The sequence below is a fragment of the Haliotis rubra genome, unplaced genomic scaffold (assembly GCF_003918875.1).
Source record: "Haliotis rubra isolate DU_JTF1 unplaced genomic scaffold, ASM391887v1 Scf300, whole genome shotgun sequence".
Taxonomy (NCBI): domain Eukaryota; kingdom Metazoa; phylum Mollusca; class Gastropoda; order Lepetellida; family Haliotidae; genus Haliotis; species Haliotis rubra.
In genome coordinates this window covers 265,372-387,267 of record NW_025766970.1, presented here as the reverse complement: position 1 = coordinate 387,267, position 121,896 = coordinate 265,372, and the positions used below count along the sequence as shown (strand labels likewise).

The 121,896-nt window shown below is 38.1% G+C and overlaps 2 protein-coding genes and 1 long non-coding RNA gene across 3 annotated transcripts in view; 2 read left to right on the top strand and 1 right to left on the bottom strand.

Moving 5' to 3' along the window:
• Nucleotides 1-7,599: 7,599 nt before the first annotated feature.
• On the bottom strand, nt 7,600-65,486 carry LOC124282666 (single-minded homolog 1-like). Its single transcript, XM_046718691.1, is given in 13 exon segments — nt 7,600-10,082; nt 11,212-11,416; nt 11,615-12,781; nt 13,506-13,638; nt 13,640-13,648; nt 15,096-15,202; nt 25,881-26,068; nt 27,299-27,372; nt 27,853-27,988; nt 31,496-31,585; nt 33,894-33,991; nt 46,198-46,385; nt 65,147-65,486. Coding segments are annotated over 13 exon segments (2,553 nt in total). The 5' UTR covers nt 65,212-65,486; the 3' UTR covers nt 7,600-9,989.
• A 52,138-nt stretch (nt 65,487-117,624) lies between these two features.
• LOC124282660 lies at nt 117,625-119,301 on the top strand. Its single transcript, XR_006900210.1, has 3 exons — nt 117,625-117,700; nt 118,269-118,339; nt 118,880-119,301. It is a non-coding gene; the product is annotated as an uncharacterized LOC124282660 (long non-coding RNA).
• Nucleotides 119,302-119,982: 681 nt separating this feature from the next.
• Nucleotides 119,983-121,896, top strand: part of LOC124282665 (coiled-coil domain-containing protein 83-like) — a 15,096-nt gene continuing 13,182 nt past the window's right edge. Inside the window, exons 1-2 of the mRNA XM_046718690.1 lie at nt 119,983-120,068; nt 121,576-121,732. Coding sequence (XP_046574646.1) covers nt 121,626-121,732 — 107 coding nt within the window. The 5' untranslated portion in view covers nt 119,983-120,068; nt 121,576-121,625. The remainder of the gene's footprint in view (nt 120,069-121,575; nt 121,733-121,896) is intronic.

The following is a 121,896-nucleotide window of genomic DNA, read 5'->3' as shown; positions in this document are numbered from 1 at the left end:
TAGAAGTTTTTCAGCAGTTGTTGAAAAGACAACAACAAATCATATAATTAATGTTATTGTCACAAGATTTTCAGCCACATTTTTGACAAATCCTTTTTGAAATTAAAAATGAAAATCGATAAATATATATCCATATTACACATAACAATAACTCCGCGCCGACTCGGCTAATATGTTCTAGGCATGCAAGCGGCGGTCGAAAACAACACTACAAATGGTTATTTGTATTTATAATGTCGGCTTGCACAAGCCTCCTATGTTACAACCGATTATTTCGGCGTCCATTGCGTGACTTTCATTCCCTCAGAGTAGCATTTACGAGGGAGCCATATTTCATATTTCGACCGTACAGAAACGGTGGAAAACATGTTTGACCCAAATCAGCACGAAAGGACATGGGTGGTTGAAAACGTCAAAACGAGCTTAATTTATGATAATGTGTTTTAAACAACCTTAAAGCTGAATTTGCCATATGGACAATGTAAAACAAAAACAGTTTGACCGTCAATTTTTACAAGCACTTTCACGATTTACGACCGTTACAGTAACAAACGAATGCCTGTTTTGAGGGGTTCGTGGGGTGCACGAAGATATATCGGCGCTTTGTCAATGTTTGGGTTCTCCGTATCAGTTACAGGTTGGTCTGCCGGACCAGGTATAATGACCCTAGGTCCGAGTTTAATTGCCCTGTGTGACCAAGGTGACCAGACGGTCTGATAACGGTTGTTGATGCTTAGTGGTCAGTGCCAGATACGCTGGACAATGGTCGAGTGGGTGGGTACTTAGGAGAAGTGTTTGATGATAAGTCGATAACGGCATGATACCAACCTCTGTCCTTGAAGCCCCGACTACAATAGATAATAACTACCTGATTATGCTAATAAGGTAAAACGGCAGGTTTAGGGTGCGAAAGTTTGCAAGGATTATATGCATTAAAATAGAGTATTACTGGATTTGGAGTAACTACTGCATATTTGGTATGTCAAATCGATTTGGTTGGGGTTTCCGTTACACTACAGGCAACTTACACCAACACTGCACCGACTAACGTTTTACCGGATAAAGGCTAGCAATCATGAGATTAAAATGTGCTTAAACGGTAAATACGTCTAAGAACTTTCAATACATTGGGATTTAAAGGTATAAACATGTCAAGCTTGAATCGCTATTATTTTGCGAGAGTAGAATAACTTGATTGAAGGAATTCAATATTTTGACACGATATCAACGAGGAACATCCAAGCTATAAGAGAGAGTCATACGTTACCTAATCATACCTCTTACTTTCATGAAGAACGCATGTAATACTCAACTTATGTTAGGGATAATTAGGTGTCATTTTATCTAAATATACACTTGGCGTATTGCGAGAATCATTTATGTGTATCATGGAAAAGTAGAAAAAAGCAAACGTTGAGGAGCAAATATTTAGTTTCCAAATGGTTATTTATTTGAAACAAATGCATATGATTTTTGCTTTTGAGAAATTATATTCTAGCTGTATTTAATGTTATTGCAGAGGTGCCATAGTTTTCATGTTTGTCAAAATGTTTAGTCATAAATGTTATAGTTTTAGCTACATTTAGCAACGGAAAGACATCAACCTCTAAGATAAGATATAACTAGAAAATCGGTGTTCCCCTTAAATGTGATTTTGGACAGCTGTTTAGCGACTCCGACATCACGTTTATGGGGATATTATATGTCTACATATTATGAATATACATAATGATTTACGGCTGTGAATTGCTTTAACATTGCTGATACAGCGTAAAGGTTTTACCTGTTCGCTCAACTGTGGACGTTTCAAAACCCAAAATTGTTTAGAAATAACTTGTATTCTTCTGTAATACATTTATTCTCAATCTGTTATATTACATTTATTCTGGTATATTGTTTTTCTCACTTGCGACACTGGCTGTGGTTGCCTCTAACGGCCAGTCGACATCAAGTCGGTGAGCAACGCCAAGTGCAATAAACACCTGATCCTGATATACGTCAAGTCTCTGATGAACGTCATGTTTATGTAAAAATAAATAATTGTCGGAAACATATGTCTGAATGTTGGGAAGACTGGTGATTAAACAGAAATTATGGGATATACCATTCGTTGAATGGAGATACATATTCAGTACTTGAGAAAACGGTACAAACCCTTTTCCATGATCCTATGTAATCTCTATGTAAAAGGAGCCAGTTGTACGATTCCGGCTATTTCGTCAGTGCTTATCAACCGCTGTCAAATAATGACGAGTGAGTGAGTTTGGTTTTACGCCGCTTTTAGCAATATCCCAGCAATATCACGGCGGGGGACACCAAAAACAGGCTTCACACATTATACCCATGTGGGGAATCGAACCCGGGTCTTCGGCGTGACGAGCGGACGCTTTAACCTCTAGACTACCCCACCGCCCCCCAAATAGTGATGGTACGGGTGTTCGCGAAGAAGGTAAAAGTATCCTTTCCCAGTGATGAAATGTTTATCAGAGAAACCATAGGAACATATAAGATAGGGATTCGCACTGGACATATTATACTTTGTGGCACTCAACCTTGAGTGTTTGTAACTCCGATAAAACAACTTCTGAGCAAGCGTCATATGACGTATTTACCAAAGAATCTGTGTAGAAATGAAGACACCAAATGCTTTAGACGCTGGAATATTGGTCGACATTATGGGAAAGTCGCATGTGTAACATCCGTCCAACACTCCATGCAACACTCCAAGTAATACGAAGGACAGAGTCACGTCAGTGTTCTTGTAAGCAGGACACGTCAGTCCAACACTCCATGCAAGCACACGCCAGTCAAACACCAGGACACGTCAGTCAAACACTTCATGTAACAAGTCAGTCAAACACTCCATATACGAAGGACACGTCAGTCAAACAGGACACGTCAGTCAAACACTTCATGTAAGCAGGACACGTCAGTCAAACACTCCATGCAAGCAGACACGCCAGTCAAACACGTCGTGTAAGCAACAAGCAGGACAGGAAACGTCAGTCAAACACTCCATGCAGGAGCAGGACACGACAGTCAACCACTCCATGTAAGCAGGAAACGTCAGTCAACCACTCCATGTAAGCAGGAAACGTCAGTCAACCACTCCATGTAAGCAGGACACGTTAGCGAAACACTTCGTGCAAGCAGAGCAAGCCAAACAATTAAATGTAAGAAGGAAGTTAGGATGCCGGTACAAAATTTCTTGTTTTAGTTCCCGTTAAGCTTCAGGAATATACACAACAATATATTTTCATGAAGGTATGATCAATAATTTGTCGTCGAGATGCGCGATAACAGTAGCATCAACCGTCCATCTAAAGAAGCTATGATCGTGGAAGATAGGTTGTAACATGGGACATGTCAATGGTTTACCCCAATGACTCCGATAGTCAAACCTGATACCTCTCCTACCAGGACATAAAGGCTGACATCTTAATGCCCCCAAAGTACTCACTGTATGCATGTGCAGGTTTTAAAATATGTTTGAAATAAATCAAACCTAAATGAGGGTGTCACGAACTGAAAAACTATCTACTTTATAAAGTAGGGATTTCCAATTTGTGATTAGAACATCCGATAGCAAAGAAAACAATTGTACCTTTAAGGGTGACACTTCCGCGCCGTTTAAACGATATTATGTTATGATTTAATCCAACCTTTATCAACCAGGAGTAAATCAAACCCAAATGGATGCCAAGAAGGAAACACTAGATACTTGCAACAATTATAAGATTTGCTTATTTGGCTTAAAATACATTTGTCACTCAATAATCTAACGGAACAAATTGCTCCACTGTCTTCTGGCAAGATAATCCCCAGATCACATCGCCATGATCGTCGACAATAGCCGGACATTGCCGAGGAACAATAGCCTGTCGGAATATGGGAATATGATCCCAATATTGGGCAGTCTAACAGGCCTGAGCACCGCAAGAGGTAACCTGGACATGACATGGATTAGGGGTGATCAAAACTTCAGATAGATTTACAATCTTTGGAGGTTTTAAGTCTCCACTAATGCTATGAGTCATTTTAACAAGGCAATGATACGATGTGAGTCATTCAGATGTAGATTGTCTTACATCGGCGACGGGTCACTCCGGACAGACATGGTCACTGTTGGACGTCGATGCTCATATTAGCCTTAAGTCTTTGTTCTTACCGAGATTATCAGTTTGGCTACCATCGGCTGGACATTGACATGACCATGCTCGGTATACGACTGTGAGTTATATATATACACATATGTCCTGTATCCCCCCTGAAGATGGATATGACCATAACGGTCATTATTTGGGGGGATGTATTAAGGGTGATGAAGAAGACGTCTTGGCTCAAGTTCCAGTGTCTACCACGTGTAGTTTGTTTGTCTGTTGTTTGAGATCGCACTCAGCAATGTTGCAGCTATATGACGGCTGTCTGTAAAAAGTCTGGACCAGATAACTCAGTGATTGACATCATGAACATTGATCTACTCTAGTGGGACACAAATCATCAATTATCAACCAAGTCAGCGAGCCTGACTATCAGATCCCGTTAGTCGCGGGTCTTTTTGCAAGCATGGATTGCTGAAGACAAATTGATTAGAAGCTGTGAAACCATGCATAAAAGTAGGGCAGTTACAGTAAGCATTAGCTATTAGTTTGGTACGCACGGATTAAAGTAACATTTATGATGTAACATTAGTTGGAAAAACTTATTTAAGTCGCAGTTAGCATGTTGAACGTTAACTAAGGTGATCTCCAGCTGTTAGGGTGACATACATTAAAGTTAACATTTAGCAGTTAGCATGTTGAACGTTAACTAAGGTGATCTCCAGCTGTTAGGGTGACATACAGTTAGCATGTTGATCTCCAGCTGTTAGGGTGACATACATTAAAGTTAACATTTAGCTGTTAGGGTGACATACATTAAAGTTAACATGTTAGTTAACTTGATAAATCTCCAGCTGTTAGGGTGACATACATTAAAGTTAACATTTAGCAGTTATGTTGAACTCCATCTCAAGCCGTTAGGGTGACATACATTATCTCCAGCTGTTAGGGTGATATACATTAAAGTTAACATTTAGCTGTTAGCTTGATAAACAATATTTAAATTTAAAATTTAGCTGTGATGGATTTATATACATTAATTAAAGGATCCTCTAACTGTTAGCTTAATCCACATAATAAGCTGGATGACAAACGAATAATTGGAATCATACAAATCAGACTATCCATTGACCCGACCGTAGTCCCCTTTCTATTCATGCAAAGCCACACTGACGTAGGGGCGGGTTCTAGTGAAACCCACGAGCATCATAGTTCGGGAAATTGTGGGATTAAAACCCACACCCAACGCATCCTGGCAACTAAGGGTCACAGACACTCCAGGGCAGTTCGATAGCCTCAAGCGTTCAAGCATTCGCTCGTCTCGTCTCGTCACGCCGAAGGCCCGGGTTCGATTCCCCACATGGGTTCAATGTGTGAAGCCCATTCTGGTGTCCCCGCCGTGATATTGCCAAAAGAGAGGTAAAACCCAACTCACTCTCTCACTTACTCACAGATAGTCCTTCCGCGTTAAAGGCGAGTTTCTCCCTGGCGATGACCAGGCAAGTGTACTGCTGATCACAGGAATGAGAGAATGGACTTGCAAATCAAAACATTCCTACTAATTATACAATCATGGTTTAAGTGACTGAGTTACAATTTGACTTTTCAAGTCAGCAGTATTTCAACCACATCGTGACTCTGTGTAGTAAATAAAGCTTCCATAAGTGTTTTCCTGCAATATCTTGATAATTTGATATTTTGATTGTGAAAACAAAGGCTATCTATGTCAGTTTGTACATGGGCTGAAACCAAGCATAATGCTGCAGTCTAGTCTATATAAACCTATTCTTGTATATCAGCAGAATGAAAGTAACAGAGTCTGTAACAAGCAAACCAGTGGTTGATAGCATGAACAACTGCACCAGACTACCAGGCCCGACTGTCAGCCTGGTTACATAGTGCAGCCATTTCATTCATCAAGTTAGGCCATCACTCCATACCAAGAACAGTGATGTTTACAAGATAATCAGCTTAATTAATTTGTACTTGACCACTACCCAGTGAGTTGTGTATTCAGTGAAACAGTCCCAGTATATAGTAGGAAACAGTTCGAAACATCTCTCGATTTGCGGAAAAGGACTGAACGTATAATATGGGGTTGATCCCATTAAACACTATTTTCATGATATATAAACACTAAAATATGAAATGATAGGGAAACAATGGGGTCCTTAAAAACCGTAAAATTAGGAAATGTGAAGTGACCCGGGTTCGATTCCTTACATGAGTACAATGTGCCGGTACAATGTGTGAAGCCCATTCTTGTGTCCTCCGCCGTGATATTGTAGGAATATTGCTAAAAGCGGCGTAAACTAAACTCACTCACTCCTTTATACAACCATGGTGAGGGTACTGCTCTGAAAGCCGTGATATTGACAAAAGCAAAAGTTGTCTCAAGTCATGGCGAGTGGACAAATTTCTCATGTTCTGTTTACTGGTTTACCGAAAGAACCAGAAAAAAAATAATATTAGAAACCAGTGAAGCCACCTCGTCTGATTCATATCTAGATATCTGTAGAACTATTCACATTGACAAAGGACGCTCAACAATACTATATGACATAATAGATTACTTAAACCTTCCTTTTATGTCGACCAATATTCCATCAGCTCCAGCTGTTGGTGTTTACCTGATTTGAAGACTTCAAAAAGCGTCATACAACTTTTGCTCAAATGTTGTTTCAAACATTCAAGGACTCAGTATAATTATTAATTCCTTTTTAAGGTAGACATGTTAGAGATATTTCAACATGTAACGCATATATAGGAAATAAAATTTGTGTTTGCAATTGCTATTGTGTACTGTTTCTGGTAGCACGTGTTCCCGTGTTCTTGTCTACTTGCCCTTGTCCGTGTTCTGGGTGCTATTGGTAAGGCAGGATACGCTTCATATTTCTAGAACACATGGTGTCATCACCAGTTGATACAGGATAATGGAGATATATACGTTCTCTGCTGGTCTCTCTCACAGTCCCTCAACCACATTATTTGCATATTTATCCATAAATGACTCCAAGGGTACTGTTTTTATCATGCACTGGATTTATCCTGCCAAAAATCCTGGTAAAGAAAACATTAATAAATAATTTGGATAAAAGCATATAGATTTCCGCTTCACAGAGCTGATTTGTTTATTGACCAAGAACTGATGTGTTTCATCACTGATTAAACATAGAGCACTTCACCCCACAGGAGGGACAACACTTCAGTTCTGACCTCATCTGATATTTCTAAAAATGTCACAAAGTTTAAAAAGATTTATGTTTTAAAAATCATATATACTTTAATGAAATATTATTTTCTAACAATAAACAAGAAAAATGGTCAAATCTATCACCAAATAACAATGGCCCAACATCGTCATTAACCTCTTTTCAGGAATGTTGAATCTTGGCATACCTCCTTGTAAGTCTTCATAGATTGTTTTGGTGCATAACAAATCCATTTCACCTTCTATTTCCTTGTCAGTTATTAAAAACGAACAACAGTGACAAGATGATCCAGTTTCTCAACTTTATTCACAAGATTCATGGAAATGAAGATAAATTATTATGGCAAGTTTGAGACTTTTCTGGGTCGAGGTCACATGTATCCCAAGGTCATACAAGGTCATGGCAAGATGCTCGCCAGGTTGCGTTGTATCATTTCAGTGCAGTCAACACTGATGTTTCCCATCACAAACTAAACACACATTTCGACACTTTAACAAAATAATACATATGTACAACCACTAATTACAACTTTGAGCCTGGGACTTAATAAATACATGATGATGATGAACATGGTGATGATAATGATGATGACGATAATGACCCTGATGATGTTGAACGACAAAGATGATGTGAGAGTTTTAATAACTATTTCAGCACCTATAGGTTGCAATGGATGTTCTTAAACATTCATATATACAGTAACATTTCAGATTTATTATGATAAATATGTCTTAGTCACGTTCCTATATCACTTTAAATCCTTTGCTGTATTTTGTTCTTAATTCTTAGAACCAGAAATGAACAAACATATCAAGAGAAGTCATCAAACATGGCCTATATATTACTTACAATATAGTAACCTACTGTTAACCCGAAGACTGACCTTCATAATAACCAGAATGAGTATAAATGCCAACCCTCAGAATACCCATACGGGAAACTGAAAACCATGAATATGTAAACGAAAACTGAGATCCATGGTATTATCCTTTAGTCATGCTCAGCTAAACATCCTTCATGTTATTTTATTCTTAAGAAACTGACGAACATAAATATCTGGGAATTCGTTTGATGTGCAAAATGGGTTTCCAGGAAAACAAGTTGGTTGATATTATTAAATATAGATTTTTCAGTTCATAAATGAACTCCTATAATAATAAATTTATCTTATGACTGACAAATTATTATAATTAATAACATCATAAAAAGGAAATGAGGATGAAGTAAGATGCTGAACACTCCTTAAATCCTTTTGTATTTAGAAGTTGTGATAATCCTGGCAACACCAAATGAAAATAGGATAACCTTTCAAAATATATTTTGTCAACAAAATATACAAACAAAACATATGGAGCATGCTGAGAAAAGCTGTAAATAAAATCATAGCACTTGTCATTTGGCAAAAGCAATAGAAATTATAGAAGGACACAAGAAGCATTGGCATATGAAAACAACAATACTGAGTGCTTCATTGGATTGTCAAAATAATATACACAACATAAACAGGAGATGCTTGTCATAGACATATCAACATTGCTGAAACTCATGGACAATAAACAAACCAACATGCATCAATGCAGGCTAGAAGCAGAACATAATTGGTGTCACCGCTATTGTTTACCTATTTACAGGAATATTTTCTTTAATTTGAGCAAATATTATCAGATAAATTTTGATACTGTAGTGTGACTTCACTTGTTAATCAGTTGAGAAAACGACAATATAAATAGCTACAGTATTCCAGTCTCTACACTTAATACAACACTGAGTCCTCTTTCATACGTTTAACGACTTGAACACAATATCACAAACATGTATACATCCGCTGAGTTGTCCAAAAATATACTGCAAATATTGAAAAAAAATATGTTGGCTATAGAGAACACTGTCATTTAATTGATTTGGTCATTGACCAAACTGCAAGCCAAATTTCTTGTCAATTCAAAGGAAATATGTTTAGAGGATATTTTTAGGAGCAAGTGCATTCAATGTAACACACCTTAAAGCTGAAATCCATATGACAATATTTGGTGAAAAGCTTTGTAAATAAAATCTTAAAAATGACTCTGTAAATTAGGCTGTATATAAGCAAACCTAAACAAAACATACAACAAAAAATAATATCAGTGACCATATCAATAGCACTAATGAAACTGCATATACTTGTACTTAAAGTATATGAGAATAAAGTGTTTAGCATTATGCCTCCATGCTATAAGGAATGATCCCTCACTAAAGCCATCCTGATGGGACTTATATTATCTATGTGGCTTGAAGTTTAAATAACGAGGTAAAATTGTAATGGATCATAAAGGACGAGAAAAATATTGTGACATAGATTCTCTTTAATGATACATTTTGGTTAACATAAACAGTGTATTTACACTCATACCACAATAAGTTCTTGCAGTGTGGAACCATGCCTCATCTCACATGGCAACCATATCAAACTGACTTAAATAAATAAGGTCAAGGTCATTGTGATTAACAACATATAAACCTTAGAAATTTATTTGCTGACATTTGACAGAAGTCACTGGTGGAAATATCCAGTGAGTTACTGTGCTTTAGTCCAAGGTCAACAAAATAGGTCAAGGTCATAAGCAAACCTTGATTCCTGACACTTAGAATATAAAAAGTGTTCATTTTGACACATGTAGTTTCATGTTGGCCTCTATCAGTGGGTGCTACTTAGTAATGTGTGGGTCATCTCAGAGAAACTAAGTAATGGATTATCTCCCCTGTCTGTGACGCTCTTCAGTGCCAGGTGCTGAAAAAGAAATGGAAAATGGTCAAAAATAGAATGAATGACAGCATTCTATGTTCAGCTAATTGATGAATAGGGAGAGCATAAATTGAACTTGTCTTTGATGACGAAACCAAACCCTACTCCTTGTAAATGTGAAGCAGATTCATTTACATTCAGATAATCCAATTAACATCAGTGATGGAGTATGACATTTACAAATGTGTTATGTTTTATGTTTATACGCCTCAGCATCCTGTAGGCAATCTGTTACTGACAGTCCATGAGCATAGTTAATATAGTAATTTCACTGCTGGGCGAACATTAGGCTACAGGGACATTACGGTCAGTCCATACTTTTGAAGCTTTACAGCATTTCATTTACTTTCAGAAAACAATTACTATTACTATGAATATAATATATTTAAATAAAAAAACTTCATATCAAAGAAAGTGTCCATTCCCACTACCATCTATCTCAGCCCGAACTTCATGCATCTCTCATGACCTCTGTTTTCATTCTCATAATGCTGAACATTTTCAGAATGATATTCCCCATAATCCATTCCCCGTCCTATTCAATCCCATCCCCCTTGTCACTCCTTGCCCTAATACTCCCATTCATTTATTTCAACCCCCACCTCAATATCTGCACCACACCACACCATTGCCTCCATCCCAATCCCTTAATCTCTGCCTCCCCCACCCCACCTTCATTCACAACCTTCACCCCCACCTCAATATCTGGACACCCCCCCATACACCAATGCCTTCATCCCAAATACCTTAAACTCCCCCACTCCACCTTCATTCACAACCACCAACTTTGTAAGCTCCATCCCCACCCCGAACTCCCTGGCCCCAAAAACCCCACCTCCATCCCCCTGTCAATCTCCACCATCCCAACTCTCATCCCAACTCTGAATCCCTGCCCCCCTATCCCCTATTCACAATCTGGTACACCACCTCCATCCCTGTACAACTCCAACCCTGACCCCCATTCACCTCCTCCACCAACCTGTCAATACCCCAGCCACCATCCCTACCCAACACCCATTTGACCACTCATTTCCCCATTCAGGCTCCACTCAATCCCTTCTCACTCCCGACCCTTCCATCCCTGCTAAACGTCGGGCTTCCCCCGAGTGTGTACCTTCTGATGAGCCACACTGTCAGCCAACATAGCTCTCTTGGATGCACATGCATACATGTCAGAGCCAGCGCCCCAGTCCTTGTCTGTGTAGGCATTGTTGTTGTAGTGATGGGTGGTTACCCATGGCGATGCCTTCACAACAGGGACAGGAATGCCCCCCATCACAGACTGCTGTTGATGTTGCTGTTGTTTGTCACAGGATGGACTGAAAGAAAGATGAAACAGTATTAGTAATTTGACATTGATTAATTAATACAATTATATTCAAAATTCAATGTCAGTTAAATACATTATATCTTCAGTCTCAGTATACTGTATTAGTCTCAGTCTGCTCTCAACATAAGCTTACACGATTTACTATACTTGGTACTGTTCAAAGTGGTGTTAAATCCTGACAACTTACTTGGAATGAATGACAGAGGCTGGAACTCCGGTGATCTTGGGACTTGTCCTTGTGTTCATCACAAGATCGTTCTTATTAGGAGTTCCGCTGGACAGTTCTGAAGCACTGAGATCTGACTGAGCAGGACTTGTTCCACGGTCAGACCCTGATCCTAAACTCCCTCGTTGATGGTAAGCAGGGGGACCCTTCCCACAGTGTCCCCAGACACTGCCATTCATATCAGGGGTCTTATTACTGTTGTGTAACACATTGGGAGTCATGTTCCCATCCAAGTTAATGTTGTCCCGAACACCAGGTCCAGCACTCTTTATCACAGAGCTGTCTCTGTGGTTGAGAGAGTGCTGCACGAGATCTTGACCATTGACCACAGCGTCTGGTGATGACCTTGTGTCCATTTTATTGTCTTTAGGATAAACACCCTGATTATGGACAGATCGGAAAAGTGTAGAGGATGGCATACAAGGAGGAGCAACTGCTCCTTCTATTGTGTTCATGAATGAGTTTGCATTGTACACAGATGCTGAACGGAGATCCACTGGCTCCAGAGATCCGTTCAGACGAGATGGAAAGCGTTCATGATGATGGAAATCATATCCATATTTCCTTGAGTCATTTTCATAGAAGGGCAATTCCTCACACACGCCCTTCTTGGCAAGGTCAAAACCGTAGCCATAGTCCAGACCATATTTTGGTGCTGATGTGATGATATCTGCATAACTGTTTGTGGAGTAGGGTAAAGATGGCTGATATTGTCGGGGATCTAAAATGTATCCATTAGAGAGACTATGTTTGTCAGATTCTAGTCTGTATGCATCAGAGCTAGGGTACATCGAACCTGTCAGTGACCCATACACATTGGAGCGATATATATCAGTGTCATATCCAAAATTGTTCGGATACACAATGTCCGACTTGTAGTCTCCGGTGTCATAGTTGAAAGGGGCATAGCCTCCATAGCTGACGTTCAGGGGACAGGGACCTTTCCTTTTCTTGGTGTTCTGGGAATATTCCCGTCCCTGAGCTTTCTTCTTGTTCTTGTTAGGTTTCTTGGACACAAGATCCTCCTCCGGGAATCCAAAGCCTGCACACAGGTCCATGTCCAGCAGTGGGTACGGAAGCTTGAACTCATTTCCTCGCTTGCCAAACAGGTCCTGGCCCTCATCATCACTGATAAGTAACAGAAACATTGGCTCATGTTACAGTTCTTGGACAGGCATTTCAAAGGTGAAAGTACATGGATAATTTATCATGATAAACCACTTTATTGTCTCAGGTTACCTTTAGCTTGGTGATAATGGGGTACCCTAGTGGTTAAATTGTTCACTTGTCCCACCAAAGATACAGGTTTGATTCCCCACATGGGTACAATGTGTAAAGTCTATTTCTGGTGTCTCAAGCCATGATATTGCTGGAATAATCACCTCCTCACTCACTACTTTTAGCTCATTTTATGGTTCACAACTTCCTCAGTGATTGATGCACCATATGTTATCTATAATGTATTCATTTGTTCATATTGTGCAAATAACAATAATTATCATCAGAGAGATTTGATGTCAATATCATCATCATTGATGATGTGAATGATATCATGTTTCTACGTTAATGTTTGTAGTGAATGGCATATGCACAGGAAGGAATTGTAATGATGTAGAGAAGAAGCAATTTTGTTAGTTGATACTGTCTAAATAAAACTGCAAATTAGTGTAATATTGCTAACATGATCTTACATCATGATTCACTAACTGGATTAAACTTCAGTATTTTAAGTATTTTATGTCAACTTAGTCATGCTCATGACATCAAAATGTTGTTTTCTTACTATTTCTCTACATAATAACACCTGCCCACCATACTAAATGACAAGCCAGATGACCAGCTGACCACTTACGTGAGCTGCCTGTGAGTACAAATGATGAAGTCTGGCTTGCTGTTCTTGTAGATGACCTTACAACTGGACTGAAGCCACAGCCATCGGAAAGACTTGGTCAGCCATCGGTAGGCAATCAGGCCAGAACTGCCTGTTTTTTATCACTGAAATAGACACAATAAATATATGTATCCTGGCAATAAACATTACCAGCACAATAAAGCATAGGGTTTACTCGAGGCCCTTTTTTAGCTGATACCTGTCCTGGAAGTGCTCTTTTGCTTTGGGGGAGATATCCTTCATTACTGCGAATAATTGTACATTCATCATTAGGGCTGTGTATTGGCAAATAAATTGTATTGCAATATATTGCGAAACTGGTACCCGTATTCCGATACATATTGCAATATATTGGAAGCTTCAGTATTTGATAGTGATTGACACTGATAGTATATACAAAGCCTATTTTCGAAGTACTAAAGCCCTAAAAATACATGTTGTGGTTTTGATAACAGAAACCTTGAATGTATTTTTCAGGTGCAATATAGGTGACACATTTCTACTCATTTCTCTGATCAAGCGTCTAGGAGTGTTGTAAACTGTTTAAATATACCAACATCAAATCCTCATCAGACTACAGAGACTTAAAAAATGTGCTTTGTTTCCTCAGAAACATTCCAAGAACTTGCTAAGAAATCTAACCTTGAAAAACTGCTTAACTTGTTCAAAACAACATGAAAAGAACATTAAAAGTTTCCAGGAAGATTAAAAAAACTAAACACAGGGAACAAGAAGCTACACAAGAACAAACCGGTAAATTACTTCAAAGCAATCAAGTACATTTTTTATGTGAATTCACATTACCACGATGTCAATTTCAGGGGTGAAATGTACACCCAGTCACATTACATCTCCTATAGTTTACTCTTCTGTAGGAAATTTAATTCTGCATATTGACATTCCTAATCAATTTCTGTCTGACATCTGCCAGTGGTGTAAATTAGTTGAGAATTGAGAAGCGTCCATAACACAGGGTCCCCCACGTTTCTGTCTCGGTTATGGTGTGAAGCATCGAGATGTGGTCGACAAGGGATGGTATTCCACACAAATAAGACAAAAGGATGTTGTTATCAGTAACTAACCTGCCAATCATCCCACTTAATCACTATCATTGCCACCGATCAGTAAATAAGGTACAGTCATTTCCCATGGTCGATTGTATCATCAATAAAGTCAGCTGAACTGTATCACCATCACCATCATCATCATCATCATCATCATCATCATCAAAACTGATGCACAATTATGATTCTCACTCTAATCTTTTATCAATATTGAAATGAATGACTTCTTGCTGATAGAATCTGCATTTCCACCTGATTCATTCCAGTGAAACAAACACCTCAAAATGATTGATTGAAACAGGCATCTGTTAATTTCATTTCCCAGCTTTCCCAAGGTTGCTGCCTGAAGAAACCGTGTTCATTTGGCCTGGTTAGATGATTTCTTCCCACTACATTGATACTATTACAGTCATCTCATTACATAGATTAATCAGCTGGGAGGAGGCTGGACACTGCAACCTATGTTACAGATGTTTCTGATACTTACACTCTTGATGGGCGGCTGCAAAGTAGGAGAGATCATCAGGATGGACAAGGTCATAGCCAGACGTTGATGCCAACTCATGGTCTGCATATCCAAACATCATCTTCCCCCTGAAACAAACAATAACAATCTCAGCATCTCATGGCTTGGTCAAACCATTACAGATGTATCCCTGCAAACACACAGAGGTTACTTCCTGAAGCCTTGTGTACAGGTAGCTCCAAGAAGGGACTAGACAGGGCTATACCCCCATCCTTCCTTTATACAATGACATGTACACTGATTCTTATCTTGTATGTTTATTATCTTATTAGCATCTGTTTTAGGTGGAGGATATTAATGTCTGTGTGGGTGTTTATTGAATATTAAACAATTTCAACTTCAAAATAGAATTATTTTCTTTATTTCTTATAAAATTAATGATTATCAAAGATGCAGACATATTTATGTTGACATTCAATGTTTAAAGGTATGGTATAATATTTTTCAAACAACAGATTTGACAGAACTAGATTGAATTAAGAAACAGATTTTAAGAAGCACATAATTTTTCCTTGAATCATGTATCTTTTTCCTTATGTAGGTCATTGCCTGGTAATTCAGCTTGCTTTTGCAGTCGACTGATTTAATCAGATGAGGGATAATTAATTTACAAGCTAGAAAGTCCTGGGTCTATCTTCAACTGAAATGTCACTTTGAAATGTGCGTCAATTAGCAATGCACATGTTTTTTGATCGTCGATTTCTTTGAACATGATGACAATAACTAACCCTGCTTGTCAGGTTTTCACAAGGACAAAACGTACCTGTCTCAAGAACCAAATTTATAGCACTATGTCATTAACTTGGGGCAGCAAAGATTAATACCGGAACAGAAGATTACATTTCAACGTGAAGGAAATAAAGAATTTGCATTCATATAGCAGCACAAAGAAATTAACACGCAAATAGGTCAATTTGCTGATATGCATCATAGACAAGTGCTGTGATCAATCCTAGATACAGATTTGTGTGACAGGAATTTTGAAATGTACATAAACACACTGGTAGATGTGTCGTTAAGCAAGCTATTCTGACAAAAATTGTTCAGTCACTAGGGGTCATATTACCTGAGCTTTTGTTAAAGTTGAAGCAGGTAGTATGAAAGGGTTGTCAATTTCACAGACATTAGACATAAACGACCGTCAGATTGATTATATACAGCAGTGTCAGAGTACTTGACACCACAAATGACGATGTGACATTACAACATGGGGTAAACCCTATACCTTCAAACACTAGAGACCTTAAACTTTACACTGTAAAGTCATTAGGAAACTCCTAAACAACAACAACACTGTTCTCTGCAGGTGATCAATACACCAACGAGGTTCCACTTAATTGTATACACAAACTGTCAATGTCAATGTGAGAGATTTCACTATTCTTGTAATCATGTTTACTACAAAAAAACAATCAGTGGAAACAAACTGAATTTTCTTCATCTGGGGTAGTTTAGTACATTTTAAGGATTCGCTATGCTGCTGTAAACATCCCAATAATAATTATGTGCCCTATGAGTTAACTATTGCTCTTGACTATATGATCCCTCCTCGCCTCTGGCCATCGGCCATTTAGACAAGAATAGCCCCAGCAGGTAATCCTGGCCAGGTGGAAGCACTTGACCTGAGGTCACAGGTCAGACTGACCATCACAATAGACAGACAATATTCCACAGAGTGTATTGCATATATGCAGGCATCAGCACAGAAAACATCCCAAGAGGGCATCTAAAGAACTTGTCATCCGTACTTTATCAGTTATTAGATATTAGTCTGTGCTGATTACCATTATGAATAGCCTTGTCTGCAAAATAAAATATTACTGGTAAAGACTTATCAACTACCACACTTAGTATTTGTATGGGGTGCTCTTACAAGCAGTATTTGGTAACAGAGTAATTCTATCTTGCAGAATTTCTGCAAAAATATATCTAGAAATATAAGACATCTCGAGAAAAGTAAACATTTCTTATAAACTTTACAAAATCTTCTGAGTATGAAATTATCATCTGAAGTGATGAATAGAAAATAATTATTATGAAAATCTTGGAAAATCTTGACAATTTTATATAAATCAAAAGGCTGGAGAAATCTTGCATAGCTAGTGATAATCTGTCTAGCTCTAAATATTCCCTTAACCCCCTCAATCATAAACCATGTTTACTTGAGTTCACTAGTTAGTAACCAAATCAGTGATGACCACAATTGTAAGTAGTGGTCACCTGTATGCCACCTCTCAGGTGTTGGGAGATGAGACATTTGTAAATAGTGGTCACCTGTATGCCACCTCTCAGGTGTTGGGAGATGAGACATTTGTAAGTTGTGGTCACCTGTATGCCACCTCTCAGGTGTTGGGAGATGAGACATTTGTAAGTTGTGGTCACCTGTATGCCACCTCTCAGGTGTTGGGAGATGAGACATTTGTAAGTAGTGGTCACCTGTATGCCACCTCTCAGGTGTTGGGAGATGAGACACTTGTAAGTAGTGGTCACCTGTATGCCACCTCAGGTGTTGGGAGATGAGACATTTGTAAGTAGTGGTCACCTGTATGCCACCTCTCAGGTGTTGGGAGATGAGACATTTGTAAGTAGTGGTCACCTGTATGCCACCTCTCAGGTGTTGGGAGATGAGACATTTGTAAGTAGTGGTCACCTGTATGCCACCTCTCAGGTGTTGGGAGATGACACAACAATCATATTGAGTACACACGAACAAAACCACTTAAGTTCTTGTCAGTTTCACCTGAGCCTAAATCAAAACAAATGGATTTGTAACATGACACCAGAAATTACCATGTACCTAGAGAAACTGTAAACAGCACTGTTAATTCTCATTCCAGGCTTGCTCTGAATGGGACACTGCCATTACAAACCAACTTTATACACTAAAATAGGGTCACTCACAGATTTCCACTAAATAGTATTAAAAGCCTTTTACAAGTAAATCCTCCAAGCCACCTTCAGGGAGAGTGATTAACCAGTTATTTCTTTACTGGAATATAATGGCTACACAATGAACGGAGATAGTCTGTGTCAGGAAAGCAGGATTTGTGGGCAACTTCGCTATCACTTTTCTTGCTCAGCTGTTGATTTTATCAAAGAACAAGGGGTGGTACACTAGTGACTAAAATGTCCACACATCCTGATGAAAAGGTCATTATAATTGCCAGCATAGCTATAATGTGTGCAGGTCATCATTGGTGATCCTCTAGTTTGACTGCAGTAGTCTGGTGAGGAAAAACATGTAAAACCTTCCCTGCTCAATGATTTATGATAGCATTTAACAATTTTCCTTTGAATTCATAAATTCTTTATATTTTGAAAAATGACACACATTTTTTAATTCTCCAATTACACATGCTTATATTTACAAATACAAAGGTGTTTTTTTAATATTCATAATTTTCGCAATTTCATTCATTGAATTTTTGTCCAATATGGGTATCTCATAGTTCAGTTTGCATTCTCCAAATATTAACAAATAAAGATTTTTTATTTATTGACCTTTGCACCAGAGCTACAGATAAATGTTTGGGTCATTGAGTTATGTACTCGCTTGTGTTCATCTTAATTGGGTATCCTAATTTTCTTTTGGGTAACCAAATAAATTGTACCCACCTCACTCAAACGCATTTGGGTATTTTGGTATTTTATGCATGTAATATCAAATCTATTGAGTATTTACAAATTTGAAGCGTACTTATATGCAATAGACTTAATAGGAATTGAGTTTTCACATAAATATTTGCATAATTCATGCAGATACGCAGCTTGTCTGTATCCTCTGCTTGGAACCATGACAACTTGCCATGAATAACTGCAAGACAGCTGATGTGGCGTTAAGCAATATTATTTAATCACTCACCATGACAAATGGGTCCAAGAAGCCAGGCATCCAACTAAGAACTAACATTGACCGGACAGACTGTTGTGTTCACTGAACTGCATAAGACAGAACTACACCAGCTTCACCAAGAAATATTCCATGTCTCTAAGATATGCTTGTTGGTAGTTAGTTGAGATTTTAACTTTCAAAAATGCTTAGCCAGATGAAGTCAGCTTTTTGTAACTAATCTTCCTTTTTAACTTTTAATTTAGTAGTTTGAAGACAACATTTAATTGGTTCAAGTGCAGAATGTTACCTATATAAGAGAAACAGGTAGATGTTGGTCAAAGGTGTTACAAGTGGGCCCAGGCTATATTACTGAGGAGTGTTTGATCAACTACTATCACAGGTACAGATAAACTGTGTATCTGCATAATATATTTATGTGAAAACCCAATACCTATTAAGTCTACTGCATACAAGTACGCTTGAAGTTTTGTAAATACTCAATACATTTGATCTTACATACATACACACAAAATAGATAAAATAACTGAGGTATATTGACAAGTTCTATTTCAGCACCTGAACTTGGCAACTTGCAGTCTTTCTGATCGTTTCTCATATTACAGATCAAATATGAATAACAAACACATAAACCAACATTTAAACTTTATCATATTTTAACAATAAATGGCAAAATACCCAACTGAGTTTCAGTGAGGTGGGTACAATTTATTTGGTTACTCAAAGGAAAATTAGGATACCCAATTGAGATGAACACAAGTGAGTACATAACTCAATGACCCAAAAAGTTATCTGTAGCTCTGCTACTATTTAAATGTTACACTTATTTTTCGCCAAACATTGATGAATGTTTTTTTCAGTTCCTTATAACTTAACTGGTATTGGGAAGATAGAGACTTGATTTGTTCTACTTTTTCAGTGTGGCTTTTGGCTTCAGTCAGTCAGTTAAAAAATATGGCCTAAGTACACGTAGCTGCACTTGAGTACGAAACACCCACATTCCCAAGACCCACAATTACTACCAGTACTTGATACAGCAGCTCCAAGACTGCACCAAATACCCTACTGTACATGCCACAAGAATTAATCACCAGACAATAACTCCCATATTTACACAAGGACTATAGCCGAGGATCTTCGCAGGGGAGGTAACCCAACCCACCTGTACCCATGTGACTGCCACCTGATCATGTAAATGCTGAAATAAGCGTCGTCTATGTCGTAGCCAGAGTCAAACACTGCCATAGTATACAAGTAGAGCTGATCTTGTCGGCGATGCCGATTTGTATATGGTTGTTGAGGACTGAGTGTGGTCACCTCACCGACCCTGGCTTGTAACAGATCCACACTGAGACAGATGTTGGGTTTTGATTCAAAGATCTGATAACTCTCAGGCAGACACAGGTTACACTTCAATTTTTTTTCAAACAAAATTTGTTGATCTCCGATTAACATGTCGTGGTTTTCTAAGATGAAGATAGTCATCTGGATTATTGTTTTACATGATTTGGCAACAACCCACTGAAATGTTTGAAATTAAAACTAAACAAAGATTTCAATCAAATGCCTCTAGTGATTCTTCTGAAATTGATTAAATTCCTTTAAAAAGTTTGAATATGAGTTTCTATTTTCTTAAGACATGCATACCTCATATAGATAGATCTGTGAGCATAAAGGCAGATGGATACATGCATACCTCATATAGATAGATCTGTGAGCATAAAGGCAGATGGATACATGCATACCTCATATAGATAGATCTGTGAGCATAAAGGCAGATGGATACATGCATACCTCATATAGATAGATCTGTGAGCATAAAGGCAGATGGATACATGCATACCTCATATAGATAGATCTGTGAGCATAAAGGCAGATGGATACATGCATACCTCATATAGATAGATCTGTGAGCATAAAGGCAGATGGATACATGCATACCTCATATAGATAGATCTGTGAGCATAAAGGCAGATGGATACATGCATACCTCATATAGACAGATCTGTGAGCATAAAGGCAGATGGATACATGCATACCTCATATAGACAGATGCATACCTCATATAGATAGATCTGTGAGCATAAAGGCAGATGGATACATGCATACCTCATATAGATAGATCTGTGAGCATAAAGGCAGATGGATACATGCATACCTCATATAGATAGATCTGTGAGCATAAAGGCAGATGGATACATGCATACCTCATATATAGATAGATCTGTGAGCATAAAGGCAGATGGATACATGCATACCTCATATAGATAGATCTGTGAGATAGATCTGTGATAAAGGCAGATGGATACATGCATACCTCATATAGATAGATCTGTGAGCATAAAGGCAGATGGATACATGCATACCTCATATAGATAGATCTGTGAGCATAAAGGCAGATGGATACATGCATACCTCATATAGATAGATCTGTGAGCATAAAGGCAGATGGATACATGCATACCTCATATAGATAGATCTGTGAGCATAAAGGCAGATGGATACATGCATACCTCATATAGATAGATCTGTGAGCATAAAGGCAGATGGATACATGCATACCTCATATAGATAGATCTGTGAGCATAAAGGCAGATGGATACATGCATACCTCATATAGATAGATCTGTGAGCATAAAGGCAGATGGATACATGCATACCTCATATAGATAGATCTGTGAGCATAAAGGCAGATGGATACATGCTTTGTTCATATGGAAAAGAGCTTTTCAGTGGGCAAGATTGGAACTGAAGGTTTTGACAGACAATCACTTTCAGGAATGACTGAAATTATGAACAGCATGAAAACTGACCACTCACACTGTTTACAGCATGTTGATTCCATTGGTTAGAATGAAACAGTATTGCACAAATGTTTGATTGGTGTTTTAGACGATGCTATTTGATGAACATAGAGAATTTTCTGGGTTTCATCTTCTTTTTATAGTATGGTACAACGTTTCAGAGCTTGTTCCGGACCCATCATCAGGTAGTGCCCATCATCAGGTAGAACCCATCATCAGGTAGAACCCATCATCAGGTAGAACCCATCATCGCTGTTCTTTAGTTCTACCTGATTATGGGGCCGAACAAGCCCTGAAACGTTGTACCATATAATAAAAAGAAGATGAAACCCAGAAAATTCTCTATGCACAAATGTTTGTTCAATAATATCTAGATACCTATTATTTCACGTGAACATAAGTTCCTTATGATCAGCCCCGTAACAACAGCTTATGCCATTCTTTGTTCCCTTACGTCTGCCTATTCAGTGGAAACAAGTGCAGCTACTCAGCTGTGAAATTACCCATATATATACTCTTTACATGAGGGGTTACACATTAAACTGACACCATGGGACCAGGAAACCGACGAGGAGAAGTTTGAAATGAATGCCAATAAATCTGTTTCTTGCTTTCTCAGCTGACAGGTTAGCTAATACAATTCCTCAATATTCCATCAATGTGTATGTAATGGAGCGCTCTGCTGTGGAGGGATCAGTGACCCATGGTCAGAGAGTGTGGGAACTGACCACACACAGGGAGGTGGTGACACATTGGAGCAGTCTACATCACTAACAGAACAGTATTACAGTTAGGGTGCACACACCCTTTTTGAAGCAAACTACACATCCAAACTTTCAGAACATATCATCACTGGTATATAAAAAGTATTGATGATGATATATCAAACATGGATGTAAAACAACACACTGATTACAACATTTCTGAAAGTGAATAGCCAAATCACAAGTGCATCCATGTATTTCCAAATACCTGTTTCCATACTTGCAAATGTATGAATTGTTTCATCAGTACTGTAAATGAACTTTAAAGCTAATTCATCCATTAACAGGCATTCCACTGCAACACAATTGAAGACTCAATACTCTAAAGTATTTCAAATACTGCAGTACTGAAACTGTTGAGGTGGTCACCAAACACTGACAGCAGCACTAACTGAGACAAATGTCTTCCACTCCTTCATGACGTTAATGTCCTAGTTGATGAAGAGACATATTATACGCTTATACCTCAGCAGATCTAGCATGTATTGTAAGTGGTGAAGATCAAGTAAGGTTCAAAATGGCTCCCAAAGTACTAATAGTTGTTAAGGAGTCATAATGTCAGAGGTTAAGGGGATCTGCCAGCATCGTGGGTGCTCATCATCACAGATACAGGGAAGAGACACCAAAACAAAGTTTTTTTCTGTTACTCCATAGAGAAAATGTCATGTGACTTTTATGACTAAATTATGCTATCATTGTGTATTTACGGTGGGTGGGGTGGTTATCGGTTTGAGTCATAATCCCAAACTCTCTCCCTTGTATAATTATTGCATCAACTATCAGCTGGGCAATCCAATCATTTACCAAGGTACAATTCAATAGAGGCAGTAACAGGCAACAACTATCAACTGGGCAATCTAATCATTTACCAGGGCATGATTCAATAGAGGTTTTAACAGGGAATAACTATACTATTCCAAAAAAGAAACGCATAACCCAGAAATCTGTTGCAAAAATGCTGTATTTTCAAACATGTATAACTTGTCCACAAATAGACTTTAAGATATGAATTTTTACATCGGTTTAGAAGAAGGTACTGTCTATACAACCAAGTGGATAATTTGAGTTAACGGAGACGTTGAGCGCGATGGTGACCACGTAGCATGGTCCCGACGTCGGGTCACCTGGCTCCCAGTCCAATCTCTCTCAACCTGTTCCGTACAGTTTGACCGGATATCCTCCGAAGTCCAGGCACCCTAGAGCTTTTAATTTTTTTACATTTTTTTATTTTATTTTATTTATTTTTTCACGCAAATGTAGTACCCGGATGTACCGATCTTGGGATGCAGTGGTGACTTGAGGTCTGCCTGTACGGTGACGGTCATTTGTTATACTTGTTTGGTTGTAACGAGCTGCAAGCCGTGATATCGTGCTCAGACTAACATTCAGAGGCCTGGCAACAGAAAATTGGTAATCTCCAGCGTGTATTCTTTCAATGGCGATGTTCCATGTCGCAGCGTGATTTGACCTTGAAACTCCTTCAAAACAAATGCCGATTTCCGAAAGTAATCTGGATTTTTATAGCCAGACAGTGCATGCTCTTCGCTGCACAATTTCAACTGGAAGGTGATTTCTGTTGCATTATGGCGAAGCATTTTTAATTCTTGTAAAAAATCTCATCAAAATCAACATTTGTACGTAAAGTCGACTTTTCACTCGTGCAATTGTGTAAAATCATGTTATCAACACTTTTGTTACATATTTTGACAATTGTTTGAACACAATAGGTAATTAACAGATTTTTATAAATACAAAACACCTATGCGTTTCTTTTTTGGGATAGTATATTAGCTGGGCAATCTATTCATTTACCAGGGTAATATTCAATAGAGGCAGTAACAGGCAACGACTATCAGCTCGGCAATCTAATCATTTACTAAGGTACAATTCAATAGAGGCAGTAAAAGGCAACATCTATTAAGCAGGCAATCCAATCATTTACCAGGGTATGATTCAATAGAGGCAGTAAAAGGCAACAACTATCAGCTGGGCAATCCAATCATTTACTAAGGTACAATTCAATAGAGGCAGTAACAGGCAACGACTATCAGCTGGGCAATCTAATCATTTATTAAGGTACAGTTCAATAGAGGCAGTAAAAGGCAACATCTATTAAGCAGGCAATCCAATCATTTACCAGGGTATGATTCAATAGAGGCAGTAAAAGGCAACAACTATCAGCTGGGCAATCTAATCATTTACCAGGGCATGATTCACTCAGTTAGATGTTATCCAGTTAACATACTTATATTCTATATGTTTTTTAACACAGCAGCTACTGTGTAAGAACTATTTGAGGACTGTAAAATTATGAAAGGGGTCTGTTATATTCTCTCATGTTGATGAATGCACATCATTTGAATTTGAGAAAATGGTCTTTTTCATATAAACATTCTCCTTTTTATATGAAATATGTAAACTCTAATTTGAATTTTATTTTCAGATAATTCATGAGAAATTTCCTTACAGCTTCATATGCACAAACCCAGATATCCAGTTGATATTTTCATCATTTTCCTTATCTAGAGTTGGAAATGAAATATAATCCACTGACTGATGATAAGAAATAAATAGAAAATCATTTCATTTATGATATGGATTCACCAATGTCTTTACAAGGAAACTGGAATGCCAATTTCCATCCAACTGCATGACCCTAGTGGGAACATAATAATCTTCCCCTTTGATATAACAGTAAATCTTTTGTATGTTTGTGACATTCATTCTGTGTACCAAGAATCTGATACAGCAGAATACAATGGATATATGTATACCATCCGGGTTGGAATATTTCCTCAATATCTTATCTCATTTCACTTCAAAGTTTCATATCCTAGACTTGTCCAGTTCTGATAGACAGCTATAATAGTTTCCCTTGGACAAGTATACATATATTGATGAAAGCAAACAAGATGATGTATCTACCATACATGTGTCCCTATCAGTTCTAATGAAACAGGGGCGGTGGGGTAGCTTAGTGATTAAAGTGTTCGCTCCTCACGCCGAAGGCCCGGGTTCAATTCCCCACATGGGTACAATGGCCCCCAGCGTGATATTGCTGAAAACGGCGTAAAACCATACTCAGTCAACTCAGTGAGTCAGTCTAATGAAACATACAGAATAGCATATCAGTATCAACATCTATGAACAGTGATATCTTTTCGGCAGAACAGCACCATTTCTGGATTAATACAAATTAGGAAAAGGAACATCTTCAAACATTTCTTCATGGTGTGCATTTCAGTTAATGTTGATTATTATGGTAGAATTGTCTGTTTTGACATGGTTGTGTCATTGTCAGGGTCCTGTAAGTAAAAGTGTCCCCTACCTGCTGTCCATGGTGATCGGGGAGAAGTCCATCTTGTGCTTGCTCTTGAAGGTCAGTTCCCGAGATGGAATGTCAAACAAGGATAGAGGACCAAATGGACAGCAGGTTGCAAACAAGGCCAGTTGTGGCTCTTCTGCACGGATGTTCTGTCCATGCAAGACTCGTATCCAGCCATTGATCTCTAATGTCTGGAAAATAAATCCATAGCTGTTATGTCATTGCTGAATTGAGTGAAACTGAAACAAAGTGCATAACAGATCAGCAGCAGCATTACAGTAAACCTGATCAATGTGTATATGTACGAGAATACTGTGGAAGGCCAACACACAAGAGTATACCCTCCTTCAAAGGCACTGTTCCCACCCTGGAGAGAAGGTATTTCCTGCTTTAAGATAACAAAAGTGAAGCGATGCTTCAAGGCTGTCAGCACCAAATTTTCAAAATGGTTAACATAAGGATAAGGATATTTTTCACATTGATGCACAATGATTTATAAAATCTTCAATCAGAGATTGTTGTGTGATCAGAACAATGGATTAAGATTTCCTGAATGACAAAATAAATAATTTACTAGTTTCACTAATTGTCTTATTTGTCCATGTCATGTGTTGGCTAGTATTTGCAACACTAAGTGTAAACTAGTTCTCGCATCACTAAGTGTAGACTAGCTCTTGCATCACTAAGTGTAGACTAGTTCTCACAACACTAAGTGTAGACTAGTTCTCACATCACTAAGTGTAGACTAGTTCTCACAACACTAAATGTAGACTAGTTCTCACATCACAAAGTGTAGACTAGTTCTCACAACACTAAGTGTGGACTAGTTCTCGCATCACTAAGTGTGGACTAATTCTTGCATCACAAAGTGTAGACTAGTTCTCACATCACTAAGTGTAGACTAGTTCTCACATCACTAAGTGTGGACTAGTTCTCACATCACAAAGTGTAGACTAGTTCTCACATCACAAAGTGTAGACTAGTTCTCACATCACTAAGTGTAGACTAGTTCTCACATCACTAAGTGTAGACTAGTTCTCACATCACTAAGTGTGGACTACTTCTCACATCACACTAGTTCACATCACTAAGTGTAGACTAGTTCTCACAACACTAAGTGTAGACTAGTTCTCGCATCACTAAGTGTAGACTAGTTCTTGCATCACAAAGTGTAGACTAGTTCTCACAACACTAAGTGTAGACTAGTTCTCACATCACTAAGTGTAGACTAGTTCTCACAACACTAAATGTAGACTAGTTCTCACATCACTAAGTGTAGACTAGTTCTCACAACACTAAGTGTAGACTAGTTCTCACATCACTAAGTGTAGACTAGTTCTTGCATCACAAAGTGTAGACTAGTTCTCACATCACTAAGTGTAGACTAGTTCTCACAATACTAATTGTAGACTAGTACTTACAATGAACCCTGAAGTGTTATCAAGGAGGCAGCGGAATCGTACTGTAAACGACCGATGGAGATAATGATGATTTTCTGGAAACGAAAAGACAAGCATGTAATACATATACAACTTCATGTTATTTTGATAGCTTCCCGTCACTGTATTGTCTAGCCCCAGGTACATAATGTGATCTTTATTATATGTACCAAATCCAATTGATTGGAAAATAAAACTGAACTATTCTTGAATGAAACTGACATTCACGCTGATAAAATTGACATGGAACGGAACTGACACATTTCTGACATTATTATGATGCCACATGAAATTGACATGTCTGAACATGAAACTGACATGTCTGAACATGAAATTGACATGTCTGAACATGAAACTGACATGTCTGAACATGAAATTGAACATGAAATTGACATGTCTGAACATGAAACTGACATGTCTGAACATGAAATTGACATGTCTGAACATGAAATTGACATGACATACACAACATACAGGACGTACAGGACACTGACAAAGTGCCAAGTGTATTATACAGAGTGTGAATCACAGTGTACCTGGCAACATAACTTCATGGAGTGGTATATTGGACTTTTCTTGTGGCAGCCCTGAGGACCAGGACAGCTGGCGTTTGAACTCATCCCGGTCTTCTGAGTGTATCAGCTCCATCACACTCTGGTGTATGATGTCCGACTGGAATGTACACACCAAATATCATCAAATTTGAATCATACATCAGTGACTCCTACCTCTAAAGACCTATTCCCATTTGAAAGACCAAGTTTATTTATAAGTAACACACTGATGATGTATAAATCCATACACCATAACAAAAAAGAAAAATATTGCTCATAATTTTAAAGGAGACTATACCAGAAAAATATTACTAACTATACAACCAGTGTGCGAAATAGCCGGTGGCTAGTAAAAATCAAGTCAGGCCAGTAAATCTCCACAGGCACTGGCCCGACTGGCTAGTGGATTTTCAAGGGGTAGTTTTGTAAATATATCTCACTCTCTGACTTGTTAAGTTATAAGAGATTATGGTCTAATAAAATGTCCATCATATTAGCAGTTTAATGATGACTTATTTGACCATAAACAAAATATTTCAGACGTGTGTTTTCTTATTTGTTTTTGATGGTATTTTTCCTTTTTGCAATATTTTGTTTAGTTTAGCCATTCAAATTTTGGACAAGTGAATTATTTTGTGGGCTAGTAACTTTCAGGCATAGGTAGCTCGACTAGCTAGCAACATTTGGAAACTATTTCACACACTGTATACAACTAAAGCAAGCATGTTTGCTATCTATCAAGGCAACTGAAAACTTCAGTAAAACAATTTCATCCATGCAATCAATCAAAGTGTATTTCACTATAGCCATATTGTGAATTAATTATGAGTTTTCAGGCCAGGTTACCTCACAGCAGACAGTTGATATGCATATTTAATTACAAGAAAAAAAATGGTTAAAAAACCTGCACCTTCCACGTTTGAAAATTGTGTGAAGGACAATGTACTCATATGTGACTTGACACTTGTCTCAGTCTGTATCCACTACGATATGATCATACACACCAAGGCATATGGAAGCCATCTTATACAGAATATACTACAGTAACTAAAATAACTAAAGCCAACTGTAGCTATAGAAGTTGCTGTAGAATTCATTAAGTTCATATTCATTAACCTGTGCTTGTTAAGACTGTTGTGTCATTTCTAACAAAGAAAGATAATGATTGTGGTTTACTATGACCTAATGTCATACAACAGATAAAAACTGACAGAAAAAAACAACTTACAATTTTTTCCCAGTTCAGTTATATAACTGTATGCATGAAGACAGTACACTTGCTGAACCTGAATTAATGCACAACCACGACCACCGCCGACTAAAGAGGATAAACTGCCACAATGCCCAGGTTAACTCCCAGGATTATGTGACAGCTCCCCTGCTTCAGGCACATGGCACCGTATAATCCATACATGCCTTTTGCATTACTACAATAGTGAAGCAGCCATTGCAACATTGTTTCAAGGGGTCTACGAACCTGTTGGTCACCCATCGCTGAACATCTGCTAAATTAATTGCTCCATGACACTTTGGTCAACATTACTAGCTATTGCGGAGCCCTAAGTGTGTATATTTCTTGCAATCAATGCCAAAAGTTGGTAGGTCAGATTAATATTTGGGTAACTGATTCGGTAAGGTCATTCAAGGTATGAGTTTTGATGCAATTTGAATACCTCTGGGGTAAAGTCCTAAAAACTGATCCACCCTTATTTGTTTCCAACATCGGTGGGTATGCTCTTCCACTCATTATCACAGCTGAATTATGGGAGTTTGAAATAGCCGAGTCCGTATGAGTTTCACCAGTCACTTGGTGCACTTCTCATTAGCACAATGTGCCAGAGACGAAACATTAAAATTTAAAGGTCTCTGGAGAATAAAAATTTCATGGTTGGAGAATGACCTCCACTTGTTCACATTATTGTGATTTTAAAAATCAAATTTAATTCCCATTTTTTACCCTCTAGATATGGACATTGCTATCATTAGTTTAAGTGAAGGCAATAAATTTCCAATACAGAATAACCTTGCCAGATTAACATTTCTTTCTGCCATAACATTTTTGCAATAAATTTTAACATTTGTATTGGACACAAAAACATATCACAATTAATGTATTTGATACATACTTTCCTAAGAATTCATATATATTTTGTTGACTGCACAATTAAAGAATTTTAAAGAAAATGTTTTACATTAATTCAAACAAAACTAATGATTCTATAAATACTCAAACTTTGTCACAACTTCTAAAACTATTGAAATTACTACGAAAAAAATATCAACCAACTGTATGCACAACAGATTAGCTTTTATATCACGAAAACACTCATAATTTTCAACTCCATAGTTTCACAGAAATTTCATCCAAGATAGAGAAATAACAAAAACCAAGTCTCTGATGATCTGAGGAGAATCGGCAAAGATGTGGCAACTTCACGCTTCACACCAGAAAGAGGTTTACCATAATCCTGACACTCAGTAGCCAAAAAATGTCAACAATATGTCTAATTAATTGCTGTTTTGGATTGTAAATCGATACACTCAGCTGAAGAAGATAAATCATGTTGTATTGACTGCCATCTTTAAATACCAACTACATGAATCCCTTTCTTCCTCTCAATTGAAGATTCACACTAAGTCGAAAGGCTAATTTAAGGGTTCCTCTCCCTTGGGTAAATCTCTCTCTTCAATGGCCTGACCCGTGGTGGCTGAAGGCCGATGGGGATTTGCCTCCCCTAATTTCAGCCTCACAATGTTTACACAACAATTGATGGGAGTCAAGTACAGCATAGGTGACCCTGCCCTCAAAGACCATCATATGCCTTGCCTATTATTTAGGGACGAGCGCTGAACCTTTGAAAACATCTGCCCTGTGTATAAATCTTGGGCAACCCTTCATGTTTAATGCTATGATGCACATGTATATTAAAAGGCTTCATTGTGGTTACCAGACAGCTATGGTGTATTAGATGGACAAAGAGGCAGGGTATTTCTGACAACCTGCTCCTGGTGGGCTTTGTGTACACAATTTTAAAAGGGTTTTTATTGTTAATACAATCAGGTCACTTAGTGCAAACTAAAATGTCGGCTGTCATTTTGTGTTCAGTGTTTTGTTAGCAAACCAACTGTGAATTAATGATCATTATAAGGTTTATTCAGTCACTTAGGACAAAACTGGTGGTAGATCATGAAATCTAATAGACAAAAGATTAGCCAGCGATGAAATACAGGTATATGCCAAGGCAGTTTAATATTAGAAAGGAGACATTCATTATGCTATTTCTAGAGGTGCCTAACAGACACATGATATCATAAACAATAAACACTTCTGTCCAGACTCACCTGATGAAAGCCAAGGTATTGCTCTACCATCCTAGATGCATAAAACACTTCTCTCAGATGTCCAGACTCACCTGATGAAAGCCAAGGTATTGCTCTACCGTCCTAGATGCATAAAACACTTCTCTCAGATGTCCAGACTCACCTGATGAAAGCCAAGGTATTCTCTACCATCCTAGATGCATAAAACACTTCTCTCAGATGTCCAGACTCACCTGATGAAAGCCAAGGTATTGCTCTACCGTCCTAGATGCATAAAACACTTCTCTCAGATGTCCAGACTCACCTGATGAAAGCCAAGGTATTGCTCTACCGTCCTAGATGCATAAAACACTTCTCCATCGCATGTGACTACAAATAAAAACCCGTACAGTGCCTGAAAAAAAGCAAACATCAAAATTATTTTTTTTCTGACATGTTCTGTCGATGAAATAGCTGCGCAAGAACAAATATCCTATATGTGGAAAGTTATAATCATTTATGATGCAAAATTAATAATATTTTACATTTTAGGATGGAATGCAGATTCCAATCTGAAGAAAAGCCACTGCATTAGATATCAATATTTCATTGCCATGTTTTGCTGAGTCTGCCAAGGAATGAAGCTAAAACACAAACTGTCAGTAATGCCAAAGTTGAACCAGTCCCGGTGTCCTCCACAGACCTAGTACTGCTACTTCCAGTAAAGAATCAGAATAGATCTGCCTTGTTTGTGTAGTACTGAGTGTGTAGCAGCCATACATCAAACATCAACCCTTTCACTCATATATATCATAACACATACTAGGTAATCATGAATTGGATCCAATTATATATTTTCAGATCTCCTCTCTAAGATAAATTAGTTATTTTGACTTTCTCATTGGCTATTTTATTTAGTATAGAAAACTTGTCCCTCATTTCAGACTGATGGTGGAGGTGGGGTAGCCATTGTTAAAGCATTCGCTTGTCACACCAAACACCTGGGTTTCGATTCCCCATGTGGGTACCATGTGTGAAGCCCATTTCTGGTGTCGTTGCCGAAATATTGCTGGAATATTGCTCAAAGCGGTGTGAAACTCACTCACTCAGAATGGTGTGTGTTTTGTCTCGATGAGGACTACTGTGAGTTATGTGCCTGCAACTACTGAAGCTAAGTGCTGACATGACCATTCACGCCTCTGTCTGTATGATCTACTATCATCTCTGTAACTCAGAGTGACAGTTGAGTGACAGGTACACATACATCCAAACATGACATGACAAACACACATATTAGACAATGACATGATATAGACACATATTAAAGACAAATAAAAAAATTCACACCATATTCACAGCAGTGGAAATTGACAACATCGCAACTGACATGCAGTCTTGGAAGTTGGAAATGACAAGTATATCCATTATTTCTTATGTGCAAGGTGCACTGTTGTGTCTGCAGCCCCATAAAGTGACGAGCTAGAGTGCACCCTGTATACCTGCCCGATGCATAATTTACAACAGCACATCAAAGCCAGTCAATGTGTTTTAAAGCCTTGATTAAGTGTTAATTTGGGATTGTAGATCTGCTTTAATCTAATTCTAATTCCCTGCTAATTAAATATTTAGATCATAAGGGTCTGTTTCCTTTGTTGCCACTGATTAAAGATATTCAGGTGTTCAGATTTTCACCTGTGCAATTAGCGACTGTGGGCTGGGGAAGGACAACACAAAGGTAGGGTACAGCTGGACACCAAATGCTCGGAAATTCACAATTTCTGGTTTACAGATTGAAATGTACAGGGAAATATTTCATGATAAATGAAACAGATGCACGTCAATTTCACTAGGGTTTACACTGAACAATTTCATCTGAGGAAATCCACGCACTTCCTCTGCCATAACAAAACTGCCTTGCAATCAGCCTGGTTGTATATATACGAGACATACAACTGCAATACTGAAATAGACTGCACACAATCTCTCAATGTCTGCTTTATCTATTGCCAATATAATTCCCATTAAAGTAATTGTTTAATCCCAGTGAGATTATTCAATCAAGTTAGCACGCTGTCCTTTTCAAAATTTGTAAGACTGGGTTTTTCATCAAAATATTAAAATTACCCAAATTCTTGTAAAAATACTTTTGCAGCAGAAATCCCTTCTAGATGTACTTCCTGGTTGTCAATATCTGCTGTCAATGCACTTGAAACTGACAACCACTGTATACACAATGATCAGGTTATTGAGTGCAACTGACAGGCACTCTGACAGGTACTGCTGTAGGTCAACTTATTTAACTATCTTTTGTTCAAGAATTTTAATGTAATTACTTCATGACACTTGCCAAAAATACAACATAGAAAACCGCTATGATAATGCTGAGTGCAGGATTAAAAACAACAAACCAACAAAATACATTTGTCATTATCTGCATGTGACTTTGAAAAAGCAAGGCCCCCAAGCTCACATCTTATGCGATTTCCACAGTCATAAGTGATCTGAACTAGTGTTGAAATGTAAATGAAAATATCCAAACTGAAAACACTGGTATTGATAGTGCAATGAGTCACATATTACATCCTGCCACAGTTTTGTAGATTTCTTGTATTGATGCCATATATCGCATCTGTTTCCTTGGAAACAAGTGCAGAGATACATCCTGAAATCCGGAGCCACTAATCTACACTGTTCAATATACAAACAACATGCATGAACCGTACCTGCAATATGCTCTCTCCCTCTGAGAATCCTGGCTCTTGGAATAAGTGAGACCTTCCCATCAAATGAGACTCTATGCCATAGCGGTTTGGCAGCACTGCTGTAACACAAAGGTAAAATTGTTTTAAAAAAATATAATAAACATTAAAATAATTAATAAAATATGTTTAGAAAAAAAAGTATATAATATTCTTTCAAAATTGCATATGCATACACCCTATAAACTATAACTCAAAACACCAATTTAATACACAGTAGAAAAAGAAAAATATACAAAATAGATACAGTGGTGTGAGATGGTTTGTACAGATGAAATATGGAAAGGGGCTCCATAATGTTGTGCTGATGTGGATATCTATCATAGTGTACATGTGTGTAGACCTTAAGTAGGCAGTGTTATGGTCACTGTTTTCAGCCTGGTAACAATTTGTTTAACATTTGTAATGTTTTCTCAAATCCCATTTAAAAGAGCATATTTTGTTTCTTTTGATAAGAAACATTATATTTATTTAAAGAGATTCAAACAAACTGTGCCCGAATCATATATGTTGTTACATTGTTATGCTATGAACATCTTATGAAATATGATACTCTATTAGAAAACACTTTGTGTTTGACATACCTGTGTTTGCACCTGAGAATGTTGTTAATAACATATCATGTCAACACAAGATAGCTTTAGTAATTAAAACTTGCAATAACTCTTGTCATTTTCCACTCAATATCTCTGGAGACTTTTTAATTCTGCCCTTAACACTTGTGACAAGGGTTTATATCCCTCAGCAACCAGCCAAACAATCTACTCATCTCGTAAAAATTCCACATTGCATTTTTTAAGGTTTTCAGAAAGTAATAAAATCCGTATATTGTCTCATTACCCAAAAGAATGAATGAAATGTAACACTGCTCTAGATCTGAAATATCCTCCAACTCATGTGTAAACAGATGAGATAACAACAAGGTAATATATATGTGAAATATACGCCACTTTAGAGCTTATGTACATTTCAATACCAGCATGGCTACTCATTATTCTCCAGGTGTAATATGAGTTGTTAGCACATGTCTCGTAATGTACATCCATCACTCAAAGCAAGTCAAGTATTTGACATTATGACAAAACATGCTCTTTAAGCCGCATCGTAGAAAACTGTGTGGAAGTCATGAGTATTGTTTCAGATGTAAAGCCACCGGAACAATCGGTAACTGTAGGAGAGTAACGATAGCCGAAACATACACCGCAATGAACACCGCAATGTACACCCATTTTGATGACAGTCCCTGATAACTGTGTTTCTGCTTGGAGGTGTACAAATTGCCTATTTCTCAGTTTTCCCAAAGCTGTTTTGATTGTTAGACAGCATATAATGGCTACATTTTTCCTGAATTTGAATTTCTCAGGTTTCAGAAAACAAATCTTAGGCTGAGGTTGCCCCATTCTGATCATAATGAGTCACACCTAATGGCGGGAAATTCAGTACTCTCTCACCTGTCCCTTTGCATTGGGTTGACTCAAAGCTTATGAGTAACGAATCAAACTTCTTAAACTAATATTGAAGCAAGTTTCCTTTCATTTAAAGGAACATATTATTTCAGTGCAATATGAAGTTAAATTTGCTATTAAAATAATTTCTACTTCTATTTAGTTGAATATTTGTCAAATGAATTCATATTTTTTTATTGTCAATTCCCCAACTATTCCTGACAATGACTCTATATTTGATCTTGTTATTGAAAATTTACAAGAAATGACTAATGATTCTACATAAGACAAAATTGAATGTTTCACTTGCAAACAAGAATATAATCCTTGTTATATTTTTCTTGAATGAAATAGACATTTTTTTTTTCAAAACATACTTAAAATGTTACAACTTGTTTCAGAATACTTTGAAGTTATATCATTTCAGCTTCACCTCATCCTAAACTAATGCTATAGCCGTACGATGTTTGCATCCTATTTTCTTTCATAATAATAATCTTTTAGGTCAATAAAACATGCATCACAAGAGATGAAGATTGCTTGATCGGCACACAATGCAGTGAATGGACGATTGTGGCTGCGAATGGATTTTACGACTATTTAAACAACTCTTAAGGAAATGCGAAATAACCACCCTTGATGCATTATCAGCAAAATTGCAAAATAATATGCATCATCAAGTCAGAAGAAATATGCCATTGCGTTTCCCGGCCGTTCAGCTATCATGGTGTATAAGCTCATCTTTAGTCATTCCTTCTAATATTAAGCCATTTTGAGAGATTCCTCTCAAGAGGCCTGTAATTTTTACCCCTAAACTTTAAACAATCAATCGTTAAGTTTAATCTGGCCACGGTATTACCAATTCAAATTACATACTGGCAAAAAAGAATCCTGCTCGGAAAATTACATGTCTCGCGACTTCAAAATAATAATCAGCCTAGATGAAGTCGCACAAGGCAATATTTTTGGTCTCATCAAGGGTAATTTTGCTGAAAATCCATTTCACAATGGTGGTTTCCTCAAGTAAGGGTTCTCAGTAACATTTATTTCTTCTTGAATGATGTTGTCCTGTCCATCGTGATGATCATCCTTGATCGGGGAATTTATGTGGTAATACAAGCAATTCTTCATGGTGGTTCTTCGTCTTTAAGCATATAATGGCCTAACCAGAACCAGGCCATTTGTATTTACACTTCAAAGCCCATATAAATGCAGCCATCATTAATGTTGTACATTCTAGCCCTTTATGTATTCCTTAAACTCTGATTTAATCCAATCAAATTATCTTGATTTTTATTTTTCAATTTAATCAAATTTCTGTCTTGCTATTTCTGTGAGCAGTTATTATTGCTGTCAATGTTGTACTAAAAAACGATTACGAATTAAATACTTTATTTTTGAAATAATACATTTCAGCACCATCCCTAGAAGGGTTGTGATGATTTGTTATTACTGGTAACATGATACATCGTGAGGTGCATGAGTGATATATACTTTTATACACATTTATACTGGCAGTTTACTGGGCTAAGCATCAATATTTTCAAAAACATAACTCCACAATAATCTGAAATACAAATGATATAGGTTTTGAAAAACATAATATAAACTTTTGATTTTTAGTTATTCTTCAAATATTTGCTCTCATCCAATAAAAAAAAAACAAGACTACCAATATCTTGACAAATCCCCGAATGAAGCTAAGATGCTAATGGGCTTTGAAGATTGTATTTCTGTCTTTAAGTATATCATCATATGTTCTCTTAAGCAAAATTGGGACAAACAGAAAATAACAAAACAGAAAGATGTCCCAAATATATCATATGTTACAAAATGTGTATTTTTGAAGAAATATATGGAAAAAAACATAATGTATACTAATTCCACATGAGAGAGTTGCCAGTCTATGTCAGTGTAATGTTGTCAGCATGTGAAGGTCATCAGAATTGTTGGAGAAGTTGTACACATTACAGAAAACTACAGTTATAACGCCCTTTAAGGGACCACTAACTTTAGTTCATTATATCCATAGTTCATCATATGCATTACGACTATAATAAACAGCAAGTTGTCGGGACTAAAAAACTGTTCTGTCAGTTCGTCATAAGAGTGTTCATTATATATGTTGTTTACTGTATATCAGTCTGAAAGTCATGTACAAGTGGTACACATTATATTAACCTAAAAACAATGTACAAGTTGTACACATTATATTAACCTAAAAGCAATGTACAAGTTGTACACATTATATTAACCTAAAAGCAATGTACAAGTTGTACACATTATATTAACCTAAAAGCAATGTACAAGTTGTACACATTATATTAACCTAAAAGCAATGTACAAGTTGTACACATTATATTAACCTAAAAGCAATGTACAAGTTGTACACACAATATGAATCTGGTAGTGATGTACAAATTGTACACAAAATATGAATCTGGATACAATGTACAAGTTGTATACAAAATATGAATCTGGAAGCAATGTACAAGTTGTACACATCATGTCAGTCTGGAGGTGATGTAAGTGTGTCTTTAGTCATCAGTTTTCTAACACTGTTGATAATCAAGTATTGGCAATAAAATGGAGAGCTCTCCTTCCTTGGACATTTATGACTGGTGAAAGGTATGAGCTGATTGAATTTCAGTTAATTAATAACTACACAGTGTAGCCTTTCTTGCTCAATGATTGAATTTGAAACACTACTCGTGTGTTCTGTCGCAAATAACAAAATACTGTAATTAACTCAAAATTCCCGTTCAAACAAGATGATTTGGCCGTGTGTCGCTAGTCATTGCTTAATTAATGCATTTGTCTTGGCTTGTCTGAAATTAACATTGATGGATGACACCTCTGCAATGGACAATCAGCGTTTATAGCACAGAGGACACAGTCTTCATAAACACAGGCAATGATTAGGACAATTTTCTTATGAAAAATTCTGAACTGGCTGATGAAGGAAGAATAAAATTCTGAACTATTTCTTTATGTTTGTGAAGAACACCACACAACAATTTCAGTACAATTTTCAGTACAATATTTCAGATGATATTTCTAAAATTCACATTCATAAAACTCTTTTTCCAGTCGATAATAAATTTTAATTTCAACCATTTACCAACAATTACAAACATATTTCAACAAACTATTTTCATTTTGGTATAATTCATATTAATTAGTTTATATATTTAGTGCCTTCTAATTTCAGCTGATTTTTAAGGTAATTCAAAGGAGAAGTTGTTATCCATAAGATTTGTCTTGTAATAATTCAAAGGAATTGTGCTTTTCTCTCTGGTCTCAATACTCAGGGTCAGTGCCACTGTATTCCATGCATTTCACATTCACCATACAACATCTGAGCAAGAATCAAAGAATTATGACTTGTCTATTTCCCCTGATATGAAATTAACAACAATTCACTTCTTGACAGGAAAATAGCATCTAAAATCATTCCAAGGAAAGCCATGCCCTCATGAGACAATCTGTTCATCCATTTTAATTTTTCAGATGTGAGAGTTAATTATGGTTCAGAATCCATTTGTAAACCCTATGCTGTTGCCTGGCCTGTGTAGTTGGTCTGGAAATGAGCAGTTCCCTCAGTCAACGATATAGCTGATCGCCAGAATTTGGCTTTTATTCTGATTGTCCGGAACTGGCCTAATGGAGGTAGCGCCAATTAGGACTTGGTAGATGAAAAGCCGTCCACCAAAGAAATCTTACTTTCAATCTAATCAAATCGTCCATGGAAACCTATTTTTATAGTTACACTTCATTCCTTTTTTCTCGCATAATCGCTTCACTGTCGCAGGGCTGTTTATTCATTCATCACAAAAGATGCTACAAAGAGAATATTGAGATGTTTGTAAGATAACGTCAACCTACATGGAACCCACATTTCACTGGAGCCTGGCCTCCGCTGTCTGGTCATGCATGAATAAGGAACTTTGATGGCCAAAATATTAAATTGTCACCAAGTGAAAGCACATCAGTTAAAATGCTATCGACAGCTTCCAAGAATATTTTACACTGTGTGAAAAAGAAAATTGAGGGAAATTTGTTAATAATTAGATGTAAGATCAATGAGAATAATTTTGCCAATATGGTTCTTTTCATGCAGAACATGCATTTAGTGATTATCAACTTTTCAATCACTACGAAGACCAAGTACATATCAACCTGAAATATGACACATGGCTCACTTTGAAACTGACGAGCTATGAAGTCAATGAAGACATGTCAGACACTCATCAAATGTATTTCAAGTCACGTCATAGACTAGCCATTATGCACAATTATTATGTTTCTAGCCGCAACTTAAAAAACAAAACAAAATAGGTAGCCAATTATTGATTGATGTTAATTCTCTTTAGCAGGTTACTGACAAATTTACTTCATTTCGAAAAACTGTCAATTAGAGAGATTAACATAAGGTGATGAATTCAATGTAGATTTATGGAAAAGAAACTGACAAGATGCTTATTTGATTCTGACTATACCAACTTTGTATGGTAATATACAAAATTAATGTGATAGGAAAACAGGAAAAGTGCCATATTTAACCCAAACTAGTACGGGACATGGTTGATTGACTGAGTCAGAGTGAACATGGTCACCGTACATTTCCAACAGAAACTGATTGGTCCTTTACCCATACTGGCAACATGGATACAATAGTTAGCAGTAATAGCTTCATTTAAACTTTTTCAGAAATTTAATTAAACTTTTTGTGTAAAATGAATTGTCCTATATTAACACTTAATAGGCTTAAGTAAAAAAATAACACCTTAACTCAGCTCAAGGAAAAATGACCACATCTCTCTAAGCAAATTTGACATTTTTCATTTGACAAGATGGAGGACCTGTGATGACAGCCCCGCATTGGTGGCAGGGAGGTAATTGAAAGAACATTAGTGTCTTTTCCTCTGGCCAGCTCATTTCCTCATCCATGTCGTCCTGCTTTCACAACAATTCGTGTAGATCACAGGAGACGACGATGCCTCGGCAGTCACGTACGAACAACCTTGATTAGATCATTTTATACAATGGCTGATACACAAAACCTCTGATCTCTGGGATCTTAGGCGACGCACTAGGGTGCATGTACTCCATAAAAAGCTTGCCAAATAGACCATTGATTAAACTGACAAGGCAGGGGTATGAAATACACATCACTGAATGTGCAATTGACGACCGTCAATTTCATGTGTAAATGTTTGAAGTTTGTATGTCAGTGTAGGATTATTCTGTCACAAACGTTATCTCAGGATATCAAACTCATCATCCATTTCAAACTTTCATCAGTCAAAATCATTTGTTACATATTTTTGTTATTTCCATAATTTTAAAGAAACTGTTTTTCTTATACCTACAATGCATGCTGAATTAAAAACTTTAACAATATTCTTTCAAGTTTCCTGATGCAAACTGGTTAGTAAGACAGCAAAGATAAAAAGCCTTTTCTGTGAAACTGTTCGTGTTAAACACAAGGGGATGAGGTGTTATATTTGTGATTAGATTCCTTGGATGGTAGAGAGAATACATGTTTTTTAGGTACTACAATTTGTGCAGTAATACGTCCAACTATATCTGGCAGTAACAAGGACTCAGTGTAAATGAACCTAACGCATAAGGAAGTGATATTTCTTTGTAAACACATATTTTTTACATGTCTTCTTAGTGAGTTATTTGCTGCACATTTGGCAAGTCAGTGTTTGAGAGATATGATTGATTACTCAATACATAGAAAGTTGTTGAGTTTTGGTGAGGTTATTAAGAAAACATCTCCCGAATTGCAACAATTTAAAACTGTAAATGAAAATGTATCTGATAATAAAACAAGTTGATCGTTTTTTTAAATAATGCAATTAAAAGTTTTCTTTCAGTTTGAACAGACTTTTCATCAAATACAAGCTTATACCAGTTTGATAATAACATTGTATTTTAAAAATTGCATGCTCCAAAAAATTAAGGATGCCACTTGGACAATTGTTCATGTAAACTAGTAGCTGAATCAAGTGAGAATAACTGTCAAAGGTCAGTGACAGAATGCAATGCCAAACTAGGTGACAGTTAATGTCCAAATTTGTCTTTATATATTTTAGTGTATTTGTTGTCATGTTAAAACAAATACATATCAGATGTTTTCCAGTGACTTTCTTGAATGTTCTATATTCCTTGAACATTAATCAGTATTGATAACATGGTTAATGACTTGAATACTAGATACTTTCAATCTTGATATCGTCAATACTAGCCTGTATTCAGGCTTGAATGACCAGCTCCAGTCACATCTAAGAAGGCAGTGTAGGTTATAGTGCTTCATGCCCAGTGTCTCACACATTTATCAAACTAATGTAAATTTCATTAACATAGCAGCATTGTAAAGGAAACGGACTGCATACTGTTTTACTGCCTGCCCACATTGACATTTGTGTCGTCAATGTACAGAGCTGGTGTAGTGGGGCGCATGTTGATTGCACGTCAATTGCGGGACAAGTGATGTATTACATGTGCATTGTGCTAATCAGATTCAGCTTGGCCTCGCCGCCACTGCACTCATATTTCAGACTTAAGCTTTTCTCAGACAGATCACCTGCTAATTAACGACAGCAACATTGCCATCCAGGGAAACTTATGCACATTTCATTTGACACAGAAATAGTAAAATCAGAGAATCCTCAGTAATTTGAAGGTTTAGTTGTACCTTTGGGGTATTAAGGTAAAGCTATAGTTTATCACTAACTGAAATAGATGCAGCACTTGTTGACTACAGATGAAGAAGATGTACACTCTACTTTTGCTGCTGATGGATATGTATCTTATCCATTGCATCTAAAGATTTCATGATTACACAATGCCATTTAGAAAGTGGACAAATGTAACATATGTTATATTTGGGATTACACTTTCTTAGTGAAGTACAAATTCTAGTACTATTTTGGGTTGAGTTCCATCCGGGATTCGAACCCACACCCTCAGAGTCAGGCACCTATTCGCCAGCACACAAAGTCAGCCCCATAACCCGCTCAGCCACCATGACTTTGTTTGGGTTGAGTGCTCCGAATTCAACCCACACCTCAGAGTCAGGCACCTATTCGCCAGCACACAAAGTCAGCCCCATAACCCGGCTCAGCCACCATGACTTTGTGTGCTGGCTAATAGAATTTGTACTTTCGACTAAGAAAACCCAATCCCAAATATAACATATGTTAAATATTTCATAGATGCAAAATATTACAAATTGTGTCATTATCCATCTAACATGTGCTGCTGGATGACAGAAATAGCAGACGTGAACATGAAAAACGGGGTGCGTACAGTTAACATGTTAGTGTGTGGAAATGGGGGCTGCGCACCCCTGCAACCCTCCCCATCTGCATCTGACTGTGAACAGGATGATCAATACGTTATCATAAGTGAGTAAGTGAGTATAGTTTTACACCTCTTTTGAAATGGGCTTCACTCGTTGTACCCATGTGGGGGTTATCACAAGTGTATATCATAAAAATTCTACGATCATTCTAGTAATTTTCAACAGATTAAAAAGAAACAAGTTTAAAGAATGAAAATATTCACTTCTCCACGTCAAAGTCAGAAGAGCATTCAGTGTTTCTACGATGGCCTGTAAATTGCACTTATTGATCAAACAAACTTTAATCTGTCCACAACATACAAATGTAAGTCAGCGTTGTACGTCAGGACCAGATATTATCCTGTAATACCAGATTAATTTCGAACAAAACAGCTTGAAAAGTGTCATTTTCCAATCCAGCGTGTACATTATAAATGACTCATGGGATGGTTGCAGGTAAATATTAGTTTTATGCGTTATGTACCAGCAACGATTCTCGGCATGGAATTGTACGTGTTAACAATACGAAACCGTCCACTCCCTTTGTGATCAACGCCCAAGCATAGCGTACAACACCCCAGTGCATTGTCGCTTGTGTTAATGGCTCAACAGTGGCTTTCGACATGCGCCATTGCACACAACTACAACCAGGCTGGCTCTCTTTGTATTCAGCACTAAACTACACCCTGATGAATTTCAAACTGACCGAGCCGCAATTATGAAGGAAGAAAATCACATCATGTTAAATTTATGGTTAATAGAAAGGAATGCACAAGCTTATGAACTGTGAGACGAGGGATTTCAGCTGAAACTGGTAACAGACAAGGCTGAGTTCTTTTAACATAATATAATGTCGTAATGGACATAGAACATGACCAGAGATTAAGTTATCACAAATGCTTGACTAGACGTATCCACTTGAATTTACAGAGTACCCTCCTAACAGACAGATTTTTTTTTCCAATTTTCTTGAAATACTTGATATGGGGATTCTTAGCAGGAGGGATATCATTGTCAGATAACTTGATTGAGTTGTTCAGTTCCGGCCATTCTCTGTTATTGGGTACATTCTTTAATGCCAAAAACACTAATTTTGTTTTGGAATAAATAGAAAATTCTTTTAACTGTCATAATTTTCTATTGTAATGTTTTATTTTTGGGGAGATTTTTTTAATATTTCAGCTTCGATAGTAAAACAAAACAATTACCCAAACTGTTTGATTTTTTATAACGATTACAAACATAAAAAGAATTAATTTAATTGAATGGTATTATGAATAACTAATTTAAGAGTCAGACTGGTGCAAAGCAGAAACATTTCATTCCTTCTCACTGGAAGGTAAACCTTATCAACATATACAACACTTTTCTTCCTAATCTCCTCGCTGTTAGAAGAAGTAAACGTGTTGGAAATGTACACCGCACACTCTGTGATTGAAACTAGCGAGTATGCGGTGTTCATTTCACCTGCCACTGACTTGAAATAGACGTGCTATGAACAGGAGTGGAACTCTATCTGTGTATTAATCAAGGCAATGCAGGCTTGTTATGATGTTGAGTGATTAGCAGGGATCAGTTCCATATGAAATATACATGATAAATAGTCCATTCACACAGGACAGATTATAGAAGTGGCAAGGATTTGGACTGAAATTCTTTTGGTAGGATACATATTTTGTATGCTTCAGACCTGCTCCCAAGTGCATTCAACAGTGCCATACTTGACATAACTGGATCAAATACATATCAGGAGGACAAAAACACAATACAGATTAATTACAAAAATATTCTCTTACTTAAAAACTAAAAAACTAAATAAAATAGTAATATTCATACTATAAAATATCATCAATAAATACAATACATAAATTCAAGATATTTATCAGAAAAGTTAGATATACATTATTCCAAAATATAGATTCATTTTCCATGAAATGATATCTTTATTCACTCTATCCTGTTTATTCCAGAAAAGAAATTAAATCTACAATCACTGAATAGCACCATGGAAGCATATTTTCCTACAAATTATTAAATCCTGAATGCTAAAATTACTTAAAATCATTATCCGACATGCTGCATCATCTTTAAACACACAATGAACACCTAATAGATTTCAGGAGCAACACGACAGACTAAATTGGCGGTTTACCATTCTTTACAAAGGTCAGCAAGCTCCTGGGTCACAAGCCTCTAATGCGTAACATAAATACTCGTGACGCGTCTTTGTTTTCCTTTGGAGATTTCCTCTGTAATAGCCATGAATTCATCAGGAAGATAGTTTTCAATATCCTCTGCGTGGGGTGAAAGTGAAAATTATCTTTGAACAGTCTATCATTGGTAAAGATATTGTAGCGCTATTAACCAGTAATTATACATTTGGCTGACAAGTGACATATTTCATTCTTGTAATAGGTTGGATTAGCTGCACCATGACAGCTTCTGGGATGGGATAGGCAGAAACATTTCCATTTTATGACAAAGGATTTGGAGATAGAAATCTTAAAAATGGAATTTGATTGTACATTCTGATATCAAAACCATTAGCAGCAACATGCAAAATGGTTGAATAACATATATATACATGTTTAGGTAAAGATTTGGGTCCCGTTTCACAAAGCTCTCGTAAGCCTAAGATCTCGTAACTTTTCTCATAGCATTTGTACCTCCTATACTGTCACATAGAAAGTATGGATGCTTCGAGAAAGTTACGAGATCTAAGGCTTATGAGAGCTTGGTGAAACGGGGCCCAGATCTGTGAGATATTTTATTCTGTGTTTGGTGATTATTATTTTTATTTTTATCTAGAATGCCAGTTTCATAATCCCAGCTTTTTAGCTTACCAACAAGCTAATTTAGTTTTACTTTGTAAAAATACTAGTTTTTCTTTGGTTGTTTCCATTTTTTATTGATATTTGAAAATAATGAAAATGTCATGGAATGTAAAATCATAATTTAGGAAATTATCATAAATCTATCAGAAATATCATGAATTAAATGCCAAGCTTGATATAGCCTGCTATCGCATAATTCTTAACAAATCAGGTTAGTATCAGTTTGACTACTGAAGCTTCTGTCCTCTTGCTTCCATACTATCTGCATCCAGTTGCTTTGATACAAGAAAGAATGACATTGAGTCACAGTTGGCAGCATAAAACAATTATACCATAAAATAAGAACATTTCTCTGCCATATTTTCTCAAAAGTGAAAACAAAAGTTGGAGGAAGACTTTATATTGTTTTCCCAGAAAAATCCCACTAACAAGCACATCTGGGAATATATTGAACCCTAAACATATTTGCTAAGCATTTTATTTCATGGATGAAAATATACGCTTCATACGATCCAGTAAATTAGCAGAATTTTAAGTGATGTGTCCATGCCTGAGAGACATTTCCCATGTTTTTATTTGGATATCAATCTGGTAAAACTTTCCTCACATTAAGAAATGACAATATTGTAACTTACTTTGAAAGTAGCTTTTGGTTCTGAGGTAGCTAACGGCCAGTCTGAGTATAGAGAGTTTATCCAGCTTAGAAATGACGCTTTGCTCAAAGGGCAGGAGACTAGCAAGATGGTCTAACTCTGCGTTGAGGCGCTCCCGGTGCCGCTTACTGGGGTTACTTTTGGGAGGATCCTTTATAGGGGCCTTGGGGCTGCAACAAGAAACAACATGATGAGGAAGAGAAACCAGTACTGGAGAATCAACAACTTGTGACATGATGTGGTGGAAATATTCATAAAATAAATTACTGAATATTTGTAAAAGTTCAATTTCATAAAGCAAGCCTCGAACCTGTACACTACCATAGTCTAACACAGGCTGGTTCACTACCATAGTCTAACACAGGCTGGTTTACTACCATAGTCTAACACAGGCTGGTTTACTACCATAGTCTAACACAGGCTGGTTTACTACCATAGTCTAACACAGGCTGGTTCACTACCATAGTCCAACACAGGCTGGTTTACTACCATAGTCTAACACAGGCAGGTTTACTACCATAGTCTAACACAGGCTGGTTTACTACCATAGTCTAACACAGGCTGGTTCACTACCATAGTCCAACACAGGCTGGTTTACTACCATAGTCTAACACAGGCTGGCTTACTACCATAGTCTAACACAGGCTGGTTCACTACCATAGTCCAACACAGGCTGGTTCACTACCATAGTCTAACACAGGCTGGTTTACTACCATAGTCTAACACAGGCTGGTTTACTACCATAGTCTAACACAGGCTGGCTTACTACCATAGTCTAACACAGGCTGGTTCACTACCATAGTCCAACACAGGCTGGTTTACTACCATAGTCTAACACAGGCTGGTTTACTACCATAGTCTAACACAGGCTGGTTTACTACCAGAGTCTAACACAGGCTGGTTTACGACCAGTAAACCAGCCTGGTTTACTACCATAGTCTAACACAGGCTGGTTTACTACCATAGTCTAACACAGGCTGGTTTACTACCAGAGTTTAACACAGGCTGGTTTACTACCAGAGTCTAACACAGGCTGGTTTACGACCAGTCTAAACCAGCCAGGTTAACACAGGCTAGTTCACCATAGTCTAACACAGGCTGGTTTACTACCATAGTCTAACACAGGCTGGTTTACTTCCATAGTCTAACGCAGGCTGGCTTACTACCATAGTCTAACACAGGCTGGTTTACTACCATAGTCTAACACAGGCAGGTTTACTACCAGAGTCTAACACAGGCTAGTTCACTACCATAGTCTAACACAGGCTGGTTTACTACCATAGTCTAACACAGGCTGGTTTACTACCATAGTCTAACACAGCCTGGTTTACTACCATAGTCTAACACAGGCAGGTTTACTACCATAGTCTAACACAGGCAGGTTTACGACCAGTAAACCAGCCTGGTTTACTACCATAGTCTAACACAGGCTGGTTTACTACCATAGTCTAACACAGGCTGGTTTACTACCAGAGTCTAACACAGGCTGGTTTACTACCATAGTCTAACACAGGCTGGTTTACAACCATAGTCTAACACAGGCAGGTTCACTACCATAGTCTAACACAGGCTGGTTCACTACCATAGTCTAACACAGGCTGGTTTACTACCATAGTCTAACACAGGCTGGTTTACTACCATAGTCTAACACAGGCTGGTTTACTACCATAGTTTAACACAGGCAGGTTTACTATCATAGTCTAACACAGGCTGGTTCACTACCGTAGTCCAACACAGGCTGGTTTACTACCATAGTCTAACACAGGCTGGTTTACTACCATAGTCTAACACAGGCTGGTTCACTACCATACTAAGATGACTTTGAAGGACTGGCTTCTATGGTTATAACATAGAAATATGAATTTGGATACTTTATTTGTTGACATTTATTTTTCAAAATAGCAAACCTTCTCCCCAAAGTGAGTCCAAATTCTTCCATTGAAAGATAACTATTACATGCATCATATCTTTTAAAACCAGACGTTGACGACTGGCTTTCACTATGAACAATCAATTGCATGTAAACATCTAATAATGTTGCTAACATAAACATATTTCCATTTCAAGAACATTCATAAGACATACAAATCTTGTTTCACTTAAGTTCTCTCATGCAAGACTCCAGTTAGGACTGACACCAGTATCTTGAAGTAACACAGTGAAACACTTGCATACAGACTTGCAGCACAACAGAGTCACAGAAAACCATCTTAACGATATATTTCAAAGATGAAATGTGTCTGTGATGTCAAAATCAATGAGATTGTTTTATGAAAAGTTTACGAGGGGGTTTTATGTTCTCCTTTGATTCAGTCAATCCAAAGTGAGGCTCCTACAGCGTGTGGCGTACAACGGGAACAATATAGGTGTCACACTGTTCCCGTTAAAATCATGTCCAGGGCAGAGTCATTAGAGAGATCAAAGTCTGTGGGCTTTAATGGAATCGCGATTTTGATCATTTGTTTGTCTCAGTTCCGCCATGCATGTTAAAAGTGCCCCGGTCACTGAGAGCATACGCCATTGGGGATAGCGTAACAGTGTACAGCGTTTATGTCTTTGGCATTTGCCGCCACTATTGACGTGGTATTGTTTCAGTGACGTTGCCTCTAGCAGCTAACATGGTTTAATGTTTCATTAGCACGTAGAGAAATCACGAACTCGGAACACACAGAGCAAAATTTGCCTCTGAACATTGCTCATTGCTACAACAGTCCTAATAGTCAAGTTGCAAGGGCAGCTGTCATAGTTCTGTAACTATATTCAACACAGACCTTTTTAATTGGGAATTAGATTGTGAATGGCTTAATTTGTAAGAGATTCATGTATTGTATCTCCAACCACTACCCACTCCTCCGGGAGATGGTACGATTAGGATCTCATTATGAACGTCCGAGCATTGTCATTTTGCATAATGCATCTGTCGCTAAGCTTTGGAGGGTTTCTTTATTTAAGGGCGCAACAATCGTGCACAGATGGGACCCAATAGAGCATTCTGGGAGTTCCGTAACTTCGAGTGCCCATCGCGTCATCCATCAACATTTTGATAAACTCCCAGCATGTGACTTTTACGGCAATTAAGCTAGAGGAGCTCCCAGTGTCTGGGGCAGCGACTCTGTGGCCATGATGTAACGCATCATTTACTCAAGATACGGAGTTAACAAACTACTGGTTAGCTGACAGTGCTTGATTATACGCTGGTTAGGTTTATCTCTTTACAATTACTGCACACAAGCCAGGGCTGGCAGTACAATATGTGACTACAAAACTGGAATTAAATGATTTGAACTCTGGACAAAGGGACAGTTGTCGTTGAGTAACTCTTTGTGGTATCATTTTTATCCATAAAAAACTTCTACCTATAAATTAGGCTTCCTCAGATGAAATCTGATGGGCTTACGATTGAGAAAACTGTCATTTACTCTTTTCATAAAGAGAGGGATTTTTTTATACCATGTGAACTTGGATTTGTCAGTACACTCTCTGGCGCTTGATCTTTTTAAAGATCCTTAAACATTATTATTTTGAATCTGTAAAAAAATCTGTCCTTGGGGCCTTTTCTCTTTTGTTCTAAAAACACTTTCATCCTTTATAAAACAATATTACCAATATATGTAATCAGGTGTTCATGATCACATACAAATCTGAAAAAAACACTTAATCCTACAACGACAGTACTGTATAAAGTAGTGATATCAATACAAATTAATACAATACCTTACCCAGATGGCATACTTTCAGTAAAAAAGCACCTTCAAATGTTCAAATAGCATCTTTTGTAGAGATACAATTATATTTGTATGAAATATTAAATTGTCACATGATACAACACCCTACAACCACAGACTGAACGGATGGAGATTGTTTCAAGTGCTCTCCTTCAGTACTGCTAACAACGGCTCCTCTAAACACACAACCCCCCGAGAGAAAGCAAACAACAATGTTAAGTGTTGTTGGGGAAGACAAGAGATTTAGCCTGGCTGTGCTAACACTAGATGGCACTGAAGTGGGCTTAACGTCAATCTCACTTAAGGGTACAGAGGAGACAACTCTAGCTTCAAAGAAACAGTATCATTTTTTTTGTAAAATATGAATGTAAAACACAAGATAAAATGAAAAATTCTCCACGTATTTCTCAGAATAAGTGGCAACTGTCATACATTCAATAAATTAAAATATAGAGCTCAATGTATTGTGTTACAACCTAAGCTATAAAGCACGATGCAAGTAAGAATAATCATAAAAAGAAAAATGCTATGTATTCAAAAAATGTTGGAAATCTATAAAATCTCTTATGTTTAAAAACATTTCTGAAGTAAGATGTTGTTTGTCACAGTATTGAATGTAGAGAGCGATAAAGCTGAGAGTTAAGAGTTTGAAATAAAAATATTGTTCCAATGTAATGAAATTCCAAACACATTTGGGTTCTGCCCACCACGAGGATGGATTCATGTACAAGACATCATTTAACTGTGTCTCCTAACCATCGCATCTCTCCAACAACTTCCGGCACCAGTCAGCAAGGACTATAATGGTCAGCAAGACTTCAGCACCAAAAGGCAAACTTGTAGGTTAACTATTATTAGTTCTTTTATGACATGGGCTGTTAATGGTAGCAGCAGGACAAGGGTGATCCATAGAAAGCCATCAGCAGGCTGGCCTGCCATCATTTCCTGTAGGGGTCATGCTGGGAGACATGGCCAAATAGTTATTAACAAAAATCATTTTTTTGGGATTACTGTATAATTATATCAAATATAAAGTATTCATTTCAGATTTGGATGGAATGGTGAGAATGCTGCATCCACAGAAATTGGAAGCTTGTGTATGAACATTCTGTCACACGGAACATCTCATGTCATTCTTTAGACAGGTTCTGCTCCATGTCACTTTCAACAACATAGAGCTATTGGGCACAAACTACAACAATTGTTTTCATTTGTTGCCTGACTGCAAATAGATGTTTCTGATAGGATGTGTCGTATGTGGATTGACAAGGGTCTATTTTACACAGTGATCATTTGTTTTAATCATTTGTAGTGTGCATATACCATGAACAACTGTTCAGAAACATCTTCAGCAAACATGATATATTTATTGATGATACATGTTCATATACTGAAGGTATGGTAGAACTTTCTATTCTTTACATATCAATCTCTGACAAACAACACAGAGGAATATCAGTCAAAATATTTGTTTTGAGGAATAATTAGAAACATAATTTTATTTCATTAAATAGATACTTATTTGCATACTTGGTGCTGATTTATAGGAGAAAAGCTTTAAATAAATACACCGAGTGTAAAATAATGGCCATGTCGATATCAGCTGTTAAACTGTCAGTCATGAAATCAGTGACAGGTCACTGTATATTTCATGAATCAGCCAGACTTTGATTGTGGGTGAAACAGACATCCCAACTGATCAATGCAATCAAACAGTTAAATAACAGGCCATGATCAATGTACACAAACCGAAGTGCAATTGACAACTCGATTTAAGTGCAAAACCTGCATTGCTGATATAAGCACTGGCTCAGTGGGTCTATTGACATGAAGAGATGACACATTTACACAGTCAACATGACCAAATATTAAACATTCATCGAGACAACTTATAAAAAAATCATCAAGATACCATCAGCAAACAAAAATTAATAGAATGAGACCACTTTGATAATTAGACAAGCGACGGGCAAGAATCAGTTTGTCAACAAGCTGTGATTGTAGTTCCTCAGATGAAATTGACGACTGAAAGCATTATGAAAGCAGTCAAGCGATTTCTGACAGACCGAAGATGAGATCTTATATTTACTTTTTCGGCAATCATTATGACACTATCTTAGTGATAAAAATACAAAATGAGTTTCAGATTAACATCAAATTCTAGTAGAGATACACCTAAAATATCATCCTGATATCAAACTCCCAAGGGATACAGAACATGTCAATTATTTGTGTGATGTCGTCATTTGCTTTCACATAACACAGTTCTTCCATAAGCATCTTCCTTTTGCTGATGTCATTATCACCAGAGAATAATCATACCTTCTGGGTTTTTTCAAGTACTAGTAAACTGACTCAGTCCTTAATTGTATTTACCATCTGAACAATCCTTGGAGTTTATGTGTAAGTTTTCTTAAAAATAATCATATACAGAGCAGCAACACAGAGCATACGTCTCAAAACTTCTGAAGCTCTTTTACTCTTTATATCTGTTTTAGTTTGTCAGTAGTTTGTATAATTTAATTTTAATGCATGAATGCCCTAAAAATTACTTTTTGTTCCCTTCCACACACAAAAAAATCAATGACAGCTTAAGCATGAGTGATGCTGAATACATGCTATTTACTGGAGCATTGTGTGGAAGCTATTTCCTTGTTCCTGTAATGCTCATCAGAAAAATCATATTGAACTGCCACAAGATAGAGTGAAGTTCCATTTGTATCATAAAACTTGAAACTTTAATTAACATGAATATTTTAAAGCAGAAATGATATTCAGATTGAAAGTGCTAATTCATTAGCCTTAAACCATGTTTAGTGGGCAATATTTACACAAACCAGGCTGACTTCTTCACAGGTGATTGATAAAGGGCTGGCTATCATTAGTAAATGAATTATTTACTACAGAAAAAAACTGTCATTCACTGCTGAAGTGCAAGTGTAATCTCTGAAACTAACACAGAGAGGACACATGTAGAGACAATCAAATTATGAATATTTAATCAGCTGGTAATTAAGAAGAACATCAAACTCAATCGTAAATCAATTATATTTATGTTATGACACATCTGTGATGTCTGTCGATGAAATGAACATGTAGAAAGTCTGTCAATATTTCATGACAGTTGTGTCGCCATATATGAATACAGTGATGTTGGTGATGGTGCTGATGTATTGCTGACGATGGAGGAAAAGATGATAGAATGGATGAATCTTGTTTTGTCTGCAGCATGTTCTATGGCACATTAATAAAGGTGGATGTGTGTGATTGAAGTGACATGAATTCAGAATAACCATGTAGATATGGATCATTTTGAAATAGGTCGGTATGGTGCTTGAGAATCTTGATGACAGCTGAATGGCAAGGGAGCCTCATGTTATGGTAATTAAGAATATCCTTTGTTAAGAATAAAGTGTCATTTTTGGATGAGGGTGTATCTTGGTGGAGGGGTGAGGTATGAGGGCACATGTTATGGGGTCTTCAAAAAGGTGTTGTTATTCAAATGTATGTTGAATATAGTGACAGAAATATAGGTAAATAAGTGTGAAGATGTTAACCAACAAGTGAAGTAAAAGTGTACATGTCAAACCACGACACCAATACTGCTCTTCCCAATCCCTGCAGTTGACATTCCTGTAAACCACGGCAACAACATAAGTATACGCTGGTTAATACGGAGATAATACAGAGTTAACAACAGACAAGACAGTAATATGGGGGTACACAGTCCACTCAGAGGACAAGTGTCAAAGGGCGAGACCAAAATGAGGTCCAGGGATTTGTTAGCAGTGAAATGTGGACAGGATACATCTGCCCTGTACGGCACAGGTGGGGCTCTCCACAAACACACCCTGCTTCTAGATTGGGGGAATTTGGGGTCTGATTTGGGGGGATATGTGTCAAGGGGATTTACTGGATGAGGTATATGGCTTCCTGTGTAAGTATAGATATCTCCTTGATGCTACAAGACATCAGAATGTTCATGGTCAAAATGGCAGAATTTCTGTCAGTTTTGCAGCACTCTGTTTGTAAATACAGTTTGGCAGCAACAAAAATTGGAATTTTTTAATAGTCATATGTTTAACTTCACATTTGTCCTTACTTCAAATGAAAAACTTCATTAAAAAAATGAGAAACGTTCTGTGGGAAAAACAAAGTATGTCCTATTACTCTTAATAAATGTCAATCCCTGTATTATGAAATATTGCACAATTATATTTTCTTCAAGATTAGCATTAAAATGGCAAAAATATTCTTTCTCATCGATAATATTATTTTTCTTGAAACTGTTTGTTTGTTCATGTACAGTAATTTACAATATATCTCAATGGTACCTTTTTCAGCTGCTTATGCTTTTATTTCCATTCCCCATATGTTCTCTTTTTGATAAATGACAGATTATGACAATAAAATACAAAAAATATACCCCCGTACAATCAAAGATATATTTTCCCTAGGCCGATTCCGACAACACAAAAGCTCTCTTGACACAGACCTTATGGCATCTGAAAAATGAGGCTCCAACATTGCCAATGATATTTTCCTCAAATCTTCCCATTATTCCATTATAAAATATCCCAATCTGCCATTTAAAGTCTGAGTCTCTAGAGACAGGTGATGGTCCACTATCCTACAATTTTCTCTGGTTGTAAGCCGTACGGGCGGGGGGCGGGAGACCAAGGCCCCATATAATTTCCACATGAACTGCTAGCATTGATGGCCTAGGGCGTGAAAAAAGCTCATACGCCCCAACAATGGCTAACGCAAAGGTTGGTCGGCTCTCTCAAAAACTGCCATTGAGAGTGACTTCCGCCTCAGTGTAAACAATCTTGTCTTCATCATCAATTTAATTATCATATTTTTAAAAGAAAAAGCTGGAAAATTGCTCAAATTTAGCCTAGAGGTTGTTTGATTTGGTCATTACTTTGGCTGGGGTGCGCTAAAATTAACTTACACCAATATCAGTCATAAAATTAGTTCTTATATCATGAAAATATGAGCTATTGGAACTGGCAAATGTATTTGTGCTTTCCAACATCAGCCGTATTTCATCAGATAGTCACAATTTCACTTAGACAATTCCAAGACAAAAGAACTATCAATGTGCAGTGTAACAGGAGATTGCTAAATTTATTCTTATTTAATATGTAATATCAGTACTTACATAAAACTAGTATAAAGTTGTGTTCTTTTGAATGTATATCATACCGGTGAATCCATTTTCACCTAGTATTTTATAATTTCAACTGAACTGTACCTGAACCCCGTTGGTTTAGTGTTTGACATCTGGGAGTGATAATGTAGTAAGGGCTAGTCAATTATGGGCTGCTCTTGTACAGGGGATATAGATGTCACTTGGAGAGATGCAGGGTAGGGGGTATATGTACAGAAGGTCTTTACACTGCATCAGCTGATGTCTCCTGGATTACATGCACACACATGCATCATGCATACACAAGACACATACTCTATGCCTCCATATGGAAGCATTATTTGTATGTACTTGATGTGTATCATGCATACACAAGACACACACTCTATACCTCCATATGGAAGCATTATTTGTATGTACTTGATGTGTACCATGCATACACAAGACACACACTCTATACCTCCATATGGAAGCATTATTTGTATGTACTTAATGTGTACCATGCATACACAAGACACACACTCTATACCTCCATATGGAAGCATTATTTGTATGTACTTGATGTGTTTCATGCATACACAAGACACATACTCTATACCTCCATATGGAAGCATTATTTGTATGTACTTAATGTGTATCAAGCATACATGAGACACATACTCTATGCCTCCATATGGAAGCATTATTTGTATGTACTTAATGTGTATCAAGCATACATGAGACACATACTCTATGCCTCCATATGGAAGCATTATTTGTATGTACTTGGTGTGTATCATGCATACACAAGACACATACTCTATGCCTCCATATGGAAGCATTATTTGTATGTACTTGATGTGTATCATGCATACACAAGAAACATACTCTTTGCCTCCATATGGAAGCTTTATTTGAATGCACTGGATTTGCATCATGCATACACAACCCACATATAGTACACATTCATATGGACGCATTATTTGGAAGTACTTGATGTGCATCATGCATACACAAGACACACACTTTATAACTCCACATGGAAGCAATATTTGAATGTACTGGATGCACATCATGCATACACAAGACACACACTTTATACCTCCATATGGATGCATTATTAAAATATACTCGATGTGCATAATGCATACACAAGACACATATGGTACAACTCCTTTGGCTATATGGGTATGTATTGTGCATATATCAGGCACATACTCTTTACTTCCAATATGGATGCATTATTCAACTATACTGGATGTGCATCATGCATACATAAGACTCATACATAGTACACCTCCATATAGATGAATTTTTTAGATATACTGAATGTACTGAGCATAATAAATAAACTGATTCAAGATTCAAACTCCATTTGATAATTGTACAACATTATTTTCAAACTTGAAAACATTCAGGTATATATTCATATGAACACAAATCTCTGTGAATCAAAATCCTAAACATGCATCATTACTATGCACATGCACCTCAATGTTAACTTACGAAATGAAATGCATTTGAGTAAGGTTCTACGTAGGCTGCACATAACATCATCTGCATTAAAACTGCACACCTAGCACGTCTCCTTGGAAAACGATTTCAGTTTAAAGCAAAACCAAAAACAATATGGTTGTCATACCATGCTCTAGTGTCCCATTTAAATCCAGCTGGCCTGAAAGCTGCACCTATAGCCTTGGGTCTGTAAATTAATCTCATATTGTGATTAAGCCAAATCTATCTTCTATCACATCATTTTTTCATCCCAAACAATTGATGAACCCATGTCCACTGCACTGTGAAAATCAGGGGTCATCAGAGGTCACTTTTAGATTTTAATGAAATAAACATTTCTGGTCATTTACTGGCATTAATAGCCTTCTGAAGCTGGCAGTAGCTGCATGTTGAAACTGACATGATCATACTGTCAGGGCTGTTGTACAGAGACGCCCTATCAACTGAAATCTATGGAAATAGACGTTGGTTAAGCCATGATTGATTGCACGCCTGTTGTTGATTACTGGGAGGATTATTTAGAGCAATTCTTCTGAGTGGTTCTATGGTAACAGAGAGGAACACAAATTTGCCACATATGCCATATTTCTTCAGGCAATATTTACCTTGATAATACACTTGGACAACGGACAATATTCCGGTACATTTTCTGCTCATTTAGAATTGAGGAACATATGTAAAATAGATAATCATCTATATAGTTGTTATCTATTTAGTAGCACAAGTAAAAAATATCTTTGCCTAATAATTAAGGTAACATTACCTGTAAGCTCAGGTTTGAAATATATTATAACTATAAAAATCAAGTGATTTTCTTTGATGTTACTATCATTAATATAGGGCAAGTCAGGAATGAAAATTGGTAAGGCCTAAGAATGAAAACAAAACATTGTTTCCTTGTCAGAAACTAGTCAGAGACAATTGAGTGGCTGCAGAACATGAGGGTGCAGGGGCAGCAAGCAGTGGTGGGATTTGTTTAGACCTGAAGCTACAGGCTGGAAGAATGAAACCAACTGAGCAAGGCCTCTTTTATTGCTTGATTTCCGAACAATTCTTTTGCCTTACATGCACTTTACAAAATGAACTGAAAAGTCACTGAATGTCTGTAATATTGCGAAAAGAATTGATTTCACGGTCTACATAGCAATACCACAGTTGAGTAGTCCCAACGCTAATGACGTCTCGAGGACGTATTTGTTTTGACCTTGTGCTACAGATCTGTGCACCTAGGTAAGCTCATTGTGGTTTGCCCAGGCATGGTAAATTCCTTTCTCTTAGACCAACAGACCAGCAGTTGAACATAAACACCTGAAATTGACGATTCTCCATTACATTTGACACACATTGACATATAAGCCTCAGAGGATATCACACAATCATCCCAGTAGCACAGAACCGTTTGCAGAACCTTGTAAGTGTTCATCTGGTGCTGTGTGAGAACAGCTTGGGTGAATGTTGGGGTAGACTCTGACATGACCAACATCAACTTTCTGCTGGCTTGACAATAGCTGGCGATTTCCACCATGAACCTACTGACATAACACTAGCAGCCTACTGTCATGACACTAACAATATACTTCAACCTGCTAACATGGCCCTATCAACCTACTGACATAACACTAGCAACATACTAACATATGGCCCTATCAACCTTCTGACATACCACTATCAACCTGCTAACATGGCCCTATCAACCTTCTGACATACCACTATCAACCTTCTGACATGGCATTAGCAACCTACTGACATGGCACTAACATCACCGATGACAAAGAGCTGGCCTCTTACATCACCTGACCTGACCAAACCAACTGTTTACTGATATAACACTAAGAGCCTACTGACATGAAAGTAGGTGCCTACTGATATAACACTAATAGCCTACTGTCATGACAATAACTAACTACTGATATAACACTAAGAGCCTACTGACATGGCAATAGCTGCCTGCTGATATAACACTAAGAGCCTACTGACATGACAATAGCTGCCTACTGATATATAACACTAACAGTCTACTGTCATGACAGTAGCTGCCTACTGATATAGCACTAACAGCCTACTGGCATGACACTAGCTGCCTACTGATATAACACTAACAGCCTACTATCATAGAATAAGTACCTACTGATATAACACTAATAGTCTACTGACATGGCAATAGCCGCCTACTGATATAGCACTAACAGCCTACTGACATGACAATAGCTGCCTACTGACATTACACTAACAGCCTACTGACATGACAAAAGCTGCCTACTGATATAGCACTAACAGCCTACTGACATGACAAAAGCTGCCTACTGATATAGCACTAACAGCCTACTGGCATGACAATAGCTGCCTACTGATATTACACTAACAGCCTAGCTACTGACATGACAATACCTGCCTGCTGACACTAGCAGCTAGCACCTTATGACACTAACAGCCTACTGACATGACAATACCTGCCTGCTGACACTAGCAGCTAGCACCTTATGACACTAACAGACTACTGACATGACAATACCTGCCTGCTGACACTAGCAGCTAGCACCTTATGACACTAACAGCCTACTGGTGTGCCCTGGTGTACAGTGAGAAAGTCAAGCTTGGCTGATAGTCAACACTTTCCACCTGCACACAGTCGGACATGGCATCAACCGACACAGACCAATCACATTAATGAATTTTCCAAGACATTAACAAAGGAAATCTATGGCAACAATCTAATCAGGAAAATTCTGGGTCAAGTTGATCCTTTTGTTATGAAATATAATACATCTGTGACACCCTGGAAAGTGAGAAAAGTGATTGCTGAGGTTGACATGTGTGGTGTTATTGGTGGGGGCATCTAGGGCCAGCTCCAGCAGCAGGGGCTGGTCAGTCTCGGTCTACCAGAACCTGCTTCAACACATACACCCCTCATCCAGGTGTCTGTGCCAGGTGTCTGTGCCAGGTGTCCAGCAGCAGGGGCTGGTCAGTCTCGGTCTACCAGAACCTGCTTCAACACATACACCCCTCATCCAGGTGTCTGGGTCAGGTGTCTGTGCCAGGTGTCCAGCAGCAGGGGCTGGTCAGTCTCGGTCTACCAGAACCTGCTTCAACACATACACCCCTCATCCAGGTGTCTGGGTCAGGTGTCTGTGCCAAGTGTCCAGCAGCAGGGGCTGGTCAGTCTCGGTCTACCAGAACCTGCTTCAACACATACACCCCTCATCCATGAGTCTGTGCCTGGTGTCTGTGCCATGTGTCTGTGCCAGGTGTGTAGCAGCAGGGACTGGTCAGTCTCGGTATACCAGAACCTGCTTCAACACATACACCCCTCATCCATGTGTCTGCGCCAGGTGCCTGTGCCAGGTGTCCAGCAGTAACCTTACATACAGTCCAGCCTGCTAGGGTAATAGGGCAGTAGAAGGGACATATGAGCACCAGCATGAACACCTCTTGACATCAACACCAGCATGAACACCTCATGACATCAACACTATCATGAACACCTCACGACATCAACACTATCATGAACACATCTTGACATCAACACCAGCATGAACACCTCTTGACATCAACACCAGCACGAACACCTCATGACATCAACACCAACATGAACACCTCATGACATCAACACCAACATGAACACCTCATGACATCAGGATATCATGAAAACTCATGATATCAGCATCATCATGAACATCTGATATCAGCACCATCATGGACACCTCATGACATCAGCATATGAAAACTTATGATATCAGCATTGTCATGGATACATGATATCAACACCAGCATGAACACCTCTTGACATCAACACCAACATGGACACCTCATGACATCAGCAATGTCATGAAAACTCATGACACCAGCATCATCAAGGACCTATGATAGCAGCACAGCTAGTCTGCAGGTGACAGCACCATTTGATCCCGCTATGGGAGTTGAGGAGTGTTTCCTCTGCCAAGCCTGTGGCAAAGATCATGAGCTCAACACCTGTTTTATCCTGTATCTATCTGCACTACTGAAACTGACAAGCGTCACCTGCTTAAATAATCTTACTACTAATGTCATACAGTTTAGCAAGCAGTGAACTGACAACCCATGTATTGCTTTGATATCATATCTCATATAGTTGTTAGATAATATTCATTACCATCATACTCATCATCATCATCACACACATCATCGCAGCTTGGTCTCTGCCAGCTGTATACAAAATTTACAATAAGAATCTCTATATGTATCCTGAACTAGGTTTCAACAGAAAAAAAGTGCAGATCACAAAACAGAGCATTTTTTTAAGAGAGCACATGTGTAACAATCCTTGCATTATGTTCCACCATTCCATGAATCAACATGGGATGAATGTTATGTCAACAAAGTGTGACCTCAGTCGGTAAGTGCAACTGACGACAACCTGATTCCAAGACTGACATCTGCAACATACAACATACTGCAGCAGGAGCCAGCATGAGGCCGAGAAACGATTAGCTGTATAAGATGATTACTTTGTCCTGGCAATCACTGGATGCAACAGACAGAACTGAATGAACCACAAATCAACAGCAAAATCAACCTTTGTTCCTGGACAGACAAAGCCTGGTCCCCAACCCCACAATGGTGTAAGCGTCTTACTTGATTGAGTGACACAGACAAGCATTGATACCCCTTGTCATTTGCATAAATCACAGCCATGAGCTTTAAACCACGTGGAAACTGAATAAGCCATATCACTTTCAATGATCCAATCGTACATCAGTTAATTTTATACTTTCTAATCATTCCAAGGATTAATGTCTCAAAATGATAGAAATCTGGAGCTAATTCTGATAAAATATTCTTAAAGTTGAGCTGTAGAATTAATCTTCAGTATCACTAAATTCATCACTGAGCCTTTTTCAATAAGGTATTAAAAGGTGTGTGAATGACAATTAGTCAACAGTTGGTATGATAGATGGCTTTATAGAAATAATGGACAAGGTTTAGAAAGTAGGGTCCACAAATGTATATGAACAACCTATTGATAACTCTTTTGGGGATTTTTATGAAATACATATTCAAATATTTATACATTTCAGAACATTTTACGGAAGTACTCAGCAATAGAAATTGTAAGTAGGTGTTCTAATCAATTCTACATATGGATATTGACAAGCTACATATAGACATTGCAGACATTTATTTATATATTGAAAATAGCTCAGGTGTGTTTTATTGAAATGAAGTTTCATGTTACTATTTCATAATGTCTTAAAAATGAACTGAAAACAGTATTTATTACCGGTACAAGAAATAGGACAAGACAGAGCAAATTACTGAAGCAAAGGTATATTTCATCTCCTGGTAATAAATATGTTTCAAATCAAATACAAAATGGTAAAACACAACTGGGGTAGACACTCACACAATATAAACTTAAATCAAGCCTATAATTAATATTGTGTTCAAGCAGTTATGAAATACAGATATATACATACTATTAATGGCAGACATGTACGTGCCTAACTAAACACTTTACCAGCAAATGAATTTCTGCCCTTAGAATATTATCATTTTGTTCTGCAACCTATTGTATGTAGTGAGCTATATATACATCGGAACTAGACAATTTCACAAAAACAACTCATGCTTAACTAATCTCATGTTGATAATACCTGACTCTGCTAAATCTAACTGTTGTCATTTTGCACAATTTCTGTCAAACCTGTCATGCTATGCTGATGAGAAGTAATACATTTCAAATGCAGCAAACAAATACATGAATGACATCATTAGCACTGTCAACAACATCCTCAAATAGGGTCCTACTGGAAATACATTTACGAGATGGTATTGGAAAGGTTATATTCATATATAATTTAAATAGTAAGGTTAGAGACTTTACACTCCCTCCCATACATATTGTTCATCATGGGCAGTGAATACAGTCATGCAGATGTGAAGATAAACATGCTTAACAAGTAATGAAGTGTGTCTTTTAAGATTAAGAAACTTGTTCTTGAAAATGAGTAATTTTCAATTTGTATTTGTAATGGCCACAACTATGAAATTACTCCTGCACAACAGAAATGCACATTTGGACAATGTCATCACTCCTAAAAGATTTGTGTGTCATATAGATTATTCAAAGTAGAAGTAGACATGGATTTGACATGAAATGGGGGAATATACATTCTGTCAATTTTCAAGTAAGTCAAAAAAATCATTTCATATTTCTAAAGTAAGATATGATACATATCAACATTAACCAGATACATACCTCTACACGAATACAAATGATTTCTGAACTTAGCATATCAGGATAAATATACTGAGGTACCTTAAAATACGGGGGGAAAATCAACAAACGTGGTGACAATAGAAAATCTAGTTAGATTTTAGATATGAAATTATGTCTGCATTGATTAAAATACATTTAACAAAACATCCATTTTATGTTTTGGTACTAGCAGTTTATTCTTTAATCTTATATTTGAAATATGACACAAGTTTTCTTTTCACTTCCAACATTATAATTGGAAATATTTTTTCAACCAAAATTAAAAGTACATATTCCATTAGTGTATTAGCTGAAACTAAATCACTGCAATATATTAACAAAGAAAAATCAACAAAATCTGACTAAATTATTCATGTGTGAAAAAACTGAGGAGTAATTTATGGAAAACCTTATTACCGGACAATATATGAACACGGAGACATTGATTAACAATTTTGTTTTGGAACATCAATCTCATGATATCTTCTGATCATTAGAGAAAACTATTTAATGCTCACATATGCAAGGTAAAATGGTTAAATTCATAAATATTTTCCTTTTGATATGTGAAATGACACTAGTTTTGCGGTCCGCCAATCAAGCATCACCGCCACATCTTTGAAGTATGGCTCCAGGCTACCTTCTCCATTGCTGCCGCTTTGGATGTTGTCATTAAATTAATCAAACTAATCATTTGTGAGTGATAACAATCTGAGCGTTATACACGTCAAGATGATAATTATACGATGTCCCACACTCTGACATAGGAAAAAAGCAGGTGAAATCAACAACGGAACGTGGACATTTCATCAGTAATGCAGCATTGTCCACTTTACATCAATACCAATAAATAGCCATGAGGTTCTGGGTCAAGTTTTCATTGTATCTTTGTTGAAAAAAATATAGGTGAAAACACAATTAACAAATTAATGTTTATGGTGTATCTATTGATTGTAAACCCGATGTTTGATTAAGATTATATAGTATGAAGAATATCCAGCAAGGAAAATTTATTTCAGAAATTTTAAAGAATGTGTCGTTAATGTTAATAAAAATTCTGTGATGACATTGACTGATCAGAGTGAAATTACATTTGATTTAGTCTATGGAATATTTCTATATTGCTTTGTTGAACTGGAAATGGGTGTAGAAAAACGAAATATACACGAATGTATAGAAACCTTTTTTATCTTTCAGTAGTTTGTAACAATTTTATTTCTCTTTAAAACATTTATCAAAAATATTATCAGTCAAGAAACATTTAAAAATCATAAAGGAAAAAATATTTTTACATCCATCTCCACAAATCTTTATAAACTATTGCCATATAAATTGTCATAGGTAGTAAAAATATTTTCTGCAAGGAACTGTTTAAAAAACAATACCCAACCTATTATTCTAAGTTTGTTCAATACTAAAAATCACACTGAAATGTATAAATCCAGGTGACCAAGGTTTACTGTTAGTTTCTGGTAATGATAATTGTGTACCATTTATTTAAAATGTTTAAAAGTGTAATCCACAATAACAGCAGTACTTTCTCATGAAAAAGGAATCAGGTTATACACAAGAAAACAGTTCACTTTTTTAACCTTTCAATACCCTTCCTTGAAATATGTCCCACAGGCAGCTAGGAATTTCATTGTATCACAGTTCATATATCAAACAAAATCTCATCTCAGAAGAATCTTAGTTTGGTTAAGATTATTCCAAATACTTAAATGAAACATTCAAAGATTGTGAACACTGTTTGGTAGTTTGTTTATTTTACATTAAGTTGGAAAACTAACCAGAAAGAAACTACCACAAGCTGTTATTTACACTATATATGTAGTTCAATTTTACTCAAGTATGTTTAATTCAGTTTTCTGTGAATTCAATAACTGTCATATCAACAATCAATTTAACCAAACTAAAGTAAAATCAACAAAACATATTTTTACAGATATTAACAGTCCCATATTATCCCCTGGCCATGATACACAACTTAAGAGCCCAAAATTATTTTAAAAAACTGTCCTTGTTGAGCAGTGTGATTTAACATCAAAAGTATTCACCTAATTTTTATACAAACTCTAAGACATGTAAAACTCATAATTATCGTTTAAAGAAACAAAGTTTAAAAGTAAACAGTTGATGTTATTAATGAAACATCCTCAGAATTGAACTCTGGCAGCAGCTAACGAACCCTTTAATTCTGCCGGGGCAAACGGACATAGATAAACATGCTATAATAACTAATAACTGATCCCGTCATGCAACCCTCTGGCATGCAGGACAAGTATCCCAACATGGCGCCGACTGGCGTAATGTTTTGGTACGTACCTTTTGACGGTTCTCCGGCGGCGTTTAGTTGCATACATTGTTTTGATGACCCAGTCTTCCACCATTAATTGTCGGAGGAACTATTCCAAGATGTGCTACCTGTCAGCTGCTCAAGTCACACCAATCTTGACTGAATATATCCACATTCACATCTCAATTTTTTCCGAAAACCCCCCATAACAGTATAGCACTGCTTGTCTGTCCATGACAACGATCCCAACCAACAATCAGGAGATGCCAAGCATAGCCACACTCAACCTAGCAATAAATTAGCTTCCGAAACCAAAAATGGCCAAGTAGATAGTTATGATTCATATAGTGTTGGAAGCACCATGCTTTCACCCATGAACCGCCAGCCACGCGACCCGTCACTTTAATCAGTAGAGGCGGCTTGAAAAGCCTGGCTCCGCCCACCTCACTACGACTGACCAATCTCCTGCTGGGGCAGCCAATCACCCTCGTCAGTTCTCTTTGAACAACTCCTCTACAAAAACTAACATCAGGCAACGAGGGCAGAGTGTCTTGTGCTCTGTGTGTATCGAGAGCGACAAATTGGACCTCAACTGCAACTTTTGTCTACGTGTGACAGTCCTTGCAGAAGGGAGAAATGCAATCAGGCAATAAAGATGGCTTGACAAAAGCATGGGTGAGCAGAGGCAGGCAGTGGACCATGCCCAGCCACGTTTTTCTCTGTCATAGGGGTGGATTCTAGCAAGCGCCTCATTATAAAGGCATTACTTTCCACAAGCAATGGGACAGTTTTGTAATCTGCGCTCAAGTACTACCGATGAGACGCGGTGAAGAAAGACCGAGTGCTATAACCATGGGGATTATAAAGGAAATCGTATGTTGGACAAGCACTCCACTTGATACAGACATCAGTCTTTTGTCACAGTGTTCATAACATGTGAAGGGGTTGTCACTTTCACAATGACATACAAGTGTCTTGCTGAGCTCATGCATTTCACACGTTATCAAATTCAGTTTAACAATATCAATATTTACAATGACACACACATTGAAGGTGAAAACAGGGACGATCTATCAATGATAAATCAAGGTATTTTGTGGGTTAAACATATCCTCAACTTTACAACCGTTAAAGGGCATCTGAATATTTATTGGCCACATACTTGAAATAAATGCAATGAAGGAAAAAATATTGTTATGAAATATTGATACATTCATAAAACACAATCCTTTCTTTCAGACCTTTACCAATAGGACCATGTCTTTTTTGTAATATCAGTTTGTAGATTTCATAAGGCATCCATAATTTGGGCATAAAATATATCGCGGAGTGTAAAAAACATACTGGCACAAAGAACAAATGCGAATGATTAGGTAAATGAAAATGAAATGAAAATTTACCCTTTCATTTCATAAACTTCTTAAAGCCGTTTTTTTAAGTACAATTTTTCAGTAATCATAGCAGATACTTTTATGCATATAGACAAAGCAATTTATAGAGAGAAGTTTATAGTTTACAGAAAAGAGAAATGATGGTAAAGGGCCTAGAGTTCAAAGAATCTTTCCTAACACCGCATCATCATGCCAAAAGCAGGGGTATGTGTGTGAGGTTTGAGTAAAAACGTATTTCATCATGTTGGTTCTTGGGTAGTTTCACCCTGGAAATATCTCAAATGTGTTTGTAATTTTCATAAGTGTATATAAATTAATTAATCAAAATATGAGGTGTAAGGCACTTTAAGTTTTGTAGTTTATCTTTTCCTAAACAACTATGCATAAGACAATAATGCCAATGTATTAAAAGTCTGTTGGGTACAGATTCCATTGGATGTGAAAAGCAAACTATTGAGGAACATTATAAGAAGAGATCACTGAAAATCAGATGTTCTGGCATAAAATTTACATAAAAAGTATGTGCATGTTGATTGAAAGACACTGCCCAACAATACACATGCTCTGCAACAGTAGCATTCAAGGCATCTGTATACATTACGTGTGAACATCTGTATACATTATGTGTGGACAGTCTGAACACATGAACCATCATCAGAACTACATACAGGATGCATCATCACAAGTACAGCAAAACAGTAACACACGACAACTTTCTTCATCTGAAGGTATTTGGAGACAATAAACATTGAAACTACAGGGGTGAAAAAAGAAGAATTCATTATATCCTTGTATTATGAACTTCAATAAGACTTTTGTGTCTAACAGCCTGTTTTCATTCATTAGTGAAGATGTACATCCACCCATGTTGTTACAGGTTGGTCAATCTCAATATATAATTCACATTGTTACAGGGTTGGGGTGGGTGTCTGGCTTCACAAATATAGATATGGTGTCAATGACATGGATTCCAAAAGTAGGGTCTGTTAGTCACTAACTGTTGTTTTATCAATTATACCGGTAACTAAAACTTCAGTGCATTAAATGAACTAAGATTTACGTGAGTCAATAAAATGGTGAGAATCAGCAGTTACAAAACTGGTTCATCTGTCATGATTAGAGAATCAAACATTGTTGTATCATGTTCTGACTTAAGGGGGTAGCTTAGCTAGGTAGAACAAGAGATGACTAGTACAATATATACAGATATATTTACATGAACATCATATATATAGGTAGCTAACAAATATATACAACAATGGAGAACAAACAACAGACTTCCCAGGAAGGTGAGAGCAAGCCTATCGATACTTCTTCACAGACCAAATGTTTTAGTTAGTTGACCAATCACAACAAGCATAGGATGTGTGGCCCCACAATACATATATCTACTATCATGGACATCAAAATATGAACATGAGTTTTTGTAATAATGCTTAATGTTTAAAACTAAAATAACTGTTAGAAACAGGTAGTTATTCATTAAATACAGAGCTAATTGACTGGTGTAATAAAGTTATTTTTAGGATAATGTTTCCACAGTTGGAATATGGGAATTAAGGTTTGTTCACATTCATACTTCGACAACACAAAATGGGAGATTTTGACAAGGCCTACTGAAGGAAGTGCTCTGCCCCTGTACTTGCATGTCCAAATTTTGGACAGGAATTTTTTGTATCAACAGATGCTTCTGATTCATCTATTGGTTTTGTCCTTTCTCAAAGAGATTAGAAAGATCAAAATCATCCCATAGCATATTGTGGCAGAGCTCTGCAGGGAAATGAAAAGAACTGGAACAATACAGAAAATGAAGGTTTGGCATTACTTGAGGCAATCAGAACATTTCATCCCTATTGAAATGGATAAAATCATTCAAAAATGCTACAGGCAGATTAGGTAGATGTTCGCTTGAACTGTCAGCCTACAAGTGTGACATCATTCGTAAGAGTGGCAAGCCCCATGGTAATGCAGATGCCTGATGTAGATGCAGTTTCAGGTGCTGCACACATTAACACAAACCAAACCTACATCATGTCATATCACACAACCTGTTCACCATCCGGTACAGACTCACCTGTCCCCACAGTACAACCTGAGGAATAATGAAGCACTGGTTGAGTATGAAGGAGATGACCACCCACTGTAGCCAGGCAGTGTTGTTGCTTCCTTACATGCTTCTGGTGCCAGTGTTACCAGTGATGTTCTTACAGAAACTGATCTCCTCGAATCACACCCAAACTCACACCACTTACAGAAACTGATCTCCAATCACACCCAAACTCACACCACTTACAAAAAAGGTTGTCCTAATTATTGCCAAATATTTGACTGTAAGATGATGAAAAGCAGAGTCAAGGGGTAACTACAGAGTGTAATCTTTTTGAGATAGATAATGACATTTTGTGTAAGTTTGTTCCACAGCACTATAAAAGTCACTCACAGACATTCCTGAAGCAGCTAGCTTTTCCAGGTACACTATGCACAAACTTACTGTGTGCTTACCATGATTCCAAGCTTGGACGTTGTCACCATGGTAAATAGGGAATCTCACCCAAGTGTCTTCTGATATCAATTATATCAACACGAGTTGATAAAGTTACAAATATCCAAGGCTTGCCGAGGATATTTTTACTTTCATTAACGAGTGTTGATACATTTGATATCAGAAGACATATGAGGGTGAGATTCTATTTATCATAAAAAATCACTCTCCAATGCAAAATGTACATCTCTAAACATGGTACTGCCATTAGACTTGCAGTGTGGCGATGTCATAGCATTGTGACATCATCAAGTTCATGACCTCATAGCATTGTCAGGGCATTGTACAAAATCTACTGTCAAAACGATACCTCCTAGGAGATTGATCTCACACAAGCAATATCACCTGTGGAACACAGTTTTGGCTTGGATGATAAAGAAAGAATCCACAACTTGATGTGACCCAAGTACTTGTGGTCCAGCATGTATTCCCATGATAGTAGATATATGTATTCAGTAAACATATCATTAAAAGAAACAACAGCTATACAAAGTGAAAACAGTGTTATTCATCTGACCAAATTAGTTCACTTCATCATTTTGTATCCTTTTCTGTACATGTTGATTTGGAAAACTGCAAATTCCAGAGAAAACCTGAAAACAACACTAGATACACAAACCCCCTAACTGTTTTATCATACCCTATAAACTGTCTATAATTAACATGTTTATAACAAACTGATGGATGAAATGAACCAGTTTTTTTTGTTCTGGCCACTTGCCTTATACAGAGACCATATACCCGTACATGGTCTCTGCCTTATACAGGTATTTTAGTTGAAACATGTATAATGAACTGCGTTCATAACTCACTAAAATTAGTGGTCCCATTGAGTTCATTATATTCATAGTGTACCATAATTTCAAAACATGACATTAAAATGTACTGTTTTTATCATTCAAGATTTACTAACTGGAAGTACTATAAGGTTACACAATAGTACTTATGTTAAAACTAAAATCTTTTTATAACAAATTTTACTGACTGTAGATACTCCAATGCTATAGAATATTAATAACACCAGCTGTTGATACTAAACTATTTATGTAAAGGTACAAGGTTTAGGTACTGTAAGGATGCAAAATAGTTTGAAAGTCATTTCATAATGATTTGAAATATGAGCGTGAGTAAGTTTGGTTTAACAGTATTCCAGTTACACTGTGGGACCTGCACCCCCTACTTAGTGCAGATATGCTATAAGCTACACAAGTTTGCAAAAGGTTTACCACAGTTGATCATAATTAATGCAGCATCATAAGAACTTCTTACTGAAATGTACACATACTTTGACAGATTCTATACATGATTTATCATGGAATTTTGCAGACAGATTATCATTCAACATCAGGAAGAATAGCAGCATATTTTCAAGCTGCAGGTGCTTTTTACAATTAATTCCTACTGAAATAGACATCAAAACCGTTTTGATTAACAGGTTCACATACTAACAGTAGGACAATATCAATTTTTTTTAAACAAAACAGCGGACACAATAACTGAAACTGACAATTCCCCTGAACAGGGAATGTTAATGTCGGTATTAAACAGGATGAAAGTGACATGTCACTGACATTGGCAGCTAAATAGGTTCCATATAGGGGACCAAGGGCTAGCTAAGTCAAGAAACCACTGAAATGAACAAGTAACAGCGCTCTACAGTATGTTAACATATAATACAAAACAGAATATATCTGATTGTGAATATCCTTTGACATTATATTGACATCATGTAAAGAGCTTAGGAGACTAGTAGACTGAGACAGCTGATCGCAATATATTCCCTGTCATCTACAAGTACAGGTAATCAGATTTCCAGGTACTGTCAGTCATGCAGACAGGTGCAATGTCCACCGTGATATTGACGAGCAATAGCAACCCCTACCTACCTGTCATTTAATTGGAATTAATGTAATTGATTAGATACTCACAATAGGAGAAGTCATCAAGGGTAAATAATTCAGGCATGAAGACTCTGTCATCCACACATCTGGATAACTTAATTAGGGGATGGCTGCAGTGTCCCATCAGAAAGGGTTAAGTCTCCAGATGATGGTTTGATTCTGTCTGAATGGAGTTCAACAAAAGACTTGGGTATATTTGAGGAAGCATCAATATATGACACATAAATATCTAGATATTCCAACATCTAGATATGATACACCAACATCTAGATATGATACACAAACATCTAGATATGATACACCAACATCTAGATATGATACACCAACATCCAGATATGATACACCAACATCTAGATATGATACACCAACATCTAGATATGATACACCAACATCCAGATATGATACACCAACATCTAGATATGATACACCAACATCTAGATATGATACACCAACATCTAGATATGATACACAAACATCTAGATATGATACACCAACATCTAGATATGATACACCAACATCCAGATATGATACACCAACATCTAGATATGATACACCAACATCCAGATATGATACACCAACATCTAGATATGATACACCAACATCTAGATATGATACACCAACATCTAGATATGATACACCAACATCTAGATATGATACACAAACATCTAGATATGATACACCAACATCTAGATATGATACACCAACATCCAGATATGATACACCAACATCTAGATATGATACACCAACATCTAGATATGATACACCAACATCTAGATATGATACACCAACATCTAGATATGATACACAAACATCTAGATATGATACACCAACATCTAGATATGATACACCAACATCCAGATATGATACACCAACATCTAGATATGATACACCAACATCTAGATATGATACACAAACATCTAGATATGATACACAAACATCTAGATATGATACACCAACATCCAGATACGATACACAAACATCTAGATATGATACACCAACATCCAGATATGATACACCAACATCTAGATATGATACACAAACATCCAGATATGATACACAAACATCTAGATATGATACACCAACATCTAGATATGATACACCAACATCTAGATATGATACACCAACATCTAGATATGATACACCAACATCTAGATATGATACACCAACAACCAAATATGATACACCAACATCCAGATATGATACACCAACATCTAGATATGATACACCAACATCTAGATATGATACACAAACATCTAGATATGATACATCAACATCCAGATATGATACACCAACATCTAGATATGATACACCAACATCCAGATATGATACACCAATATCTAGATATGATACACCAACATCTAGATATGATACACAAACATCTAGATATGATACATCAACATCTAGATATGATACACCAACATCCAGATATGATACACCAACATCTAGATATGATACACAAACATCTAGATATGATACACCAACATCCAGATATGATACACCAACATCTAGATATGATACACCAACATCTAGATATGATACACAAACATCCAGATATGATACACCAACATCTAGATATGATACACCAACATCTAGATATGATACACCAACATCTAGATATGATACACAAACATCTAGATATGATACACCAACATCTAGATATGATACACCAACATCTAGATATGATACACCAACATCCAAATATGATACACCAACATCCAGATATGATACACCAACATCTAGATATGATACACCAACATCTAGATATGATACACAAACATCTAGATATGATACATCAACATCCAGATATGATACACCAACATCTAGATATGATACACCAACATCTAGATATGATACACCAACATCTAGATATGATACACCAACATCTAGATATGATACACCAATATCTAGATATGATCACCAACATCTAGATATGATACACAAACATCTAGATATGATACACCAACATCCAGATATGATACACCAACATCTAGATATGATACACCAACATCTAGATATGATACACCAACATCCAGATATGATACACCAACATCTAGATATGATACACCAACATCTAGATATGATACACCAACATCCAGATATGATACACCAACATCTAGATATGATACACAAACATCTAGATATGATACACCAACATCCAGATATGATACACCAACATCCAGATATGATACACCAAGATATATATATTGCATGTGAAGCTCAAAGCACCATGTCCACAAGTAGTTTGAGTTGTTTTCCTCTAAAGCACAGTGTTACACCATGAAACTTATGTTTGCCTTTAAGTATATTAATATTTTTTTTAATATTATAGGATATTTATATAGCGCACATATCCACGCAACTAGTGCATGCTCAAGGCGCTGGTAATTTTTACCCTCGATCATTGGATGTCAGTCTCAATGGCACATCATATTATCAATCTCAACTCCCTGGGGAGTATAGTTAACTCTTGCAGCCACTAGGTGCACCGAGTTATAGTGGCTTTCTCATCCTAACGAGGTACCCATTCACAGCTGGGTGGACTGGGACACATAGTCACACACATCTCCATTTCGCAAAGTGATAGCACCAAGATAAATATACAACATAGACTCAGAATTGTCATAATGCTGAAATGGCCTCATGGAATGGTCCAGGTATCTGGTTGAACACTAGTGGTGTGACCCTTCATCAATACGCATCGATGCATCAATCCATGGGCTGCTGATACAGTGAATCAATACAAAGTTTTACATTGTCGTATATCCTGATACGATACTTCAAATGGGCCACAGTACATCGATGTTTAACTTTGAATATTGCCAAATCGCCATATCTGTAAGGCTGATTCAAATATATGCATACTTATTTTCTCTTCATAAGTAAACATTTTCTCAGAAATTCATGCATCAAGAACTTGTCAGACACAGCGCTTGCATGTTATTAACATTCACAAAGTCCATGTGTAAACTTAATTATCTTGTTTCCGAATGAACATTGAACGATGCTGGCAGAATTTGATGAAATACTTTAAAACACTTGCTGATGTTAATTATCACTTATATATATTTATCAATTTTGTACATGTTTTAAAAAAAGTGCCTAATGTGCCTTTTTTTCAAATTAAAGTTTCTTTCATTTAAACATTGCTTTTGTTTTGACCTTAACATGTTTTATAGTTGGTCTTAGAATTAAAGGTTTTAGTATCGTGATACGTATCGTATCGCCACCCTTATATCGGGATTTGTATTATATCGCAGCTTAAGTGCACTATACTTTGGCAATATATTGTTGAGACTACAATTTTAATATTGTGATGTATCATATTGCAGGGTGTATGCCAATACCAGCACTATTGAACGTCTTAACACTGAGACAGGATATTTTGTATCTTGCCACAACATAGACACAGTGAAGTTACACTCCTTGCAGGAATGACGACATATGTAATTATGACACAATGTGATGATCCCCGAGACATTGTGACCATGACTGACACACTCCGCCCATCTTTTTCTGTGCCTAACAATCTCATTATTAAGTTGGTGTTTTTTACCCAAAACACACCTCTCTTGAATATGTCTGTGACTAACGTCATATAAAGGTTTGGCCGAAACCTGATTTTGAAATTCAAGTTGATATCAATTGTATTAACTGTTGGCATTAAGGAATGAAGTAACTCCTCTTTGTTGATTTAAATTGTTAAAATGATGGACTGAGAAAATGAATGATGCAGTACTTACTTGTTTTTCTTCATCATAGCAAACAAATTTCAGCATCACATCAGTTAGAAGTAATACCAAAATGAATATCATAATAAATACCTAAAATGATAAAATACAAAATGTTCCAAACATACTAAGCTGGGTCTCAGTCAAAAAGCGAACAACACTATATAAAATATTAGTTAAGATTGCTGGATAGTTAGCTTCTATTAAAAAACCCATAACTTTTTATATTTCATAAAAAAGGCCATTGCAAAATGGTTAAACATTTGGTATCAGTCATGAGTGGAACTTTTCAAATACATGTACAAAGAAATGTGTATAACTGGAAGAGAGACTTGGCTTAGTGTTTCTGCTACCAAAAGTCCCTTGATCATCATCAGAAGCTCACAGTCAATCGCCTCAATCTCTAACTTGACCATAATGACCTGCAATTATCCAGGAACAAAGCACCCCTACGGTCAGCAGGCGCGGTCACTCAGCCAGACCAGTGACCACAATGCATCACTGGTCCATGCAGCAGCTGACCAGAACTAGCCCGGGGCACGGATTCATCATCCGTGACCAAGTGAGCACTGGCTGTATACCACTCCAGATAACATCATCCCAGCCATGATCAGGTCTTGCACTGGAGGAATTAACAACTTAAAGAATTTACTTCTTGTCAGTTGCTTTAAGATTAATCATACTTGTCCAACAGAATAATAGCAGAGTATGTACAACATTTATACAAAAGTTGGATTGTCTACAAATCTGAAATGAGAGTTTAAGAGAGGAGGAGCTGATGACTCATTTAGCAGTTTAGTCATTATTATGCAGGGACTTCTAGATAAACATCAAGCACTTTAATCCATGTAAGATTGCTGGTATATCCACCAAGGGTTTGACTGAGTCACTCTAACTACAGTACATTCTGTGTGGAATAACAGTATCCTTATACTTACCCCCATGTTTCATTTACAGAATGACTGACAGGAAAAATAAATATAATATTTAATAAATCTGTTGCATACTAATCATAACGAACCTTTTTGATTATTGATACCCATCTTGATATCAGGCATAAGTCTACACAAAAACAGGAAACTTCTACCTAATGTACAAATGCTGTACATTGTTCACCAAATCAAACCATCTAGAACACATGATACTGACTGTTGGTTACTGTAAAACAACCGAATCTGACAATGTCTTACGTCTGTAAAACTAAAAATGACATTTCCCAATAACAATGATTTCATAATTATTGTTCTTGACTATCACGTTTACTACAGTTGCATGTGTCTAGTGAACCACTGTATGTGTCTAGTGGACCACTGTATGTGTCTAGTGGACCAGTGTATGTGTCTAGCAGACCAATGTATGTGTCTAGCAGTCTAGTGAACCACTGTATGTGTCTAGTGAACCACTGTATGTGTCTAGTGGACCACTGTATGTGTCTAGCAGACCAATGTATGTGTCTAGTGAACCACTGTTTGTGTCTACTGGACCACTGTTTGTGTCTAGTGGACCACTGTATGTGTCTAGTGAACAACTGTTTGTGTCTAGTGGACCACTGTATGTCTTGTGAACCAGTGTATGTGTCTAGTGAACCAGTGTATGTGTCTAGTGAACCAGTGTATGTGTCTAGTGGACCACTGTATGTGTCTAGTGAACCACTGTATGTGTCTAGTGAACTAGTGTATGTGTCTAGTGAACTAGTGTATGTGTCTAGTGAAACAGTGTAAGTGTCTAGTGAACCAGTGTATGTGTCTAGTGGACTAGTGTATGTGTCTAGTGGACCAATGTATGTGTCTAGTGAACTAGTGTATGTGTCTAGTGAACTAGTGTATGCGTCTAGTGAACCGCTGTATGTGTCTAGTGGACTAGTGTATGTGTCTAGTGGACCACTGTATGTGTCTATTGGACCAGTGTATGTGTCTAGTGAACCAGTCTATGTGTCTAGTGAACTAGTGTATGTGTCTAGTGAACCACTGTATGTGTCTAGTGGACCACTGTATGTGTCTAGTGGACCAGGGTATGTGTCTAGTGAACTAGTGTATGTGTCTAGTGGACTAGTGTATGTGTATAGTGAACGACTGTATGTGTCTAGTGAACCACTGTATGTGTCTAGTGAGCCAGTGTATGTGTCTAGTGGACTAGTGTATGTGTCTAGTGAACCACTGTATGTGTCTAGTGAACTAGTGTATGTGTCTAGTGAACCACTGTATGTTTCTAGAGGACTAGTGTATGTGTCTAGTGAACCACTGTATGTGTCTAGTGATCCACTGTATGTGTCTAGTGGACTAGTGTATGTGTCTAGTGAACCACTGTATGTGTCTAGTGGACCACTGTATGTGTCTAGTGAACTAGTGTATGTGTCTAGTGAAACAGTGTATGTGTCTAGTGAACCACTGTATGTGTCTAGTGAACCACTGTATGTGTCTAGTGAACCACTGTATGTGTCTAGTGAACTAGTGTATGTGTCTAGTGGACCACTGTATGTGTCTAGTGAACCACTGTATGTGTCTAGTGAACTAGTGTATGTGTCTAGTGGACCACTGTATGTGTCTAGTGAACCACTGTATGTGTCTAGTGGACCACTGTATGTGTCTAGTGAACCACTGTATGTGTTTAGTGGACCACTGTATGTGTCTAGTGAACTAGTGTATGTGTCTAGTGAACCACTGTATGTGTCTAGTGAACTAATGCATGTGTCTTGTGAACCAGTGTATGTGTCTAGTGGACCACTGTTTGTGTCTAGTGAACCAGTGTATGTGTCCAGTGGACTAGTGTATGTGTCTAGTGAACCACTGTATGTGTCTAGTGGACCACTGTATGTGTCTAGTGGACTAGTGTATGTGTTTAGTGAACCACTGTATGTGTCTAGTGAACTAGTGTATGTGTCTAGTGAACCACTGTATGTGTCTAGTGGACCACTGTATGTGTCTAGTTAACCAGTGTATGTGTCTAGTGAACCAGTGTATGTGTCTAGTGGACTAGTGTATGTGTCTAGTTAACCACTGTATGTGTCTAGTGGACCAGTGTATGTGTCTAGTGAACCACTGTATGTGTCTAGTGCACTAGTGTATGTGTCTAGTGAAGCACTGTATGTGTCTAGTGGACCACTGTATGTGTCTAGTTAACCAGTGTATGTGTCTAGTGAACCAGTGTATGTGTCTAGTGAACTACTGTATGTGTCTAGTGAACTAGTGTATGTGTCTAGTGAACCACTTTATGTGTCTAGTGAACTAGTGTATGTGTCTAGTGAACCAGTGTATGTGTCTACTGGACTAGTGTTTGTGTCTAGTGGACCACTGTATGTGTCTAGTGAACTAGTGTATGTGTCTAGTGAACCACTGTATGTGTCTAGTGGACTAGTGTATGTGTCAAGTGAACCACTGTGTGTGTCTAGTGGACTAGTGTATGTGTCTAGTGGACCACTGTATGTGTCTAGTGGACTAGTGTATGTGTCTAGTGAACCACTGTATGTGTCTAGTGAACTAGTGTATGTGTCTAGTCAACTAGTGTATGTGTCTAGTGAACCACTGTATGTGTCTAGTGAACCACTGTATGTGTCTAGTGAACTAGTGTATGTGTCTAGTGAACTAGTGTATGTGTCTAGTGAACTAGTGTATGTGTCTAGTGGACCAGTGTATGTGTCTAGTTAACCAGTGTATGTGTCTAGTGGACTAGTGTATGTGTCTAGTGAACCAGTGTATGTGTCTAGTGAACCAGTGTATGTGTCTAGTGAACCAGTGTATGTGTCTAGTGAACCAGTGTATGTGTCTAGTGAACCAGTGTATGTGTCTTGTGAACCACTGTACTTGTCTTGTGAACCACTGTACTTGTCTAGTGGACTAGTGTATGTAACTACGTTGAACAAAGAAACAGTATATTCTTGATGACTGTGGCCTGGGCCCAGTCCGACATGCGTAGACAGATGGACCAGACTCCATGAATATATTGATGAGACATACAAGACTATCAAATATTAACTATAAAGGACTTTGGGAGCTACCATCTCCAGCAGGAGCTCTAGACGTGAGTGTGGGAAACTTCTGGCTGAGCTGCACTCAACCTCACATCATACATATATTAATATTTCACAAAAACCTGCATGGGAAACATCTAAATGAGTAAACGATTTACATACAGCTTATACAAACCAACATCTTGTACATGAACATTTTATTTGCTTTTGAATGACACTAAATTCCAACTGAAGTATTTCAGAAGGTCATTTTTTTTCTCTGCAGATGATTCTTTTAATGACAGTCCTATATTGTGTTCTATAAAGGCTGCATATAGGAGCTTGTGGAACTGATATGGCTCCACTATAAGTACTTCAAGGCAGAGCATGGTTTCCAACTTTCCAACATAGCCGCTCCATGACATGTTGATCTCCAGTTGAGATCTTCGAGATTCTAATAAAAGTACAGATAAGCTGCATATCTGCGTAAATTACGCTAATATTTATGTGAAAACTCAATTCCTATTAAGTCTATTGCATACAAATACGCTTGAATTTTTGTAAATACTCAATAAATTTGATTTTACACCATTCACACAAAAATGTCAAATCTCAGCTTGCGAACCAGTGGATAGATAGAATAACTGAGGTATATTGTGAGGTTCTATTTCAGCACATGACCTTGGCAACTTGCAGTCTTTCTATCTTTTCTCATATTACAGATCAAATATAAATAACAAACACGTAAACCAACATTTTAACTTTATCATATTTTTACAATTAATGGAAAATGGCAACATACCCAATAGAGTTTGAGTGAGGTGGGTACAATTTGTTTGGTTACTCAAAGGAAAATAAGGATACCCTATTGAGATGAACACAAGCAGGTACATAACTCAATGACCCATAAAGTTATCTGTAGCTGTGAAAGTACCTCAAGTTAACCTTCATATGCATCTGTTTAGAAGATTATTATTTCAGAAAAGTAAAAAGGGAGAAACTGTGAAAGCTTCTGTGGAAGGTGTGATGACAATGGTCACACTCCCCCTCTGTTAACTCCTCTGGAATACACTGCCAGGAAGTCATTAGGGGCATCTCTTGACCGAAGATTTGGCACAGACAAATACACAGCGCCTACTATGTTGTAAACTGAATGTTATTTGCAGTAGAATCTTTAGACTTCTAATAATGATAGTGTTGGTGCTAAGTGGCTTTTATACAGTGAATATGGTATGATATGAAAGCATAGTCTCAGTTTAATAATGTTTAAACTTAAGAAAAACACCTCTATACATTGAAATCATTATCCTGGGATGTGTGTCAGACTGATTTTCATGAAAGAAGTGTAGTTCTTCCATGTAAAATCAGTATGACACACAAACTACCGCATAATTACTTTGAAACATCTTATCTTTCAAATAACAAGTCTTTCACTTTCATAGCATGATCAAATTGAGTGAGTTGGGTTTTACGTCGCTTTTAGCAATATTCCAGCAATATCACCAGAAATGGGCTTCACATAATGTGCCCATGTGGGGAATCGAACCCGGGCCTTCGGCGTGACGAGCAAATGCTTTAACCACTGTGAATGGGCTAGCCCACCGCCCCTTGATCAAATTGAAGTCAAAGTAGTTTAATCCTTTGGGGCTCTGCTGGTTTCTGATTTGAAGCTTGACATTTACCTATCAATGTATGTTCGATTTACTGGCATGAACAGTTCTGAATTCCATTGTACTTGAATCTAAGATCATAGCACTATTTCTAAAGGTATTTCATAATTTTGTCCCATTTAAATTTTTTTGAAATAAAATTTTAATTTTACTGACATGTACAGATATTGTCCTGTAATACTTACAGATTATTTTTTACTTGGTTCAGAAAAGGAATTTGAAATGGGACACCTACAACAGTCAGTACATCTTTCATAAGTCCACCCTTGTACACTGGTCATCTAAAATTAAAGAAAAGCATGTGACGTTATTATAATCTACTGACTAAGTTAGAGTTTTGCTTGTTGGGGCACCGGCAGTGGATATTGTTGCATGATCCATTTCACAGTTTCAGAAATGGCTTTTATATACTATTTATATTATATTTTGAGGAATACAAAATTATTTGACTTTAGTATAGTTACTCCTTACTGGAAACACAAATACCTGCCTGTCTACCTGCCCACCTCATGCTCTCACTCACTCACCCATCCAGCTAAACAATCACTCACCCACCCATACACCCATACTTCCATTAAAGAATTTCATAGTAGAATCCAAAATACAGATGAGAGAAAATCCTAACAAGGTTGTTTACTTTTGTACCATCTAAAAGTTGGAGATAGGGGAAAAAATGATTTTTTGTGTTTAATGTGTTTGTTTGGTCACAATTGTGTAATTTGAATTTTGTATTTTGAAGGCATATACCATTTACTATTTTGTTTCCTGAATTTGAGGACTGAAACAAGAACAAAGGTCTGGCCATGAAAACAGAACTAATATATACTCATGCCAATAATGGTTGTCACCCCCTTCAATGTTTTTAATTGGAGAGGGTGTGTGGGGTGGGAAGGGGGGTGACAGCCATTATTGGCATGAGTATATTATACAAGAACAGTACTGTGTGAGAACGCTATTGTGTTTGTGACAGTTCAGGCTACAGAGGAGCAAGCTAAGGCACCATTGGTTATGTTCTGCAGACTGTTATTAATTCACATCTGTATGTCAAAACAAAGCAGATAATTCATGTAGCTCAAAATCTTTTATAGACGGGAAAACAAATTTCAATGTATATACATTAGCCTTTGATTTCTATTTGATGCTACTAGTGATCAATCTTGAGATTTGAAAGACTGACATCACCTGCTATACCCTGCTGCATGATAATGCCTTGATCGAACTGTTTAAAAAAAGATAATAAGCGAAAATAAATGCTTCATGTCATAAAATCTACATAAACTCGTATGCACTCAGTTGTGACCTTTTTCCATATTTTTATTATATTTTGCCTCCTGTATCTGCACATGTCGGCACAGATGATAAAAAACAAATGAATTGCTCTGATCTAAGATGATAATATCTTTTGAACTGTTCTTTAAAAAAAACCATTAACCCTAAGTGAATTTAATAACCCTGTATTTGTCTTCATACCCAGTTTGTCTTTAAGCAACAAGACATGGACAAATGTTCAGAGAGGTTTTTGTACCTGGGGAAATGTCACTATGAGACATGCATCTGAGGAATTCAATACAAAATTGATTTAAATTCTTCAAATTTGACAGACCAGAACATTTCATGACATTTTATAAATATTTCTCTTGTGTAGTTCCATCTGTATGGAATTGAGATTTTCACTTGGCACAAGATCTGTCTACTGGCTTGATTAATTTTATATCACCAAAAAAGTAAAAGAATCACTTTCTATTTAATAATTCATGATTTCCCAGGTAATTTAATAATGCCACATTAGTTGCCTGAATTTTGAATTATTAGCTATCACCTGTTTCAAGGCAATTAAGAGGGCTGAATTAGAAATAGTTGTTTCATTTCACTAAAATATGAACATTTTTCTGTTTTTTGATGTTATGCATGATTTCCTTCTTGGCCGAAAGACAAGCGCTTTGTCGTTGGTTAACTGCTTCAGACTGCAGTTGTAACCTACATGTAACTAATATCACAGATATAAATTGATAAACTTAGTTTGACCTTATTCCTCTGACGCAATATGTTCTGCAGCATTAGGCATATGAATCTGATACTTCAAGCTTGTATAATGTTCCTACATGGGATATCAGCCATATACACAGATAATCACTGGTATGAGGTCACAGGCTGTTCAAGACTTTATCAACATGGTAAATATGGTTTTTATAATAAGCACTTAATGAAGCATTATTAAAGAGATCAACTTTAAAGAAAGTTGTGACTGCTGTTGTGGTTACTGAGTGAGTGAGTGAGTGAGCGTGAGTGAGTGAGTGAGTGAGTGAGTAGACAGTCAGGACTTTGTGTGATTCCAGTAAAGAGTAAATATTAGTACTGAAGTTAATTAATGTTGTCTTCCTCAAAATGAATTAGTATAAAAATGACATTTCTGAGACTATGAAATGGATCATGCAATGGCATGAGTGAGTGATTGATACACATAGACAGACCATCCATGTGACCTTGTATTCCTCTCCAGTACTGGTTAGTGCAGTGAAGTCAGCTGTTAACCTTTCATAAACGAGGATTAGAAGATATAACATCCTGTGTTTCTTTGTCCTGCATACAGAAATATGGAAACAATATCTACTAGAGCATTTCTGTTGTCATATTAAAACAGTGTAGGTAGAAATTTTAAAAAATAATGTATATAATGAACCAATTCTAAAACCTAGTTTCATGACAAGGTTGTCTAATGTCAATATTTTGTGTAAACCATGGAGAGAGTTGTTGGAAGTAGTCAGCCTATCCTGCATACTGCCGCGTGTTACTTGTCAGTGTAGCCCCATGTAAATGAGGAGGACAACTTAAACCAGGAAATATTCCTTGACTTTCAACATTGAATATTTTGGAATACCTAATATGAAGGACCACAATATTAATGAACATAATCAATGGAACATCTGATTGATGTATATATCTGTATACATGCTGTAAACTATCCATCATAAATTATCCTTCACTGAAATACACTTCTTTTCTCTGTTTCCTTCAGACCCAGCTTCTCAGACCACTCCTTCAAAATGTGAAAGCTATTGCACATACTATAAAATGTATTGGAAAACTAAAGCACTGCCCTTCATTTAACTTCTCACACCAATGTTAAAACCAACTTTCAGACACTTGAGATTAAAGTATTAAACGAAACACACACTCTCCCTGAAGTCAGACCCCCCTTTCCTCCTGTGACAATGTCTGCATATAATATGTTGGGTATGGCTGAGGATACCATTACCACAATCCTGATACCGAACACAGATAGGGATCAGGTATTCACCATAATGTTTTTGCCGCTACTCAGATAATCCCCAGAGGTGACCAATCAGGGGCAGCCTTACTTGTTCACCTGTAAATAGAACCAGCGAGATGGCCAGATAAACCCCATGTTCATATGTCAAGCCGCTGAGCCTTTGTTTAGACTCCTACAACAATAATGTCAGACAGAATACGAAGACTGCTCAATTGAGCTTTTGTGAACCTTTTCTCCAACAGCAAAAGACAATACGGCAATCTTAGATTTCTGACTTTTTCAAGGCGCTGCTTGTATTCAAATGAGCACTGACTCATAGAAATGGCTCAAATGGTATATAGGTATTCTGGTTCAGAGAGTTACAAAGTTGAAGTTGGAGGGTCACTTTGAAGTTCCCATTGCAGCTATGAGTATTGTGAACAACAGAAGATCAAAGGATATTGTGGACCTATATTGAAACCTAATCAGCACCCCATGAAGAATGACATTGTATCAAGCTTACATTAAGGGAAATGTGCTCTAAAATTGGTCTTGCTTAAAGTAGGCACAGGTATTCTAACAAATATCACCTCATGTACTAATATAATTTTCTTAATGAAAAAGGTATTTCTGTCTTTGAAATTTGATACACCTTGATTCTGTGAGAAATATGTACAGACTTCTTGTGAAATTACATTAAGGCTTAATGTAACAGGAAATTGGTAATAGAATTATTTTTGCACATTTTGTATATTTACCAGTGTAAGAGGTGGTGATATTCTGTGGGGTAACATTCACAATAACCACACCTAGTTCAATAGAAGGCCTGCACTGATAGAGTGGGGCAGATCATGTAAATCTCAGGACAACTTTCCATAAAGGAAATTGTATAAGGAAATTTTACCATCACTGAAAGACAAAAAGAAACGTCACTGCACAAATAATTCAAACAATTCACTGTTTGCAACATTTCTTTGTCCTTGGTTGTCTCTGGGAAGAGGTTTGTTTTCTTTGAAACATTCCAAACCACATCTGAGATGAAATGCCTGTCACTGTTGTTTTTTACTGCAACCAGCTGATCATATGTTTACCCTCAAAACTCCATGCTATTGCAAGAGAAAAGGGAGAATGTTTTTTCAAAAACATAACAATTTCAATTCCTCATTTAACATATTAGGGACATAAAATAACCCATAAAAATCTAATCTTTCCCTGATAACACTGTTACAGCTCGGACGTACTGACGAAGGAGGCGCTGCACCTACTGAACTAGCTCTCTTATGGCCTGAATCATTCATGCCTCCTTTAAACTGACCTGCAATATTAATGCTGATCTTCAAGTGTGTAGGAGAGTTGGTGGCCATTCTGCGATATTTCTGATCTATGAGACATAATAAGCCCCGGGAATGGCAGTGTTCGCACCAAACACAGTACATTATGGGCAGATAAGGTACAACGACTTTCACCTGCTGGTGCTAGCATGTGACTGATGATAATCTGAACAGTAGCTGAGCATTTCAAATGCAGTTGAGGTGATAAGCTGTTGTTGGTGTGGGGACATTATCACTAGCCCAGTTGCTAACGATGTGGAATTATAATAATACTTAGATGAAGAAAAGTAATGAAATTATTTGTATCATAGAATTTTCCATTTCTTTTGACACAAATGTGATTGACAAGATTCAGGAAAAACTAGCAAATATACAGATATTGCTTATGAAATGACATGCTTGCATCTCAAATGCCTTAGGTGTGGTACCTCCCAGTCTCTTTACTGACATTGGGTTAGTACCCTGGTTAGCTTCCAGGAACACAGCCCTTCGGACACCCTGGGTAATGCAGAGGGCTGTAGTGTTGGGAAGTCTTCACATTCTCAGAGAAGTTCCTGATAGGTTCATGTGGGCAGTGCTTCTAGGGAGAAGTCCCATTTGCTGTCTGGGCTGTGTTTGAAGGAGGCACGGGCCCTGAGCTGAAGATGACCTTAACCAGCCTGACTGGGCCAGGAGCACCTGAATACTCTTGGCTCATTTATTACTAGATGCATTATAATCTGTAAATAACAATAACAACAATAACAATGGTCAGTATTATAGGTGCACTAAGACAGTCTTATAAACTTGATATCATGCTCCCATATATATACACTTTATATTAGATGGGGCAGTTCACTCCGCATATATTCATATGCAGTTTCTACGGTTACTATTGTGAATACCAATGTGTCTTAAACTTACTTAAAAAACACATTACCTGTATGATAAAGAGATCCTTAATCCCCTGTGCTTCTATATTATTCACATTACATATTAGGAATATTTTATTGTTTAATCATTTATTTATAATTTATTATTATCATTATTAACATCAATACAAAACATGACATGATAAATAATTATTATGATATTACTGATACAATGGAAATCATCATGAAAATAATAATATTAATAATAATAATCATAACAACAATGATATAAATATATGAAACATGATAGAGAAAAGGAGTTCACAATTACTTAATAATTATATTTTCATCTCCACAGTTATAAATTAATGACAAGATTTTGCTTTTAAACTTTCAAATTTAGTTGTCAGACAATGGATGATTTAATCAGAACAGGTATATTGTACATAATAACAGTAAATTACAAATACCTGTGTACAGGTGTATCCTGTGTCAAATAGTACTTCAGTGATAACATCATAGACAACTTGTAATTATATGATTGGCTTGACCACAATGGTGTGACATATGGCCAGGAGAAGCACTTTAGATATGTAGCAAGTGTATGTAATTGACAAGTCATAATTATCACTCAATCTGGCTATGCCAAGTCTGTTCTTCACACTTTTTCATCAATCACTTGTCAATAATTCAATATATCTCATAAAGTTAGAAATAAAGCTTTTATGTGCACCTGTTGACTGGCCGACTGCTTGTACATTCTACCATATGCTTGTACATTTCAGACATAGAGCCTCAATTTCAATCAGTTTAATGCAGTTTTTTTATGATGCAGTTATTGTAGTATGCAAAATAAAATTTTCTAATCACCTCTTTCTTGATGAGACCAGAAGTACCTCATTATAGCATGAGTGATTTCTGACAATACCTGAACATTTTGGGTGAGAAATTGATGATTGTTTTACAGTTGAAATTACTTTCAAGTATCATCATAATTGTATCTATTTCATGTGATCCAAATATTTGAAAATTTCACTTCATTGGCCCCACCTGATCAAAACGCGCTATAATGAGGATTTCAAGTCTCCATCAGCCACAGGTAAACTTTCCAGGTAGTCTAGTGGGATCACGGCCTCACTGCCCCATGGGGTGAATCGATTGTTGATGGAAGGTAATTACGCTTACCTTACAGGAGGGATACTGTCTTGAGACCCATTTTTACCTGGCCAAGGTAATTTAATCAACACATAAGTGCCTTAATTATCATGAGAGTTTTCACCTTGCAACAACTTGATTAATGATGATCAATAAAATTTCTGTTTTCGGTCATTTCGTCAAAAATCATATGCCTTCGATGGAGGGGGAATGAAGAAGAGACATTTTTAATCAGCATGCTGTGTTTACTGATGGGCCAGAGTTTTCAGTTATCCCAGGGAAAGTGAATTGGTTCCAACTGAGAATGCAATGATGGGAAATACCTTGCAGGTGACAAATGTAATTAGCTGTACATCAATCAGAACAGATGTCGTCATACGAGAATAGGTGATCATTCAAAATGTGGGGAGTTGATGCAATGTGTATTTCATTTCTTTCAAAAGTCTTTTTCTGCCTTGATGAACATTTTGTTAAATCTGTCAAACTCATTGATGGCGTATTCCAAAAATGTCTTATACTGAGTACTAATATGTCTGTGTGATATCAGTAATGTAATGTAAGTGTCTCATCTCAGTGTGATATCAGTATGTAATGTAAGTGTCTCATCTCAGTGTGATATCAGTATGTAATGTGTCTCATCTCAGTGTGATATCAGTATGTAATGTAAGTGTCTCATCTCAGTGTGATATCAGTATGTAATGTAAGTGTCTCATCTCACTGTGTGATATCAGTATGTAATGTAGGTGTCTCATCTCAGTATGATATCAGTATGTAATGTAAGTGTCTCATCTCAGTGTGATATCAGTATGTAATGTAAGTGTCTCATCTCACTGTGTGATATCAGTATGTAATGTAGGTGTCTCATCTCAGTATGATATCAGTATGTAATGTAAGTGTCTCATCTCAGTGTGATATCAGTAATGTAAGTGTCTCATCTCAGTGTGATATCAGTATGTAATGTAAGTGTCTCATCTCAGTGTGATATCACTATGTAATGTGTCTCATCTCAGTGTGATATCAGTATGTAATGTAAGTGTCTCATCTCAGTGTGATATCAGTAAGTAATGTAAGTGTCTCATCTCACTGTGTGATATCAGTACGTAATGTAGGTGTCTCATTTCAGTGTGATATCAGTAAGTAATGTAAGTGTCTCATCTCAGTGTGATATCAGTAATGTAAGTGTCTCATCTCAGTGTGATATCAGTATGTAATGTAAGTGTCTCATCTCAGTGTGACATCAGTATGTAATGTAAGTGTCTCATCTCAGTGTGACATCAGTATGTAATGTAAGTGTCTCATCTCACTGTGTGATATCAGTATGTAATGTAGGTGTCTCATCTCAGTGTGATATCAGTATGTAATGTAAGTGTCTCATCTCACTGTGTGATATCAGTATGTAATGTAGGTGTCTCATCTCAGTGTGTATTGTCAATGTGTGTCAGTATGTGATACAATTGTATATCAGTGTGTGATATAAGTATGTGATACAAGTGTATATCAGTGTGTGATATAAGTATGTGATGCAAGTGTATATCAGTGTGTGATATAAGTATGTGATACAAGTGTATATCAGTGTGTGATATAAGTATGTGATACAAGTGTATATCAGTGTGTGGTATAAGTATGTGATACAAGTGTGATATCAGTGTGTGATATAAATATGTGATACAAGTGTATATCAGTGTGTGATATAAGTATGTGATACAAGTGTATATCAGTGTGTGATATAAGTATGTGATACAAGTGTATATTAGTGTGTGATATGTATGATATAATGTATGTGATACAAATGTGATATCAGTGTAGTGTGATATATAAGTATGTGATACAAGTGTATATCAGTGTGTGATATAAGTATGTGATACAAGATATATCAGTGTGTGATATAAGTATGTGATACAAGTGTATATCAGTGTGTGATATAAGTATGTGATACAATACAAGTGTATATCAGTGTGTGATATAAGTATGTGATACAAGTATATCAGTGTGTGATATAAGTATGTGATACAAATGTATATCAGTGTGTGATATAAGTATGTGATACAAGTGTATGTATCAGTGTGTGATATAAGTATGTGATACAAGTGTGATATCAGTGTGATATAAGTATGTGATACAAGTGTATATCAGTGTGTGATATAAGTATGTGATACAAGTGTATATCAGTGTGTGATATAAGTATGTGATACAAGTGTGATATCAGTGTGTGATATGAAGTATGTGATATAAATATGTATACAAGTGTATATCAGTGTGTGATATGGTATGTGATACAAATGTATATCAGTGTGTGATATGTATGTGATACAAGTGTATATCAGTGTGTGATATAAGTATGTGATACAAAGTGTATATCAGTGTGTGATATGTGAAGTATATGTGATACAAGTGTATATCAGTGTGTGATATGAGTATGTGATACAAGTGTATATCAGTGTGTGATATAAGTATGTGATACAAGTGTATATCAGTGTGTGATATGAGTATGTGATACAAGTATATCAGTGTGTATGGTATGTGATACAAATGTATATCAGTGTGTGATATGAGTATGTGATACAAGTGTATATCAGTGTGTGATATAAGTATGTGATACAAGTGTATATCAGTGTGTGTGATATAAGTATGTGATACAAGTGTGTATGTGTGATATGTATGTATGTGATACAGTGTATATCAGTGTGTGATATAAGTATGTGATACAAATGTATATCAGTGTGTGATATAAGTATGTGATACAAGTGTATATCAGTGTGTGATATAAGTATGTGATACAAGTGTATATCAGTGTGTGATATGAGTATGTGATACAAGTGTATATCAGTGTGTGATATAAGTATGTGATACAAGTGTATATCAGTGTGTGATATGAGTATGTGATACAAATGTATATCAGTGTGTGATATAAGTATGTGATACAAATGTATATCAGTGTGTGATATGAGTATATATCAGTGTATGTGAGTGTATATCAGTGTGTGATATAAGTATGTGATACAAGTGTATATCAGTGTGTGATATGAGTATGTGATACAAATGTATATCAGTGTGTGATATAAGTATGTGATACAAATGTATATCAGTGTGTGATATAAGTATGTGATACAAGTGTATATCAGTGTGTGATATGAGTATGTGATACAAGTGTATATCAGTGTGTGATATAAGTATGTGATACAAGATACAAATGTATATATCAGTGTGTGATATAAGTATGTGATACAAGTGTATATCAGTGTGTGATATGAGTATGTGATACAAGTGTATATCAGTGTGTGATATAAGTATGTGATACAAGTGTATATCAGTGTGTGATATAAGTATGTGATATATAAGTATGTGATACAAGTGTATATCAGTGTGTGATATAAGTATGTGATACAAATGTATATCAGTGTGTGTGATATGGTATGTGATACAAATGTATATCAGTGTGTGATATAAGTATGTGATACAAACAAATGTATGTATATCAGTGTGTGATATAAGTATGTGATACAAATGTATATCAGTGTGTGATATGAGTATGTGTGTGATACAAATGTATATCAGTGTGTGATATAAGTATGTGATACAAGTGTATATCAGTGTGTGATATAAGTATGTGATACAAGTGTATATCAGTGTGTGATATAAGTATGTGATACAAGTGTATATCAGTGTGTGATATGAGTATGTGATACAAGTGTATATCAGTGTGTGATATAAGTATGTGATACAAGTGTATATCAGTGTGTGATATAAGTATGTGATACAAGTGTATATCAGTGTGTGATATAGTATGTGATACAAGTGTATATGTGATACAAATATGTATATCAGATTAAGTGATATAAGTATGTATAAGTATGTGATACAAATGTATATCAGTGTGATATAAGTATGTGATACAAATGTATGTATATCAGTGTGTGTATAAGTATGTGATACAAGTGTATATCAGTGTGTGATATAAGTATGTGATACAAGTGTGTGTGATATGAGTATGTGATACAAATGTATGTAAATAAGTATGTGATACAAATGTATATCAGTGTGTGATATAAGTATGTGATACAAATGTATATCAGTGTGTGATATAAGTATGTGATACAAATGTATATCATATATAAGTATGTGATACAAGTGTATATCAGTGTGTGATATAAGTAGTATGTGATACAAATGTATATCAGTGTGTGATATAAGTATGCTGATGTGATACAAGTGTATATCAGTGTGTGGTATAGTATGTATGTGATACAAGTGTATATCAGTGTGTGAGTATAAGTATGTGATACAAGTGTATATCAGTGTGTGATATAAGTATGTGATACAAGTGTGAGATCAGTGTGTGATATAAGTATGTGATACAAGTGTATATCAGTGTGTGATATAAGTATGTGATACAAATGTATATCAGTGTGTGATATAAGTATGTGATACAAAGTGTATATCAGTGTGTGATATAAGTATGTGATACAAATGTATATCAGTGTGTGATATAAGTATGTGATACAAATGTATATCAGTGTGTGATATAAGTATGTGATACAAGTGTATATCAGTGTGTGATATAAGTATGTGATACAAGTGTATATCAGTGTGTGGTATAAGTATGTGATACAAGTGTATATCAGTGTGTGGTATAAGTATGTGATACAAGTGTATATCAGTGTGTGATATAAGTATGTGATACAAGTGTGATATCAGTGTGTGATATAAGTATGTGATACAAGTGTAGATCAATGTGTGGTATAAGTATGTGATACAAATGTATATCAGTGTGTGATATAAGTATGTGATACAAATGTATATCAATGTGTGGTATAAGTATGTGATACAAGTGTATATCAGTGTGTGATATAAGTATGTGATACAAATGTATATCAGTGTGTGATATAAGTATGTGATACACATGTATATCAGTGTGTGATATAAGTATGTGATACAAGTGTATATCAGTGTGTGGTATAAGTATGTGATACAAATGTATATCAATGTGTGGTATAAGTATGTGATACAAATGTATATCAGTGTGTGATATAAGTATGTGATACACATGTATATCAATGTGTGATATAAGTATGTGATACAAGTGTATATCAGTGTGTGATATAAGTATGTGATACAAGTGTATATCAGTGTGTGGTATAAGTATGTGATACAAATGTATATCAGTGTGTGGTATAAGTATGTGATACAAGTGTATGATATCAGCCTGTGATGTCAGTGTGTGACATTATGTGCACTGTCAATGTGTGATATCAGCCTGTGATGTCAATGTGTGATCTTAGTGTGATTTCAGTGTGTGACGTAAGTGTGTAATGTCCACCTGTCATGTCAATGACTAATGTTAGTGTGTGTCACATGGGAACGTCATGACGCCATGTGCTTCAACAATAACCACACCATCTAATTTAAAAAAGTGCAGAGAAAAATCTAAGTTGTAATTTTTATTTTTATTTTCAATATGACTGGATGATTAATACACTGCTAATGGTAGCCTATCATAATCAAAGATTGTCACATTGTGTGATGCACAAATATACTTTTTCTTACTTTTTTGAAAATGTACATTCATATGAGTCAGTCATTTCAAAAGTTAGAGATTTTAATATCCCATTCTAGCGCGACATTGTGTGATACTCGATTCTGATTGGCTGAGAGCTCATCAAAACCGTACTTAAATGGCAGTTTAAGAACGCTAATTAAAGTGACCGATTCACCACGTATGAATACAAAGAACTTGTTGACCCTATTGTTTGTAAACAAACATGTCAGACATCAGCAATTTCTACCTCGGCAGCATCTTTGGTATTTTTTAAGTAAAAAGCAAATTGTTTGAAGAAGAATTTCTTGACCCTTATCCCAGTGAAGAAACTACGAAGCTGAAAAAATCCGTCAGCAGCGCAAAAGCGGCAGTATATTCTAACCGGGTCCAGATCTAGCGGGCATGACGTCGACAACACACGTCGGCCCACACGTCCTAACCTGACCGCTTCCGTCCCGGCCGTAATGCCCAGTCTTCCACTTCCACTGTCCATGTATCCCACATAAAACGTGGCATGTCAGGTATTTTCCAAATTGGGAATAGTAAGGGTGGTTATCAACAATTATTTCCGTGAATAAAGTTAGCGGCGACTAAACTTAGCAAGTTCACGGCTTGAATTGGGGCGAGTCTATTGTCATACAGTAGGGGAGATCAATAATTCGCTTGAGAAAAATCAAATAATTGTACTTGCTAACAGTATAAACTGTATTTTTCTTCTTGCTACAAATACAAGCATATTGGTTCCTGAAATATGGAGGGAAAAGGCCCCTTCACGCCTTGTGTTCCTGCACCAAAAAGTGGTGAACGCTTATCAGTCGTGCTAGAATGAAAATAAAGTTACTCTGTTTTCAATTTTGTGGTCCTTTATTGTTGATTTAAGACCGCTAAATGTTTAATTTAAAACCTCACTGCTAAATGTAATTTAAAAACCGAACGCGTGAGCGTGAGGTTTTAAATTAAACATTTAGCGGTCTTAAATCAACGATAAAGGACCGCAAGATTGAAAACAGAGTAGCTTTATCTTCTAATTCCAGTACACTAAGACTGTAGCACATCTTACTTACATTTACATTTTTGGCAATGTCCCATTACAATCTGGTGACATTGTACCCTAATTAAGAAACCTGCAGACTGCTATAAGCACAACACCTACTCCTTACATACATCTACAAAGCCCTAACTTCACAGTCTGCCGGGTTCCTCCATACTGAATGAATAAAATAGACAGGTTTAAAGTGTGCTGGATTGAGGTTAAACACCAGGAAACTACAACTGATTACAGTCTGATCCTGTGTGATTATTAACCACCCAATCCTCTGGACAGGTATGATCATGTAAAGCACATCATCTCTGTGATGATCGGGTAAGATTAGCCTAAGCTGGCTCTATCCATGATCAGCTATCACCGCTGTCTATGTACTGTGTTCTTTGTTCATTCAACTGACACCTGAGGAGATTGAGAGTGGCTCTGATTCTACTTGACATTTCCACCAGTCTTGTTTAGATATCTCCTTTCAAAAGTCTGAAATCTGATCCTAAAAATTTCTATATGAAAATTTAATTTAGTTGACTTTGACTATTCACTTAGAGTGTGTTTTACTGTAAATGGACATGTGTACATCACTGTGGCACAGGACCTAGTTGAAGCCTCACAAAACATGCTTCTTTCTCATCTCAGTCCACGTGGAGACAACTACTGGCATAATGCTGGAAAAGAAAGGGCCATCATCCCCTAAGTGGAGACGTCATGTATCTGTGTTGGTGTTAGTCCTGTCAGTTGCGGGTACTTGATGACTGCCCTATAGCCAGTTGTGTCCATCTTGGTGTTAGTCCTGTCTGCCCTATAGTTGTGTCCATCTTGGTGTAGTCCTGTCAGTTCGCGGTAACTTGATGACTTGATTGGTGTGTTTGATGACTGCCCTATAGCCAGTTGTGTCCATCTTGGTGTTAGTCCTGTCAGTTGCGGTACTTGATGACTGCCCTATAGCCAGTTGTGTCCATCTTGGTGTTAGTCCTGTCAGTTGCGGTACTTGATGACTGCCCTATAGCCAGTTGTGTCCATCTTGGTGTTAGTCCTGTCAGTTGCGGGTACTTGATGTCTGCCCTATAGCCAGTTGTGTCCATCTTGGTGTTAGTCCTGTCAGTTGCGGTGTCCATCTTGGTACTTGATGACTGCCCTATAGCCAGTTGTGTCCATCTTGGTGTTAGTCCTGTCAGTTCGCGGTACTTATGATGACTGCCCTATAGCCAGTTGTGTCCATCTTGGTGTTAGTCCTGTCAGTTATGGGTACTTGATGTCTGCCCTATAGCCAGTTGTGTCCATCTTGGTGTTAGTCCTGTCAGTTGCGGGTACTTGATGACTGCCCTATAGCCAGTTGTGTCCATCTTGGTGTTAGTCCTGTCAGTTGCGGGTTACTTGATGACTGCCCTATAGCCAGTTGTGTCCATCTTGGTGTTAGTCCTGTCAGTTGCGGGTACTTGATGACTGCCCTATAGCCAGTTGTGTCCATCTTGGTGTTAGTCCTGTCAGTTGCGGGTACTTGATGACTGCCCTATAGCCAGTTGTGTCCATCTTGGTGTTAGTCCTGTCAGTTCCCTATAGCCAGGTACTTGATGACTGCCCTATAGCCAGTTGTCCATCTTGGTCCATCTTGATGACTGCCCTATAGCCAGTCCTGTCCATCTTGGTGTTAGTCCTGTCATGATGGCCCCTATAGCCAGTTGTGTCCATCTTGGTGTTAGTCCTGTCAGTTGCGGTACTTGATGACTGCCCTATAGCCAGTTGTGTCCATCTTGGTGTTAGTCCTGTCAGTTCTTGGGTACTTGATGACTGCCCTATAGCCAGTTGTGTCCATCTTGGTGTTAGTCCTGTCAGTTGCGGTACTTGATGACTGCCCTATAGCCAGTTGTGTCCATCTTGGTGTTAGTCCTGTCAGTTGCCAGGTGTCGGTACTTGATGACTGCCCTATAGCCAGTTGTGTCCATCTTGGTGTCCTGTCAGTTGTCCTGCCCTATAGCCAGTATAGCCAGTTGTTGTCCATGATGACTTATAGCCAGTTGTGTCCATCTTGTCAGTTGCGGGTACTTGATGACTGCCCTATAGCCAGTTGTGTCCATCTTGGTGTTCCTGTCAGTTCGCGGTGCCAGTCCTGTCAGTTGGTGGTCCTGTCAGTTGATGACTGCCCTATAGCCAGTTGTGTCCATCTTGGTGTTAGTCCTGTCAGTTGCGGTACTTGATGACTGCCCTATAGCCAGTTGTGTCCATCTTGGTGTTAGTCCTGTCAGTTGCGGTACTTGATGACTGCCCTATAGCCAGTTGTGTCCATCTTGGTGTTAGTCCTGTCAGTTATAGCCAGTTGTGTCCATCTTGGTTCCCGTCAGGTTGGTACTTGATGACTGCCCTATAGCCAGTTGTGTCCATCTTGGTGTTAGTCCTGTCAGTTGCGGGTACTTGATGTTAGCCAGTTGTGTCCATCTTGATGACTGCCCTATAGCCAGTTGTGTCCATCTTGGTGTTAGTCCTGTCAGTTGCGGGTACTTGATGACTGCCCTATAGCCAGTTGTGTCCATCTTGGTGTTAGTCCTGTCAGTTGCGGTACTTGATGACTGCCCTATAGCCAGTTGTTGTCCATCTTGGTGTTAGTCCTGTCAGTTGTTAGTCCTGTCAGTTGCGGTACTTGATGATGACTGAGTCCTGTCAGTTCTGCCCTATAGCCAGTTGTGTCCATCTTGGTGTTAGTCCTGTCAGTTATGCGGTACTTGATGACTGCCCTATAGCCAGTTGTGTCCATCTTGGTGTTAGTCCTGTCAGTTGCGGTACTTGATGACTGCCCTATAGCCAGTTGTGTCCATCTTGGTGTTAGTCCTGTCAGTTGCGGTACTTGATGACTGCCCTATAGCCAGTTGTGTCCATCTTGGTGTTAGTCCTGTCAGTTGCGGTACTTGATGACTGCCCTATAGCCAGTTGTGTCCATCTTGGTGTTAGTCCTGTCAGTTGCGGTACTTGATGACTGCCCTATAGCCAGTTGTGTCCATCTTGGTGTTAGTCCTGTCAGTTGCGGGTACTTGATGACTGCCCTATAGCCAGTTGTGTCCATCTTGGTGTTAGTCCTGTCAGTTGCGGTGTTAGTCTTGATGACTGCCCTATAGCCAGTTGTGTCCATCTTGGTGTTAGTCCTGTCAGTTGCGGTACTTGATGACTGCCCTATAGCCAGTTGTGTCCATCTTGGTGTTAGTCCTGTCAGTTGCGGTACTTGATGACTGCCCTATAGCCAGTTGTGTCCATCTTGGTGTTAGTCCTGTCAGTTGCGGTACTTGATGACTGCCCTATAGCCAGTTGTGTCCATCTTGGTGTTAGTCCTGTCAGTTGCGGTGCTTGATGACGCCCTATAGGTACTTGATGACTGCCCTATAGCCAGTTGTGTCCATCTTGGTGTTAGTCCTGTCAGTTGCGGTACTTGATGACTGCCCTATAGCCAGTTGTGTCCATCTTGGTGTTAGTCCTGTCAGTTGCGGGTACTTGATGACTGCCCTATAGCCAGTTGTGTCCATCTCTGGGGACTTCAATGTGTAGGTTCACAAGATGGTCTGGTACGAAGACAATATTAACACTACAGCTGCAGTTCTTATGTCTATGATTCATCAATGATTGTTCTTGTTGCTGGCAAAAGTTTGATTCAACCTGACTGATCTCTCCTATTTAGGCTTAGAACTTTTCAGCCAGCCCTCGTAATTGTCATCCCCACCATCCAGCAGCTAATGCATTCATGTCATGTTGTGGAGTTTTTCATAAACCCAAATATACTGTTGCGAGACCATTCACATGTAACTGTCAGGGGCAAAGGAGTGGGATTTAAATACAGGAACAAAAAAACAGTAAAAATCCTAAACCATTTTAACATCAAAGGTATCAGTTATTTTATTGTCAGAACATTGTTTCTGTCCTCACATTAAGTTTGTTATATAAACAATGTTTTGCAACCATTGCTGTGATACAATATTTACAACAAGCACCGAGAGGAAATAACTAAATCTATTCATCGATTTATCAGTCGAAATAAAGGATGACATTTCCAATGTGGTGTATCTTGCTATGGTGATACAGAAGACAGTGATGACAACTCTGTTCATATTTCCTACACTTCTATATAATAAATACTTCATTGAGGAACACTCGGTCAATGTATCATATAGATTAACACCCATCGAGTTACATTCTAGTGTTCGTAACTGCTACTCAAATTAAATAAATCATAGTTGGTAAGATATAGTAATACACCAGTGTCAAATACTTGTTGTGGAGTTGAGGGAGTGTCACCTTCAATGTAATCGCCTTCCAATGGACAAATGTCACAAAAGCACTAATTAAACATCTGTCATATGCTCTTGAAAGATGAAATGGTAGTTACAAAAGTAACCATTCAGCCACATAACCGACATTACTTGTGTAGTAATTTCCCACATATTACTCAAATGAATATTTTAAGTGTTTCTGTCAAATGTGAGGACTTTATAAAGACGAAGTTGACAAGATTCTGTTTCAAATTTACTCAGTGCCCTCTGAAATACACACCAGAAAATCAAAGTGGAAAAAATCTGTCAATAGCTCCTGTGAGCAATTAACATCCCGACACCTGTCCGGGGTCGGAAGTGCAGAATGTAGGAGGCTCTTGGTACATTGGATGAATTATAAACAAAGCCATGCACAAGCAGAATCCTGCTGGATCAGTTCCTCCGACTTGTAAACTGCACCTCAGACAGTGCTGTTTTCAATGGCTTTGTTCAAGTGGAAAGCATATGCTAGATTTTTACAGGTATCAGTTTAATCACATTTTTCTTAAAAAACTTACACCACACCCTGAAACTGATATAGTGAAAAACATAACTAAGGTAAAAAAAGGAAAATGTTTGTTTGAGAGGTTTGTTGGGAACATAAATTACAGTCTTATCATAACTAGACAGACATATATTACAGATTTCAAATTTAACGATTTTATCATGTTTATTGTACGTTCTTTTAGAGTGACAAGTTTGAACTTTACTTTAAAAAACCAGACTGCTTGCATATGATTTATCAGCAGTGAATATGTGATAATCCTGTACTTGTGAAAGTTTATTCAGCCGAAAGTGCATTTGCTTTATAAAGACATGTCGTAAATTATAACTATTAAAATTTGTAACAATATTGTAATAGGCCCCCTATAGTGAGTAGACGTCAAGCAGGTCCGTGCCACTGAAGCATGACAGCTGCGATATCCCCAGTAGAAACCTGCATACACATTTACCTGAAACTGACAGCCTGTCAATATGCCACCGCTTATAAAACTGATTTTATAGGAGATGGGATAAATCTCATGAAATAAACAATAATTACCTGAAAAAATGTATTAACATTTTTAAAGAAAAAAACAGAAATTATCAAATTCATAATATTGATACCTTTGTTAACCCATGATAATATTTTTATTTTTTACAAATTGCACATCAATGCTTTGTTTTGACTTATAGTAAAGAAATATTTCTGGTAATTTTTGTTACCAAGTCTTGCAGAAAATAGCACCTTCAGTGAGTTGAATATCATATATATTATGCGCCATCAGTAAGGAGAATGTTGCAGATAATTGGCCACATGTGGTCAAACAAATAACTAAAGACAGTAACAGATCATTGTTATACTATTTCTTTGGTATTGTAACAAACATCCAAAGAAAGAACCACTGCAGTTTAGTGTGCGATTTCTGAAATGAAACTGGTTATTAAAAGAAAAGTTTGTCATTATGCTTTACTGAGCCCTATCAATGAATGTCATCACATTTATTCCTACCTCTTCCCTTCCACCTTGTGTACCCTTAAGTGATAGTGATAGCTCACTGACATAACACCGGTTTCATAGTGCAATGCTGGTTTCATAGAGCTAGCCTGCAGTAATACTGGTTTCATAGTGAACTGCTGGTGTCATAGTGCTAGCCTGCAGTAATACTGGTTTCATAGTGAACTGCTGGTGTCATAAGTGCTAGCCTTAAGTAATACTGGTTTCATAGTGAACTGCTGGTGTCATAGTGCTAGCCTGCAGTAATACTGGTTTCATAGTGCTAGCCTGCAGTAATACTGGTTTCATAGTGAACTGCTGGTTTCATAGTGCTAGCCTGCAGTAATACTGGTTTCATAGTGAACTGCTGGTTTCATAGTGCTAGCCTGCAGTAATACTGGTTTCATAGTGCTAGCCTGCAGTAATACTGGTTTCATAGTGCTAGCCTGCAGTAATACTGGTTTCATAGTGAACTGCTGGTTTCATAGTGCTAGCCTGCAGTAATACTGGTGTCATAGTGCTAGCCTGCAGTAATACTGGTGTCATAGTGCTAACCTGCAGTAATACTGGTTTCATAGTGAACTGCTGGTTTCATAGTGCTAGCCTGCAGTAATACTGGTGTCATAGTGAACTGCTGGTTTCATAGTGCTAGCCTGCAGTAATACTGGTGTCATAGTGCTAGCCTGCAGTAATACTGGTGTCATAGTGCTAGCCTGCAGTAATACTGGTTTCATAGTGAACTGCTGGTTTCATAGTGCTAGCCTGCAGTAATACTGGTGTCATAGTGAACTGCTGGTTTCATAGTGCTAGCCTGCAGTAATACTGGTTTCATAGTGAACTGCTGGTTTCATAGTGCTAGCCTGCAGTAATACTGGTGTCATAGTGCTAGCCGCAGTAATACTGGTTTCATAGTGAACTGCTGGTTTCATAGTGCTAGCCTGCAGTCATACCGGTTTCATAGTTCTAGCCAACTGAGATACTACTGAGAAACATTGAACATAATGGATACCTCTGGCTGAGTTTGAAGGATGATGTCAATAGACTTCAGGCATTCATCTCACATTCACCATCTCATCCAGTGTATGATACACGTATAAGCCAAAAACCCAGCCAGACATGGATTTAACCAGACCAGGCACCAAGATATGGTGAATTTACTCAGATGTATGGAATATCTGAAAAAAAATTACCAGACCATCGGGCTGGCTAGCTGTAAATTTGGACCATCCGTCAGAAATCTAGCCTGTCTTGGGCGGGCCTTATTTCATACACTGTCTCATGATAAACACTGAACTAAAGTAAGAGTCAAGACAGTTACTGTAGATAATGCACAATCTACAACACTAGTGACTGCAGTTTGACAAACTTTCACTCAAGTGTAGGAATGAAGGAAAGCACCCTCCCCTGTCCAGGTGCAATGTGTCAGGTATGCTGGGGTGTAAGTTTGTCCTGCAGTAAGTTTCTAAAACTGATTCTTCTTCTGACTCCCTATCATGACATATACATTACACGATCCCCTACTTTTTTCGAAGAGTATATGTGAATGAGGAGAATAAAACCTTTTCTGGCTTGACTGCATCCTTGACAAATATGGTTGATTAGTAACAATGAATAATGTTAAGGTTTACTGATATCTGGGGTGTCACATCTCAGCTGGTGTTGTGCCTGGATGAGCAATACCCAGCCTTGTCTATCACAGATCACATAGGTAATATCTACTTATAGATAAGCAGCTTCAGATAGTGATCCTCTTCAAAAACACAGGATGCTAAGACAAAGGGATGTTGGTGCAATCATATTGTGTTGTAAGACATATCCTGAATAGAAACATATCCAACGAACTTGACTCGGACACTAGGCTTTGTTAATTTCAGAGGGGTTGGGTTTAGCATGAAACATCATATTCCATGCTGTGAATATATGTTCTGGCCTTGGTGTCTGGTTATTGGTTTAAAAGGCAGTCTTTGGAATAGAAAAAGAATATTTCTTCCAGTTTCAAATCAACCACAGTGCAGCGAATAGTCTGTCTCAGTCCCTGAACCACATTATTTCCCCTACTCCCTAGCCCTTACTGCAATGGTAAAGCCCTAAATAAAGCAGGTCTAGATTCCTTCTGAATTTCCCATTTCACAGGGGGAGCCTTTTCAATTATAATGGTTGTATTTGTTACTGTCAAAATAATATATGTTCGGTGATTAGTATACAGCGAACACATTAGTGTGATGTTCTAATAGTTGGCAATCATCACTGAATAAGGTGGTGTGCCTGAGTGAAATATGTTTCATCATAAGAAGATAAATAGTACAAAAGATAATCCCTAAAGATAATGTTACTACTTTATAAGAATATATTTTAACAAAACCATGATTAGTCTGAGATTGCCTGTGAGATCTTCATCCCAATATTCCAGACTGGAGTGAAGAATCTTCTTTGACAGAAGAATGACAAACAGGAATCAACAAAGTATAAGAGTTGATGATCTAATGATCCACCTGGAATATTGACAAACCATACCTTTGTCAGTTGGAAGATATAGGGGTAGAGAGGTTCAAATGGCAGTGAAATTACAGTTTAAACTTTAGTGATAATACTAAGGAAATTATGTACCGGAACTACTCAAGGAATTTGAAGAACACCCAATGGCAAAGACAGAATTACTATAGACATATAAAGAAATATATCATTCATATCTTTAAATTGTTTTGTGAAGTACATATCACTTCTAAACTGCTGTGTGTATATTTGAAATACATTGTATAGAGATGGAAATGGATACTTTAATGAGAACTTTAGGATTAGAATGGCTTTTGCTTAGATCTTGATTACAGGTTACATATTGGAATGGTATGCTTGAGGTGAATATGGTAGCTGTGCTTGTTCAAATGAGAAGGGCTAGTGTTCAAAGTAGTATTAAACCTTATTCACTCACTCACTCATGTGTGAAAACATGGGTCAGATTCACTGTTGGACTATCAAATACCAAGTTTTTGATTCTGAAATCATTCAGTTACCGGGTACATATTAAAGCTTTGATGAAAAACTTTATGTCAGATGAGTTGTGTGCACTTAAGAAGCAAACTGTGCAACTGCCATTCAACAGGCAACGTGAGCTGCTCTCCAGTCAATTACCTGTCATACCTAACTTCTAATTGACAACATACTCAACACACTGAATATTGAAATATCCCAGAGATACTTTACCATGGAGATTATAACTTTAGGACTAATTTTGGGTATCAAAGTTAATCACATGAAAAACACCCCTATCTATTCAAAACAGAATGTGTTACATTATGAATAAACCACTGGAAGTTTTCAGAATGTGTGATGCCAGTGTGGTAAATCCTCTGAGGGAAATGTTACCCTGAAATGACCTTGATCAGTGATAGATTGTATTACCTTGGTAGACAACCTAATTACTTCTCAGTTGTGACCTGTCTGTCTTTGTGTAACCTTTGTGTATCCTATTAAAAATGAATTATTTTCAACTTGTAATGTTTTACTGTTGAGTAAAATATACATTTACCCTTGGATTCAACAAATATATATCAGCTACATTATTCCTTCACAAAGGACAATTTCAATTGATACATCTAAGTTTAAAAAGAAAAGTATTTGTCCCTCTCTGGAACAGACATGTTGGGATGTGTAAAGATAAAGAGCAATGTTGGTTTTTTTCTATTGAAATCAAAAGGAAAAAAGACTGACATGACTTTGAACCTTTGATATTAGGTTCAGTCGGATGAGTTATTTCAGCCTACTAATCTAGTCTATCAACGCACAGAATGACTGACTGATCTGGTTAAATATGAATGTCACTTGAACAAAGCATTCATTTTTAAGTTTTGTTAATAAAAACTTCTCAATGACAAATATTTTTGCTGAAAATAGGGTTGTCAGATCTGTGATATAGGAAATGAAAATATAATGGGGTGGCAAACAAAATTGCTTATGTGTTTTTAACATATGATAACCTTTCCCTGGTCAAATTTTGATGGTGCGCAGCATGTGAAAACAGCATCAGCTATAATCTCTGAATGGCAGGAGTCTTGATGTTCAACATGGCAAGCCAGGTGAGTAGGTCCATCCAGGCAATGACGAGAGTAAGAAGTGTCATCTGAAGCCAGCATGTATAGTCACGGCAAGCCAGGTGAGTAGCTCCATCCAGGCCATGACGAGAGTAAGAAGTGTCATCTGAAGCCAGCATGTATAGTCACGGCAAGCCAGGTGAGTAGCTCCATCCAGGCAATGACGAGAGTAAGAAGTGTCATCTGAAGCCAGCATGTATAGTCACGGCAAGCCAGGTGAGTAGGTCTATCCAGGCAATGACGAGAGTAAGAAGTGTCATCTGAAGCCAGCATGTATAGTCACGGCAAGCCAGGTGAGTAGCTCCATCCAGGCCATGACGAGAGTAAGAAGTGTCATCTGAAGCCAGCATGTATAGTCACGGCAAGCCAGGTGAGTAGCTCCATCCAGGCAATGACGAGAGTAAGAAGTGTCATCTGAAGCCAGCATGTATAGTCACGGCAAGCCAGGTGAGTAGCTCCATCCAGGCAATGACGTGAGTAAGAAGCGTCATCTGAAGCCAGCATGTATAGTCATAGCAAGCCATGTGAGTAGCTCCATCCAGGCAATGACGAGAGTAAGACATGTCATCTGGGAGCCAGCATGTATAGTCACGGCAAGCCAGGTGAGTAGCTCCATCCAGGCAATGACGAGAGTAAGACATGTCATCTGAAGCCAGCATGTATAGTCACGGCAAGCCAGGTGAGTAGCTCCATCCAGGCAATGACGAGAGTAAGACATGTCATCTGGGAGCCAGCATGTATAGTCATAGCAAGCCATGTGAGTAGCTCCATCCAGGCAATGACGAGAGTAAGACATGTCATCTGGGAGCCAGCATGTATAGTCACGGCAAGCCAGGTGAGTAGCTCCATCCAGGCAATGACGAGAGTAAGAAGTGTCATCTGGGAGCCAGCATGTATAGTCATAGCAAGCCAGGTGAGTAGCTCCATCCAGGCAATGACAAGAGTAAGACATGTCATCTGGGAGCCAGCATGTATAGTCACGGCAAGCCAGGTGAGTAGCTCCATCCAGGCAATGACGAGAGTAAGAAGTGTCATCTGAAGCCAGCATGTATAGTCATAGCAAGCCAGGTGAGTAGCTCCATCCAGGCAATGACGAGAGTAAGAAGTGTCATCTGAAGCCAGCATGTATAGTCATAGCAAGCCATGTGAGTAGCTCCATCCAGGCAATGACGAGAGTAAGAAGTGTCATCTGAAGCCAGCATGTATAGTCACGGTAAGCCAGGTGAGTAACTCCATCCAGGCAATGACGAGAGTAAGACATGTCATCTGGGAGCCAGCATGTATAGTCATAGCAAGCCAGGTGAGTAGCTCCATCCAGGCAATGACGAGAGTAAGAAGTGTCATCTGGGAGCCAGCATGTATAGTCACGGCAAGCCAGGTGAGTAGCTCCATCCAGGCAATGACGAGAGTAAGAAGTGTCATCTGGGAGCCAGCATGTATAGTCACGGCAAGCCAGGTGAGTAGCTCCATCCAGGCAATGACAAGGGTAAGACATGTCATCTGGGAGCCAGCATGTATAGTCACGGCAAGCCAGGTGAGTAGCTCCATCCAGGCAATGACAAGGGTAAGACATGTCATCTGGGAGCCAGCATGTATAGTCACGGCAAGCCAGGTGAGTAGCTCCATCCAGGCAATGACGAGAGTAAGAAGTGTCATCTGGGAGCCAGCATGTATAGTCATAGCAAGCCAGGTGAGTAGCTCCATCCAGGCAATGACGAGGTAAGAAGTGTCATCTGGGAGCCAGCATGTATAGTCACGGCAAGCCAGGTGAGTAAGCTCCATCCAGGCAATGACGAGTAAGAAGTGTCATCTGAAGCCAGCATGTATAGTCACGGCAAGCCAGGTGAGTAGCTCCATCCAGGCAATGACGAGGTAAGAAGCATCATCTGAAGCCAGCATGTATAGTCACGGCAAGCCAGGTGAGTAGCTCCATCCAGGCAATGACGAGAGTAAGACATGTCATCTGGGAGCCAGCATGTATAGTCACGGCAAGCCAGGTGAGTAGCTCCATCCAGGCAATGACGAGAGTAAGACATGTCATCTGGGAGCCAGCATGTATAGTCACGGTAAGCCAGGTGAGTAGCTCCATCCAGGCAATGACGAGAGTAAGAAGCGTCATCTGGGAGCCAGCATGTATAGTCATAGCAAGCCAGGTGAGTAGCTCCATCCAGGCAATGACAAGAGTAAGAAGCGTCATCTGAAGCCAGCATGTATAGTCACGGCAAGCCATGTGAGTAGCTCCATCCAGGCAATGACAAGGGTAAGAAGTGTCATCTGAAGCCAGCATGTATAGTCACGGCAAGCCAGGTGAGTAGCTCCATCCAGGCAATGACAAGGGTAAGAAGTGTCATCTGAAGCCAGCATGTATAGTCACGGCAAGCCAGGTGAGTAGCTCCATCCAGGCAATGACAAGGGTAAGAAGTGTCATCTGGGAGCCAGCATGTATAGTCACGGCAAGCCAGGTGAGTAGCTCCATCCAGGCAATGACAAGAGTAAGACATGTCATCTGGGAGCCAGTATGTATAGTCACGGCAAGCCAGGTGAGTAGCTCCATCCAGGCAATGACAAGGGTAAGACATGTCATCTGGGAGCCAGTATGTATATTCATGGCAAGCCAGGTGAGTAGCTCCATCCAGGCAATGACAAGGGTAAAACATGTCATCTGGGAGCCAGCATGTATAGTCACGGTAAGCCAGGTGAGTAGCTCCATCCAGGCAATGACAAGGGTAAAACATGTCATCTGGGAGCCAGCATGTATATTCACGGCAAGCCAGGTGAGTAGCTCCATCCAGGCAATGACGAGAGTAAGAAGTGTCATCTGGGAGCCAGCATGTATAGTCATAGCAAGCCAGGTGAGTAGCTCCATCCAGGCAATGACGAGAGTAAGAAGTGTCATCTGAAGCCAGCATGTATAGTCATAGCAAGCCATGTGAGTAGCTCCATCCAGGCAATGACGAGAGTAAGAAGTGTCATCTGAAGCCAGCATGTATAGTCATAGCAAGCCAGGTGAGTAGCTCCATCCAGGCAATGACGAGAGTAAGAAGTGTCATCTGAAGCCAGCATGTATAGTCATAGCAAGCCAGGTGAGTAGCTCCATCCAGGCAATGACGAGAGTAAGAAGTGTCATCTGGGGCCAGCATGTATAGTCATAGCAAGCCAGGTGAGTAGCTCCATCCAGGCAATGACAAGGGTAAGAAGTGTCATCTGGGACACAGCATGTATATTCACGGCAAGCCAGGTGAGTAGCTCCATCCAGGCAATGACGAGTAAGAAGTGTCATCTGGGGAGCCAGCATGTATAGTCATAGCAAGCCATGTGAGTAGCTCCATCCAGGCAATGACGAGAGTAAGAAGTGTCATCTGGGAGCCAGCATGTATAGTCACGGCAAGCCAGGTGAGTAGCTCCATCCAGGCAATGACGAGAGTAAGAAGTGTCATCTGAAGCCAGCATGTATAGTCACGGCAAGCCAGGTGAGTAGCTCCATCCAGGCAATGACGAGAGTAAGAAGTGTCATCTGAAGCCAGCATGTATAGTCATAGCAAGCCATGTGAGTAGCTCCATCCAGGCAATGACGAGAGTAAGAAGTGTCATCTGAAGCCAGCATGTATAGTCACGGCAAGCCAGGTGAGTAGCTCCATCCAGGCAATGACGAGAGTAAGAAGTGTCATCTGGGAGCCAGCATGTATAGTCACGGCAAGCCAGGTGAGTAGCTCCATCCAGGCAATGACAAGGGTAAGAAGTGTCATCTGGGACCAGCATGTATATTCACGGCAAGCCATGTGAGTAGCTCCATCCAGGCAATGACGAGAGTAAGAAGTGTCATCTGGGAGCCAGCATGTATAGTCACGGCAAGCCAGGTGAGTAGCTCCATCCAGGCAATGACAAGGGTAAGAAGTGTCATCTGGGAGCCAGCATGTATATTCACGGCAAGCCAGGTGAGTAGCTCCATCCAGGCAATGACGAGAGTAAGAAGTGTCATCTGAAGCCAGCATGTATAGTCATAGCAAGCCATGTGAGTAGCTCCATCCAGGCAATGACAAGGGTAAGAAGTGTCATCTGGGAGCCAGCATGTATAGTCACGGCAAGCCAGGTGAGTAGCTCCATCCAGGCAATGACGAGAGTAAGACATGTCATCTGGGAGCCAGCATGTATAGTCACGGCAAGCCAGGTGAGTAGCTCCATCCAGGCAATGACGAGAGTAAGAAGTGTCATCTGGGAGCCAGCATGTATAGTCATAGCAAGCCAGGTGAGTAGCTCCATCCAGGCAATGACGAGAGTAAGAAGTGTCATCTGGGACCAGCATGTATAGTCATAGCAAGCCAGGTGAGTAGCTCCATCCAGGCAATGACGAGAGTAAGACATGTCATCTGGGAGCCAGCATGTATAGTCACGGTAAGCCAGGTGAGTAGCTCCATCCAGGCAATGACGAGGGTAAGAAGTGTCATCTGGGAGCCAGCATGTATAGTCACGGCAAGCCAGGTGAGTAGCTCCATCCAGGCAATGACAAGGGTAAGAAGCGTCATCTGGGGCCAGCATGTATAGTCACGGCAAGCCAGGTGAGTAGCTCCATCCAGGCAATGACGAGAGTAAGAAGTGTCATCTGGGAGCCAGCATGTATAGTCATAGCAAGCCAGGTGAGTAGCTCCATCCAGGCAATGGCGAGTAAGAAGTGTCATCTGGGAGCCAGCATGTATAGTCATAGCAAGCCAGGTGAGTAGCTCCATCCAGGCAATGACGAGAGTAAGAAGTGTCATCTGGGAGCCAGCATGTATAGTCATAGCAAGCCAGGTGAGTAGCTCCATCCAGGCAATGACGAGAGTAAGAAGTGTCATCTGGGAGCCAGCATGTATAGTCATAGCAAGCCAGGTGAGTAGCTCCATCCAGGCAATGACGAGAGTAAGAAGTGTCATCTGGGAGCCAGCATGTATAGTCATAGCAAGCCAGGTGAGTAGCTCCATCCAGGCAATGACGAGAGTAAGAAGTGTCATCTGGGAGCCAGCATGTATAGTCACAGCAAGCCAGGTGAGTAGCTCCATCCAGGCAATGACGAGAGTAAGAAGTGTCATCTGAAGCCAGCATGTATAGTCACAGCAAGCCAGGTGAGTAGCTCCATCCAGGCAATGACAAGGGTAAGAAGTGTCATCTGGGAGCCAGCATGTATAGTCACAGCAAGCCAGGTGAGTAGCTCCATCCAGGCAATGACAAAGGTAAGAAGTGTCATCTGGGAGCCAGCATGTATAGTCAAGGCAATTTATGCTGATCAACTCACTCTGTATGCAGTTTTCAGAGAATATATTCACTGAAATAAAATGTGACTAGCTCAAATAACAAATACATGAATTTACTGATTTATGCTTCAGAGATGAATTTGAACTTCAAAATTCTGTACTTTAGAAATGCTACTCCTAGCTTATATATCTGAAGATACAATAAAAGCTTTTTTCACAATCATTTTAACATTTTCTAGAAACAACATTTTTACACAATCATTTTAACATTTTCCAAAAACAACATTTCACAGACAACAGTATGTCACACACGATAACATGTTCTGTACAACAGCATGTCACAGACAGGATTTAGAAAACTACATGCTCCAGACACCACCCAGATCTTCACATCTGGGCACTTGTGCCAAACTGAGACACACATATTGAGATTCAGTAAAAACACGTGGTTAGATTGCATGCTTATTGCTGTTAAATGAAATATGTATATACCCAGGTAGGTATGGCTCTGAATCTCAAATGTGGCCTGAAATGTTCTTTGTTGATATGGCCAGAGTGGTAAATGTTGAAGACATGCATCACATCAGACTTTCCTTCCCACCTCAACTGACAAGCTCTATAGACCTGAAATACCCCTTAAGCTGTGTTAAACCCACACATTCCTTCCCACATCAACTGACAAGCTCTATAGTCCTGAAATACCCATCAAGCTGTGTTAAACCCACACATTCCTTCCCACCTCAACTGACAAGCTCTATAGACCTGAAATACCCATCAAGCTGTGTTAAACCCACACATTCCTTCCCACCTCAACTAACAAGCTGACATAGACCTGAAATACCCATCAAGCTGTGTTAAACCCACACATTCCTTCCCACCTCAACTAACAAGCTGACATAGACCTGAAATACCCATCAAGCTGTGTTAAACCCACACATTCCTTCACACATCAACTGACAAGCTGATATAGTCCTGAAATACCCATCAAAGCTGTGTTAAACCCACACATTCCTTCCCACATCAACTGACAAGCGCTATAGACCTGAAATACCCATCAAAGCTGTGTTAAACCCACACATTCCTTCCCACCTCAACTAACAAGCTGATATAGACCTGAAATACCCATCAAGCTGTGTTAAACCCACACATTCCTTCCCACATCAACTAACAAGCTGATATAGACCTGAAATACCCATCAAAGCTGTGTTAAACCCACACATTCCTTCCCACATCAACTAACAAGCTGATATAGACCTGAAATACCCATCAAGCTGTGTTAAACCCACACATTCCTTCCCACCTCAACTAACAAGCTGACATAGACCTGAAATACCCATCAAGCTGTGTTAAACCCACACATTCCTTCCCATGTCAACTAACAAGCTGATATAGACCTGAAATACCCATCAAGCTGTGTTAAACCCACACATTCCTTCCCATCTCAACTAACAAGCTGATATAGACCTGAAATACCCATCAAGCTGTGTTAAACCCACACATTCCTTCCCACCTCAACTAACAAGCTGACATAGACCTGAAATACCCATCAAAGCTGTGTTAAACCCACACATTCCTTCCCACATCAACTGACAAGCTGATATAGTCCTGAAATACCCATCAAAGCTGTGTTAAACCCACACATTCCTTCCCACATCAACTGACAAGCGCTATAGACCTGAAATACCCATCAAAGCTGTGTTAAACCCACACATTCCTTCCCACCTCAACTAACAAGCTGATATAGACCTGAAATACCCATCAAGCTGTGTTAAACCCACACATTCCTTCCCACATCAACTGACAAGCTGATATAGACCTGAAATACCCATCAAGCTGTGTTAAACCCACACATTCCTTCCCATCTCAACTAACAAGCTGATATACCTGAAATACCCATCAAGCTGTGTTAAACCCACACATTCCTTCCCACATCAACTGACAAGCTGATATAGACCTGAAATACCCATCAAAGCTGTGTTAAACCCACACATTCCTTCCCACATCAACTGACAGGATGATATAGACCTGAAATATCCATCAAAGCTGTGTTAAACCCACACATTCCTCCCACATCAACTAACAAGCTGATATACCTGAAATACCCATCAAAGCTGTGTTAAACCCACACATTCCTTCCCACCTCAACTGACAAGCTGATATAGACCTGAAATACCCATCAAAGCTGTGTTAAACCCACACATTCCTTCCCACATCAACTAACAAGCTGATATAGACCTGAAATACCCATCAAAGCTGTGTCAAACCCACACATTCCTTCCCACCTCAACTGACAAGTCATGTCACAAGTCATGTGAGATTTGTTTTTATCATCCAAAACTGTGTTCCACAGGAGATATCGCTTGTGTGAGATCATATGATATCTCCTAGGAGATATCGTTTTGACAGTAGATTTTGTACAATGCCCTGACAATGCTATGACGTCATCAACTTGATGATGTCACAATGCTATTACATCACTGCACTGCAAGTCTAATGATAGTACAGTGTTGAGAGATGTACATTTTTCATTGAAAACTAATGAAGAATGATTTTTGATGATAAATAGAATCTCCCCTTCGTGTCTACTGATATCAATTATATCAACACGAGGCGTAACACGTAAATCATAGTTCACCACAGGTTATAAAATGTCTTGTTCTTAAAGAGGAAAAGCCTCAGAGAATTGAGTCAAAGTTTACACAGAACTGCTACATGTGAAGACTGAGTGTGGAACCACCCATCTGAAGGCTGCACTACTTTGTACAAAAACCGGGCATTTGGTTTGGACACTTAGTATTTAAGTACACACAACAGACCTCAGACAGGTTCAATACAGCATGAAATTATCATGCTAGTTATCATAAGTCACATTAATAACAACATATACATTGTAATCATATTTCCACACATTTCAAAATTATCACAAAATGGCAGCTGAGAGCAATACCTTGGTCAGTATTTGCAACACAATCTCGTTTAACATGACAACATTTGGATACCTGCCAAGTATATTCATGGAATTTCCTCCAACTTGAAACCTACATCAGGAAGTGTTTCATGGAAGAAACTTTGGATCCAATTATTACAAAAGAAGGAACCCCATTAATACAAAATGCAGAAAAGTATTCAACAAAAGCAGTCTTTATGTTACTGACTATTAAACTCATGTGTATATTAATTGTCTGTAGGTTGTAATGAACAACATCAATCAGCTGTCAGTAGTGATATGTACATCTCAAGCTAATAAAGGGACTTAAGATCAGAGACATGATCCAGCTTATAGCATTGCACATGTCATGGCAACTGACCAGCACACACACTTCAGCTACACACACATAGCCATGTTATTGTAGAAAACACATGACCAACAAAACTTAATCCAGAATAACGTAAGAGAACTATCTTCTAATCTTGTAAGACTTTACAGAGTTAGTGTCTCAATCTGATATTATATTTTTTGTTACAGAGGGGAACAAGATAACTATGGGTTTTTTATTCTCCACACTGAACACTGTTCCCCCAGCAGCTATGAATTTCCTCAGCCCTGTTAAGGAAAAACACTTATTTCATGGTCAGTCATTACTTCTATTAACAAATTTGGTTAACTTATCTGGTTCAAATTTTTGAAATGATTTGTACATTAAAAACGTGTTGACTTACACAATTCAGTCTTTGAATCATGCCATGTTATTCTATAGAATATATGACATATGATATGGCTATTATTTGGTTTGGAATTCTTAATACATAGAAACTCAATATTTGTGATAATCCCCATAATTCTGTTTGTTTCTTGTTTAACACTGCACTCAGTAATACTCCAGCCATGTGACAGCAGTCTGTCCATGATCACGTCTGGTCCAGACAATCCAGTGACTGACATCATGAGCATCAATCAACACAATTGGGATATGATATCTGTCAGCCAAGTCTGTGAGCCTGACCGCACAATCCCATTAGTCACCTCTTATTACATTAGGATTAAGGATGAAGATTAGGATGGAATTTAAATCAAAATTGAAATAAATATGAGTGGTTTCGCAGGGTAACAGTGTCATCTTCTAAAGTGTGTGCCAGTACATGTGTTTATTTTCAATCTGCAATCCCTATCTAAAATTCACTTTTGAGAAAATAAAGAAATAGGAGGAGTGAATAACATGTTGAACAAAACTGCTTATACCGAACCGACTGTTAAAACATTTATTTATTTTGTTTGTTAGCTGCAGTAATATAATATGTTTTGTGCTGGGCCACCTTTTGTATAACAAACTATGTATATAAAAAACTAAAATTAGTAAACTTGTCGTACATCCTACATTTCACAATGGAGACCCTACACAATCGGTAATTCCAAACTGGAACCAAACAAAGACTGTAAGAAGTAACCAGCGCGTCAAGGACATAGTAAGCAGGTCGAAGGGAAATAACTCTAGTTGTATTCAAAGAAGTGTCTGTAAAATCCACATGATGTGTATTACATGTATTCTTGAAATTTGCGGTGACATTACTCAGTGACTGACTGACTGAGTTTGGTTTTACGCCGCTTTTAGCAATATTCCAGCAACATCACGGCGGGGAACACCAGAAATGGGCTTCACACATTGTACCCATGTGGGGATTCAAACCCGGGTCTTCGGCGTGACGAGCCAACGCTTTAACCACTAGGCTACCCCACCGCCCATATTACTCAGTGAATTGAAACTTATTAACAACAGTAATGATAGCAATTATATCATTTTGACACACATCTGATGAGATTAAAATCACGCCTATTTCAATCTGCTTCCAGCTATCACGGAACAAAATGAAGTCTTTGGTAGTTACCTGAGTATTCAAATGTCCTGCATGCACTGAGATTTGTCTTGGGTCAGATGTTGTCGAGATCCTTACTCACTAAACAGTCATGTTTTACCGTTTATACTCACACGCGCTCTTGTGGTATTCGCCCACAGAGATATATTTAGCCCCCTACGCAATGTTAAAAGAACAAGAATTGTATGATTTTTTGTGTATTGAAAAGCGTGCTATGTGAGATACACAGAGAGGTGCAAAATGTATTCGGACACTTGGCGTAATTTCCATAGACTTACATGTTAATTAAGTGTAGCATAAATAATGTTCATGAATTTAATTTTCAAATTTTGCACATTTGTGAGAAATCATCTTACCTACAATCACATAATTTCTGTTTAATTGTCCTGTGTATCTCCATGTCAAAGAGTCCTATTGTTATATCAACACTGACAATCGTCTTTTCCATCCTAGACCTACATGTTGACTACACTTATATTAGACCAAAATCTAGACCAAGATCTAGCCTTTAATCTGGACAGGGACCAAGACCTACATTTAGACGGACACCTAGTTCTACCTACAGCCGGAGACTCACAGCTAGATCTCAGTCGATACCTACAAACCGCCTGGTGTAGAGGATAGAGCTTCTGCCCCTCACTTAAATCTACGCCTACACATAAATATACGCCTACACTTAAATCTACGCCTACACATAAATCTACGCCTACACTTAAATCTACGCCAACACAACAACCCGGCTACACCTACACACAAATATACACCAACGCATAAATTAACCTACACCAACGCATAAATTAACCTACACCAACGCATAAATTAACCTACACCTACACAACCTTCACCTACAGGCTACATCCACATCCACATCTACGACGACACATAAATCTGAAGTACTGTATAACTAAGCATACACTATGTCAATAATTGTCAATTCATTAATAAGAAATGCTGGTCAACGGCCGTAAATGATGATATCAAATCTCAGCGTGATAAAGTGTTTAATGTCCATATTGTAATCTCCATTCAATTGGGGGAAATAAAGAATTATATCTATCTACAATCTACATCTACTCCTACACAATCTACACCTACATCCACATCTATGCCTACACCCACACCTACACCCACACCAACACAGACACCTACAACTACATCCACATCCACACCTACACAATCTACACCTACATCCACATCTATGCCTACACACACCTACACCCACACCAACACAGACACTCTACAACTCCACATCCACATTCTACACAATCTGCACCTACATCCACATCTGTGCCCACACTCACACCTACACCCACAGACACCTACAACTACATGCACATCCACATCCTACACAATCCACACCTTACATCCACATCTATGCCCCACACCCACACACCTACACCTACACCCTACACAGACACTTACAACTATATCCACATCCACACCTACACACTACACACCTGCACCTACACCTACATCTATCTACACCACCTTTTCACCCACACCTACACCTCAGACAACTACAATTTGCTAACTACACCACATCCACACTCCTACACACCTCTGCACTCTGTCCACATCTATGCCTACACCTACTACCTACACCTACACCATACACAGACACTCTACAACTACATCCACACCCTATACCTCCTTACACACATCCACATCTATGCCTACACCCATACACCTCACCCACACCATATGCCTCTATACACATCCACACTTCTACACACCTACACCTACATCCACATTGCTCCTACATGCTCCACACCCACACTACACACAGACACCATATTTATATGCATCCACACACCTACACCAATCTACATCCACATCTATGCCTACACTCTGCACTCTACACCCACACCAACACAGACACCTACAACTACATGCACATCCACACCTACACACCTACACTCTACATCCACATCTGTGCCTACACCCCACACCTGCACCATGGGACACAGACACCTGCTAACTACATGCACATCCACACCTAGACACCTGCACCCTACATCCACATCTATGCCTACACCCACACCTACACACCACACACAGACAGACTACAACTACATCCACATCCACACCTACACAATTCACACCTTGCATCCACATCTATGCTCACACCCACACCTACACCCACACCAACACAGACACTCACACACCTACACCTACATCTCCATTCTACCTACACCTACACACATCCACACCTACACACACCTACATACATCCACATCTATGCCTACACCCACACCTACACCCACACCAACACAGACACCTACAACTACATCCACATCCACACCTACACAATCTACACCTACATCCACATCTATGCCCACACCCACACCTACACCCACACCCACACAGACACCTACAACTACATCCACACCTACACAATCTACACCTACATCCACATCTATGCCCACACCCACACCTACACCCACACCAACACAGACACCTACAACTACATCCACATCCACACCTACACAATCTACACCTACATCCACATCTATGCCTACACCCACACCTACACCCACACCAACACAGACACCTACAACTACATCCACATCCACACCTACACAATCTACACCTACATCCACATCTATGCCTACACCCACACCAACACAGACACCTACAACTACATCCACATCCACACCTACACAACCTACACCTACACAATCTACACCTACATCCACATCTATGCCTACACCCACACCTACACCTACACCCACACAGACACCTACAACTACATCCACACCTACACAATCTACACCTACATCCACATCTATGCCTACACCCACACCTACACCCACACCAACACAGACACCTACAACTACATCCACACCTACACAATCTACATCCACATCCACACCTACACAATCTACACCTACATCCACATCTATGCCTACACCCACACCAACACAGACATCTACAACTACATCCACACCTACACAATCTACACCTACATCCACATCCACATCCACACCTACACCATCTACACCTACATCCACATCTATGCCTACACCCACACCAACACAGACATCTACAACTACATCCACATCCACACCTACACACCTACACCTACATCCACATCCACACCTACACAATCTACACCTACATCCACATCTATGCCTACACCCACACCTACACCCACACCCACACAGACACCTACAACTACATCCACACCTACACAATCTACATCCACATCCACATCTACACCTACACAATCTACACCTACATCCACATCTATGCCTACACATAAATCTACATCAACACCCACGTCTACATATATCCATAACTCCATCTACGGTTATACACATGGGTAGATGTCAGAAAACTTCATGAACAAAACCCTACCAGCAAAATCATGAATTGCTGTCATTAAACAGCTGACCTCATATTGATATCGGGGTAAATTTTATTTGTTGCACAAGAAAGTGATCTGTTCAAGTAGGTTGTGTCCCTTAATGAGAACCTGGTCCATATGCACGTACCACCTGGCACCTCAGGTACAGTACGTAATGGAGAACGGATATTATAGTCTTTTTTTATGAGAGTTGATACTGGGCTCGATTTAGGTGGTCAATCAAATTACGTCAGTCAGTGTGACCCTATCAGAGATAAGATGGGAAGTTAATTCAGCGTGACAGGTGGCCATCAATCGTCCAGAGCGAGTGGCGGATCTTCACTTTGACTACGGTCATTAACCCCGGCAGTGACGTAACGCTGACAGTCTTGGCGACACGACCTGGGGCTTCCAAATATAGGGTAGCTTTACATGAATGATGAATATATACAATCAACATTTCAGAGATTTATTTCCCCACCTCACTCGCGAAGCAACATGTGTCTATGTGTAGATTTACGGACTTATCTCCCTTACTCCGCGCAGTATCCGTGACTATGTTACAAGCACAATGTTGTGCTCCAGGCACTGTAAGGAATTGTCTAGCATGACTTTCTCAAACTAACGTTATATCTTGTTATTACGCAATATCGCCAGTAGTATAACGACGATAATAGGCCATGGTCACCTGTGACCTAGATAGTTAATATATCAGTAGCAGCCTTTTCCGCTCCACGTTATTCTCTAGACGACGTTCCCTCACAGATGGACCTTGCCTTTTGATGGCACCGGTTCACAACGCTGAAAATGTAACCTCCAGCGGACAGGTATGATATATGCAGTTGAAGGATTACGTAGTTTTCTTATTCCATTACGTCATGGCATTTATGAACATCTCGTCACAAACTGCGAGAATCACGTCATGTCTGTGACGTCATACCACTGTTGATTGTGTTTCTGGTGACGAATCATCGCAGCCAAGAAGTACTAACTATTTTGGGTAAGTATAGATTGTATACCGTGTTTTCCAAACAACTTCCAATATTATTCCTTTATATTAATTTGGTTATAGTGGTTTCTCATAAATCCATTTTAAGTGTAAATATTCGGGAATTATAAAGACGGTTATCTCAATCAGATTAAGTGGAATAAATAATGGTTCCTGAAACGGTTCCATGTATTATGACATCTGCTCAGACTTCTGTTAGACATCTCATCTTCATCTTTGGGGCTGAAGAGGTTTATAGTGAAATGCATGTTTAACAGACCTGTTCGGAACATATGTACAAAATGCTTATCCCGTTTCATCACATTGGTTTGACTTTAGCAAAAGGGATTGGACTATTTCCATAGTTACATATGCGTCCCCAGCTAGGGGATATGGAGGGAAGGGGAGATGTGTAGCATATTTTGTATAATCTAAGTACACCGCCATCTTACATTCGCCCTTGGCTAATGTTCTGTGCTGCTCATTCTGCTATGTTAAGCCCAGTAGATTTGATTTAACAGTATATCGAAGTGTAAATCAATACAAACATTATGACGGGGCGTCCTTGTTTCCCTGACAGACTACAGAAGACGATGAGTGTGTGGATCGCTTCCTCAGCCGTTGTTGCAGGTGCCTATGTAGCTTTGAAAGGTATGTCCAGTCTCGGCCATGGATGACCCTCTGATCGTACCTACTTACATATGCATTAACTTGATATCTGCAATGCGATCACCATTAACTGCCAAGCCCCGGGCTATGATCCACACTCCTGGCATACATATACGTAGTTTGTCTACTACTTATCTACCCTTATGTAGATGATAGTGAATTATTTTACGAGCGTGCGAAAACTGTTCACGGACTTTTTAATCGCTCATTAAAGTGAGTGAGTGAGTATGGTTTTACGCCGCTTTTAGCAATATTCCAGCAATATCACGGCGGGGGACACCAGAAATGGGCTTCACGCATGTGGAGAATCGAACCCGGTTCTTCGGCGTGACGAGCGAACGCTTTAACCACTGGGCTACCCCACCGCCCCATTAAAGTAGGCTACCCAGTGGTTGATAGCGCGAGCAGCGTCGGGTTCGATGGCAAGCAGTAAGCCAAGTCACACAATATGACCACCAGCCCCACTTACACCGATATTAAGCCCTAACATTCTTCAATGTATTCTCATTTTTTCAATTTCAGTCGCGTTTTCATGGTATGAGACGACCCAATGTCCAGCCCTGACCAGAGTGGAAGTTGAAATTATACCCCTGCCTTCCTCTCCTCTTCTCCTTGGGGTCAAACGCTGCACCATTCTCGACCGTCGACCCGTCTGTCGGGTGATGCTAAAGTTGCGAATCTGAAACTTGCCGCATCCGAGCTTTACCGCCGCTCGAGAGAGACGCTGTGAACCGGTTTATAATTGCAAACTATAAAACTGATATCTAGATAAATATGATATGTAGAACTGAAGAAAGGAGTGTCAGATAAAGGCACTCAACTGTTGTTTTATGAGGAATATTGTGTATATTCTGTTGTCGATGTCTCCAGAATCACCGGGAATTTTCATTATCATTGTGTAATATGAAGTGCTATTTAGTTTTGTCAAAATAAAATGTCACAAAGAAACATCTCGTCTTCCTTACACCACATGACTATCGATTCGTTTGTCTGGACACGTTGCGGTCAGTCACATTGGCATAAATTGAACTATTATACAAAAAGGAGAGGGTCTCTATTTTTCGGTGGTTTCTCATTGAGAGATTGTCCCATTCCTGCTATGCGACTGGCTGCGTATGCTTCGACTAGATGAGAATAATTCTAAAAGCCTTCGACTTGATACATTATCGCCGTACCCTTGGGGATGACGGGGTATAACGTAGTAACACAAGTTAATCACAATGCTATTCATTTTTATTGGCTTTGGATTTTTCATTAAGCTTCATTGCGATTAGAGATGAATCAAAGGTTGTTCTTTAGTATTCATCTTCAATGCTTTTTAAACGATCGAAACATAGGCCAGTCGACATTGGCATAACCAGAACGGTTGCATCTGTCAAACAGGTACAAAGGCAAATGTTTGACAGTGAAATTACGTGCTTTGAAACTTTGTGTGTATGACACCATAGTGTGTGTATAAGAACGTGTTTTCGATCAATCGCTGACAGTGAACTTTCACTCTCTTGATTACGTTTTGAGTTACTATCTATACCATCTCATGAAGTGGCTAACGTTTAATGCAAATCACAAGTACGAAACTAGCGACTACTTGTGACCAAAATGTTGGCTTTGTTTGAACTCGTTGCTAGTCCAAACAAAGATGGCGGCGTAAATATAGATGTTTGGCGGACGTTAGTATCGGCTGCACATATAACCTCTACGATGGAGTAATGTAAGCATTTTCTTCATATATTCCTATATACACCTACATACATCAATGCTATTTGTCTTGAATTTTGCACATGTTTGCAAGATCGAAAATTATACATTGAATGTCAGACTTGAACTTCATCAGTACTGGCTGCAGCATAAGTCTGACATTCATCATGAAGTTGATTCGGGAGCAGTGCCCTTCACTGTCGTACTTTTGACAATATTTACGAAAGTGACAAGTACTAGTCAGTTTCAAACAATGTTTTTCTCCGTTGCTGTTACGAAGTGGGATAACTGATTCAGCTCCCTTTCAGATTTTTGTTGTTTTTAAGCTGGTATGTTGGAATTTAAATAGACATAAAATAGTCGCTTGAAATTGTTGGGTTTTTCTAGTTGAACTTTTCAATTCACACACTTGAAGCAGATTTGCAGTCAGTACAGACTCAATGTAATTATTTTTCGTCTTTTAGCAATGTGTTCATAAGGGACCATTTGATGAGAGGATCAAATAATCATGTTTGCTTGTTATATAATGCAACACTCAGCATTATTCCTGATGGCAGCCTGTAATTATCAAGTCTAGACAAGAGAAACCACTGCCTGTTTATTCTAAACAGTTGAAACCTAAAGAGGTAGTGCTGTATTCAGTTATAGGAAGCGTTTATAACTATGCATAGTAATTAATAGTCATTAATGCTGCTCCACTTGTGAATACAGTTTTGATCCAGAAAAGTTGTCAGCTTTTGAAGTAGTACTAAATATAGCCTGAGACATTATACGGGCAAAGAGAAGACATATCAGTATCCGTCCTCTTCCAAATAACAGAGTGTTTCAAGTCAAATTCATTCACAGTGACTTCACATTGTAATCTGTTAACATTTGCATGATATACAAGGTAATTTAAGTCACATGGAAACGAGTTGAATGTATCTAATTGAATTGTCCCTTACCATGCCTACAGGTCTGCACAAAGATCACAAAGATTGTGTGTCATGAGAGTCAGTTGAAGTGAGCATCTTTAAAAATCCTTTGACACAGGCTGCAGAACTTCTGTGTAAAGTTAAAAGTATTTCATTCCAGGGCTTTCTGGATCATGATCTTATCAAAATTACAGAGAATGTGATTATATGGATTGGTTGTGAAAAAGTAAAATTAAGTTGTCAATCATCTGTGACAATACATGCAGCAAACATATACATGCCTGCCACAAGTCATTGTCAACTCAAAACTTAGCCTTGGGACAAAATTCTAATCTCTCACACCTTAATCTCTTACCACCTGGTATAAAACACTGAACTACATATGCCCCTTTTGATAATTCTAGAACTTCTATTTTGAATAGGAATCATAAACTACAGTAATTAATATTGGGATTGTGTGTCTCTTTAAAACTATGTCACATATATGCAAGGGAGATTGCTCATCATCTTAAATGCAATATTCTAGGATCAGTGCAGTCTGAACACTGTTTTGCTTTGCTTGCCTTTTCAGTAACTGTTAATTAAATGTATGGACCCATTTTTCAGAGTTTTGATTTGAATTTCAACACCACTGGCCAGAAAAATAGTCTTTCAGTATGGGTAAGAAAGGGAAGAAGGGGAAGAAAGGAAAAAAGGGGAAGAAAGGAGGGAAGAAGAGCAAGGAACCTCAGATGACAGCAAAGGAAGCTATCCTGGGATATCAGTGAGTTGTAACACTTAACAACCTGAATGCTCTGAACTTTGATAACTCCGTACATGGATAACTCTCTATTGTAATGATATAAGTGTTCATTCTATGTCACTTTCTTCAGGTCCAACGACCCATATTATCATGATTATGTTTCCAGATTGTCAACACCATACTTG